At 34.4% G+C, this 144179-nt stretch overlaps 2 protein-coding genes and 1 pseudogene across 2 annotated transcripts; 1 reads left to right on the top strand and 2 right to left on the bottom strand.

The window, feature by feature from the left end:
* Positions 1-18579: 18579 nt before the first annotated feature.
* On the bottom strand, positions 18580-31861 carry LOC123807668 (disintegrin and metalloproteinase domain-containing protein 18-like). Its single transcript, XM_045821713.1, has 6 exons — positions 31726-31861; positions 31101-31177; positions 24075-24130; positions 21682-21760; positions 21225-21301; positions 18580-18784 (listed from the first exon to the last, which is right to left on the bottom strand). Exons 1-6 carry the CDS (start codon positions 31778-31780, stop codon positions 18580-18582), a joined length of 549 nt encoding a protein of 182 aa, XP_045677669.1. The 5' UTR covers positions 31781-31861.
* A 4784-nt stretch (positions 31862-36645) lies between these two features.
* Positions 36646-129242, bottom strand: ADAM2 (ADAM metallopeptidase domain 2). Its single transcript, XM_045821797.1, has 18 exons — positions 129193-129242; positions 124653-124731; positions 117376-117452; positions 116805-116970; positions 110599-110655; positions 103082-103153; positions 102184-102350; positions 101096-101177; positions 93614-93750; positions 86440-86620; positions 84615-84713; positions 84311-84506; positions 68663-68768; positions 60869-61052; positions 47756-47830; positions 47408-47540; positions 37208-37271; positions 36646-36808 (listed from the first exon to the last, which is right to left on the bottom strand). The coding sequence occupies exons 1-18, from the start codon at positions 129240-129242 to the stop codon at positions 36646-36648; spliced, it is 2088 nt and encodes a 695-aa protein (XP_045677753.1).
* A 3844-nt stretch (positions 129243-133086) lies between these two features.
* LOC123807709 lies at positions 133087-133835 on the top strand (annotated as a pseudogene).
* Positions 133836-144179: the final 10344 nt, after the last annotated feature.

Below are 144179 nucleotides of genomic sequence, written 5' to 3'. Positions count from 1 at the left end.
CACTACCTGTAACCACTGTAACACAACTGAACCTCAAATGCATTATATGAAGATGCCTAAAGACAATGTTTACACATATCCGATGATTCAATTTATGTTATATTTTTTCAAAAATCAAAATTAGGAATGTGGAAAGCAGACCTGTAGTTACCAGGGGCTGGGGGTGAAGGTATGGACTGACTTCAAAAGGGCACAGGGATTTTGGGGGAGATGATGAAATCGCCCATCCCTTATTTGTGGTGCTAGTTATAAGACCAAATATGTTTGCAATAATACTCAAAAGTATTCACTGAAAGAATTTTATTATAAGACATTGTATCTGAATTTAAAAATTGGGTTAAAATATATGAAGTAGTTGTGATGTAATTTATTAGAATTGGAATCATAAAATATTTTTCATTATGAAATTCTTTTCTTATTCAAGCATATATCTTGAAGATAATGTCACATTTGTGCATATATATTTAGCCTGAACTTATTAACTTTTGTACAATATACAATAATTTATGTAACCATTCCAATGCTAATAAATATTAAATTTGCCTTTATGACTTGCTATGGCAAACAATTCTGTAATTAATATTCTTTCCCGAGCTTTCCACATATGTGCATTATTCTAGGATATATACATAAACAAGATAATGAGGATGATCAATTAATTTGATAACTTATATTCTACTCAGAAATATGCAAATATTGTTCACCAAAGGAATTACAGCTATTCAAAATTCCACAAACACTATCCAAAAAAAAGTCTCTGTCCCAACTCCTTAGTCAATATCTGACATTGCTGTTTTTCAGATTGCTAGTTGGATGACTGTTCTATGATACTGCATAATTATTTTTATTTATGTTCACCTTAATTACTACAGAAGAACAATGTACACACTGAACAATTGTATTTTTATTGTTGTAAATTACCTGGGCCCTCTCTTTGTCTATGTGTGTGTGTGTGTATGAGATTTGCCTTTTACTTATCAATATGTGAGCGTTCACACAGATATACAGTTGTCTGCTATTCATGTTACAATTTTTCACAATTAATAATTTACTATTTATTTGACTAGTGTCCTTGAGAGTTGATTTTTTGATATAATAATGAATATGATTATTCTACTCCTTATTTGATCATTTAGAAGACAGTAAACTCTGTTTTCAACACAATTGGATAATCAGTACCAATCTGAGATGACTTCTTTATTTCACAGCAGTTTTCTTTACATGCTTGTGGTTGTTTATGCACTCTATTTCATTCCACTGAATTACTTCCACATTCTTTCATCAATTCTACATCAATTCAATCAACACAGCTTTCCATGATCACATTCAATTTCCTTTTCATAAATATTGAAAAATTACCTCACATTCTGGCGTACAACAAGGTCCAGAACCACATTTTACTGAGCCTTTCAGTTTACACGTGTTATAATCACAACACTTCTTAAACTGACAGTCCTAAAATTTAATGGGAAGAAATATTATTCTAGTTTAATCATTAAGCAGCTCTTATTTCTTAATCTCAACTTATATTTAATAGTTTTCTTTGCTCAATTTTTCAATTATATGCTATAGCTACCATCAAGGAAGCTTCTAGAGTACCCAGAGGCATATCCAACTGTAAGAACTAAATAAATAGCATCTAAAATAGCAGTTGATCAACAATACTACCTAAAATATTGGCAAATAATGAAATGGCTAATAATTCATTAATTGACACCACATAAATATAAAGACATAAATATTTACAGATATGTAAATGTATATATCTTTGGGGAAAAATGTGTGAGTCCAAAAGAAAACTTTCCCCAATAGTCTTTTTAGTGATTTGCTTACTCAAATTTCCATCTGTGAATAAAGTTAGTAGAGTTAGGCAATATATGTAATAAAAATACATTTAGTATATTAATCATGTGTCATGTTTTACTATAATGGAAGTAAAAAGGATATATTGATACATATATATTTTACAAGATAAAATAATAATTTTATTTAATTAGGTAATTTTAATAATGTTTTTTTTAATTTTTAAAAAGATTTTATTTATTTATTTTTAGAGAGGGAAAGGAGGGAAATAGAAAGAGAGAGAGAAACATCAATGTGCGGTTGCTGGGGGCCATGGCCTGCAACCCAGGTATGTGGCCTGACTGGGAGTAGAACCTGAGACACTTTGGTTCCCAGCCTGCGCTCAATCCACTGAGCTATGCTAGCCAGGGCTAATTTTAATAATGTTAATAAAATAAACATTATTTCCATCTAAATATATTGCATTTATAAAAATCATTAGTATATATATCTTTTATCCTCACCCAAAGACATACTTACTGATTTTAGAGAAAGGGGGAGGGAGAAAGAGGGAGAGAAACATTGTTGTGAGAATCATGGATTGGTTGCTTCTTGTAACCCAACAGGAGACCAGTCCTGTAAGCTAGTCCTCAATGTAAACAGGAATAGAACTTGCAACCTTTTGGTTCATGGGACAACAGTCCAACCAACTGAGCCACACTGGCCAAGGCTAAAATTCTTTAATATTTTTATATTCTTAACACTTTTTTCTAATTTACTATTTGTTGGAATATGAATATGTTGGTAACACATTTTATGTGACTTTATTTCATCATTAAGTACCAGAGCTCAGGACATTTTATCTTTTTTAACTTAAAACCATCTACATTTTTAAAAATAATTTTTATTATAGTCAACATGCACTATAATATTACTTTCAGTTGCACAACACAGTGATTTGACATGTACATACCTTACTATATAATCACAATAAGTCTAGCAAACTTCTGCCACAATACAGTTATTATGGTATTACTGACTATTTTTCCTAAGCTGTATCTACATTCCATTGTTTTTTTGGAGAGTGGTGGATGATGAAGAGAATTTAAGTAGAAATTTAAAGTTATGTAAACAGTGGTGGTCAGCTATTTTTGTCAGTAGATACAAAATCGAAGTAACTTGGGGAGTCATCATGAAAACCTTTAAGTACAGAGGACTGTTAAATATTATAATTCACAGTATTATAGGCACAGTGTTATAGACACAATAGTAGACAAAATATGTGGTCCTGTCTGTTGAAAATAGTGTGCTGTGAATATGCAGTTGGTGGAACCATAGTAGACTGCACACCTACATTTAAAAGTGAGCAAATAAAACAGATTTTGGTCCTACTGGAAATGCAGGGATATTTGAGAATAATTAAGGGAAAAAATTATGTTTTGACATTCTTGCAACCATGAGAGACAGAAAAATTTGAGCCAAATTCAGGAAGAGTTTATAGGGAAAATAGAAACTGTCATGTGAGTTAGGAAATAAGTTGTGGGTAAAAAGGAATTTATTTAACCTAAATTTCCAAATCTCTCTGCTAGGATAATTAGGAACAGTATGTGCAAACCAAGTTTTCATGACTTACTTGTCTTCTCAATTGAAGACATATGGGAAAGTAATTTGTGTATCTTATTCCCATTTTCATATCTTGGTTCTATATTGAAGACATCATTGATAATACTATCCCATATATATTATGCCATGACAATCACTTATTAGAAACACAATGAATTGTGCTCAAATTTCAATCTTCATTACTCACCTCTTCACGGCCACAGTCACATTCTTCATTAAGTTCCAAAATCCCATTACCGCACACAGATTGAGTTTTATACAATGGTTGCAAATTTGGAAAGTTTTGAAGGCATTTAGCATCCAATTTTGAAACAAGATAGCTATATTCATGCATGCTACAGTTGCTAAAAACCTTTACACCACTGGAACCCCTAAAACGAAATAAAATTCCTCAGGCAAATAAACCTGGTTAATAAAACCACATCTAAACAATGCTCCAAACTGTGATATACATTGTGAGATGTTGCAAATGAAAAATGTGTGCCTTAGCAGAAATACAGTCCATCAAGATTAAATTTTAATTTATCTTTAACATTTTAAAATACATTGAAAGTATATCTTTCCAGGAAAGCAATAAGGTGTAACTGTTAAATCTATCTATCCTCCATCCATCCATCCATCCATCCATCACCTATCTCTACCAAATATGCTCATCTCTTATATATCCAAGTCTTCCTTTCCTTCCTTCAGTCAGATGCCTGCTCAAATGTTACCTTTTGAACAAGTTTTTCTTGATGACATTATCTGAGATTATGTCCCCTCATACATTCTACTTTCCATTTCAATATTCTGCATAGTACTTTATTAGTATTTTTTAAATTTATTTTTATTTGACCTTAATTTTTACTTTCATGTTCAAAGCTATATTTCCAGTGGAGTATCTAATAGGTATGACTAATAGATGTCCAATAGTCATTTCAAATATCCTATGTATGATATTGAACTATTGAACTTCTCAACAAAACCTGCTTCATCCACTGCACTCAGTTTCTGGCAACTCCATTCCTATGGTTTCTCAGACTAACCTGAGTGTGATCATGGGCTCTTTTCTCTCTCTCATGCTCTGTACCAATAAACACACACACAAATAACATTTCCAATTAACAAATTTTGTGTTGTTTACATGTTGAAATAATTGTATTTTGAATATACTGCATTAAATAAAATACATTATAAAATATATTACTGCAATTAATTTTACCTGGGTCTTTTAATATTTTAATGCAGCTATTAGAAAATATAAAATTACATACGTGGCTCACATTTTATTTCCACTGCACAATGCCACTCTAAGCAATTATGTCTGAAATAGTATCACCTAAATAGGTATACTTAAGATGATAGGGGTCCCAGGTTGTCTCCTGAGCCTCTAAAGAAATGAATGTATAACTGCTAAGGTTTCAGAGCTGGGAGAGTGTGAGCAAAAAGACAGATGCTTTAGTTTTCACTGACATAGTCACTGGTAATGGGGTAAATAAAAGAAAGTAAAAGAAATATCATGAGGAATTAAATTATTAAAGCAAACTCCTCTGTTACTTTTAACTACTTTAACTACTTTAACAGGCAGCAGGGCTGCTCCGATATTGCAGGACAAGTTTATGCAAAAAACTCCAAACTTTGAGCACTGGTATCTTTTTACACAAAATTAGTTTAAAGATAGACAGAAACAAATTATTTTCTATTTGGGCCACATGGTTTATGAGTGAAAATTAAAAGCATTAATCAGAACTTGGAACTTTTGTTTAAGGTGGGTATAAAGTAATTTATATTTTAATTATATATCACATTATATACTATAATTACATTATATAATATATAATATAGTATATATAATTTTAATACACATAAGACATTTCGATGTAAATATTACATGACTGGGGTTCTGTGGGGAAGGTTACAATCAGGCTTAAAGACAACTATAAAATGAAGTGAGTTAAGACAGCTGTCTCAAAGTATTTTAATTTCTTATCCAAAGCTCTAAGTGTAGGGTAGGAAAAATGCAAATAATTATTTAAAGAGAACACAGCTTCCTTTGCAGCCCTAATTCTGAATTCCACAGACACTAACTTGGCAAAACCTTAAGTATTCCTCCACTTCCTTTACACATGCACTTTGGTAGCTGAAATTAAATGGACCAAAATAAACAAACCTGCTATTTTAGTTCCTATGAAATTTGTAACTACAAATTCTAAGTATGTCTACCAAAAGAGCTATAATCTTATGACATTTCCTAAGTCATTTCTGATTTCCAGTCTCCAAGACAAAGATTGCACATCTACTATGAGAACTCTTACACTCCTGAGTCTCAGCCTCCTATCAGAAGAAACTGTCCTCATCTGTACCACCTCTACTTACTAAACTGCATACATCTTTACATACCTACTCTCATTTCTAGTGCAATAATTCCATCTACCCAGCTCTAATAAAAGCCAGCCCCTCGACTTACGCTCTAGATCCTGTCCTCTCTGATTTACTAAATGATTTTGCTTTTAAATCATCATTATATTCAACATCATCATCTTTTGTCCCTCTTCTCTTTACTTCTATCAGTCTACAGATAATGTGTAAAGTTTCCCCTCAATAAAACCCCTCTGTGATCAGAAATATCACTTCATATTCCTTAAAAGGTTGTCTATATTTACCATTTCCACTTTATAAGCACTCACAGAATTTATCAATTTCCTTAAAAACTCTAAAATGCTGACTGGAACTGTAATAAATTAAAAAAACCCCTCTGGAAAAAAATCGATATTATAAAAGCTTATCTATTTTCATAATGATGGTATACACACGCGAAAGTTTTTTTCCAGATTGAGCATCCTAATAAATTTTTGATGCTTTTGTTGTTCTAACTGTAATCTAATTCTGTTGTATTAAATAAGTAGTTAATCATAACATCTGCAAATAAGGACAATTTTTTCCCTGTTCAAATCCTTCCTCTTTTCTTTTTCCCTAAAAATCCTAGCCAAAACTGACAGTACCGTGTTATATTGTCAAATGTGATTTTACACATCTGTGCCAATGAACATCGAGTACTACAACCAAAGCAACATAATATTATGTGCTTATAGAATATTTCATAGTCTTCATATTTCTTTTAAAAATTCCCTCTGATTCCTTTGAATGGATATATCTTAATCATGAGAATTCCCACTTTCTAAAGTCTTGTATCACTTAAAAAATTTTGTCACTGAGATAGCACATCAGGTACAACATTTTGATGGGGAGTTGAAACAATAAAATACTTCTTAAAAAATAAAAACACATTGCATCTGTAAACAACCTCACAAATGTAAATGTGAAATTAATTAAGAAGGAAAAATGCCTTACACTGCTTTGTGATTCATTATGCATGTAGCTCTTGGACAAGAACATTCACTGATGTTATCATATGTTAGTCCTATTTTAAGGCCAAGTAGCTGAGCTATAATAACTGAAAATCCCTCCAAAGTTATTGCATCTGTGTACTAAAACAAAGAATGTTGAAGAGAAAACAATTTTTAAGAAGAAAGCAAAAGCAGGTAATAAAGTAATATATTTCTATTTTTATAAACAATTATATTTAAATACTTGTTATCCTCAGCATCTTTGACTACACTTTATCTTGATATGTCATTGCTATGAATATCTGTAGAAGTTTATTTATAAAGAAACATATAATTATGTAAAAAGTAAACTACCAATACTCTCTGGTTTAAAATTTGACATACCCTATGAGTCTCTTTTGCTTATTAGTTCAGTTTGTTCATAGAGAACAGATGACAGTTAAGTGGGAGAGGGCAGGGTGGAGGGACTGAGCAAAAAGGAAAAAGCAGCCCTGGCTGGTGTAGCTCAGTGGATCGAGCGCGGGCTGTGAACCAAAGCATCACAGGTTCGATTCCCAGTCAGGGCACATGCCTGGGTTGCAGGCCACGGCCCCCAGCAACCGCACATTGATGTTTCTCTCTCTCTCTTTCTCCCTCTCTTCCCTCTCTAAAAACAACTGAATAAATAAAAATCTTTAAAAAAATATTTTAAAAAGGAAAAAGCACTCGGACATGGATGACAGTGTGGTGATTACAGGGGTGGGAAGGGGGCAGAAGGGGACTAAATGGTGATAAAAAAAATAAAATAAAAATATTAAATAAAATCTGACATACCTAAATTCTGTAGCATTCAAATTTTGTAGCCTTAAATACACTTGGAATTCCAATGCAATCAATACATAACCCACTTACTTAATTTTCTAATTAAAACAATTCATCTAGTGAACAAACACTAATTCAGTATACACACGCACCAGGCACTGTGACAGAGGGTGGAAATACAGTGGCATGCAAGAAACGGACTGTGTCCACACTTGGAGCTTGCATTACAGAAGAGAAGAAAGAAAGAAACAGGAAATTCACAATAAACTTTCAAAACACAAGGAGATAGTGAAAAGTGCTCTGAAGAAATGGAAGTGTTCCCACAGAGAATTTTAAGGGGTATAATCACTTAGTTAACAGAATTAGAAAAACATTTACGTGGGGTTGATATTTAGGCTGACACACAAGGTTGGGAAATGACCTGGTAATGTGAACAGGGGCAGGCTGCTTATGCGGGTGTCTCATCAAAGGTTATAGCATAGTGAGAGAAGTGAAGAAATAACAGAAGTTAGAGATATAGGTAAAGCCATGGTAAACAAATAAGGAATAAGAAGTTATTTTAAAAGGTTGCTGGCAATGCAGAATGGCATTTCATATTATTTCACGCTGATAAACAAACTGTGATACTTTTCTCATCCCTTGCCTCTTGCACCCCCCACCCCCATTAGTGATTATAGGCAAAATTCTTAGAACTTTCCTATTTTTTCCACATAAATTGAAATTTATAGTGAGTAAAATTTAATTCATGCCAAAAAGGAAAAAAAGATTGTGTGTATATGTGTGCATGTATGTGAATGAAAATATGGACTGTCATCTAGGAACACAGAAAAATGAGTGAATAGGTACTGTCTCCTGTTACCCTAAAAGAGGTAAGAAAGAAAGGAAAGAGGCTTGAAAGAAAGGAAAAACCCCAGTATCAGAATGCAAAAGGAGGTTGAAGCTAGGATGTCTCATTGACCGCTGGATTTTAGGGCATGGTGCAGAAACCAGAAGCTAGACTCTTAATGCCAGTGAGAGAAAGGAGACATTGTCTTGTAACTCCATAATTATACAGTTAGAAAATAAATCCCCTGTATAAAATCTTTTGCAACAGAATAAAATATCCCCTAGTTACACTGCAGTAAAAGAGAGGACAGGCTGTAAAGGAAATTAATCACAAGAATAAGAAAAAGAGGACATCACTGCAGAGCTTGCAGGTTAAAAACAGCTATGATGTGCAAAAATAATGAAATTTCACTCCCACCTTACATGACTCAAAAAAATTAACTCAAAATGGATTGAAAATTTAAACTGTGCCCTGGGTGGTGTGGCTCAATGGTTGAGTGCTGGCCTGTGAATCAACAGATCACCAGTTCAATTCCCAGCCAGGGCACATTGACTGGGTTGTGGGCCAAGTTCCAAGCATGGGGGTGGGGAAGGGTGCAAGAGGCAACTGATCTATGTATCTCTTGCATGTCAATGTTTCTCTCCTTTTCTTTCTCCCTCCCTCCCCCTCTATCTAGAAATAAATAATCTTAAAAAAATTAAAGTGTAAAATTTTTAGAAGAAAACATAAGGTAAAGTTTCTTGACATTCATCTTGGCAGTGCTTATTTTTAATTTTACCCCCCAAAAATGAGCAATAAAAGCAAAAACAAAGAAGTGGGACTACATCAAACTAAAATGTTTCTACATAGCAAGGAAAACAATCAGCAAAATGAAAACCCAACCGATGGAATGAAGGAAAATATTTGCAAACTAAATATCTGATAAGTGATTAGATAAAAAATATATAAGTATGCTTAGATCTCAATATAAATGAATGAATGAATGATGAATGAATGAATGAATGAATGAATGAATAAATAAATGATTGAAATGTGGGCAAAGAACCTGAATGAACATTTTCCCAAGGAATACATACAAATGTATACTCTTAGTTCATTATTTGGCTTGTCAGAGATTAGAACATAATTCTAATAAGCTATATAATTATAGAGGAAGAATGGAAGAGGCAGAATGTAGATATAATGAGCTATGATGATGTAAAATTCTTACTTCAATAATAGGAAGTCAATAGGTAGTGTCTAAATTTGAAAATTCAAGAAAATTTATGGACATAGAGGGCAAAAGGGAAAAATTGGGACAACTGTAACAGAATAAACAAATAATAAAAAATAAAAAACATATAGGGAAAAAGAATGAATAAACTATTCCTACACATACAAACATAACTTTCATTGAAGACAGAATTTTGAGCAAATAAATGGTAGATGTAAGAATACACACATGTATTCTATCATTTGCATAAAGCTCAAAATGAGGTCAAAATAGCCAATCATGAGAGGTGTCAGAACCATGGTTTTCTCGGCATAGGTGGTCTATGGGAGGAGGCATGACTCATCGGAGTCTTCAGACTTGCTGATAGTATTCTATTTCTTGATCTCTGTGATATTTATGCCTATGTATTGACTTGGCCCAAATGAACTGTGCTATAACTTATGACTTGTGCAATGTTCTCTCTATATAATATACTTCAACAAAACTTTTATTTATAAAGAAATGAGCATAAAGTTATGTGCTAGGCAGAAATTTAAAAAAATTTTAAAAAATGGGAAAAAGGATTCAAAGAGTATAGATTTTGCAAGAAATTGATTTAGTTTTATTCAATCTTGTAAACTATTTGTGTTTATAATAAGTATATATACATTACTTGATAAAAAACCAACTTTTAAAGTAATAGTAATTGTAGTAGAGTTATGTGTTTTAACATGTATCTGTTTTTTGAAAGTTACTCAAAATAGTTCTGAAATGCTACATAAAATAAGAGCAATACAGACAACATATAGTTAATGGGTAGACATAACTAAAGCAATATAGTGTATAGAATATTTATAAAATGACAAACATAAATTAATGATTTTTGCTATTTCTTGAATTTGAAGGGGACATGCAAGAGAATTCAAATTTGCTTTAATGTTTTGTCTTTAGAAAATCTGATGCAAATATTAGTATCCATTTTGTCTACTTGGTGAATGAGTATATTAACAATAATAACATTTTTCTTAAGCTTAAAATCTATAATTAAATAAAGTTTCAGAGACTAAAATAATGTGTCAACAAAATAATAGTATGCATATAGAGAAAAATCAAGTTATTATATATTACTTAACTATATATACTTATAAAATATAAAAAAGGACAAATATTACATACCACAGCAATATTGGTGTCATAGCTTTTATTGCAGATTGAGCCAGCGAATGTTGCTCCCATGTATTTGGGATGTTTCCTGTAACTATATTATTATAGATTTTTTATTAGCATAGTTATTCAGAACAATTTACTCATTTATTAAATTAAACCTTCCCTAAAATTTAAAATGGTTTATCAAACATACAACATTTTGATCTGGACAATATCTATTGTAAAAAATGATCAAATCACTGAAAATTATAGTTTACTTCAATACCCAATATCTTTCCTCACCTAACTCCTAGACTTGATGTAATTTTATTATCTCAAATTCTCCTCAGTTTTCCTTATTATGTCTTCACTGTTTTGACCACTAAAAGTTAAAGCAAAAAGGATTTTTAATTTGTGGAAGAAAAACATCTTGCTTCTGTTAAGAATAAGCATTTTTTAAAAAATAAATATTGCCAAAAAAACAATTCCTCTTAGTCAAACAGTGCATGCAAAGTGTACGAACACATTGTAGGTAATGTTACCTGAATAGTGTCAATTTTTACATCATTAATAAGATAAGTCTTTCATGTATTTTATTCTGTAGTGAAGTTCATATCATAAAAATTTACAAAAGACCAATCTTTTCACATAAAATGAACTCCAAAATATATTATTACATAACTGATGCATTTACAGAAAGTTTTAAATCATTTCCTAACTACACTATTACCTCCATGACAACAGCTGTGTTTTATTTAATGTTTGCAAAAGGGCCTACAGAAAGTTGAAAAAAACACAATAAAAATTACATTATCAAATTGATAGTATTATTCATATATATATTCTATTAACATAGAACATTATGCTCACACAAATAAGAATGTTATGTCATGGGGTTGTAGGATAAGATAGTCTCTTTTCCATCCCAAAAATCTTTTTAACAAATCATCAGCATCCCCATTGGTAGAAATTTGGTTTTCATCTGACCAGAGTTCCAGGGAGGACAGGATCACAGTCAGTTTGAACTGAGCAAACATCTAGAAGTAAAATTTATGTTATATTTATTGAAGTAACAAATTATTACATCAAAACTAATAAAAATAAAGAAAAAAATATAGTTGACTATTTTGGATATTACACTAATTAATGGTCTTTAAGACATTAACTTGTTATAATAGAATGGAAATAATTTTCAATGACTTTTCATAAAATTATAAATATAAGAAAGTTAAGACTTACAGTGTTCACAAGACCAATACTTTGGATAATTTTTTGTGTTACAGCCATCATTTCTGATCCCATATAATCAAACTGAAAAACAAATATTTTACAGTTTCTTTAAAATGTGATTTTTTTAATGATGAATATATTTTGGTGATATCAGAAGGAAAAACATAGGATTTGTCAAACAATGTAAAGCATACTAATATAAAGATAATAACATTTATAATAAAAGAAAACAAACAACAACTAAAAATTGTATTTGGGCATTCAAAAGAGTCTCTGGTTGTATAACCAGAGACATTGAAATAAAGAACAAACTGACAGTCACCAGAGAGGATTTAGGATAATGGAGGAAAATAGGGGCAGGGTCATCGAGGAACATGTATAAAGGACCCATGGGCAAAACCAAAACGGGTAGGATCGAGGGTCAGCATTGGGAATGGATGGGGCGGTGGGGAGTGTTGGGGGGAAAATGGAGACAACTGTACATGAACAACAATAAAAAAGAAGAGTCTCATTTGTTACATATTTTAAAGACACCTTTGAACAGAAATATTTAAAATTCTCGAGAAGGATTTAAAGTAACTTTACATCTTCCTTATTACAAAGTGAATTCTTGAGCTAGAAATTTTCTATTTGCACAGAGGGCATCATAGTATTTCTGGTTGCATGCTTAATAAATAAAAAAGGGCAAATAAATAAAGAAACACTAAAAGTAATCAAAATGCTCAAATATATTTATAGGAAAAATAAATCACTGCGATGGGAGTAAAAGACAGAGAACTGTACTTGAACAACAATTAAAATAAAAATTTAAAAATCATAATGATGTAAAGTAAAAATGTGGATTAAATCATTCAAAAATGTTTGATAAAGAGTAAGATAAAATAATGTAAAGGAAGAGAGGAAAGAAATTGTTCTCTATACCTGCTAATTCTTGAAAAGTTATAAATTCCTTTCTGGGAGCTTAGTGAATAATTCTACACTTTGGAGTCATATTTGGAAAATGCTTAATACCTCCTTAAAAGTTATCAATTTGACAAATAGAAAATAAGGAATCTTACCAAGTCCTTTTTAAAAAAGTTATTTTAAAGATTTTATTTATTTACTTTTAGACAGAGGGGACGGGAGGGAGAAAGAGAGGGAGAGAAGCATCAATGTATGATTGCTTCTTGTGTACCCTCTACTGGGTACCTGGCCTGCAACACAGGCATGTGCCCTGACTGGGAATTGAACTGGTGACCCTCTGGTTCGTGGGCCAGCACTCAATCCACTGAGCCACACCAGCCAGAGCCTTCTCTCAATTTTGCTGTGAACCTAAAACCACTCCAAAAAATATTATGTCTTTAAGAAAAACTAAGAATTTTAAAAACATTTAAAATAGCAATAATGAACCCATTAAATATTAACAAAATAATGTAATTTTTAAAAAATTTACAGAACTGTAAGACACAGCCCTGGCTGGTGTGGATCAGTGGCTTGAATGCTGACCTGTGAACCAGAGGGTCACCAGTTCAACTCCCAATCAGGGTACATGCCTGGGTTGTGGGCCAGGTCCCCCAGCTGGGGACATGTGAGAGACAATCACATATTGATGTTTCTCTTCCTCTACTTTCCCCTCTCTTCCTCCTCTCTAAAAATAAATAAATAAAATCTTAAAAGTATATATATATATATATATTCATCTTGATAGGGTGCAGAGACAAAGTAGTTGATAAAATCCATGCTTCCATATAAACAAAGAATAGAATGTAGAATGGCAGTTGCCAGTGGTTAGAGTGAAGGGAAAAGAAAGAATATATAGGTGAAAGGATACCAATTTTCAGTTATAAGAAGAATAAATTCTGGCCCCAGCTGGTGTAGCTCAGTAGATTGAGTGCTGGCCTGTGAACCAAATGGTTGTCAGTTCGATTCCCAGTTGGGGCACATGCCTAGGTTGCAGGTCAGGTCAGGTCCCCAGTAGGGGATGCACGAGAGGCAACCACACATTGATGTTTCTTTCCCTCTCTCCCTCCCTTCCTCTCTGTCTAAAATAAATAAATAAAATCCTTAGAAAAACTTAAAAAATTAAAAAAAGAAGAAGAAGAAGTTCTGAGGATATAATGTATAACATAGTGACTAGTCTAATTACATGGCATCATATTGTAGCTGAAAGTAGATCTTAGGTGTTCTCACCACACACACACACACACACACACACACACACACACACACACACACATGAAAGAAGAGAGTTAACTATGTGAGGTGAGGGATATGTTTATTATCTTGATCTTGGTAATCAATCCAAATCATCACACTGTTCTCTTTAAATATACGCAATTGCAAAGACAACAGGTGGGGAGGATGAAATGTGGGAGGTGAGGGGTAGGGCAGGGGAGAGTAATGGGGGAAATTGGGGGCAACTGTAATTGAACAATAAAAAATAAATATATAAAATTACATTTGACAATTATTCTTCAATAATGTTGAAAAAACTACTAAGCGAATTTGTAAGATGGTAAGCACCCAGTATGGTCAAAGAAAGCACATGACCAGGGAGACTACAGCAGGCCAAGGGATGGGTGAGGGCAAGGCTTCCAGAAAATGGGGTCTGAGATCCTGGGCAGAGCTGGGGATGAGGCATGGGGCAGACAGTCCAAGGCGTTCTAGGCTAGTTGCGGCTTTTAGTCATAATTAACATTTAAAATGAAGTATCTTTATTTGGAAACGATAACAAAATTTTCTTGTGGCTTTGAAATTTTAAAAAGTCTCATTAAGTTTAAAGGAAGAAAGAGGGAGAGTGGGAGCAAGAGCGAGAGCAAAATAGAGAGAGAGAGACAGGGAGAGAGGATGGAGAGAGGAGGGGAGGGAAGGAGGAGATAGTTTGACTCACCAAAGCTTTTTCCACTATTATATGCATTTCCAGGTATTGGGGTAACTGTTTTGAAAGAGTTTTTTTCTGGGGAAAAAAGATTGATCAAATGATTACATGTATTGAATTTGTTAAACGCAAAGAGTAACATGTGACGAAGGCAAAAAGAATCCTAGACAGCCTTCATAAGGACTTAAATATAAAATTAATTGCAAATAAAAATTTCACTTAAAAACACATTCTGGGTTTGAAAGAATCTGTGAGAGGAATGTGGGAGTCTAGGTACTCTGTATTAATACTGAATGAGAAAGAGAGTGAATATAAATACACATATTCTATTGTCTTCATCTCATGAGAAACCCACATTATTCAAAAACACTTGAGAATTCTTCCTGGGCTGTCTTCCTGAAGACTACAAGTGTGCCACAATGGAAATTTTCCATTCATTCATCAGAAAAATATAGGAAAAATGTAAGAAATCACAGTCCTCACAGAAATTCATAAACAGAGTGACTGGCACTGTTAGCCATATGGGTACATGGGAAAGGACAGGATGCAAAACATCAGAAATAATTCCATAGCTCCAGGGCACAGGCTGCACATCCCTTTGGGTATGGTGTTATAATCCTTGATGGTGCTGGAAGTCAGCTATAAGTCACCAATTTATTATATCATTATTTGGCACTTTAATGGTCATTTTTATATGAGCTATATCTTAAACATATTAAAATGCTGTTCACATATTTCAAAGTAACCAAAAGTTCATAATTATCCAAGTATGCTGATCACTTAGTATGAGTAAGGAGGGTACAAAGATTGGGTCAATCATAAAATAGCTTAGGTTAAAACAAACAAGCAAATAGACTCAGTGGGTAGAGCCTAGGTTTAAATAGGCTTGCTTATGCTTCCATAGGAAATTGAAGTGTGTTTGTGTTCTACATACAGGGTGGGGAAAAGTTCATTTGGAAAATGATATAGTAAGTAATAAATAATAACACAAGAATAAAGTCTGTGTCTTGCATACTCACAATTGTGAACTTACTCTTGATTAACCCTGTTGTCATTCTCTCTCTGTCTGTCTGACCAAATCCAAATATGCAGTTTGTAGGAAAGGATGTGCTCTTCACTCTTACTCAACACTTACTACTCTTATAACAATGGTGATCATAGGGTTTATTTTTTTAAAACAAAATAATGTGCAGTGGGAACAGGGGCACTAAAATACTTTAAATTATGTAATCGTTAAGTGGTATGTTTAGTTCAATTTTATTAGGTAGACCAAAAAATACTTCTACTTGAAAGTTACTTCCAAAACTAGATGTTAGTTTTAATCAATGATATATATCAATTGGCATATAATCAATATATATATTCTGACAAATGACATATATATCTGATTAAACAAAGTCAAAAGTTTTTCAATGTGCTCTTTGATTAAAAATAACATAACTACCTGGGCATCAATATCATGGTGGAGTGAGAGGACCCCTCTTAATAACCCCTTAAATTTACAACAAGTTGAACAACTGTAATTCAACAAAGGATCCTCTGTTCAATGCATGGAGATATTTGAGAGATCCACACATCAATCCATTTGGAGGTGGACCCACTAGAATAAGGGAGGTAAATTGGGGGAAGCAACACCCCTGCCTGAAAAAGCATGGAGGTGAACCTGGTGGCAGTAGTGGAGATGTGGAGAACCTGTGGTGGTCATTGCTGACAAAGAGGCAAAGCTGTGGTCTTGTCATAGCCATTACTAACTTAGAGGCAAAACCTCAAACCCACATATCTGCCTCTCTTTGCCCACCCATTGCAGCAGAACCCAGTAGAGGGGGAGTCTAGCTGAAGAATCAGGGATGCACATTGGTAACAAGGAGGCAGTGCCAGAAGCTCCCAGGCCTACAGCCCCACCACCCCTCACATCCCACCATGAGGATGGTGACCCAAGATGACAGCAACCCAGAAACAGAGGGGACACCCAATACCCTGGGAAATACAGGGCATTTTCCATGACTGAGGCCACATGACCCCACTGATTCTACAGGTGCCAGCCTTGCGGGAAAGATGAAACAAAAACTTGTACTATATCTACTGAAAAAACAAAACAAAACAACTACTTCTGTCCAGAAACCTGCTGAATTGTTAAAAGCAAAGAGTAACTACAGAAGAAAAAGAGTTCACTATGTCAAATGTACAGGCATAGAAACAATCCATCATATAGCATGAATAACCAAGGTAACAAGTTAGCAAAGAATGAAAATAAAATATCCAGAAACCAAACTCAAAGACACGGAACACTGAATTCAAATGACAGAAGTCAAGATAGCAGTTATGAAAAACTCAGTGAGATACAGGAAAACTCAGAAAGGCAGTTCAATGGTCTCTGAACAAAATTAATGAACAAAAGAAACACTTTACCAAAGAAATTGAAACTATGAAAAACACAAATGAATTCTGGGGCTAAGGAACTCAATAAATGAGATGAATAATGCATGAGAGCATCGGAAAGGAGCAGACCACAAGAAAGAGAAAATTATTGACCTTGATCATAGAAACTTATAAATGTTTCAGGAGAAAAAAGAGAGAGAACAAGAAAAAATAAGAAAGCTCTACACAAACTACCTGCCATAGAAAGAACAGCATACGGATAATGAGTATAGCAGAAAGAAAAGAGAGGGAGAAGGGAACAGAGAACATGTTCAAGGAAATAATTGATAAGCACTTCCCAAACCCATAGAATGTGCTGGAGATTCGAATACAGAAGCTAACAGGATACCTAATTACCTCAAGGCAAAAAGACCTTCTCCAAGACACATTACATTAAAGCTGTCAAAAGTTAATGACAAACAAAGAATTCTTAAGGCATCCAGGGGTTAAAAGATTGTAATCTACAGATAAAATCCCATTAGATTATCATCTGATTTTTTTTTCAGTAGAAACCTCGCAAGGTAGGAGAGAGTGGATAAAAATATTTCCAAGTTTGAAAGAAAGAACCAACCAACCAAAAATAATATATCTAGCAAAATCATCCTTTAGATATAAAAGAGAAATAAATGCTTCCCCAGACCCCCTCCCCAAAAAGAAGTTGAGAGAATTCACCCCTAGAAGACCTGCATTGTAAGAAATGTTGAAGGAAGCTCTTCTACCAGAATCATAAAATTTGAGCAGAGAGAAGCTAGATCAATTGAGATTAATATCCTGAGAAAGCAAAAGAAAAAGAATGAAGAAAAATGATCAGAAAGTAATAGAACTGTGGGCATTGTCAAACACACCAACAGATTCATAATGGGAGTATCAGAAAGTAAGAAGATAGATAAAAGGCAGAAAGTACATGGGCAAAATTTCCCAAATTTGGTGAAAAACATTAATTAAAACATCCAGGAAACTCTATGAATTCTAAGTAGGATCAACTCAAATAGATCCACTCAAAGTCACATCATAAGAAAACTGTTACAAGGCAAAGACAAAGAGAAATCTTGAAAGAAGCAACAGAGAAGGGACTCATTATATACAAGGAACCTTAGTAAGTTTAATAATATCTGATTTCCATCAGAGACTGTGGAGGCCACAGAGAGTGAGTTGAAATAGTCAAAGCAATGAAAGAAAAACACCTGTCAACAAAATCTGCCTCCAGCCAACAAAAATTATGTGTAGCCTATAGGCAAATTAAGAGATTTTAATATAGACAAATGATTATCTATAGATGTATAGAAAAAAAAGATACCAAGTGTATTTTTCCTACTCAACTGTTAAGCAGTTCCCTTTCGCAATTAAAAGAATTCTACAGAAGTAATTTCATGGTATGTCATAAGATCAGAATTACTGCAGTTACCTGTGAGCTTAAATAAAGTTTATAGGTCTGGTCTTTCTGCCAAATATTGCTGTAATTTTCTGCTAACATTGGTATATCTGGATTGCCATTTTTCACTTGATAAATTATGTGCTCATATCTTGCTGAAGATTCCAATGGTTCAATTCCATAGCTGATATTTTCAAACTGAAGGAATCCCCTGAATATTTAGAAAGTAATGATATCAAAATACTATTAATGATCCCATTAAAGCTATAATCTAACATGTTGTATGAAATGATGAAGTATAGTAAGGAACATGTTTTAAACCTACCTTTCCCCATTTCCTGGGTCTACAATGAATTGTTACCACATGTGCCATAGTTTTTCTCACTAAGGAACTACATATATCAAAAAGTATTTTGTATTTCCTGTATAGTAATAGCATTCATTCAAAATATATTATGTAAGGCCAAGTATTTGCTGGGAAACAAGATATTTACTGAAAATTTCAAGAATAAAGTTTCTGTTTTCACAGAGTTAAGAAAAGGAAAAGCAGAAATACAGAGGACATATCTAAAGAGGTTGATATAAATAAAAACCATATTCAAAGAATTCCAATTTTCTGAGTTGACATGAGTAAATTTTGGAAATCAGGCAAACAAGAACCAAAAGTAAGTTAGAGAGTGTCTTATTTGTTCTGGACTCATCTTCCTCTGATAAACTTACCACCTTCCTCTTGACATCTTTAATGATGAAAATCACTTTTCTCTGCCCTTTACCTCTGAGGAAAATTTGTTTCATTCTTCCCCCCACCTCCTTCTTTTTTGGCAACCATCAGCTTGTTCTCTATATCGATGGGTTTGTTTGTTTTGCTTTGTTTATTCATTTGTTTTGTTTTTTTTTTTGATTCCACATATAAGTGAAATCACAAGGTACTTGTCTTTCCCTTTCTGCCTTATTTCACTTAGCATAATGCCCTCTAGATCCATCCATATTGTCACAGATACCAAGATTTCATTTTTTTTATTGCTGAGCAATGTTCCGTTGTACATGTAGCACATCTTCTTTATCCATTTATTGATGGGCACTTAGGTTGCTTCCATAATTTGGCTATTAAAAGTAATGCTGAAATAAACATGGAGACAGGTATCTTTTCAAATTGGTGCCTTTTGTTTCCTTTGGATAAATACTCATAAGTGAAATTTCTGGGTCATATGGCAGCTCTATGTTTATTATTTAAATTGAATTTATTGGGGTGACATTAGTTAATAAGATTATATAGGTCTCAAGTGTACATTTCTATGATACATCATCTGCATATTGCATTGTGAGCCTGTCTCCCAAAGCCAAATCTTTTCCATCACCACATATTTGATCCTCTTTACTGTGTCCCCCACAACCTTCCTTCTGATAACTGTACTGTTGTCCATGTCTATGAATTTTTTGCTTTTCTTGTTTGTTCATTTGTTGCTTTCAGTTTTATATCCCACATATGAGTGAAATGATATGGTTCTTAACTTTTTCCATGTGACTTATTTCTCTAGGCATGATATTCTCAAGATATATCTATGTTATTGCAAATGGCCATATTTTACCTTTTCTGACTGAGTAATATTCTATTGCATATGTGTATCACAATTTTTTAAGTCCTTACCTGAGGACATTTTTTTATTGCTTCCAGAGATGGGGAGGGGGAGAAGGAGGGACAGAGAGAGAGAAACATAAATGTAAAGAGAAACATCTATTGGTTGCCTTCTTGCATGCTCCCCAAATGGGGATTGAACACATAACCTGGTTACTGAACTCACGACCTTTTGGTCTCCAGATGATGCTCCAACCAACAGATAGAGCCATACCAGCTAGGGCTTTACTATATCTTCTTTATCTAATCATCTATCAAAATACATTTCCATTATTTCCATGTCTTGGCCACCGTGAATAATGCTGCAGTGAACATATGGGTGCATATATCTTTGAGAATAAATGCTTAATTTTTAAGCATTTATTCTCAAAAGCATGTCCATATTGTTTCCCATAGTTGGTGCACCAGTTTATCATCCCACCAATAGTTTGTGATGGTTCCCTTCCTCCACATCCTTGCCAGTACTTGTTATTTGTTGATTTTTTTTTATGATAGCCTGTCTGACAGTTGTAAAGTGATATCTCACTGTGGTTTAGATTTGCATTCCCATGATGATTGGTAATGCTGAGCATCTTTTCATGTGCCTGTTGGCTGTGTGGAAGTCGTCTTTGGATAAATGTCTGTCAAGTCCTCTAAGGTACCTTCTTAATTAGTTTTATGTCTGATACTGAGTGCACTTTAACTGTGATCATACAATATGTGTCTGTTAAAATACTAATTAAAGCATTTTTCCATGAGTATTTAAAATAACTGGAGGTAATTCAGTTAAGAAAATGTTTTAAGCTCTCCTTTACTGAAAGTATTCTTTTCTGCACAGTAGATTGAAAATATCTCCAATCAGATGTCTCTGGAGTGATTTAATTTGACTAGGCACTTAGGTCCAGCTATAGTATTAATTTTTTAAAAATTTCAATTCTCCGTAAACCATTCTAGATTTGTGTCTGCTAGCACTAAGTTTCCTATTAAAGTATATCCTAAGTTTTTCATGTGTAAACATCCTCTAAGATGTTATTACCTGAGCCCAGAACATATGCTGAGTGTTGCAAATGAATTTGGAAAATCTGCAATATATCCTTGGTAATAGCAATGAATCTGAAAAATAATATAGAAAAGCAAACAAATAAATTCTTTATGAATAAAATATGGATGGTTAAACATTACAGATGTCTTAAAATCTTAAAAGAGTTCAAAATAAAATTGTGTATTATGCATATTTATTAATGTAGATTTTAAAAGAAAAAAGTTTTTGACAACTCTCCTTACTTTGTACAACACCACATAATACCCATGAATACTGTCTCAACATTTCATCTTATTTCTGTGTACAACAATCAACCACATGATATGCCATAAGTATATGATATAAAATCTATATATTAAATTTTAAACATAGAACATATCTCAATGGTACTGATATGTACACTTCAATAAAGACTATATGGTAATAAATGTCTCAGATATCTGAGTCTTACCTTAGAATATGAAGAATCAGTATGCAAAGACCCTGTTTCATTAAATGTATAAACCAAAAAATTCTTGGATAGGAATGAGCTAAGTAAAAACAAAAATTAAAAGTGGTTGAGTCATGAATTTAATATGAATATAAACATTACACTAATAAAAATAAATGTGAAATTTATAAGAATCATATAATAATATGCTTCAGTTAGAGAAATTTAATGTGAAATAACAGTTTAAATTCACAGAACTGCTGTATCAGGCTTCCTTAACACTGAAATAAACTCTGAATTCTCTGTATCAGATAACTGTGTGTGTGCCTGTGTAAGTCTTCATTCAACAAATATTTACTGAGTGCCTCCTATCTGACAGATCCTCTTTCAGGCACTGGGATATAGCGGTAAACAAAAGACAAAACCACTGGTCTTCGTGACAGTGAGGGACACACACTGCTAATGTGTGAGCTGATGATAAATAAAGCAGGGGCTAGGGAGGTATGTTGCAAAATGTGGATCAGATGTCATGGGAGGCTCACAGATACTATGAGATATTAGATGACTAAAAACTTGAAAACAAGCCCATGGATTTGCACTGAAATGGTATTACAGAGTTAGGAAAAAATGCAAAAACCCTGAGGAATAAATATGCTTTGTGTGTACAAAGAACACCTAGAGGGCAATGTGCCTAGAGTGGACTGTGGGTTGAAGACAAGCGATAGTAGTAAGGGACAGATGTCACAAAGAGGAGAAGCCCCTGGGAGATTTTGAGCAGTAAGTGATCAGATCAGACCAACATTTTAATAGAATCTGACTGAATGCTAGCTGAGGATCTGCAGAAAGAGAGATACCAGTTTGGCTGATCCAGTCATCCAAACAAGATGTTTTAGTGGCTTGAACTAGAACAGTAGCAGTGATGGGGTCTAAACCTGAAATTATTTTGAAGACAGGACACATGGAATTTAATAAGCTATTGAATGTGGGGAAAAGCAAACGAACAAAAAAAGACATCAAGGGTGACTCCAAGGTTTTTCTTCTGAGAAAGTGGAAGAACAGAATTGCCATTTATTGAGATGATTGTGAAAAGGATACATTTTGGGAGGATCAGAAGGACAGTTTAAATATGTTAAGTATTAAAACTCTGTTGAACACTTAGTTATCAAATAAGTAGTCAAATAAGTGAATATGGTATTCAGTGGAAAGGAATAAAGTATAGATAGATATACATTCAGGAATAATCAATACATAAATTGTATTTAAAGCCCTGGGATTGGATGACATAACAAGGTGATTGAACATAACTAAGAAAAAAGCAAGAATCAATAATAGCACCATGGAGTTCTCTGAGATTGGAGAGATAAAAAATAATCTGAAAAAACAAACTTATACTGGGAAAGAGTAAGAACAATGGTAAGAGTTAAAAAAGGAATCTCTGGTATTCTGAAAGCTGAATGAAGAAAGTATTTTGTGTAGGAGACATTAATTAGCTATATAAATGCTGCCATTTGGTCAAGAAAAATGAAGACTAAAAATTATCTGCCATTCAGAAACATGATAATTGATGATCTTATTAAAAATAGTTGTAATGGAGTTGTAGAGACATTCAAGACCAACATGAATTTAATGATTATGAATTAGGTGAGAACAGTCGTAAATTAACTGAGGATAATTTTCTCTAGACTTGTTCAACCATAAAGATGTAAGTGGATAAAATGAAGTTGTTACAAAAATTTATTTTCAAAGAGACAGATAGAGGAGTCAGTTTGATTCTATTTATATAAAAGGTTGAGAAAATACAAAATAGGAGACAGAAAGTATACAGGTTGCTATCTGGAGTGGTGATAGGAAACAGAGATTAGGTGTGAAATGGTGTGAGGGATCTTAAGCAGGGAATGAAATGTTCTAAAAATGATTTGTGGTTGATGGTTACAATACTACATAAAATTACTACGGGTTACTTGACTATACACTTGACTAAGTTTTATAATATATACAGTGTGCCCTATAAAGTAAAAAATAAATACATATATAATTAAACATTCATCAGATGTATGGTACCAGTTGAATTTCCCACCAATAGCCACTTGATATGTTCATTATGTTTGAGTTTCCATCAGACATACTTAATATCTATCAGTTCTTGGGTTCAGTATCTTTACAACTCCATTAAAGATTTATAAATATGTATAAAGATTTATAAATATGTAAAGACATATAAATATGTATTTAGCTCACTTCTAAATTTGAAAATAAAAACCTGAATAATTAAATGCAACATTCTCATAGATCTAAGATTCAAGACCTAATGAATCCTACATTGAAAATGGATTGATCAGTGTGTATTTTTCTTCATTACTATATTTAAATAGTAACAAGTAAAATTTAAGTTTTAAAGGAAAATCATATCTTACTGTTTTGTGAGATGCAGAGTGTATGGTTTTTCATCAATTGTAATAATATAAACCACCTAAAACAAAAAAAATTAAGAAAGATGATTTAATACATCAAAAATATACAAAGTAGCCTTGACTGGTATGGCTCAGTTTGTTAGGCATTGTCTCACAAAGCAAAAGGTTGCTGGTTTTGTAACCAGAAAAGACACCAGCATTTGGGCTGCCTGTCACTACCAAATCCAATAAGCAATGACAGTGATTGAATCTTTTATAGGCGCTTTATTCAGATGGCTGGCAATCTGAGAAGATGGTGGGTTCATACCCTAACAAACCATCTTCCTCTTTCTTTCCTGGACAGATTTTTTATAAGGGGGTTGGGGGAGGGCAAACAGGAGTTAGTGAGAGTCTTTGAAGTTTCAAGCTGCAGCACTTTTTTTTTTCTAGGCAATAGCTATCTCCAGGTGGGAGGGGGTAGTCCCTGCTTCTTCCTGGTAGGGATGTCTCCAAGTGGTAATCTTTAGCCAGTGCCCCAGGAGGTCGGCTGCTTTTTCTCAGGGGCCAGGATGGGCCTTATCTGTAGTTTCTGAAACAAAAAGCTTAACATACACATTACTTGTTAGATTTATGGCTATTTACCTTAAGCTAAATTTTTCCAAGTTTTGAGTCCCCTACCAGTTTGACAGTGAAAGACAAATACCATATGATCTCACCTTTAACAGGAACCTAAGCAACAAAACAAAGAAACAAGCAAAATATAACCAAAGACACTGAATTAGAGAACAGTCTGACAGTGTTCAGAGGGGAGAGGAGAGGGAATTTCAGGGGAATTTCAGGGCAAAAGGGGAAGGGTTTACAGGAAGAAGTATAAAGGACACATGGATAAAAACTAGGGATGGGTAGAAATGGGAGGGAGGAGGGGAGGGCTGGGTGGGTGGATTGGGATGGGAGTAAAAGATAGAAAATTGTACTGCAACAACAATTCAAATAAAAAATATTTTTTAAAAAAGGTTGCTGGTTTGATTCTCAGCCAGGGCATGTGCCAGGGTTGTGGGTTCAGTCCCCAGTTGGGGTATATACGAGAGGCAACCCATCGATGTAATGTTTCTCTCCCTCTCTTCCTCCCTCCCTTCCTCTCTAAAAATAAATAAATAAAATCTTTAAAATATATATATGCATACTGAAACTATTTTCACCTATGTCAAAAAAGACTCAGTCCATTTAAAAAATTAACATATTCTTCAGAATTTATGATTCAGAATAGAAGAAATATATTATTATTATGAAATCAGGATTAGGGTGATGAATTTAATATGTAGGGATGGCTTTTTGAAAAAAACTGAAGGTCATATTTTGGGAAGATAATTTTAGCATCATTAATACCATAAATTAGTCCTTTCTATTTGAAAACTATATATATTTTCTAGTCAAGAGGAATGAGCCATGCTGCAGGCTAAAATTCTATGCTAAACACAATAAGACAAATTTATTGACACTTATGAAGCAGGAGGCAGCATAGGAAGAACTCTGAGACTGCAATACTGTCACTGGCCAGCATTTAGTTCCCTGGTTGCCAGGAAACACCTTTTACCAATTAGGTAGAGTAAATAGTAAACTGAGGCAGGGAGGAGGAAGGAGACAAGTCTCACATGCTAACTCAGCAGTCCTAAGCCTGTTCTGATAATATTGCCAGGTGTTTCAATATCACAAGAAACACTATATTAGCAAGAAAGAAAGTCCTTGAGATTCTATGTAACATTTACACTACCTGGGAAAGAAAGCCTTGAAACTGTGCTTTCATCCCAAGGCCTGAATGTGGGAGAGGTCCCTGATGCTCACAGAAAGAGCCCATAAATAACTTTGGAAAGTGCCTCAATTTTAATTAACTGTCAGGTATTTGTTTTACAACAAGATGACCAAATGGGGTCTGGAGCAAGATAGACTTTGGGCTAACAGACCCCTACACATACGTAAGTTTGGGTAGTCACATCCTCCCAGGAAAGCTGGCACCACATTTACCCATTAATCAATATGTAAATTTTTTCCCTCCTATCCCACCAACTATATAAGTCTGGAGAACAAAGGACTCGCTCTCTCTCGGGGGCTCAGGATGCTCTTACTCTCGGGGGGCTCAAGGGGCTCTTGGCCCTCGGGCCACGGGGCCTCTGGCCACCAGCCTCAGGCTGCCCCAGGGGCTTGCCACCCTGGTCTTCAACCTCTCTTGCTTTTCTCACCCTGCTTTGCTCTGAAACTTTGCCTTTCACCTCCTACTCTACCCAGTCCTGTTCTCTTCCATGGAAGCGAGCCACTAATAAACTGATTACATACTACTAGATTTGCTGATATGTAATTCTTTACATGCGTCAGCAAGAAGAACCAGGTTTCTCCCGTCAACACTTACATACATACTACCAAGTATACCTGCAGCCACTTCACAGTCTTCTCGATATAAAACCATGAGGACTAAAGACTTGAGAGACTGAAGCTGGTGAGAACTGCTGCAGCTCTAGGAATAAGGGCTTTAATATAACACAGACTTATTTATGATGCAACCATAATTTAACATTTCCATTAAACTGCATTTTCTCAAGGCTATAGCCCATTCTTTGTTTTCTTAGAATGTACAAAGAAAACCCTGTGTTTTTGCTCCCTATGTAGGCTTTATTACAGCTTAGAGGAGTCAGCTTTGGAGGAGAAGAGATGCTTGGTGCCAGCCATGAAAATTCATGGGTTTCTGAAGTAAATCCACACATGCCTGTGTGAAGAGAGATAGCACCTAAATGGTGGGAAGAAGCCCCTCCCTTTCCCATGCGCCCCCTTCTCAGGAGAAGCAGTGCTTTCCCTCTCCAGATCTTTGTTCTGCTTTCCCTCTACATTCTTATAAAAAGATGCACCTGCACTGAAGTTTTAAAATGGGCTTTTCTGAGGACAAGAGTTCCCCATCTTCTTCAATTGCAGGCAACTTGAATAAAACTTTTGTTTTTCACCAGCACTTGTCTCACAAGTTTGGCTTTTGTTGCAGCAGGCAGCCAGACCCAGGTTCAGTTACAGTAACAGTGGTCCTCATCCTAATGTGGGGACGTCTAGGAATAGCTGGGTCAGAGGACTGTCTTCACAAAGGCAGACAGACATCTATGTGAGCAAACCCACAATTTCTTCTCAAGAAAAACCAACTTTAAGAAAGATCCCTGATTTTGAGAGAAGACAGTCTACGAGCCCGTGAGAGGTTAGTGCTGCTTATGTCTGGAAACACCCAGGAAGTACAAGACACAGAGACTAAGACACCTAATAACCCAGAACTGAAAATATAATATCGGCCCTAGCAAATATTCCTTACTCTTCTTTCAGAATTAGACCTTTCTCCAGGTGCCTTTCTCAGTTGTGTGGGTTTCACCAGAGCCCTCAGGCCAAAAACCTCTTTAGGCTTTTCCCAAGAGGCTAAGGATTTTGCATCATAAAGGTGGTAGAAGAGATAAGATCAGGTCAAGTTTCTAAAGTGGGGTTTGCTTTTACAGGTGACTGCAGGCACTAGAGCCACCTAGGTCTAATGGCCTCCTTATTTAGCTACTCTAACAGTGTATACATACAAAATGTATTACAGTAAATCAGCTATCAGCTGAAAAACTAGTTTGTTTAGATGGTCATTCTCAAACTCTTCTGCGATAACTTAACCTTAATCTATACATACACATCTTGCTTGTCTTCTGCTCTCATTTGATTTCAGTACCTCCTTAAATGCTTGATTAGTGCTTAATATGACCTAACATAAATGTATTTAGATAAATTTTGACATACATACAATCATTGTTATTATATTATGTATGAAGAATATACAAAGGGTGAGAACTAGAAAAGCAGCTTCTGACACCGAAGAGCTGCCTTGGTACCAGCCTTGGGGCTCTGCTGATGAGTGTGAACTTTTTCACAGAACATCCACATCACACATGGCTGCTGTGAGAAACTGGGCATTGAGACAGACACAAGATCACTTCATAGTCATGTCTGACTACAAAGCAAGTACAAACATTTTCTAAGTCAGAAAGAAAGAGCAATTATGCCCTTGTTGGACTAACATGAGTGGTTGTTTCTTTTTAACCAATTACAGCTGTAGGATTCTTCTAGTCTTTTCTTAGATAAGATTTACTAAGATACACAATTATAGAATTAGCTCTACTTCCTGACTGACCACGTCCAAACCAGAGCAAAGGCCTGCTTCCTCAGACTGTCACAGGGTGCAGCCAAGGGGGGCGGGGGGCGCAAGTAGGGATTTGGAATGGGGTCCAGAACTCAAGGTGTCCAGCAAACATTAGGATGTCCTCACCCTCTACCCCCACAGGTGTGGGTCGGGGGAAGGGACAAATGGAGCAGGGCCATTGAGAGCTGTTTTGCATAGCAACAGCTTTGCAGCTAACCTCTGGTGTGGTCATTTAACATATCTATAACCTTTAACTGGTTACATAGATATATTAAATAGCTGTGGCCATGCTCTGAGCTGTGGGGATAGAAGTAACTTCCCCACCAAGACATAACTGGGGGGCAGGTCCACCAAGTTACAGCACCTGCGTGGGAGCTTGGAGAAGATTGGCTCCATGACATGGGGCCACGCCTGCCCAGACTCACAATGGCAACCCAGTAAAGCTGGAAGGATATGGGAATGTTGGCAAGTGTAGCCAATTATGGGAGGAGTCAGAAATGGGGCTGCAGAGGAAGATTGGTGCGGGGATTTAAACCCAGACTCAGCAGCCATTGAGGTGGGAGAACTAGGTGGTTTTGGCAGAGTGGAGAGTCCTGTGGCCATTGTGTGGAGAACACCACACAGCTGTGGCAATAGAAAGAAGAGCCATGTGGCTTTGCCAGAGTGGGGACCCCTGCAACTTTAGAAGGGGGAACCACCACCCAGCTTTAGCAGAGATCCCAGCAACACAGCTGATGGTGCCAGGAACCGAGGGAGATCTACCAGCTGAGATGGATTACTGGGAAGAACCGGGGGCTGCCTGAGCCACGGACTTCTATTTCTTTTCCTGAGATACGGTACCCCAGACTGGGCAAAGGGAAGAAGGGAGGACTGTGTGTATTTGTGAGTGTTTTAAGGGACTTTGGGATTTTGATGAAGCCATTAGGTCACTACTTTAAGTCTGTATAGCATTAAATAAACATTCCTTTCCTTTTCATGAATCTCTGGCATTGAGAGATGTCTTTCCTATAAGGTGGTAGACATAACGAACCTGGGGGGTTCCTTTCAGGTAATAGTATATCGCCCTTGCCCCCCTTGGGCCCTTGTGTTGTGTAACAAAACATTGCACAAATCCTTTAACAGAAGCTGGAGTCTTTTAAAGGCTTTCTAACACACTCTCACTGAGATGTCCCATGGTTCTCCACGGCATGTGCTGTCCCTCACTGCCACGATTAATAAACCTAACTTGTGTAACTACAGGTGTGCTCCCAATGGCCTTTGGCAGGGAGGCATTGAAAGGCAACTATCTCTCCTCAGCTGAGGAGTTTCTCCCCAGTGTTATACCAACAGCAGCACTAATAGCTTCCACAAATATATTTAGATAAACCTTATAAATTTGGACACCTGCATTAAGTCCTGCACTATCCCAAAATAAAAGCCACTGCTTTAGCAGAATATGTGGTTATCATGATAAACTGAAAGTCCATGAAAAAAGAATCCTTTGTATGTTTAACAACACAAAAAAGACACGGGGTAATCTGGAATCAAAGGAAGAAACAAGGCAGGTAAAGGGAGGCCTACTGTACGAAAAGAAAGGAGAACATTAATTATATATTCGTCACAGGAAAATGGCTTCTGGAATTGCATAAAGACAATTCAGAAAACATAAAGAGTTATTAAACACTTCATAGTAAAAGCATTTTATGCCTTGCATAGTTGCTATATCCTCTGTGAAAGGCAATTTGAAGGAAATAATTTAAAGTTTAAAGTGATCATGCAATGACAATGTAAAAATTCTTAGAAATAAATCAGAAAAAAATCTTTCTGTAAATAATTTTTCAACTGAAGGTAGTACTTGTAATGGAATTGGAAGTCATAAATTCAAAATTAAATTCCATGTCCTGAATGTTGTAGCTTTCATGCTCTTAACTTAAATATTGTTAATCCTCTTTATTAAATACATATGTGAAATATGTATCATTTATGTCATGTATATATCCATATCCTTGTTTAGAAGGTTAATCTGAGAATTAAATAAGATTAGTATATACAAATACTATTTCTCCAGAGAAAATTATTTTATTGTTATTTTCAATTATAATTTCATATACATTTTACTTTTATTATTACTGTTCAGTAATAGAACAAAATCATATAGGTTCCATTACTGTATGACAAAATAGTTATGAATTCTTCATTTTTACTTATTCTTACTACAGAAATTGTTCCAACATGATTTTTTTTCCACAGTTACCATATACTGACCACATCAATTTAACCATGTGAAAATCTACACTCCTGCATTATGACTCTTGGTTTCTAATATAAAACATAACTACACCAATTTGAAATATTCAAGACTAAATGCCTTCAATGTAATTTCTTTTTTATATGGCAAGTAAGCATTTCTTTCAACTTTGTTTTCCAGTTAATATTTATTTATTGTAATATTATCATAATAGGGAAAATGTGACATCTTTCCTTTTCTTTTTTCTTCCTGTGGCCATATTTCCACTAAGTCTGATGTTTCTGTGTCAAAATTTTGTTGGTCTAAATTTTGCTCAAGACCCATCTCTCTGTCGCTGGAACACTGTCAAGTTTATTTCACATTGATTTTTTTCTGCCAGTATTTTTCTTGTAATATTTGTACCAGCATTTTCTTGAAAATTATGGCAGAGCATGTCTGTGAGATGAAAAGATGCAGGGAAGGCACAGGAATTAGTGCAGAGGTATAGGATCAAAGTATACTGAGGCAAAATAGTGGCTTGAAAACATTTTGTTTTGCAAATGAGTTACAAATCAGTATGATCTGACTTGATACAGAGGTAGATTAAAATAGTCTTAAAATTTTAAAATGTAATACAAATATTTACCTGCCTCTTTGCACCTTCACTCTCATTCGACCTTATTTTCTGTGGGACTGTGAGGTGCAGGAATATTCCTTCAGAACCTGCAGTAAGAAAATGGGGTTGTTTGCAGCAATGATCATCTCAGTCAAGAACGGGCTCTTCCCTGAGTGCACCACGGTGGGGACTAAAGCTGTCATAAAGTTTATTTATAGTTGTCCTCCCTCCTTCTTGGTCCAAAGCTTTCACTGCCTTTTCAAGGACACACTGAAAATTCCTGAGACAGAAACAAACAAAAATGGGACGCCGTAGTTCTACAGGACCATCCTGTTCCTGACAGAACTGTGTTGAGATTATTTCCCTCGGTACTTGGAGGAATAAACTGGGCAGTACACATGCCCTTAAATCCAACAGCCCCAGAGTAAGTGAGCCAGGAAGACCAGCTGAGTTTCAGCTGCTGAGACCCTGGACCCCTGATGCAGAGCATTCTCCTTAGCTACTATCATCAGTCCCCTGGGGACACATGGAAGAGGGCATCAGCGGGGATCCAGGAAGGGGGTGTGACAGGGGTCCCAGAGCTACAGGAAATTGTTCTCCAGAAAGAGCTCAGCCTGCTCAGAGGCAAAAGTAGTCCAGGCCCCCGTGGTCTTACCCATGCTGGCGTGCAGCTTTCCAAACTCAGCAAGCAGTGCCAGGAGAAGCAGCATGGCTGGGCCAGAGCGCCGGGTCGCCGCCCAGACTGAAAGCCGTTGGGCAACTCTGCGGCTCGCGAGCAGGAGTACTCAGCACAACAGTGCGCAGCGCTAGGGCCCTGGGTGAGCACTGCAGTTGCTTTCTGCCCTAGCTGGCCCACCCTTCGGGATCCTAATTGGTTGGGCCCCCTGCCACAGGGCCAGGAAAGGAAACCCCAGTTAGGAGCGTATGCTTTTGTTTACAGTTGGTTTGTTCGGGTGAAGTTACATTATTTAAACCCTGTGCCACCCCACGTCCCAGCTCTTCATCGCCAGGGCCCCTTTCTACCCCTAAACAAACACTGATCTTTTTCTCCATAAATGTTCCTGTTTAAGATATTTCATACAAGTGAATAATATATGGGTATTTTTGTTTGGTTTTTTTGTTTTGGTGATTGGCTTTATTCACTTAGCATAGCATAATGGTTTCAAGTTTCATCCATTTGTATCCATTTTATGGCTGAAAAATATTCCATTGTATGGATAAAACACATTTTTAAATTTATCCATTAGTTGATTGACATTTAGAAAAGGAAACTCTTGGCCTCTGTGGTGAGGTACTCTCACTGCTGACCCAGGAACATCTTTGTGTATTGATGAAGAATCTTCAGATCCTAGTTACCTTGAGGTAGGCTGATGGTTTTCCAATCCATGTGTAATGGTTGAGGTGTGCAGAGGTGCAGCTAGCTTAGTAAGAGCGAAATGGGGAGGGGACAGTAAAGCAAATAATCTTAGCTGGAAAAACTCAGCTTTAAGTAAAGAAAGAGTAGCAAGTCTGGGTGTGCCTAAAGAGCAAAGATACACCCTAGATCTCAAATTACACGGGACCACAGAAGTAACGCCTGGTGACAGAAAAGTTATCAATGACCAGGAACTCAGTTTGAACAGTTCATTAAAGATGGAATGGATGCTAGAGACTATCTAGGGGCTTGAGACTGGCCTCACCTAGCAGCACTTCAAAATACAAAGTCTGGAATGAATAGGCAGGTGAATCGTGAGCTACTATCTGAGAAGTGTGGACTCTAGGCGTCCTTTCTTCAGATGGAAGCAGTTGACATGGCCACAGGCACCTGAGGGTGGGCAGCATGGTGGACAATAAAATGTTTTCATGTTGAAAGTTAAAGCTTTCCAAGTTCAAAAGAGGCTAAAGCACTTATTTTTTATTGAAGTGATCCTTCCAAGCAGGTGGAAGAATCAACAGACACAAGCCTACATGATTTATTTTGGTTTGTACAATTGAAAGTTTTAAACCAGCAATTTTCAACTGGTGTGCCACAAGAACTTTTAAAACACATAACACCTGCCTATTTAGTTAGGCCACTGACCTCGTTTTCCTTAAACTGTCAAATAAAAGAATGGCAGCAGTGTACTCAGTAATAGCCATCTGGTATGAATGAATCAAAATTCTCCCAGCTTGCATTTATGGCTTCATAGGGAGTTTCCTACATTTAACTAACAAAGGAAGACTTGAGCTTAGTTTATAGGTGATTCTGTACGATATGCAGGTATCACCTGAAAGTGGACAGCTGCAGCACGATAGCTCCTCCACACCACGACATTCCTGAAGGACAGTGGTGAAAGGAAATCCTCCCAAGAGGGAAGAACTTTGGGCAGTGTACATGGCTGTGCACCTTGCTTGATAAGAGAAATAGCCAAACATGTGATTATATGTCAATGTAGTTTGCCTGGAATGGTCAGGAACTTGGTAAAAAACATGAAGTGACAAAGAAATTTGGGGTGGTGGGGAAGTATGTGGGTAGATCCTTATGGATGGGCAAAAATATGAGAATAACATATGGATAGACATCTCTGAATTGGCAAAGATCTTAAAGATCTTTGGGTCCTGTTAGGTCGGAGTTGTTCAAGAAACCAGGTGGATGCAGTGAGCTAAGGAACTGAGGGTTTATTAGTGGGGAATAAGAAGGAAAAGTGGAGCTAACCAAGGGAGGTTAAGACTCACTTGGCTGCTCTTAGGGCAGGGTTTTTAAGCGCAAAACTCCATGAAGGGTAACTGGTTGGGGTGTCAGAGTCTGATTGGCTAGAGCTGGTTGCTGGGTGCCATTTCTGCTGACCATTGTTCTTGATACATCTTGTCAGGCTCAAGTTAAAGCTGCATCCTCTTATGCTGGGTAGGCTGACCTCAGACCCCAGTCTTAGCCAGGCTTCTGTTTGTCCTGGGTAGGATCGGCAGGCATTTTCCCAGGCTACAGTTTCCCATGGTACAGTTTTCCTGTGTGGTGATTTTCTATTCCTTCTAGGCCTGCCTAGCTCTGTCAGGTCCCATATGGATGCTCACTAAAGGGTGACCTCATCAGAGGAGGATTTCAATAATCATGTGGAAAGGAAGACCCATTCTGTGGGGACTAGTCAGCCTCTATACCTAGCAATACCATTTATCACCCAGTGAGCTCACTGCAGTCATGATGGCAAGGGTGGAGTTTATAGATGGGCTCAGCAACATGAAATTTTACCCACCAAGCCTAACCTGGCTACTGTCACTGCTGAGTTCCTAATCTGTCATCACTGAGCTCCAGATATAACATCATTCACTTTGACGATCAGTAAGCTAAACTGGTGGCAAGTTGATTATGTTGGACCATTTCCATCATGGCCCGGGCAGTGTTTTTTCCTTATCGGAATACAAGCTTACTCCGGATTCAGATCTGCCTTCCTTACATACAAAGCTTCTGCCCAAACTACCATTCATGGACTTATCACATACTGTATCCATCATCATGGTATTCTGCTCAGCATTGCTTCTAATCAAGAAACTAACTATACAGCAAAAGAAGTGTGGCGATGCCCCACCTCAGAAGTTCCTCACCTGTCAGAAGCAGCTGTCTTGAAAGAATGGTAGAATGGCCTTTCAGACACCCAATCGTGGTTACCACTAGGTAACAATAGCTTCCAGGACTGAGGCAAGGTTCTCCAGAGGACTGTATATGCTCTGAATTAGTGTCCAATGTATTGTTCTCCTCCCACAGATGGGATTCATGGGCTCAGGAATCAGAGAGTGAGAATAGAAGTAGCACCACTCACTGTTACCCTGAATGACAAAATAGCAAAATTTTTGCATCCTGTTTTCATGACTTTATGCTCTGCTGGCCAAGAGGTCTTAGTTTCAGAAGGAGAAATGTTTCTGTCAGGAGACACAATGATTCCTTGAACTGAAAGTTAAGACTGCCACCTGGTTAAGAACCCACTTTGGGGTCCTTAGCCCTCTGATTCAACAGGCAAAGAAGACAGTTAAGGTGATTGATTTTAACTACCAAGAGGAAACTGGACTACTACTCTGCAGTGGTAAGTAGTATGAGGTAAGAAAGAGTATGGCTGGAATATAGGAGATCTTTTAGGATGTTTCTTTGTATTACCATACCCTGTCATTAAAGTCAATGGAAAACTATAACAATTCAATCAAGACAGGACTAATAATGGCCCAGAGCCTTTAGAAGTGAAGGTTTGACTCACCAAACCAGCTCAGGGGCATGCTGAAGTCAAAGGGAATGCAGAATGGGTAGTAGAATTAGGTAGAATTAGGCAGTAGAATAAATACCAGCTACAATGACATGACCAGTTACAAAAAGGATGGGTAATGTCATATTTCCTCCTTGTTTTGTTATGAATATACTTGTGTATGTATATACGTATACTGAAGAGATACCTTTGTTTGTCTTCCTCTCATATTCCCCTGTCATGTAACAGAAGATGCATGGACTTTATATCAGTATTTAAGTATTGTTAACATTACATCATAGTAGTTAAGTTAAGAGATATCTGGAGAAGAGTAAGCATTCAAGGACTGTATTTTCTCTTCTGGGGAAGGAATTAGTGCATTTCTGGTTGCATGCAGGATAGTCATGTCATGTTAGGCAGAGTTATATTTCTATTTAGAGATTAATATGGTTTCAGGAGATGCATATAGGGGCCAAGTTGACAAGGAGTACACTTGTGATGATTAATTTTGTGTGTTAACTTAGGGGTGCCCAGATATCTGATAAAAAATTATGTCTGAGTGTGTCTATGAGTATGTCTTTGGAAGAGATGAGTATTTGGATCATTAGACTGAATGAAGTTTATCATCATCAATGCAAAGAGGTATCATCCAATCCCATGAGGGCCTAAGTAGAACAAAAGTGGAGAAAGGGTGAATTTGCTCTGTGCTCGAGCTGAGGCATCCATCTTTTTCCTGTCCTTGGATATCCATTGGCACTCCTGGTTCTTGGGTTTTTGGACTCCGACTGCGACTTACACCATAGGATCCCCAGTTGTCAGGCCTTCAAATTCATACTGATTACACCACCAACTGTTCTTGTTCTCCAGCTTGTAGATGGGAGATTACGGGATTTTTGGCCTCTATAACCATGTAAGCCAATTTCTATAATAAATCTCTTCAGCTGTATATCATCTATCTATCTATCTATCTATCTATCTATCATCTATCTAATTTATTGATCTATCTTCACCTATTGGTTCTGTTTCTCTGGAGAACTCTCACTAATGCATATGTATTATTGTAGCTTTCTGTTAAACTGACAATTTATATATGTCATGATATATTCTTTATCTCTACCAATGCTTTCAATATTAAAGTCTATTAAGCTCTTTTGAGTGATTGTGGACCATCAGATAATAACATAACTACATCATTTTGCAGTTTAAAATGTAACAGTGGCTTTTAATCATGGCATTGCATTTATTATAACATTTTCTCATCTCATGTCTGCTGAATATCAGTTTGTTTCTACTGACTAGCAGAATTAGTACAAGACAACTGAAAAAATATGTAATACAAACACTCATAAACAAGTAAGTATGTGGAATTAAATAAATATATATGTATGTTATATAATTTTTAATAGTATGATATAACCTAAATTATATATGGAAACTTCTAATTTTTTTATTGTCAGGTCAAAACAATAATTTGCAGGTTTTGAATCCCAGGCAATCAGGCAACACATGTATTTTTCCTTTTCCATTTTTCCTGTCCATTGAAGATAATTACTGTGGAAGAATAAAGGGAAAAAAGTCACCTATATGCCCAATCAAGTTAAAAATGGTGGTTAATTCAACAAATAGCATGAGGGGAACCTTGTTATAGAGTTCTATAATGTGATTTACTCTAAACCAACATTTGAATACACAAATGCTAAAGAATTCAATATTAGGAAAAATATTTAAAAGATAACACTGCAAGAAATTTTAAATGACAAATTGAATGTCATTTATAGTTTACTAATGTATAATGTAGCTTACATTATTGAAAAATATTATCCAATTTAATTTTCATTATATGTATCTGTATGACTGCTACCATTTAATACACACTTATGTTATTTATATTTATCCAATACATTAAATTTTCTGTCTCTCCATCTCATCCATGAAATATTTGATACTCACTATGATCTCATCAATTCTCTGTTTTGTAGGTTACTCACTGGTTTCAGTCTCACTTTCAATTTCCCTGTACATTTAAAAACAAATATAATCACTTAAAATTATATTTTCTTCAAAGATTGCTGTACAAAATTCTGTACCACCTATTGGTACTGAAACAGTTTTGAATTCCCATCTGAGATCTGGAAACAGCCACTACCTGAGACTACCTTACCACTGAAATTATCTTTCAGCTGTTAAGGAAGATTAACATGAGAAAGTAGCACAGTAATGTAAGTTTACCTGAAAATGGTCTCAGGTCACTTTCATATTTAAAATATAATTAGCTAAATAACTTTAAACTTTTTTGGCACTCATCTTCTGCCCCATTTATTTCTTTTATTTATTTTCATAAAACTTTTTTCAATTATAGGTTACATTCAATATTATTTTATATTAGTTTCAGATGTACTGGCATAGTCGTTAGACAATCATATATTTTATCCTGATATTTCCAGTGCCCACCTGGCACCATACATACTTATTACAATATTTTTGGGTGTGTTCCCTATGCTGTACTTGACATCCCCATGACTATTTTGTAATGACCAATTTGTACTTCTTCATCCCTTCACCTTTTTGCAGCTATTAGTCTGTTCACCTTATCTATGAGTCTGTTTTTTAGGTTCCACATGTACTTGAAATCATATGGTAGTTGTCTTTCTTTGACTGACTTATTTCACTGAGCATAATACCCTCTATGTTCATCCATGCTATTGCAAATGGTAAAATTTCATTCGTTTTTATGGCAAACAATAGTCTATTATATTATACTATATACTATATAATGTAAACTATATGTACTATATAGTAATATATATAATGTATAATTATAGCAATGTACACTATACTAATAGTAATATACTAATATATATTATATACTAATAGTAATATACTACAGTAATATATATACTATATACATTGCAGTAATATGTATAGTACATAATATATCACTATACATACTATATACTATATACTTATATACTATATACTTATACTATATAGTAATGCATACTATGTTACTATATAGTAATACATATTACTATATATAGTAATAGATATTAAGTAATACTATGTATAGTAATATATTACTATATATAGTCATATATAGTATATTATTATTAATATGCTATATTACTATAGTAATATACTATATATAAAATAGAATATATATATATATATATATATATATGCACACATACCACTGCTTTTTTATCTACTCATCTATTGATGGATTGATGGGCACTTGGGTTGCTTCTATATCTTGGCTATTGTATTGAATAGATACTGCTGTAATGAACATAGAGGTGTATATATTCTTTCAAATTAGTGATTTGGGTTTCCTTAGATATATACCCAGAAGTGGAATTGCTGGGTCATAAGGTAGTTTCATTTTTAATTTTTTGAGGAAGCTCCATAATGTTTTCCATAGTGGCTGCACCAATCTGCATTTCCATCAACAATGCATGAGGGTTCCCTTTTTCTCCACTTCTCACCAATACTTGTTTGTCGATGTATTGATGATAGCCATTCTGATAGGTGTAATGTAATATTTATGGTGGTTTTAATTTGCCTTTCTCTGATAATTGGTCATTGGTATGTCCTTTTTGGAGAAGTATCTATTTAAGTCCCCTGCCCTTTTTTAAATTGAATTGTTTGTTTCTCTTGTGTTGAGTTGTCCAAGTTTTTTATAAACTTTGGATATTATCAGATGTATCATTGGCAAGTATCTTACTTCATTCAGTAGATTGTCTTTTTAGTTTGTTAATGATTTCCTTTGGTTTACAAAATCTTGTTAATTTAATGTAATGCCATTTGTTTATTTTTTCTTTTGTTTCCCTTGACCAGGGAGATATCTCAAAAAAAAAATATTGCCAAAAGAAATGCTAGAGATTTTACTGCCTACGATTTCTTCTATAACTTTTATGGTTTCAGGTCTTACATTTAAGTTTTTAATCTTGCCCAACTTATTTCTACTATTTTACTATATTTTCCATCAGATATGTGATATCAATTTTTCCACAACTAAGTCATTCAATATAAAAAATTCCTTTACTATGTTTTCAGTATTAACTGTATGTTGACACAGTTAACTGTTATACAAGCTGCATATTACTTAAGCAATTTTACATAAACTTTTCAGAATATTTCTATGAACTATATTTACTTTTAATTTATATTATTTTCTCAACTTTAAATGTTATAATAAACTTCAATTCAATTTAGGTGAAATGGAGGACCCAGATATAAAATGCAAAGGCAGAAATTAGGATTTTTTAATTAAACACTTTATTGTTGTTTATTTACAGCTATTTAAATTTTCTCCCTTTGCTCTTCTCCACCCAGCCCACTCCCTGCTCCCGCAGTCAATCCCCACCCTGTTGTTCTTGTCCATGGGTACTTTATATATGGTCCTTGACTTGAACCTTCCTCTTCTTTCCTGCATTATCCTCCTTTCCCACCCCTTCTGGTCACTGTCAGTTTTTTCTGTATTTCCATGTCTCTGGTTCTGTTTTTCTCACTGGTTTATTTTATTCATTAAGTTCCTCTTATAGGTGAGATCGTATGGTATTAGTCTTTCATTACCTGGCTTATTACACTTAGCATAATATTCTCCAGTTCCATCTATGCTGTTGTGAAAAACAGGAGTTTCTTCTTTCTTTCTGCTGTATGGTATTCCATTTTGTAAATGTACCACAGTTTTTTGATCCACTTGTTTACTGATGGGCACTTAGGCTGTTTCCAGCATTTGGCTATTGTAAATAATGCTGCTATGAACATAGTGAGTACATAGGTTCTTTTGAATTGATGTTTCAGGATTCTTAGAGTATAATCCCAGCAGTGGAATTGCTGAGTCAATTTTTAATTTTTTGAGGAAATTCCATACTGTTTTCCAGAGTCTGCATTCTGTCCCATTTGTTTATTCTTTTCTTTATATTCCTTGCCCTAGGGGAGGTATTTGTGAAAATATTGCCACATGGGTATCTGAAATTTTCCTGCTTATGTTCTTCTCTAGGACATTTATGATGTCACATCTTATATTTAAATCTTTTATTCATCTTGAGTTTATTTTGGTGTATGGTGTAAGTTGGTGGTCTAGTTTCATATTTTTGCATATACTTGTCCAGATCTCCCAATACCATTTGTTGAAGAGACTATTTTTATTCCATTTTATGCTTCTGTCCCCTTTGTCAAATATTAATTGACCATAGAGACTTGGGTTTATTTCTGGGCTCTCTATTCTATTCCATTGATTTATGTGTCTGTTCTCATGCCAGTACCAGATTATTTTGATTACAGTGGAGTTATAGTATAGTTTGGTAGCAGTATTGTGATCCCTTCTACTTTGCCTTCTTACTCCAGATTGCTGAGACTATTTGGGGTCATTTATGGTTCCATGTAAATTTTTGAAATATTTGTTCTATATCTGTGAAATATGTCAGTGGTATTTCTATAGGGATGGCATTGAATCTATAGAGTACTTTGGGTAGTATAGACATTTTGGTGTTGTTAATTCTTCCTGTAAATGAACATGCTATAAGCTTCCTTTCATTTGTATCTTCCTTAATCTCTTCTTTCAGTGTTCTGTAATTTTCTGAGTACAGGTCTTTTACCTTCTTGGTTAAGTTTATTACTATATACTTTATTTTTCTTGTTGCTATAGTAAATGGGATGTTTTTTCATAGTTTCTGTTTTTGATATTTCATTGTTGGTGTACAAAAATGCCTTTGATTTCTGAATACTGACTTTGTATCCTGCTACTTTGCCAAATTCACTTATTAGGTTGAATAGTTTTTTAGTGGAGACTATAGGGTTTTCTATGTACACTATCATGGCATCTGCAAACAGTGACAGTTTTACTTTCTCCTTTCCAATTTGAATGCCTTTCATTTTTTTTTTCTTGTCTGATTGCTGTGGCTAGGACTTCCAATACTGTGTTGAATAGGAGTGGGGCAAGTGGACAACCTTCTCTTGTTCCTTATCTTGGTGAGAAAGCTTTTAGTTTTTGCCCATTGAGTATGATGTTGGCTGTAGGTTTCTCATACATGGCCAAACAGAAATTATTTTATATCAATTTTCCTGAAAAGATTTAAACTGATTTTAATATTTATTTTTATTTTTGAAGCATGCTTTCAGATATTTCTAAACTTTTTATTGAAAAGTTATTTGTTTTGTTTTTTCTGTAGGTTAGCCATGGCTATGATCTAGATTTTTTAGTCTTACTATTATTATATATTAATTTTTAATTGTTTCCACTTCTGGTGGCTTATTTTTCAGTTTATTGAACTACATATAAAGCTACCTATTCTCATGGATTTCCCTGGTATTTTTTAATAAAACAGTGCATGAAAAACATTTTGAAATATATAAATATTAAAAATAAAGTAGTAATGCTTAATATACATTTAGTAATAAGATTAAATAATAAAAAGAGGTAAACATTAACTAGAAATCATTTTCACTTAATTTTACCCTTAACAGAGTCCAAGTTGTTATAAGATTAAAATTGCTGACAGTTTAGCATATTAAGTACTGAATTTCGATATAAAGATAAAATTAAATATGAATTATTACTGGTAACATTATCACAGTGTTACTTAATAATAAATTTCTATGGGCATCAACAGCTATAAAATTAATGAATCTTAAATATAAAATCAATGTACTCATCGCTTGTATACTCCTCAGTTTTCCACTTTTTCCTTTGCAAATAAACTTTTACCAGGGTTACGATCATTACAGAGAGAATAATGGCAAAAGGAATGAGTAGGAAAAATGGCCATCTTGTAGGTCTGGAAGGGTAAGCATTCTTAATATAATGTCTTTCTAGGAAAGAAAACACCAGTGATTTAAAAGTAATTACAAGGAACATAGCAAAGATATTTCTGTATTTTAATATAACTATTAGAGTAAAAATATTAACTATTTAATAATTTTATAATTAACATTTTAATAAAATAGATAAGTTGACAGTGTAAGTGCCCAAAGACACTCTTCTAACTCATAATAATAGTTCTATCCCTTACTTTTGATTGAGAACCATCTATTCCATGTAGTCTCTTTTCAGAACTCTCTGATAATATAGATAAAAAAATTAAAGTGTAATCCTTGTAAAAGTTGAGCTTTTCCCAATTTCTATATTTAATAACAAATATGGTACATTTAATAAAATTTTAGTAAAGTCAAAATTATCTTTTCTTTTTGCATTGATATATATTTTCATATTTTATCCAAGAAATTATTGCTAATCTGAAGATCATGTAAAAATTTCCCTGTGTTTCTTTCAAGATTTACAGTATTAGCATCTTCCTTTAGATCTATGATCTATCCTATGAATTATTACATAAGTTGTGATTTTTGAGGTTCTTTGGCCTTATGTGGGTATCCAATTGTTACAGTACAATGCCTTGAACTGTCTTTCCTTCCCCATTAAACTATCTTTGTACTTTTCTTGAAAAATTGATTAACCTTATTCATATTATGGGTAAATTTCTTGGTCCCCTATTCTATTCTGTTGATCTACTTGTATATCCTTTACAAATGCCACACTGTTTTGATTTATGTAACTATATATAAAATCTATATTATATTAAATTCAATATAAGACAACAAGGCAAATAGCCTGAGTTGTCTTCTTTGTTATTCTTTTTCAGGGTTGTTTGGCTCTTCGAGTCTCTCTTTGTTTTTTAGAATCAAATTGTTAATATCTAAAAAGTTGCATGCTTTTATGATTTTTTAAATCTGTAGATTTAATTTGGTGATAATTGAAATTTTAGCAATAATAAACCTTCCAATAGGCAAATATGGTATATTTCTCCATTTACTTGTATGTTTAACATTTACCTCCATTTTGTTTTAGCTTCAGTGTAAAGGTCCTGCATGCCTTTTGTTAAATATATTCTTAATATTTTATATTTTTACAGTATTATAAATGATACTGATATTGACTTCCATTTACTGCTGCTATTATATAATAATGCTATTGATTTTTGAATATTTTCCTTTGAACTTTCAAAAATATTTATTTCTTATGCAAGTGTGTTTATAGATTTTTAGGATTTTCTATGTAATTAACCTTATCATCTACAAACTCACTTAATTCTTTCCAATCTTTATACTCATGATTTGTTGTGTTTACTTTTTGTTGTTGTTATTTATTGCACTGTCTAGGACTTTTGGTAAAATGTTGACTATACCTCATAAGAATAGGCTTTATTCCCTTACAAATATTTTGGGGAAAACAATGTACTTCATTATAAAATACATTAACTATGTTTTTTTGTTGATGCTTTTTACCAGATTGATGAAGTTTACCTAGGTTAGTAGTTTACTGGTTAGTAGGTGCAGGGATCAAGCCAAAAATAAAAAGGATTCATGGAAATGGTCAACTGTAGTAATTGTGGGAGTGGAGAAAGATGAAAGAGAGTCCACAGAAGATAAATGGTAATGGAAAAATATAATAAATAAAACTTTAAAATGAACCTTACTGAACACCCTTTTGTGTTAGGTGCTATTCCAGGCACGGGGGATATAAAAATATGAATCAGTCATAGCCTATGCCTTCAAAACCAATTACAGTACATTAGAAAGCTATGTTTTTTAAAACAATGTGGCAAGAAGTCATTCAGGCTGTAGGAGAGCTGCCTGGGTAGGGTTCAATGGCACGTAGAAGATGTGCTTTGGTGTGAGTGCTTAGTGCGTGCCCCTTTCCAGAGAACTTCCTGCCTCAGGCAGAGTTGGGCAAAAGCAGTGATTTCTGTAATGTGGGACCCTGCCCTGTGACCACTGGTTATTGGGCCAGAATTGACACCCATTCTAAGCCATACTTTTCCCCCAGGAATTAAATTAGTAACTACAGATGTTAGTCAGTATCTTCTGGAAGCAATAAGAAGTTGGAACGGAAACATGTTATGGTTTGAATGTTTGTGTGCCCCTGCATCCCACAAAAAAATTGATGAATAGGTGGTGAATTTTGTCAAATTATTTTTCTGCATCAAATGAAAAAATTATGTAGTTTAAAAAGTTTGTCAATTTAGTGAATTGTTCTTGACTGACTTTCAAATGATAAGTTTTGCTTTCTTATGATAAACCTTACAAAGTCTGCATTATTATCCTTTAAAGATATATATAGCTACATAAATGAAGTACCATATTTTTTGGTAAGATGCACATTCCCCCCCCAAATTTGGGAGGAATAATGATTGTTAATGCTGCTGTTGAGTTCTGTTTGCATTTACATTGGTGAAATATTATGTTATTTATGTTATTAAATATTTTACCACATTTTTTACTTCAAATTTTTTTCCTATTTTCCTCCTCCAAAACCTAGGTATGTCTTATGGTCTGAAAAATATGGATAATATTTTTTAGAACATTTATATCTACATTCATAAAAGAAATTATTCTGTAATTTTTTAAACTTCCTTGTCTGGATTTGGCACCAGGTCATGTTTTCCTCATGCAATGAGGTGACAAGAGTCCTTCACCACTGTTTCATAAAATGGTATGTCTTTTGTGAAAAAAATTAATGGGGTTAATATGTATTTTTACCATCTAGACTTATAATTTTGTTTATATTTGCTGGTGGTGATTTTTTAAAAAATATAAATCTATAGATCTAAGCAGTTTTGACTTCTAGTTTTTTGGTAATACCCTTTAATTTATAATTCTTTTTTCATTAAAAGTAGCCCCCCTTTTTTCAAAATATTTTATTTATTTTTAGAGAGAGGGGAGGAAGGGAGAGAAACATCAGTGTTTCTCTCATGTGCCCCTACTGGGGAACTGGCCCACAACCCAGGCATGTGCCCTGAGTGGGAATTGAACTGGTGACCTTTTGGTTTGCAGGCCTGCACTCAATCCACTGAGCCACACCAGCCAGGACAAGGATAACCCTTCTTATATCTGAGTAGCTTCTTTCCCAAAATTGAGACTCGAAGAGCATATGTGCTATTGAGATCACTTTCAATTATGAGCTGAGGTAGTTTCTTTAAAAATGTGTGAGTTTCTTGTATATAAAATAAAAGTACACTCCAGAGAGCAGTTTGAGATCTTGCTCTCCAGCATATGTTGTCAGTTTGGCTCAAATAAACACTTATAAAAATTTTTATAAAAATTTAAGACAATGATGATGATGATATAAACCCCATTAAATAAAGGCCATACTCATACTCTCTTTGAGATAAGCCTTTTTCTATATTGGGCTGATGAGGTTGCCCTGGAACAACATATTTAAGATTCTTAGTAGCCTTTTTGTTTGAGAGTTTTTATAAGATATTCCAACACAATACTTATTGCTAGAAGGGATTTTGTTTAGATGAAGATATCTAAGATACATCACTTTTTAAGTTTTTTGAGGTTTTCATAGAGGGCTTTAGAGTCACATGCTTGATTTAATGTTTTTCTGAGATCAAATTCTATTGTTTAATATCTTAAATTTGGCTGTTAGACATTTATTACTTCAAGAATTTTTTTTTTCTGGAACCGACTGGGAATAATAACTACTTTCATTTTCAAGCAAAAAAATTAGGTCTTTTACATGTACTCTACATTTTACTTAAATTGAACTATTTCTTTATTAATTTTTACCACCTTCTTCTATTTAATCATAGATGTCAATAATTTAAGTCACCTACTGGGAAATCTTTATAATCTACCTGAAAATCTTGCCATCAAGAATCATGGACTCTACTTTCCACATTATCACAGGAAGTAATGATGCCAAGTAACTCACCACTTCATAGTAAAACTCACTTTTCCAACTTCTAATAACATGCCTTTGAATTGCTCACCAACTGTCTTCTCAAGACAATGTTATTGTATACCAATAGTCTTCAACAGTTTCCTAGAGATCTTTCTACCACACAGCATCCAGTTCCAAGGATGGAATTGGATACTCACACACATATATATGCACATATATACATATATATATATGAGAGAGCATGTTGGGTAAGAAACTACCCACAAATTTAGTAACTTACAATAATAATTTAAAATTGATAATTTTGTGAGTCATCAATTTGGGGAGGGCTTAGTTGTATAGTTATGTTCTTGTGTTTCACCATAGTCAAATTTCATACAGAGCAGATAAGTTTCAACACAATAAGTGTTCCAGTATGGAGAGTTCCAAGAATTACTAATCTAAAAGACCCAGTCATAATCTGCAGAAAGGCCATGGAAGTCCCATAATCTCACTTCTGTAATTTTTATTGACTAATCATATCACTAAGGTCAGTCTGGATTCCATGAAAGGAGTAATCTTCTGCGTTCTTAGGGGAAATGGCATGTGTGTGCATGAACAGAAGCAATTGATAACAGCTGATTTGAACATAAGCTACTGCAAGTTAATTGTTACTCCTAAAACGGAAACAGCTTGATAATGCTTAAATATGTTATAATTTAGTAATCTATCGCCATATGACCTTAAACAAGGGAGTGAATGTGGAAATCTTAAGAACTACCTCTGGCTCAAAATCTGGAAAAACCTGCTTTAATTATATGCAAATTCACATTTTTATAAAAAAGAAGTCAGGCCCTAACCATGAACAAAAAACTGTAGGAAACTACATCTCCCAAGCTCCTTGACTTTCTGTCTTCCAGTTAGATTTAGCCAATGAGAGGCACTGGATAAAATTCGGAGCGTCAGAGTAGTAAGATATTCATGGAATTTGTCCTTCTGTTCAATGCTCACTACCTCTACATCCCATGCTGAACAGTACCTATCCCTGTGGTCTAGGTACATGGCTCAGACTCTGCTCTCAGAAATACCACCTCTTTTCATTGTCCCACCAGACCCAAGAAGTGATAATGAATTCCTGCTGTTGCTAATCTCTGGTTTGCTTCACGATTCTCTGATTGGTTTTTATCTCTGCCATTATATCTTACCTGATGCTTTATATTAAATTTCTTCTGTGTAAAAGACTAAAGTGATTTTTATCTTTCTGCCTGGCCCGTGCTGACCTGTCTCATCTACAATATAAGTTAAATATGTTCTATTACATTACTCTTTGTAATAGAAACATATATTAAATAGCTATATATGATTTATTATTTGATGTCCAAACATGATCTAAATATAAATTGGTAGACAAAATAGTATTTATTTTAATTTAATAAATGAAAATATTGTTTTAATTATGTTTCCAATTTGTTACTAACACTTACCAGGACTGCGGGAACCTGCAGGTGGAAAATTGCCACTATTAACACTCCCTCCAGGCCATGAATCTTTCTCAGTGCTGCAATCTGGAGGTAAATAGCCCGCATTACAGTGACAGTTTTTTGCATTGTTGCATACCTGAAAATGGGAGAAATGTCACCTTATAACATAAATAGTTCAAAATTTGGGGGTTCAAGTAGAATTTTAGAATTATACTGAAGTCAGATAAGGCTGAGTTTCTTAATGTGGCTTATGAGCATATGTGTGTCTTGTGTGTGTGTTTAGTTGCGTGTGTGCTTGCCTAGAATTGCTCTCAATGATTTCTGTTCTTGCATCACAGTACTGGTACTTACACCCTGAGAGTTGCATTTTTGTGGAGTACAGTCATAACCCAAGTAATTACTTCTACACTCCTTATTCTGGCACACCTAAAAAGAAAAAAAGCCTAAGCGAACTGAAATGTCATGTGTATTTGGCATCTAATTAAGAGGTACTGATTTAACAATAAATACTAATATACTAATAACACGTGGTTAATTTATAGTGCTACTATCTTTAGCACTAGATATGACTCTGATTATTTGAGAGTAAACAAAACAATAAAAGCTACTTCCCTGCTTCATTGGAATGGAAAGTACAGGCATGAAATAAATAAAATCAAAGATTAACATGTGATAATTAGTATAATAAAAAATAGTTGTATGAAAAAATAAAATACAAGGAATTTATCTAATATTCAAGAACAGTAAAATCTTCTTATTGAACCTTCACATTGAACACAACTTAATAAAGCATAGCAATGAAAGATAGGTACTTAAAGGGAAAGAAAAAATATTTTAAATGACCCTACATTGGAAATGGCATGGAACTTTTGAAAAGTGTTAAGGGCAATGTAACTGTTATGCAGAAAACAATCATTAGATCACTAACTAACTAAATCTTTGAGTTCTATATTGTGCTTTGCCCTAAGAACACAAAAAAATTCATATTGTTCATATTGTGGTAAAAGATATAGAAACACACACAAACAAAAAAACCTAAGTGACTTGAGAGAAGTTGTTATGGCAGGATTGTGTAGGACCTTTTGATTTTAATCAGAAAGATGTCCTATAATCTATAAGCAATTGGTTTTATTAAGAGATTTAATTGAAAGATAAGAAGTTCATAAGAGTAGATTTCAGAAAAGAGGATGGAAAGGCAAAAGAAAAAGTAGAGAGATAAATTAGAATGCCATTCCAGGAAAATGATAATCATAGAGTGAAAGTGAGCAGTAGTAGTTTAGATAGAAACCTGTAGTTGTATTTGAAATATAGATAAAAAGTTTAATACACCTAAGTGTAGTGACAGATAGTACATGGAGGAGGAAAACAGAGATGGGTCGATGACAACAGAGTTTCTGGCTTGTCTAACTCTGTTGGTTGTAGCACAATTAACTGACATAGAGAAAGCTAAGCATAAAGCTCAAATGTTTAGAATATTATTTTTAAGACTTCTGTCAACTGGTAATATGAAATAATACAATGCTTCAAAAATTTTAAAAATGTTTATTGTACTTGTAGAAACCCTTAGAGTAACTTATAATAGGCAAAATAACTTTTTGAAAAAGTTTCTAAGTAATATTGGTAATATTTCTTTGGGATTCTTAACTCTTGAAATATACATGACTGTAACATACTAATTTTTAAGGTCACACAGTGAATCTGTTCACATAGGTTTTGCTAAACATTACTGAGTATGGGAAAATACATTATTGATATTGTCTGATAATTATGGCAATATATACTTCTGTTTATATAGTCAGGTTATTTTGTGTGATTGTGGTAATAGTCTAAAAGTTCTAGCTCTAGATACAGACTAGTGCTGCTACAGCTAGAAATATATCTGTCTGTCCTGGCTGGTGTAGCTCAGTAGATTGAGCACCGGCCTGCAAACCAAAGGGTTGCCAGTTCGATTCCCAGTCAGGGCACTTGCCTGGGTTGCATGCCAGGTCCCTGGTGGGGGTTGCGCAAGAGGCAACCACACATTGATCTTTTTCTCCCTCTCTTTCTGTCTCCCTTCTCCTCTCTCTAAAAACAAGTAAATAAGATCTTAATAAAAAAAGAAATATATCTATTCTTTCAGAATGATCCTGTAACACCTACTAGAACTTGGGTAGAGGAGTTAGATATATAATTTGCAGAACTGTTGTTAAGAAGAAAATAAACCTAATTCTCAGAACTGTTAAATAAATCCTTTGAGCCAGGCTAGAAAGAAGTTGAGAAGGGATTATTGTTATTGTTGGTATTGTTTCTGTGCAATGAAGTTACTTTTTTCTCATTTAACATGCTTACTTCTGTTGCTCCATGCAGGAAGGCTAGGGAGAAACACCATCCAAAGTAGGAATCTAGCTACAAAACCACAGAAATTATTTATCTCCACTAAGAATATTATTTAAAAACTATGGTTCTTCACCAAGCTCTTTGCTACAGATTTTTTTTTATTTGCTATGAGGTAAGAAAGATAGTGCATCTTGTTATTCCTGTCACTTGGCCAGAATAGGTTTCTGTAGAAACCTTTTTGTGTGGAGAACCTAAAATAGTGAATAAAACAACAAAAAGGGTGTATATATTATTTTATAAAAAAAATGTGGTTGTTATTAGAGATAAAGTAAAAGTTATTTTAAGCTCAGAAAAAGTGAGTCAATGTGATCTCTCCATAGAATGAAAGGCTGAAGCCAGCATTACTCCAGTGGCCACCAGTGACCAAACACATAGGATTTAAATGATCATGTGCACCCTTCAGCAGTGATACTTAATAAGCAGGTTTCACCTAATCCTGGAAAAAAATAATCTGAAGAGTGAAATTAGTAAAATAGTGTACTAGGAAGCCCCAATTTCTGTTCTTCCTTGGAAATATTTTTTTAAAAGAAAGAAAGGAAGGAGAGAGGGAAAGAGGGAGGGGAGAGAGGAAGGAAAGAAGGACGAAAAAAGGGAGGAAAAAGGAACAAAAGCAACTCATAGGAGCTCTGGAAGCAGTCTATGGTCTAAGGCAACCCAAGCAAATCCCCATGCAGAGAAAGCCAAAATGGTAGACAAGTTTGTGGCTTTTTGCTCACCTTTGCCTCATTCCTTCCCTGGTATGGTACAGTCTTGGTCTGAAGACAGCAGCAGTTCCCAATTCTCCCCTGGCCCCTTAAACTGATGGGAGCAGAGGAGACCGCATTTTCAACATTGCAACTTGACTGAGAAGTTCCTGAAGGACTTGCCTTAATTTGCTTAACTTAAATCTTAGACGGAAAGAAGCAATGGACACTGCTCAAGAAAGCTAAACAGAAACTGAGACTGCAGATATCTGGGGCAAGATATTATGGGTGGAGATGTACAGTAGACCATCTAAGCCCCAAAGAAATGCTGGCATGAGACTGTTTGGAAAGAATAAGACATTTAAAAACATCATTGAATGTGGGAAATCAAAAAAGCCTCACAGAGGCCCTGGAAAGACACACATCACAAAAGATACCAGAAGAGTTTTCTCTCAGGCTGATTGCAAGGCTCAGAGGTCCCCAGCAAATTAGTAAAGAACTGCCCCTGCACAGAGCCAGTCTGAAACACTGGGAGAAGTGACTATTTTTTTAAAAAAAATTACAAGGTATAAAAAAGGAACAGGAAAATACATCTCATTTAAAGGAAGAAAATAAGGTGACAGATTTTTTTTTAAATGACTGTACTAGTGCTAAAGAAGCTAAATGAAAACATGGATAAAGGATGAAAGGAAATCAGAAAAATGACAATATCAACAAAGATATATAGCAATCAAAGCAAATTAATATGCTAAAAAAATACGATGCAGGCATACCTCATTGTATTGTGCTCATTTATTGCACTTTACAGAATCCATGGGTTTTTTTTACAAATTGAAGGTCTGTGGCAACCTTGTGTTGACCAAATCTGTTCGCACATTTTTTCCAATAGTATTTGCTCATTTTGTGTCTCTGTGTCACATTTCAGTAATTTTCACAATATTTCATACTTTTTCATGATTATATTTGTTATGGTGATCTGTGATCAGTGGCTTTTGATGTTACCATTGCAATTGTTTTGGAGTGCCAGAAACCATGCTTATATAAGATGGTGAATGTAATCAATAAATGTTGTGTGTGTTCTAACTGCTCTAGTCGACTGTTTCCCCACCTCACTCCTCCTCAAGCACCCCTATATTCTGAGACACAACAAAATATATTTATATTTGGCAAATTAATAACCCTATGATGGCCTCTGTGTGTTAAAGTGAAAGGAAGAGTCTCACATCTCTCACTTTAAATCAAAAGCTAAAAATAATCAAGCATAGTGAAGAAGCCATATCAAAAGCTGATATAGGGCAAAGACTAGGCCTCTTGTGCCAGAGTTAGTGAAGCTGTGAATGCAAAAGAAAAGTTCTTGAAGGCAGTTATAAGTACTATTCCAGTGAACACATGAATGATGAGAAAGCAATAAAGTCTTGCTAATGTGGGAAAAGTTTTAGTGGTATGGATAGAAGGTCAAACAAGCCACCACATTCCCTTAAGCCAAAGCCTAATTTAGAGCAAGGACCTAACTCTCTTCAATTCTGTAAAGGCTGAGAGAGGTAAGGAAGCAACAGAAAAGAAGTGTGAAGCTAGAAAAGGTTGGTTAATGAGGATTAAAGAAATAAGCATTCTCCATAACATCAAAGTACATGGTTAAACAGCAAGTGCTGATATAGAAGCTGCAGCAAGTTAGCCAGAACTAGCTAAAATAATTAATGAAGGTGGCTAAACTAAGCAACAGATTTTCAGTGTAAATGATGCAGCCTTATATTGGAAGAAGAAGTCACCTGGGACTTTCACAGTCAATGCCTGGCTTCAAAACGTCAAAGTTGGCTCTCTTATTATGGGCTAATAATGCAGTTGGTGACTCTAATTTTAAACTAGTGCTCAATCACCATTCCAAAAATCCTAGCACATTAAAGAATCATGTTAAAGATACTTTATCTTTGCTCTATAAATGGAACAACAAAGCCTGACAATAGCACATCTGTTTACAATATGGTATACTAAATATTTTAAGCCCACTGTTGAGACTTAGTGCTCAGAAAAAAAAATTTCTTTAAAAACATTACTGCTCAATGACAATGCATCTGGTCACCCAAGAACTCTGATGAAGATGTGCAATGAGATTAATGTTTTTCCATGCTTGTGATAGCCATTTACAGCACACAGATCAAGTCTTATTACTTAAGAAATACATTTTGAAAAGCTATAGATGTTGTAATAGTGATTCCTCTGGTGGACCTAGGCAAAGTAAATTGAAAATCCTTCTGGAAAGGGTTTACCATTGTAGATGCCATTGAGAACACTTGTGATTCATGGAAAGAGGGCAAAATATCAACATTAAGAGGATTTTGAAAGAAGTTGATTCCAGCCCTCAGGGATGACTGAGAGGTTCAAGGCTTCAGTGGAGGAAGCAACTGCAGATGTGGTAGAAATAGCAAGAGAACCGGAATTAGAAGTGGAGCCTGAAGATGTGACTGATTTGTTGCAATCATGATAAAATTTTAAAGGATGAAGAATTGCTTCTTATGAATGAACAAAGAAAGGAAGTGGCTTGTTGAAATGAAATCTACTCCAGGTGAAGATGCTATGAAGATTGTTGAAGTGACAACAAAAGATTTAGAATATTACATCAACTTAGCTGATACAGCAGCACAGTTTGAGAGGACTGACTCCAATTTTCAAAGTTTTGTTGGTAAAATGCTACCTAATAGGATGACATGATGCAAAGAAATTGTTCTTGAAAGGAAGAGTCAATTGATGAAGCTATCTTCATTGTCTTGTTTTAGGAAATTGTCGCAGCCACCCCAACATGAAAAATTATCATTTTAGTCAGCAGCCATCAACATCAAGACAAGACCCTTTACTGTCAAAAAGATTATGACTTTCTGAAGACTCAGGCGATGGTTAGCATTTTTTAGCAATAAAATATTTTTAGTTAACATATGTGAATTTTTTATTACGCAACATAATCGGTTGTATTTCTAAATACTAATAGTGTACATTTTGAAAACGAAATTAAGTAAACAGTTCTCTTTACGATAGCATGAAGAAGAATAAAATACTTATGAATAAACTTTATCAAGGAATTAAACAAGTTGTACACTGAAAACTACAAAACATTCCTGAAAGATGTTAAAGAAGACACAAATAGAAAGATATCCCACGTTCATGCACTGAAGATTTAATATTGTCAAGTGGTCAGTATAACCCAAAGAAGCCTGCAGATTCAGCACAACCCTATAAAATATCAAAGCTTTTTTTACAGAAATAGAAATAGGTTGTAAAACAACTTTTTTAAAAAAATGGACACCCAATTATTGATTTCAAACTTACTAAAAAAGCTATAGTATTCAAAGCAGTGTGGTACTTACATAAAGACAGACATATGAATCAGTGGAGAAGAACAAAGAACCCAGATGTAAAGCCTTTAAGATATGATCAAATGATTTTTAATGAGGTTGTCACAAAAATTCATACTAAATATTCACATACAAAAGAAGGAACTTGGACCTTTAATTTATAGCATATATGAAAATTGATGCAAAACCGATCCTAGACCTAAACATAAGATCTTAAACTATAAAACTCCTAGGAGAAAACAGGGTAATTGACATGGAATTTGGCAATAATTTCACAGATATAACACAAAAGACATAGGAAGAAAGACAAAAATAGATAAACTATTTCATCTAAATAAAAAACTTTCATGCATCAAAGAACTCAATTAATGAAGTTAAAGGCATCCCATAGAATGAGAGAAAATATTTGAAAATCATATATCTAGTTAAGGATTAATATCTAGTATATATGAAGAACTCCTATATCTCAACAACTCAATTTTTTTTAAACAATGGGCACAGGATGTGCTTAAACATTGTTTTCAAAGAAGAAATGTAAATGTCTAATAAGCATATGGAGATATGTGCAGTGTCACTAATCATTAGAGAAATAAAAATAAAAGTTTATATTGAGATACCACTTTAACCCATTAGAAGAGCTATTAGAAATAAATACAACAAATAAATGTTGGTGAGGATATGGAGAAATTGTAATTCTTGGGCACTGATAGTGGGAATGAAAAGAAGTGAAAAACAGTATAAGAATTTCTCAAGAACTAAACAGAATTGCTGTATGATCCAGCAATTTTACCTCAAGGTATATAATCAAAACATTTGAAACAAGGACCTGAACATAAATTTGTACATCAATGAAAACAGCAACAATATTTATAACAGCTAAAATGTAGAAAGAAATCAAATGTCCACTGACAAATAATAGATATATAACATATGATATAAACAGCAAATGGAATACTATTCAGCCTTAAGGAGGAAAGATATTTTGATACAAGCAACAACATAGATTAATTTGAAAACATTATAGCAAATGAAATAAGTCAGACTCAAAAGGACAAATATTGCATGATTCTAATTTTATGAGGTATCTTAGATATTGAAATTTATAGAAGCAGAAAGTAAAATAGTGATTACCAGGGGCTATGGGAAGGGGTCACTGGGAAGTTATAGTCTGATGTATACAGAGTTTCTGTTTGGAATGATGAAAATATTCTGGAGAAATACAGTAAAGATAGTTGCACAAAAATGTGAACATACTTGTGTTCCTGAACTGTACACTTAAAAATGGTTCAAGTGGTAAATTTTATGTTATGTATGTTTTAATATAAAAATAGTATTTTATATTCAGTGCTTTATACATGAGGATAAGAGGTAACATCAACAAACTCATGCTGTAGGAGCAATACAGTTTATCCTTGAACAACTCAGAGCTAGAGGCACTGACCCTCTTGCAGTTGAAAATTAAGGTCTACAATAATCAATCATACGTGTAAATGGATTAAATGCTCCAATTAAAAGACATAGGGTAGTTGAAAGGATAAGAAAACATAACCTGCACATATGCTGTCTACAAGAGACCTACCTCCGAATGAAAGACCTACACAGACTAAAAGTGAAGGGTTGGAAAAAATATTCCAAGCAAACAAACAGGAAAAACCCCTTGGTAGCAATACTTCTACCAGACAAAATGGACTTCAAAACAAAGGACATAAAAAGAGACCCAGAAGGTGACTTCATAATAATCAAGGGCAGAATCCATCAAGAAGGTATAAATATTGTAAACATATATACACCCAGCACAGGAACACTCAGATATATAAGAAAAACCATGGAAGACTTCAAGAAACACATAGACAGCAACATAGTTATAGTAGGGGATTTTAACTCCCCACTGTCAACAAAGGATAGATCCTCCAAACAAAATGTCAACAAGGATATTGTGGAACTGAAAGGCACATTAGATGAAATGGACTTAACTAATATAAATAAACCCTTTCATCCCAAAGAAGCAAAATACACATTGTTTGCAAATGCACATGGAATATTTTCAAAGATAGACCACATGAAAAGATACAAAACAGGCCTCAACAAATTCAAGAAAATTTAAATCATATCAAGCATTTTCTCAGATTATAAGAGTTTGAAACTAGAAACCAACCTCAAGGAAAAAACTCAAAAACACTCAAACTCATGGAGACTGAATAGTGTGTTATTAAACAATGAATGGGTTAATAATGAGATCAAGGAAGAAATAAAAAAGTTTCTGGAAACAATTGAAAATTAATACACAATAGTCCAAAACTTATGTGACACAGTGAAGGCAGATTGAGAGTGAAATTCATAGCAATACAGGCTTACCTAAAAAGGATTGAAACATTTCAAATAAACATCCTAACCCTACATCTGCAAGAACTGGAGGAACAACAACAAACAAAGCCCAGAGTGAGTAGAAGGAGGGAAATAATGAAGATCAGAGAAGAATTAAATGGCATAGAGACTAAAAGAACAATTGAAAAGATCAGTAAATCCAGGAGCTGGTTCTTTGAAAAGATAAACAAGATTGACAAGACTTTAACCAGACTCATCAAGAAAAAAAGAGAGAGGACCCAAATAAACACAATCAGAAATGAAAGAGGAGAGATTACAATTCATACCACAGAAATACAAAGGATCATAAGAAATTACTGCAAACAATTATATGCCAAGAAATTTGAAAGCCTGGGTGAAATGGACAAATTTATAGAAAAATGTAATTTTCCAAAACTGAATCAAGGAGAAGCAGAAAGCCTGAACAGACCAATAACAGCTGGTAAATTGAAGCAGTAATCAAAAAACTCTCAACACACAAAAGCCTTGGATCAGATGGTTTCTAGGAGAATTTTACAAAACATTTAAGGAGGAGCTAACCCCTATCCTTCTCAGACTATTCCGAAAAATCCAAGAAGAGGGAAGACTACCCTACTCTTTTTATGAAACCAGCATCATCCTAATCTCAAAACCAGACAAAGACACAACAAACAAAGAAAACTACAGGCCAATATCACTGATCAACATATATGCTAAAATCCTCAACAAAATATTGGCAAAACACATCCAGCAATACATCAAAAAGACCATACACCATGATCAAGTGGAATTCATCCCAGAGATGCAAGGATGGTAAATATTCACAAATCAATAAACATAATATATCATGTAAACAAAAGGAAAGAAAAATCACATGATCATATCCATACATGCAGAAAAAGCATCTGATAAGATACAGAACCCATTTATAATATAAACACTCAGCAAAGTGGGAGTAGAGGGACCATACCTGAACACAATAAAGGCCATATATGAAAAACCTATAACCAACATCATACTCAACAGGCAAAAAGAAAAAGCTTTCCTAGTAAGATCAGGAACAAGACAAGAATGTTTGCTTTCACCACCTTTATTCAACATAGTATTAGAAGTCCTAGCCACAGCAATCAGACAAGAAAAAGCAATAAAAGGCATTCAAAGTGGAGAGAAGGAAGTAAAACTGTCACTGTTTGCAGATGACATGATAGTGTACTATAGTGTATGATAGGGTAGAAATCCCTGTAGATTCCACCAAAAAGCTACTTGCTTTAATAAGTGAATTTGGCAAAGCAGCAGGATGCAAAGTCAATATTCAGAAATTGAAGGCATTTTTGTATACTAACAACAAAATGACAGAAACAGAAATCAGAAAAAAATCCCTTTTGCTATAGCAACAAGAAACATAAAGTACCTCAGAATAAACCTAACCAAGGAGATAAAAGATCTGTACTCAGGACACTACACAACACTGAAGAAAGAAATTAAGGAAGACACAAATACATGGAAGCATATACCATGTTCACGAATTGGAAGAATTAACATCATCCAAATGTCAATACTAACAAAAGTAATCTCTAGATTCAATGCAATCTCTATTAAAATACTAATGACATATATCACAGATAGAGAGCACTTCAAAAATTTATATGGAATCATAAATGATCCTGAATAGCACAGAAATTTTGAGAAAGAAGAACAAAGGAGGAGGGATCACCATACCTGACATCAAACTATATTACAAGGCCATGGTAATCAAAAGAGTGGTACTGGTATAAAAACAGACACAAAGATCAATGGAATAGAATAGAGAGCCCAGAGATAAACCCATGTCTCTATGGTCAATTAATATTTGACAAAGGGGGAAGAAGCATAAAATGGTGTAAAAATAGCCTCTTCAACAAATGGTGTTGGGAGACCTGGACAGATACATGCAACAAAATGAAACACGACCACCAACTTACACCATACACAAAAATAAACTTCAGATAGATAAAAGACTTAAATATAAGTCAATATAACATAAAAGTCTAGAGGAGAACATAGGCAGGAAAATTTCAGATATTCCACACAGAAATATTTTCACTGATATGTCCCCTAGAGCAAGGGACATAAAGGAAAGAATAAACAAATAGGACTTCATCATAATAAAAACCTTCTACATGGCTAAAGAAAACACTAGCAAAATGAAAAGAGAACCAACTGTATGGGAAAACATATTTGCCAATGATATCTCAGACAAGAGTGTGAACTCCAAAATATATAAAGAACTCACACGAGTCCCTTCCAAGAAGACAAACAGTCCAATTAAAAAATGGGCAAAGGACCTGAACAGATATTTCTCCAAAGAGGACATACAGAGGACCCAGAGACATATGAAAAATTGCTGAGCATCAGTAGTCATCAGAGAGATGGCAAATTAAAAACTCAATGATATTCCACTTCACACCTGTCAGAGTGGCTATCATAAACAAATCAACAAACAATAAGTGCTGGTAAGGCTGTGGAGAAAAGGGAACCCTAGTGCATTGTTGAGGGGAGTGCAGACTAGTGCATCTACGATGGAAAACAGTATGGAATTTCCTCAAAAAACTGAAAAAGGAACTGTTATTTGAACCAGCAATTCCACTGCTATGATTATACCATAAGAATCCTGAAACATGAATTAAAAAGAACCTATTCACCCCAGTACTCATTGCAGCACAATTTACAATAGCCAAATGCTGGAAATGACCTAGATGCCCATCAATAAATGAGTGGATCAAAAAACTGGGGTACATTTACACAATGGAATACTACACAGCAGAAAGAAAGAAGGACCTCCTACCCTTTGGGACAGCTTAAATGGATCTGGAAAGCATAATGCTAAGTGAAATAACCCAGGCAGTGAAAGACAAATACCAGATGATCTCACCTATAAGTGGAACCTAATCAACAAAGCAACCAAGCAAGCAAAATATAGTCACATACATTGAAATAAAGAACAAATTGACAGTAACCAGAAGGGAGGTGGAAAGGGATAACGGTGAAAAAAGGGAAAGGGTCACCAAGGAACATGTATCAATGACCCATGGACAAAGCCTAAGGGAGGAAGGATTGAGGGTGGGAGTGGGGGTGGGTGGGGTGGGCGAAAGTGGTGGCAGGAAAATGGAGACAGCTATACTTGAACAACAATTTAAAAAAAAGAAAATTAGGTTCTATCTTTTGACTGCCTCAAAATTAACTATAGTCAGCCCTTGGTACCCAAAGAATATTGGTTCTAAAATCTCTGTGGATACCAAAATCAATAGATGCTCAAGATCCTTATGTAAAATAGTATAGAACAATGCATACCTTCAGCCCTCCACATTTGCACTTTTCCAGCTGTTCAAAAATACTCTTTTCAATTGCCCATTAGTTGAATCCATAGGTGGGAAACCCATAGAAATGGAGAGCTGACTGTATTTATTTTAAAACTCTGCATATGTATAAATTCAAACCTGTGTTGTTTGAAGACCTACTGTACCTATTATTATCCCCATCAGACAAGGGGATCCTGAAAAATTATGTATTAAATTCTTTAGTACATGAGGAATATACAATTTGAATGAATATGCTTGTTTTCCATGGTTGAAATACTTGTACAGTAAATTTCATAAAAAGAAGCATATTACAAAGTGTTTTAAGTGATTCAATTTTGTGTAAGAGCTAGGGATGACAATTTTTCTTTTACTTTTTTTACTTCCTAATTTTTAAATGAATATTAGTAAAGTTAGGTTTTGATAAAATTTTAGTATGACAAATATTTCAATAATTATCAGGTAAAAATAATCTATTTTAAACATGTATACATGCATAGTGATTTAAACTAAAATGTGAAAAAAATATGAGATTTCATTTATACCTAGTTACAACCAAAACATAAAATTTTTACAAAAAAAACCATTTTATAAAAATTACTACAAAAAAAATCTTGTGCTCCCAAGTCAATTATATTTTGCCTTTCCCTCCGTTCTTCATTAAGTAATTTAATATATTATGTTTTATTAGACTAAAGAGACTTTGTACCTAAAAATTGAGACATGAGTATAATTTAAACTTCAGTTTTGTTGTGCATTTATTACATCAGTGACATGAATTCCACAGAGGAAATATCTAGGAAGACAGAAATGTTGATGCATATTAATATGTATATGGAATAATAAAATAAAATCAGATAATAGAATGGGATGTTCTTGCAAGAATATGTAGTAAGAATATCTAGATAAGTATATGCATGGGGCAGAGAGAGAGACTGAAGGTTCTGAAAATAGAGTACTTACACCTCAGATATGTGCCTTCAATTAATTTTCTCTTAACTGTATGTATTCTTTATTCATTATTAAAATGGACATACATTATGTAACAGCTATTTTAAAGAATTATATAAAAAGAATAATTCATGACATTAAAAGTACTATGTAATATAATTTAACAAAACACAGGAATAAACACTGATTTTCAAATCAGTGAATGAATATACATCATTTCTATGAAAAAAAAGCCAATAAAATATTCATGGTGATATCATCTATGCATGAATGCAGATTAATTTTTCTTTTCAAGATTTTTCTTTTAAAAATTTTCTACTTTCTTATTTTTGAAATTGAATGTGCACTTAAATTATGAGGCAGATACAAAACAAGCAATTAAAATTAGAGCATAAATTAGAAAGTCATTGGGAATGAAAGACGACATACCTGATCTTGACCACAAACAGTTCCATCTTTTACCCACATCTTTTCGATGTTTGCATTACCTGTTGGGTACTCCACTGAAAGGCAGATTTGTCCATTTACATTAGTATAAGTTGTAGTGGCACTTGTAATAAAAAGTACATTGTCTCGTTCATATTTACATATTACTTTTCCACACCGCGTATCTCTATAATTTACCAATACATGAAAATCATTAGTTTAAAATACAGAGAAATATTAGAATAACATCTAAAGCAAAGACTTAAGTAAAGCACTCAAGTTTTGAAAAAGATGTATGCAATTAATTATGAAACACCAAAAAAACCAGCCTTGCCTGTATTGTTAATAACTGAACATTTTAATAATTATGAACTATTTCCTCATTAGCCTGAAAACTTTTTTCATAGTGATTACTTCACTGTTTTTGATTTTTAGACATAACCAATTTCCAGTTTACACTATCTTAAAAAATTAGTAAAGCTTATCTAATTATCAGTTTTACTTGATTTCCTTTTCAGTTTTTTCTAAACATAATACTACTCTCAGCATTATGAGTCAAGACTTTTAAGATCCACACTCCAGAAATATTATATGTAATAAATATTAATATAAAACTATATCACGACAGCACTGTAAACCCCCAAAAGTCATAAAAGTAACTGGAAAATTTAAAAAGCATTCATAAGAAACAAACAATAATACAACTTATGTTGGATTTTCCAAGAGAAATAGTGGAAACCAGAAGATTATTGAATGGCAGATTCAAAGCTGAAACAAGCTGTCTACCCTCTTCCCATTCTATATGCAGAGAAAATGTATTTCAAAATGAAATGTGGCATTTTCAAATAATGATTAAGAAAAACTTTCACTGCAGTACTGGTGTAAAATGTAAACTGAGTTCTTCCCATTGTGGAGTTGATCCTATATGTAACTTTTATAAATATATATATATATATATATATATATATATATATATATATATATAGATGGCTTTAATATATATAAATATATATAGTTTTACTATGATTAAGAAGGTCTCTTTCCATTTTTAGTTATATGAGAGTGTTTATCATGGGTCATTGCTAGATTTTTTGATAAATCAGACACAAAATAAAGAAAATTATGTAGATAAATCTAAATTAAGGGACTGTGGGAGAGAAAAAGATATAGGTTAAGTCATCTCCCCCTCAAACAAGTATAAAATTGGGCAAAGTTGTCCAAACAACCATTTCAGGGCTATGAAAACTGGTTAAAAGCAAACAACAAATTGAGGAGCATTTATTAAAAGCTGCTATAAAATCAGGTAAGAAGAGTGAGAGGCTGTGGTCTTCTTGCCTGTCTGCTTGCATCGTCTGTCCTAGCTCCATGGATGCTGTCATTTGACCAGGGCACTCTTTGGCCATGAAAACCAATACGTTTAATATGAGAGTGGCTGTTCTTGATTTGGTGCAGAGGACAGAAAAAAAAGAGCTCACCCAGTAGCATTTTGAGTAAAAATAGAAAACTTGGTAGGGAATCAAGGTAAAAACAGCATCACTTTTAGCCTGAGGTTGAGGTTTCGATAGGGATCAGTGATAGACCAACCAGAATTTAAGTGTAATCCTGGAAATGAGAGCTCCAAAAAAGGGTGATGGTAAACTTTCTTCACATCACATTCCTAGTTGACTGGAAGGCTATGTGCTGAGGAGACTTGCAAAAGATAGATTTGGAAGTAACACCAAATGAAACTTAAAATCTGCCTCCATCTAAATGTGCTCCCCAATTCACAAACAGAGCCATCTCTCTCTCTGTCACTCTCTCTCTCTCAAATACACACACACAACACACAATGTCAAATGGCTTCAGTCATAAATTCTATACTAATTCTACACAAACTTTTTAGGAAATACTAAGGGTAAAACACTTTCCAACTCATTCTGTCAGGCATGTATTATTCTGATATCAAAGACAAGCAAAGTCATCACATCATTAATAAACATATTTAACAAATATTAGCAAACCAAATCTAGAATTATAGAAAAGTGACTACATGCTATTACTAAGTGGGAATTAACCAGGAATGCAGGATTAGGGTTAATATCTAAAAGATTCTAATTTGTAGAATATAAAGAAAAAAATGTATATTCACAGAAAAAGCATTCCATAAAATCCGGTAATGATCCATGGTACACATTCTCATCGAACCAGAAATAGAAAGGAAGCTCCTCAGTCTGATAGACCTGTATGTGTAGCTCACTAGTTTTACCATGGTTCAAGTTGAAAGACTGAATATCACCCTTTAATCAGACTCAAGACAAACATTTCTGTTTTCTCACTTTTATGCAATAGGACAAAGATTTCTTAGGTATCATATCAAAGCCATGATCTGTAAAAACATAAATGAATAAATTGGACTTTGTCTAAATTAAAATATTTTTCTCTCCAAAAGAGGTCATCAGGGAAAGAAGAAAGGACAGTCAAAAGAAAATATTTATAATTCATATATTGATAAAGATTATATTCAAAATAAATAAACTACTTTCACAATTCAATAAAAACAACAGAATCTAATTAAAAAATGGACTACAGATTTCCCAAGATATTTCACCAAAGAAGATATGCAAGTACTTAATAATCACATGAAAGAGTAGTCATTGCATAAATCAAGGTAAATGCAAATTAAAACCAGAACTGCATATATCTTTATCATGGCACACACAAAAAAAGCAAAAAGCAAGCAAGAAAAAAATTGAAATGTAGAAAAGCTGGAACTCTCATGTATTATTAATGGAAATGTAAAGTGGTATAGTCATTCTGGACAATATTATATTTGGGCAGTAAAAACATATACTTGCCAAATGACCCAGAAATTCCACTTCTAAGTATACATCCAAGTGAAATTAAAAAAAATGTATGTGGTAGATTTCTGGACAAGATGGCAGCATATGTAAACAAGGCTTGCCTCCTTGCACAACCATATCAAAATTAAAACTAAATTATAGACCAACCGTCACTCATAATCAGAAGATACGAAGTTGAATGGAAGTCTGACAACTACAGAATTAGAGAAACTGTGTCCATCTAGACTGGTAGAAGGGGTGGAAATGTAGAACAGACTGGCCTTACATCCATGTGTGATGAATAAAAATTTAGGAAGGATATCTCAGGAGTGAGCAGACCCAGCCCCATACCAAGCCCCCAAGCACAGGGTTCCAGTGCCAGGAAGATAAGTACCCATAACTTATGGCTGCAAAAACCATCAGGGACTGAGTTAGTGGAAGAAACTTCTCAAGTCCCAAGCAGTTCCTCTTAAAGAACCCACCTACAAACTTACTCTGACTAATTCCCTTTGAGCTCCAACACCAGGGTAGCAGCTGGAAGGGCACCACCAGTGGCATACAGGGAGGAACCAAAGTGTCTGGCATCAAGGTGAGAGCTGGGGGACAACTTTCTCCTAGACAGAAAGATAGACAGACCTGCAGAACTGGCATCCAGATGGCATATCTGAGATTCCATCAACCTGGCTAACACTATTTGCTATACCCTGAAGGTATCTTGAGGCTCCACTCCACCTAACTTACAGTGGTGACCAGTGGCTTTCCAAATGAGTGGCTGGTCTTGGCTCTCATTTCACAACTTCCTAAATCCTTTCAAGCAAGCAATAGCCTGCCTCAGTGAGCCCCCAGCCCCTGTACCTCTTGCTAAGTGGCCCCAGGCATGGCACTAGAAGAAGCCAGCCTAGATTCAAGCATGGTTTTGCCTGAGAATCTCCAAACCCAGCATAAGTAGCAGCCATCTTGGACTGCTCTGTAGCTCAGACAGGATGGCCCCAGACAAAACACAGGTTGGGGCTGACCTTGCCCTGCACCAGTCAAGAAGGCCCAGGGCCTGTTCACCCAGGGGACAGTTTCAGACCACATCAGAGCACTACCACCCTGCCACTGCACAGCTGATCCTCCACAGAGGGAGGAGGTTGGTGGTCAGTGGTCACAGCCAGTCCTTGCAACTGACTGTCCTGAGTAAATCCCTCCCATTTACATGGCAACAGCAACCAAGGCTAAACCATAAGAGGAGGGTATATTTACCCCACACAAAGGGCACACCTCAACTACCCAGCTTGGGTGAAAGGGGAGGCAGTGCCACTGGGCCCTACAGGACACATACTATATTAGGACAGCTAGCAAGACGGGTAGTCACAGCAGATCTACCTAATACATAAAAACAAACACAGGGAGGCTGTCAAAATGAGGAGACAAAGACACATGGCCCAAATGAAAGAACAGATCATAATTCCAGAAAATGAACTAAACAAAATGGAGATAAGCAGTCTATCAGATGCAGAGTGCAAAACACTGGTTATAAAAATGCTCAACAAACTTAGTGAGGACCTAAACAGCATAAGAAAAGATCCAATTAGAAATGAAAGATACACTAATTGAAAAAAGAACAATTTATAGGGAAACAACAGTAGACTGAATGAAGCCAAGAGTCAAATCATAATTTGGAACATAAGGAAGCAAAAAACAACCATTCAGAGCAACAAGAAGAAAAAAGAATTAAAAAATGAGGATAATATAAACAGCCTCTGGGACACCCTCACTGTTTCAATATTCACATCATAGAGGTGCCAGAAGGTGAAGAGAAAGAGCAAGAAGTTAGAAATCTATTTGAAAAAATAATGAAAGAAAACTTCACTAATTTGGTGAAGTAAATAGACATACAAGTTCAGGAAGCACAGAGAGTCTCAAATAAGATGGAAGCAAAGAAGCCCATTCCAAGATATATCGTAATTAAAATGCCAAAGGTTAAAGATAAAGAGACAATCTTAAAAGCAGCAAGAGAAAAGAAGTTAGTTCCTACAGGGAAGTACTGCCAGCTGATTTCTTAAAAGAAAGTGAAGCATCATCCAGTGAGAGGTCTCCAGCATGAAACTTTGCAAACCACTGTTGATACATTTGATCAGTCACAGCACTTTCTCCATCTACTGCACTCTTTTTTGTGTGTGTTTCAGTTGTGTTTTTACCTTTCTTGAAATAAAAAGCATAATATGCCAAAAATGTTGCTTATTTTCTTCCATTGTCAATATTAAAATGGCTCCACAAAAATTCATCAATTTTGATGTTTTTTTTAAATGCATGCTGATATGACAGCTGTAACAATACAATCTAACACAATTGTTTCTAGTGAATTTCAAGAAAATTAAGTGCCACGAGAGCCATCTGAAGAAAAAAAAACAACTGAACTTTTTGGTTAACCCAATACATTTATCAATTGAAAACTCAGTATTGTTAAGATGACAACTCAGCACATACACACAGAGACCACACCAACGCAAGTACAAGGGATGAAATCTACTGAGTAAGGTCTATGAATTTACCAGTTCCAATTTCATGGTTTTGATATTGTACTACAGATAAATATAATAAGATGTTACCATTTGGGGAAACCAACTAAAGGGTACAGGGGTCCTCTGTATTCTTTATATATTATTTTTGCAACTTTTGGTGAATTTATAATTAGTTCAGAATAAAAAGATACAAAGATGAAATGAAGACTAAACTATTCCAAATATAATGGAAAATTTTGAACAGATTCATCACACAGGAGGATACACACATTGACAACTTTTCCAAGAAAACTTGGAAAGTGCTCAAAATAATTAGTAATTAGACAAATGCAAATTAAAATAAAAATAACTTATAATTATAATGGCTAAAATAAAACAGACTGACAATACCAAGTAGTGCCACATTGTGGAGAAACAAGGGCTCTTGGATTCTGCTAGTGTGAACATAAAACTGCACAGTCGCTTTGGAAAACAACTTGTCAGTTTATCAAAAATGGTTCATGTGAACTTATATGACTCAGCAATAATAATCCTACATATCTATCTACCTGAACTAACAGCAAGGCCTTGAAGTTATACAAGCTGACTTGTATTCAGTGCCAAACCATGGTGCTTACCTGTTGAACATAGGAAATTACAAGAAGATTAACCTAAGGTAAAGTCCTTCTATGACCATGGTGGATCATGTCTGAACATAGGGAGACAAGAAATACACATTGTCCAAGCAATAAAATTATCAAACATCCCTCTCATCCAGCTTATATGAGTGATTGTTGTTTTGTTACCAATTACAACTTCACCTTCACTGTAGTTTTTTTTCTTCATAGATAAGATTTATTAAGGATACCTAATCACAGTATCACCTTCACTTTCTGAAGCTATCCAGCTCAGAGAAAAGATGCGCTTCCAAAATCCCTACTGAAAATCACTTAACACAAGCTCAAGTCCTATAACAAGTCTCTAAAACTCTGGAACTAAGATGTTTCACAGAATCTCAAAATGTGAAGTCTCACCGTCCACAAGATATAAGAAACCCAACTTGTTCAACTACAGTTTCATTTCTGATGGTCTTTGGCTAGAAGGCACGGACACAGAACTTGACCTAAAAATGATTTCTACAGTTAAGAAGTGGGTTGAAGTCCAATTAGGTTAGAATTCTAATCTAACACACACACACACACACACACACACACACACACACACACACACACACTGAAGGCTTTGGAATGTAAACAAAAGGGAAAGAATTATATGATAATTGAGCCTTAAGAATGGAAACTGGATATGAGATATTGTGTATTGTGGCTTTTAAAAATATTCTGAGAACACATTCAGTCTTCTTATCTTGAAAAATCAAAGGACAGGATTAGAAGTGGACCTAAATGTTAATTTTGTAACTGGAAATTAAGAGGCACTGAGCCATAAAATGTGCATATAAACTTCACCCATAATCCTGGCTCACCACTGAACTAAGCATGCACAGTGAGGACTCCAGGGAATTCATAAAATGCATCTGAGGAGACAAATAAATGAACACTGTTTTCAGCTGTGGTTATGTTAAATCCCTTCCATATCAAGATACGTAGACTTCTGAAATGCATAAATGAATGTAATGTTCCCCTTGTCTATTATTCATAGTATCTAATATAAAGTAAAAAATTGCTAGGCATAGGCAAGGAGCAAATAAGCCACGAGATACCAATATCAGAATGATCTGGATATTGCAATTATCAGAGAATTAATTTTTAGCAGCTAATATGAAAATTGCCAGTGATTTAAAGGAGCATATAATCACAATAGTTAGAAGGTTTCCTTTGGCCAGTATATGCTGTAGCAATTGGAAACAAACTTATGTGTATTCTGGGTTTGAGCGTATGAAAAAGCAACTTACAGATGTATTAAGATGTACTTTCTGGTGTGCATACTGTGTGTCAGTCCCATTCTAAGTACTTTTCATAGACAATCGAAATTCCACACTGGCACCAGACTAATGATGTTAGTAAAATTGATATTCATATTGTATATATAAGAAAAGTAAAAGATATATCCAGTGCAAAGCAATGTAGTTAGGATTTGAAAGCATGATGTCTGGCTGCAGAGTACATATTCCTGAACACAGTGCTTTACTACCTAGATAGTAAAAATTCATGTGTTTTCATTTCACCACTATAAGAATGGTCATCCTTTATAAAATTAAAGAGACGGCAAGCAAAATAAAATCAGTCCTTATAACTAATGGATAATTAATTTACTTATGTGTATGTTAAACAGTCTGTGGAAAGATACAAGGGGTAATTTGGATATATGAGAAAAAAGAATTACAGGTATTCTGTATGTCAGACATTTATAATTTGATTAAATATAGTCTTAACTTCATGGCCAGGTGGTATTTTTATTACACATAAAGTCATCTGGTGGTATTTTCAAATTTAAGGCAATAGACTTCCTCAGATATATTTTGTAAAACATACTTAGATTCACACTTCTTGTATCCTGAACTACTTGTACCACAGTTCCCAGATTCATCAGCCATAGAATTAAGGTATTCAAAACACTCTTGAGAAGCCCCACTTATATCTGAAAAAAAAAGTGTGGTTAGTAATATTGAACTATATTAATTTAAAATAATTAACAAATACAGTTAACATTTTAAAACACATTAAAACTTATTGCACAAAATGAGATTATAACATAAATTGAATATAAAAACTAGATTTAAGATCACACAAAACCACTTCAATAAAATATTTAGGTGAAAGCACTCTTGTTACTAACCAGATACTTTAGATATAAATATGGTATGCAGTTTATCTTCTAATTTTCAGTAAGTCTAGAATATATAAGTATTTAAGAAATAATTGACTTCTTGGTCAATTATCTGTGTTTGCATAAATATCTTTTCAAGTCCAGCCACTTAGCTAATATTTTGCTTTTTTCACCATAATTTCCTCAGATCAAAAAATCTTGAAGCCAACATTGATTTATCTTCACATTCACTATCCAATCCATGAACAGAATATGTGTAATTCTTATAAAATCCAACCTACTTAAAGAGTAGTTTACTTATCATAACCCCCATTATTAGTTCTAATCTAGTTGAAGGATTGAGTTAAAACTCTCAGAAAGTTTTAACCACTGGATTGTCATGCTGAAAAAAAAATGACACACCAGAAAAGAGCCCCAGTAGACACATCGGGATCTCAGCTGAAACACCTAGAGGTGGTAGTGAACTGAAAATATGCAGTTGATTTTGTCCGGAGGACATCTGAAAATGTGGCGTGGGTGAGAAGTCAAAATTGTAAGCTTAAGAAGAGAAGTGAGCAATTGCTGGTGGACATAAAATAAACCAAAGTTGAAGATCTTTCACAGCTAGAGTAACAAAATTAGACAGTCAAGTGACCTCCACATATAGGTTAGTCCCTCCTCAAGGCTTGTTCCTGCTTCCAAACATATAAAAAGCAGAATATAAATATATTAAATAGCAGAATATAAATATATTACATATAAATATATTATATGTAATATATTAAAAGCAGAATTAAAATATAAAGAGATGACCTCCATAAAGCCGTGCAGATTTTTCTGCAGTTTCTGCGTGCATGCCAGGGAGAGGAGTCTTAGTAAGTACACCACCTCTCAATTAAAAACCCTGGAGAGTTATGCTCTAGAAGCAAGAGTGTACTGGATATAGACTGAGCCTTATGTGAGCTCTAACCTTAACAAAGATCAGCTTCTGATTTAATTAATTAGCCTCTCAGTTCATGTACCTAACAAAAGAAAAAGATGCATGATAGTAATGTCTATATGAGAGAAGCATCTAGACTGAGGACAGGTCTTCTCAAAGGCAAAAATTAAAGATGGAGACAGTAAAAAAATTTTGACCAGAAATGTGTCTTTATATCTAAAAAACCACCAAGAAAGAATATAAAATAAAAGTATCTATCATTTTAAAATAATTAGGTAAGGGAACCATGGTACATATACTAAAACACACATCTTAAAGGCTTATGATAATCCTTTCAAGACCTCAGAGGGTGGGTGCTAACTTCATGCTCTCACTGTGCCAAGCTCCAGAGTAGCAGTATCTTTCAGATGATGATCTGGTTTTCAGAGGGTGTTCCAGTTTGGGGGGATGCTGCCCAGGAGACACCCCTAAATCATCTGGCTGTAGTGACTAGGAGGACTTGCATTCCTGGGTGCCACAGGATAGTAATGACCAGAAAGATAGTTTCAGGCTGGCTACCACCCCAATGGCACTAAGTAGACAAGACAGCAGACTGAAAAACATGCTAGGTCTCTCTGTATAAGAGACCTCTTTGCTTGTCCTGGAGATTGGGCTTTTGGTAAAGAATCTGGTTTGGCATACATCCAGGGGCCTACCAATGTTCTCTGCATTGAGGGAGGATGGTGGACATGATCTTCAAGCTCTTCCTCTTCTTTGTCTCAGCTATCCAGTGTCTCCCAGAAAACTGAATTACCCTCAGAATCACATAAGCCAAATCCTTAATTTTGATAGGTAGATAGATGATAGATAGCTATACAGGTACATATTCACATATTGTTACATAAACATATACAAGAGAAGAAAATACAATAATTGTATTTCCTACAGATTTTGTTTCTCTGGGGAAATCCTGGCTAATATAGTTAGTAGGACAAAGAGACCTGTGATGTTTTAATTGGGAATATTCTTATCCTTCCTTATTGTCATGGTAGCCAAAAGCCAGCAGCCTTACAGCTAATGAAATGGTATAACCTATTTTGAACTTTTGTAAAAGCACCATACCCAGGGCACATAGTTGATTTTTGCCAACATTTCAGCAATGGCTAGGACAAATAGAACAGGAGATCAGTAAGGAAATACAAAATTAGAGCAACATTACAAATAAACCAGACATAATAGATATCTACAGAACACTCTAACCAACCACACCAGAATACCTATTGTTCTCTATATATTTGGATTTTCTCCAAGATAGATCATATGTGAGGCCAAGAAAATCTGAATAAATTAAAAAGAATTAAAGCCATACAAATTATGTTCTCTGAATACAATGAAATTGAATTTAAATATCAATAATAAAATATGTAAGGAAAATGAAAAAATGTGTAAGTTAAAGAACACACACCTAAATAACAAAAGCATCAAAACAAATCTAATGGGAAACTAGAAAATACTTCGAGATGAATGAAAATAAAAACATGGCTTACAAAAATTTGTAAGAAACTTTGAAAACAGTACTTACAAAGTTATAACTGTAAATATTTAAATTAGGAAAGAAGATTTAAGATTGATAACCTGGCATTCTACCTGAAGATACTGAAAAAAGAATTCTAAACAGAAGGCAAACAGAAGGAAAAAAAATAAAAGGGATTATAGCAGAAATAATAACACAGAGAATAGACAAGTGATCAAGAATATCAATAAAAATAAAATTTGTTTCTTTGAAAACATCAACAAAATTGGTAAATTTTCATTATTAAGCAGAAAAAAATACCCCACACTAGAAGCCTGAGTGCAAATGTCTTCACTGATGATTTCCACAAAAATTTCAAACATTTAATTATGTGCATCATAGATTCTCCCAAAAAATAGGAGTAGGAAATACTTCCTGGATCACTCAATGAGACTTGATACTAAAACAACCCAAAGACATTTCAATAAAGAAAAATTTGAGACTATCCCTCACAAATGTAGATGTAAAAATCCTCAAGAAATCTACAGACAAATATCCCTTATGAACATAAATTCTTTAAAAGCAAATAAAATACTAATAACTGAATTCTAAAGTATATAAAGAGCATTATTCACCATTACCAAGTGGGATTTAATCCTGAAATGTAAGGATGGTTCAAAACACACACACACTCTCTCTCTCTCTCTCTCTCTCTCTCTCTCTCTCTCTCTCTCTCTCTCTCTCTCTCTCAATGTCTTACACCAAAATAGCAGAATGAAAGGAAAAAAAACCTCACCGCATAATCCTGTTAACTGTCCCAGAAAAAGCATTTCACAAAAATTCAACACCTTTTAGTGATAAAAACACTCAACTTACTAGGAGTAGAAGGAAGTACTGAATGTAATAAAGACCATCTGCAGGAAACACAATTGAAGTAATACTCAATGGTAAATGAGTGAAAGCTTTTCCTCTATGATAAGGAACAAGACAGGGATGCCAGCTTTTATTCCTTCTATTCAACGCAGTATTGAAAGTCTTCATTATCAGAGCAGTAGGCAAGTAAAAGAGATAATATACATCTAAACTGAAATAATACAAGTGAAATTATCTGTATGCACAGTAGCCACGAACTTTTATACATAAAAACACCTTAAAGTAACACAAAAACACACAAATCTGTTAGAACTAATAAATTCAGCTAAGTTTTAAGGCACAAAATTAACATATAAAATCAGTTGCAATGAAAAGCCTCAAAAGGAAATTAAGTAATCAATTCCATTTTCCATAATATTAAAAAAATTAAGTTTAAAATGGATTAAAGAGGTAAAGAACCTGTGCAATAAAACCATAAAACCCACAAAATTTTTCTGAAATTAAAGAAGACAAATAAATGGAACACATCCCATGATTCTGGCTTAAAAGACTAAATATTAAGATGTCAATATTACCCAGAGTGACCTAAAGTTTTAATGTAAACCTATCAAAATACCAACAATGTGTTTTTGCAGAAATGGAAAATCAATCCTAAAATTTATATGGAATCTCAAGGGACCTCAAATAGTGAAAACAATCTTGAAAATAGAGGCCAAATATGGAGGTCTTATGTTTCCTGATTTTGAAACTTACTGCAAAAGCTGTAGTATTCAAAACAATGTGGTACTGTCATAAACACAGATATACAGAGATCCTGAAATGAACCATTGCTTATATGGCCTAATAATTTTTGAGAAGAGTGCCAAAACCATTTAATGGGGGAAGGAAAGTCTTTTAAATACTGGTGTTGAGAAAAGTAGATATCTACATGCAAAAAAAATGAAGTTGAACCTTTATATGACATATAAAAAGTAACTCAAATGGTCACATATCTAAAATTAAGAGCTAAAACTATAAACTCTTAGAATAAAATATAAGGGGAAAACTTTTTGACACTGGATTTGACATTCATTTCTTGAATATGATGCCAAAAAGCATAGGCATGAAAAGAAAATATAGATAAAAATTTTATCCAACTTTTGTGCATGAAAATCAACAGAGTAAAGTCAATTCATGGAATGGAAAAAATATTTTAAATGCATGTATCTAATACAGGGTTAATATCTGAAATATACAAAGAACTTGTACAACTTAGCAATAACAAAAAGCAACTCAATTAAAAATTGGCATAGGACTTAAATAGACATTTCTCCAAAGATGTGCAAATAGCCAATAAGCAAATGAGAAGATGCTCAATGTTACTAATCATTAGGAAAATGAAAATCAAAACCACAATGAGATATAGTCTCATACCTATTAAGGTAATTACGATCACAAAAACAGATTATAACTAGTGTTGGCAAGGATGTAGAGAAATTGAAACTTCTGTGCATGGTTGGTGGAGAGGTTAAATTGTGCAGCTGCTATGGAAAACAGTGAGGTTGTTTTTCAAAAAAGTTAAAAGTAGAATTAGCATACAACCCAGCAACCACTTCTGGGTATTTATCCAAAGCCCCACAAGAAAAACACTAATTTCAAAAGATATATTCACCCCTATGTTTATTGCAGCATTATTTACAATAGCCAAGGTATAGAAACAACCAAGTGGCTATTGATAGATGAATGGATAAAGAAGACATGGCATGTATATAATGGAATATTATGCTGCAATTAAAAGGAATAAAATCTTGCCATTTGAGACAATGTGTATGATATAGAGGGCATTATGCTAACACAAGTAAGTCGAAGAGAATAAGACAAATACTGTATAATTGCAGCTATATCTGGAACTGAAGGCAAACAAGCAAAACACAGATTCATAAAAACATAGACTAAAGGGATGCTTACCAGAGGGAAGGGGGTGGGTATAGGAAAAAAGGTAAAGGGGAATATAGTCAATAATATTGTGATGAGTTTGCAGAGTTACACATGATTACTAGAAATAGTGAAGTGATTACATTGAAAGATATAAAGATGTCAAACTACTATGTTATATATCTGAAACATATAACTGATATATTATATACCATTTGTACTTCAATTAAAACATAACTATTAGAAGTAATATAGGATTTTAGCTAGGTTTCAGAATAAAGAATCAATATTTTAAATTAAGTGATATTTATACTCTAGTAATGAACAATACAAAATTTAAGAAAAATACTATTATAATAGCATCAAAAAGAATAAAATGTAAAGAAATATATTTAAACAAGTACACTGATAATTACAAAATTATAAAATACTGAATTAAAATAAATTAAATAAAATCCAAATATTGGAAAGATATCCCATTTTCCTGTATTAGATGCCTTAATATAGTTAATATAACATTACACCTCAAATCAATATGCTGATTCAACACAGCCACTTTCAAAATTCCAACTTCATTTTTTTGCAAAAATTAACAAGTTGATTCTAAAATTCAAGCAGTTTAACAGACCCAGGATATTCAAATAATCTTTTAAGAGAAGAAAAATTTTGGATTATTTACATTTCCTGATTTCAAAACAAACTATGAAGCCACAATAATCAAGACAGGGGGCTCCTGTTTTAAGCATATAAACATACAGATCAATGGAACAGAATTAAGAGTCCAGGAATAAACCCTTAGTTTCACAGTCAAGTGGTGCTTTTTGAGCAGAGATGCCAAGTCAGTAGAATGAGGGGATAATCATCTTTTCAATAGTGATGCCGACACAACTTAATATCCACATTCTAGCTTCCAGTCGAGATAGCTACATAGGCAAACATGAGTCACCTCTTCCCACAACCATATCAAAATTACAACTAAAATATAGAGCAACCATCACTCAGGAATGTCAGAAATCTAGTTGAATGGAACTCCAACAACTACAAAATTGAAGAAACCACAACCATCTAGACTGGTAGGAGGGGTGTGGATATGGAATGGGCTGGGCCCACACCCATGGGGATAAAAATTGGGGAGGGATATCTCAGAAGAAGGAGTACCAGCCCACAACAGGCTCCCAGTCCAGGTTTCCAGTGCCAGAAAGATAAGTACCTACAACTTATGGCTGCTAAAACCAGTGGAGATTGAGTTGGTGGAAGAAACAGCTGTAGCCCTAAGCAATTCCTCTTGGGGAACACACATATGGACTCATCTACTCAGACTCATTCCCTCTGAGCTCCAGCACTGGAGTGGCAACTTGAAGGGCACAAGTGGTATATAGGAAGAGACTGAAGTGTCTGGCATCTGGGCAAGCAGAGGCCATTGTCCCTTTGCTGAGCCCTCCCCCCACAGAGTTAGTAGGCTGGTGCCAAATCTGAGACTCTGTCAACCTGGCTAACACTGTGTAACCCACCTTGGAGATCCACAGAGGCTACCCCACCCAACTTACAAGCCCACCCAAACTGCTTTTCCATGAGAATAGATGGTCTTGGCTCCTAAATCCTATTAAACAAGCAACAGCTGGCTTCACTGAGCCTAGTGGCAGCCAGATAAGGGTCTCAACTTGGCTTCACCTGAGAGTCTCCAAAGCCAGCACAGTAGCAGCCATCTCAGATTGCTTTACAGTTCAGGCAGGGTGACCCAAGAAAAACACAGGTGGGAGCTGACCTTGGCCTGCATCACCCAGGACACCCCAGGGCTTGTGCACCCAGCAGACAGCTAAAGACCACATCAGAGTCCCATCACCTGCCCCTGCACAGTTGACCTTCCATAGGGGAGGGAGTGGGTGGTCAGTGGTCACAGCTAGTCCTTGCAAATGACTGGCCTGGGTAAATCCCTCCCATTGATCTGCCAACAGCAACCAAGGCTCAACTACAAGAGGAGAGTGTACTCAGCCCACATGAAGGGCACACATCAAATACACAGCTTGGATGATAGTGGAGGCTGTGTCACTGGACCTACAAGACACCTAATACAATAGGCCACACTACCAAGACATGGAGTCAAAGCAGCTTCTACCTAATACACAGAAACAAACACAAGGAGGCTGCCAAAATGAGGAGACAAAGAAATCTGGCTCAAATGAAAGAACAGATCAAAATTCCAGAAAAAGAGCTAAATGAAATGGAAATAAACAATCTATCAAATGCAGAGTCCAAAACAATGTTTGTAAGGATGCTCAAGGAACTTAGTGAGGACCTCAGCAACATAAAAAAGACAGTCAGAAAGGAAGTATATGCTAATTGAAAAAAGAACAATTTACACGGAAAGAACAGTAGCATGGATGAAGCTGAGAATCAAATCAATGATTTGGAACATAAGGAAGCAAAAAACAGCCACACAGAACAACAAGAAGAAAAAAGAATGCAAAAAAATGAACATAGTATAAATAACCTCTGGGACAACTTCAAGAGGTACAGCATTCACTTCATAGGGGTGCCCGAAGGTGAAAAGAGCAAGAAATTGGAAATCGATCTGAGAAAATAGTGAAGGAAAACTTCCCTAATTTGGTGAGGGAAATAGACATGCAAGTCCAGGAAACACAGAGAATCCCAATTATGATGGATGCAAAGAGGCCCACTCCAAGATACATCATTATTAAAAGGCCAAAGGTTAAAGGTAAAGACAGACTCTTAAAAACAAGAGAAAAAAAAGTTAGTTACCAGATGTTGCCAGATGGGAGGGAGGAAGGGCAAATGGGTAAATAGGTGCGGGAGTTAAGAAGTACAAATAGGTAGTTACAGAATAGCCATGGGGATGTAAAGTACAGTATAGGAAGTGGAGTAGCCAAAGAATGCATACCTGTGACTCATGGACATGAGCAATGGTGGGGATTGCTTGAGGGAGTAGGGGGTGCCAGGTGGAACGGGTAAGGAGGCAAAATCAGGATAACTGTAATAACATAATCAATAAAATATAATTTAAAGAAATATCCACATTCTAAAGATTTAAGTTGGAATGACTTCTCACACCATATAAACAAATTAATTCAAAATGAGTAACACACTGACATTTAAGAGTGAAAGCTATGCTATTCCCAAAAGAATAAAGGATTAAGTCAGGACCTTGGGTTAGGTCATGCTTTCTTACACCAAAACCCAAGCACAAAAGAAAAAAAGATAGGTAAATTGAACTACATTAAGATTAAAATTGTGCTTCAAAGAAAGCTATTGGGAAAGTGATGAGATAATCTATGAAATGAGAAAAATACTTTCAAATATGAATTTGACAATAAACTTGAATCTAGAACATATTAAGAGCTGTTACAACTTAATAATAACAACAAACCCCAACTAAAAAGTAGGCAAAGGATTTAAAGACATTTTTCAAAGATGTACAAATGGTCGATAAGCACTTGGAAAGATGTTCATCATTATTAGCTAAACTCAAATCAAAATCATAACAAGATTCCACTTCACAACCATTAAGTCATCCACAGAATAACTCAATATTCAAAGATATCAATTCAACTAAAATTAATTTATTAATCTGATTCTTAAATTTATATTCAAGATCAGAAAGCCAAGTCAAGACATACAAAAAACAAAAAAGCTAAGTTGACTTGTCTTTGAGACAGTAAAGTAATTGTAAATGAAGAGAAATTAAACAGAGTAGAATTGGCCTAGATAGAGAAAAATGACCAAGAGAACCAAAGAGAAAGTTGAGAAACATTCACACATTTCGTTTTAAAAACAACCAACTAACATCTTAGTATACAGTATGTATGTATTGCAGACCATTCAAAGAGTATTAAGTTGTTACAGTAGATGCAGTTACCAATATGCTGTTAATATTACATTGAATATGTGACAAACAATACACACACACAAACACATTCCTTCCTCCTCCCTTTGTTCCTGCCCTAGCCTTAGGCAACCATTAATCTACCTTCCAACTCTATATATTTGCCTATTCTATATATTAATATAAATTAAATCAGAATATTTGGTCCATTGTGACTGCATTCCTTAGCCTAGCATATTTTCAAAATTCATCTACGTTTAGTAAATATCAGCACTTTGTTAATATTTTATTGCCTAATAATATTCTGTATTTGATTTATTCATTCATTGGGTAATGGACATTTGGGTTATTGATACATTTTGACTATTATGAATAATGGTGTTATGAACATTTATATACAAAGTTTAATGGGAACATATGTGTTCAATTCTTTTAGGTATATACCAGGAATGAAATTACTATGCTCAACATTTTAAGGAACTTCCAAACTATTTTCTAATGCAGCTACACTATTTATATATTCCCACCAGCAATGCATAAAAATTCTGATTTTGCCACATTCTCACTGACACTTGCTATTTTCTGTCTTTTTAAATCATAGCCATCTTCATGTATGTGAAGAGGTATCTTATAGTTTTGATGACTAATGATGTTTAGTGTCTTTCATGTGATTGAACATTTCTATGTCTTTTTCTGAGAAATGTCTATTCAAAATATTGCTCATTTTTAAATTTTGTAATTTGTCTTTTTATTGTTGAGTTGAATGAATTCTTCATGTATACTGTACAGAAGTACGTTACCAGAAATATGCTTTGCAAGCATATTCTCCCATTCCTTGAGTTGTCTTTTCACTTTCTTGATAATACACTTCAGAAACCAAAAGCTTTTTAAAGTTTTGAAGTTCACTTCATGCATTATTTTTGTCACCTGTGCTTTGGTTGTCATGGCTAAGAAAACATTGCCTAATCCAAGGTCACTAAGATTTATGTCTATGTTTTCTTTCAAAAGTTTAAATGTTTTGCTCTTACATTTAGGTTTATGATTTTAAGTTAATCATTTTAAGTTAATTCTTATCTTTGGTATGAGGTAGGGGTTCAAATTCATCCTTTTGAGTGTCAATATACTATTGTTCAAGCTCATTTCTTTGAAAGACCTGAAAGGTGTTTTTGATTATTAGAGATTTTGGATGGACACTTATTTTCCTTTAGCCCTTAAAAAGTGTCTACTATGTCTTTTGGCTTCTATAATTGTTGAGAAATGAGAAGTTTAACTCGTTCTTGCTCCTTTAAATATATGCTTCCACTGCTTCCACTGCCATCCTCCATGCTTCTGTTCTCTTTATTTTTGGCAGTTTTGCTATGATGTCTTTATGTGCTTTTCTTTAAAAATGTCCTTCTTAAGACTTTGGAGCATTTTGAATTTATAGTTGACCTGTTTTATTTTGAAAATCATTGGTTCCTATCTCTTTAAATGTTGCTTCTTTCCTTTCTCTGCCTTTCCTTTTCAATGACTCCCTTCCCTTAGGCAGAATAGGTGAGGCAGAGGTCACCTAAATCTAATCAGTCAATTATGCCAGACCTGAAGTGCAGTTTTATCTGAATTTACCTCGTTATCTTAGGTATGGCTCTTGCAAATTACTGATAGAGTGCTTTCTTTTCAATGAAAGTCTGCCAGAAATAAATTTGAGGTCTGTCCAGAAGGGATTCAGCCATGTAATATAAAAAATAGAGACAATTATTGAAGAAGATACAAGATACAAGAAACATTGCACATAGGACAATGAGCCTCAGTCCCCTTCAATGCACCTTGGGACCTCACAGATCTCCCAATTGCCATTAGCAGCCCTGTCATATTTTCCTGAATCTCACTGACAGTCTGAAATCTCTTCCCTTTCAAAGGTGATTTTAGTTTTGGGAAAAGCCAGGAGTCCCAGGGCACCAAATCTGGGCTGTGGAGTGGCTGAATCTCTACTCTCAGTCATTTTGAGTGCAATGGCCACACAGTACACATGATCACTCAACTGCGTCTACCACCCCCACTGACCAGTACAGTGAAGTCATCATCATTCATGCATGTACATTCCAGTGCACTCTCCTTGGCTGCCAGGTTACATCAATGTCATGCAAACCGTTCTCATTATATTAGCAATGGCTGCACTTTTTCCGGACAGACATAGTACATGCTCTTCAGAGAAGTTTGGAACAGCTTTCTAGTCTACTAACACAGGTGCTTCAAGATGTAGTAAAAGCTTTTAGAAGGCTAAGGTTTTCTGGAGGCAAGATTACTCCATCATTTGGTCTTAGATCATCTTGTGACTTTAGGGAAATTCATAGTGGCTTTTTAATATTTTTGACCTAAGTGACCAATTTCCTGAGAAACTTCAGAGCTCCAGATTGCCTCATGGATAAAAATAGTCTGTGATTTAGACAATCTCCCTTCAATTCCAGCTGCTGAAACTTTTCTATTTTATCTTTGTTTTCCAGTGAAAGATCGCTGACTAAACCAAACCTGGTCTTCACCTTTCAGAATCTGCAGATGTTTCTAGGAACATAAATGGCTGACAGTTGTCCACTAAGAGATGTAAAATTTCTCTCTTGTGAAAATTTAAGTCATTAGCTTGTATTTGGGGTTATTTTACTTTAATGCATTAAAAATATCAATGCAATGCATTTTTATTTTTCTAGTCATTTTCTCATAGTTTTGTCACTATTTGCTACATCCTTTTCCTAAATACAATATTTAATATAGGGTTTATACTTACTATAATTGCAAAATGTTTATGTGTAAAAAACCTATCATAGTATTTGTTTTTTTATTATATGCTCTTTTTTTACTCTTGCCTGAGAGTTAATTAAATGTTTTATTTGATTTTGTTTTTTCCCCTCTATTCCCTTTTAGTTTCACATTACTTTATTATTCTTGTAATTATTTTAGATTATAAAATGAATGCTTGACTTAAATGCTAATTTTTAACTCCTTTTTATGCTGCATCTTTATGAAATGATTGAGTTTTCAGGGTTTTTTTTTAATATATTTTATTAATTATGCTATTACAGTTGTCCCATTTCCCCCCTTCACTCCCTTCCACCCTGTACACCCTCTCCCACCCACATTCCCCCCCCTTTAGTTCATGTCCATGTGTCATACTTATGAGTTCTTTAGCTTCTACATTTCCTGTACTATTCTTGCCCTCCCCCTATCTATTTTCAACCTACATTCTATGCTACTTATTCTCTGTGCCTTTTCCCCTTCTCTCTTCCTCCCACCCCCCTGTTGCTAACCCTCCATGTGACCTCCATTTCTGTGGTTCTGTTCCTGTTCTAGTTGTTTGCTTAGTTTTTTTTTGGTTTTGCTTTAGGCGTGGTTGTTAATAATTGTGAGTTTGCTGTCCTTTTACTATACATGTTTTTTCTTTATCTTCTTTTCTTAGATAAGTCCCTTTAGCATTTCATAAAATAAGGGCTTGGTGATGATGAACTCCTTTAACTTGACCTTATCTGAGAAGCACTTTATCTTCCCTTCCATTCTAAATGAGAACTTTGCTGGATAGAGCAATCTGGGATGTAGGTCCTTGTCTTTCATGACTTGGAATATTTCTTTCCAGCCCCTTCTTGCCTGTAAGGTCTCTTTGGAGAAATCAGCTGACAGTCTGATGGGAACTCCTTTGTAGGTGACTGTCCCCTTATCTCTTGCTGCTTCTAGGATTCTCTCCTTTGTTTTTAACCTTGGCTAATGTAATTATGATGTGCCTTGGTGTGTTTCTTCTTGGGTCCAACTTCTTTGGGGCTCTCTGAGCTTCCTGGATTTCTTGGAAGACTATTTCCTTTGCCAGATTGAGGAAGTTCTCCTTTATTATTTGTTCAAATGCGTGCTCAATCTGTTGCTTTTCCCCTTCCCCTTCTCGTACTCCTGTAATTCGGATGTTGGAACGTTTAAAGATGTCTTGGATGCTCTTAAGCTTCTCCTCGTTTTTTGGAATTCTTATTTCTTCATTCTTTCCTGCTTGGTTGATTCTATCTTCCTTCTGGCCCACTGTATTGTTTTGAGACCCAGTTTCCTTCCCTTCACTATTGGCTCTCCTCCATGTATCTTCCTTCATCTCTTTTATGGTAACCTGCATCTTTTCATCTAGTTTGCACCCCAAATCAACCAATTCCATGAGCTTTCTGATCACCAGTGTTTTGAACTGTGCATCTGATAGATTGGCAATTTCTTGGTCGCTCAAAAGGATGAGTCCTGGGGGACTGATCTGTTCTTCTGTTGGAAACATGTCTCTCCCTGTCTCTCCTTTTTTTTTTTTCCCGGTCTGGTCGCTCTTGTTACAGTGGGGGGTGGAGCCTTAGGTGTTCACCGGGGCTGGGCACCCCAGTTGCTAGATTGTGACGTTATATGTGGGAGTGGGGGCGGGAGTGGGGATGGGAGGGAACAATGGTGGTAGTTCCATTCTCCTGGGATCTCAGTCCCTTCTCTGGGATCCTGGGTTGTGAGCTCTGCCCTGGTCCTCAATCGCCGCCTCACTGGGTCTGCCAGTCACAGCTTGTGTACTCAGGGTCCACCGCTGCATTCTTGTGCGCCCCGGATGGCTTATGCGCTGAGTTCCCCAACCTCCTCTCGCTGCTGACCCGCGCCCGCTCACCTGGTTCGTCCTCTTGGCCCCTCCTACCAGTCCGGATGTATAGGTCTACTTCAAGTTCCTGGCTGTCCGACTTCCATTCACATAAATCCTCTATCAGCTCTGGGTGTTTTTCTAGCTGTAAATTGTTGTTGTTCTAATCTTGGTTGTGCATGGAGGTATGGTGTGTCCACCTATCTCATGTTTTTTTTATGCTGAAACTTTCTATTTTATTCTAGAGAGTAATATACTTTTGACATAATAACTTCATTTTATATCATTCTTTATCTTTTGAAATATATTTATATATCTTTATCTTTTATATTTTAAAATATGTATATCAGTCAGCAATAACTTTTACTAATTTCTTTGATTATTATTTCATCTTGCTTAAGTGTTCTTTCTCCTGGTTTAGTCTTCCTTATTTTGAATGTCATTCACAACCAGTTCTACAGAGATGAGTTTGGAAAGTAAATTATATGAGTTCAAATGCTTAAAATACTTTCCCATTTTTTAATCTATCTTTTGGCATTGGAATAAATGTGTCATTTATATCTGCTAGCTTAAACAGAAGTGCTACCTATTTAGCAATTTAACCAATTTTTTTATTTTTAAACTTTAACTTGTATACCTTTAAACTCATTATCTTCTCCCCCAACATATATCTATGCATAGACATATACTTATATATAATATATATCTCTTTATATATGTATATATTCATATATTTATATATCTCTATGTATAGATATATATCTTCAACATTTCCTCACTATGGTTCCAAATCACCTATACCTTGTTGGGAGGGCAGTTTTCCACTGTATATGTTTCTTCTCTTGTGTCTTTGTGTTGTTTTCTTCAAAGTAATAGTCATTCTTATTGTGTGCTCATTTTGGGAGTTGATAATCACTTTGCAAATTCTTTTTTTTTCAACACAGAGATGAGAGTGAGCATTACCACCTGTTTGAATTGAGAGAAGGTTGACCAACCTGGATGCTTATCTAAATATTTCCTCTGTCAACTGCCATTGATTCCTGTGATACAGACAGGAAATAATTTTGCTGTTGCCACTGTTTCCAACTTCTTTAGCAAATGATTCCATGTGTATTTTCTGCTATGGTTTTCCTTTTTGTTTTCAACCTCAGTGAATATCATTTTTCATGATTTCACAATTCCTCAATTGTCAGGAATTTTCTTTGGGAGATTCATGAGTCATCCTTGTAGTTTCTTGGTGTAAATGTGCCCATCAATCTCTGTGTGTCTTCATGTGTAGTTTAAATTATATTCATATACTAACTTACATTTATGATTTTTAATGCCCATATGCATATGCAAGTATTCTATATTTACTGAGAAAACTGTGGATATGGATTGAATGAGGGAAGTGTGGCTTGTGTTCAGGCTGCATTCTTCCTTCTTGAATACAGATCCCATAGACTGTGAATCCTTCCCTTTATTGTTTTGTGGAAAAGTTCAGAATTTTAATGCCAGACAACTTTTACAATGTTTTTTTTCTTATAGTCTTCTTTTTCTCTTTCTGTAACCCTTTAAAATATTTATAATAAAATTATGTTATTTTAAATTATGTTATTTAAAAATTATGTAATTTTTTAAAAAATATAATCACAATCATATATCAATATCTATTTCTTTTCAGTTTCTAGAAAAATACATATACAGGAAATCAAATTACAATAAATACCTTCACCAAATATATCCCTGCATTGTTTGTCCATACTCATACAGTTTCCATGTACACAGAGCCATTGTGAATCTCCACATGGATGACCATCCTGAACGTAAAAGTTATCTTGACATGATGCAGATGTACCATTGCAATATTCAGGGAGATCACATTCATCATCGGAAGACCTGCATTGCTCTCCTTTTGGTTTAAACTGATGATGTGAGGTAAATGAGATTGAATAAAACAGAATGTGAACATATAAATATTATAAGGAATGATAACTTACATAGGTGATATAGAAATTTAAAAAGACTCTTACTTGACAATTATCACAGCATGGTCCCATATTACACTGGGAGGTGACTTTTAGTGTACAGCCGGTAGACTCACAGCATGAGTTTACATTTGCATTACATTCCTGAAAGGCAAACCAAATACTCTTAAATGTCTTCCAACTTTTATTTACATTGGGTACATATTTTAATGATGTCAACATAATATAGTATATACATCATATATACTAATTGTTGATGCTTAACTTACATATTGGCAAACAGAAAAATTAAACCCACTTATTCATGTATTTAACAGAAATTTATTAACTACCTACAATGTGATAGACTGTGTATTTTTCATATGCCTAGAATAAGTTTGACTATATTGGTAGTAGGGCTTTCTGAAACCTTGGTGGCCACCACAGCCATCTGCAAGAAACTCTCTGGCTCTTGTAGACAGAGATAGTAAAATACAAGACATGAGATGCAAGTTATGACTTAACAATTTCATTAGAGTGACCAGTTCTTACTCATTCTTTATGCATCTACTGTATTTTAATAAGTCAATAACTTTTACGAGATAGTCAAAGTTTATTTTGCTTTTAATTCTCTAAAGATGAAAAGCTAAAAAATGTTTCATATGACTAAAATTATTACCTTTGTATCACTCATCTAGTATTTCATGATACCTTGTGTTTTATGCTGTAATTCATCTGTGCCCCCTGATTCTGTTTCTTTTAAGTTCTATTATTAGGCTTAATAAAATCAACATGTAAGAAAGCTGAAAGCTGGAGAGATGATGAATCACAAACTGACATGCAGACATTTTTCAAATCCCCAGGGATTTTAAATGGGGTTGATTGGGCCAAAAATTTCAATGAGTTACACGAAAATAAATCATGTATTTCAGTGATCTTCTATGAGTCATAGCTTAGTAGGGCACACTAAATTTACAGTATTTTTCATGACTCTTCTGCTTAATCTATGTCATTGCTAGTGCTATCTATATATGGGATTCCAGAGAACCCTCTGGAAGTTATATAAGAGGGATTTGGGACTCAATTATATGATATTTAATTGGGCCAAGAGACACTCCTGTCAATTTTTATTAGAAATTTTCAAGGTGTGTCCATTTAGATCAAACTAGCAAAAACAGGTAGGTACTGAGGAATAATTTCTTAAAAGTGTATCACCCAACTAGCTATCTAAACACACACTTTTTGTACTGGAGAGGGTACATGTAAATGACTTTCACTTTGGCAGTAGGAGACACTGAGCTTTGTTCATGTCTTTTTGATTCTCTCAAGTTCATACAACTCACTGAGTCTCACAATCTCTGTCTCCCTAATTGCATTCCATTTATCTGGGCTCATGCCATCTCCCTCTGATATAGTAGGTTTTCCTAAGATTTCTGGGGGTTCAAAAACCAACTTTTATGGATTGTGTATTACCTAAATCTCTTTGACTTAAATATTGACCTAGATCAAAATACTCAAAGCGAGAATGTGTGTCCTATGTTTTCTTAATTGTAAAACCTTTATATTTTTCTGAATGGCAGAGGATTTTATGTTAAGAATAAATACAAAGAAAATACACAAGAAGGGCAGTTTAAACCTAGGTAAACTCAGCTGTAGAATTAATGATTGAAAATCACTTGTACCAATAATCTACAAAATAATCTATAAACCACTAAATCTGTACATTAATATATAAGTATACTCATTAGTTTATTAAAATCACTACATGCCTTCTTAAGGTTTTTGTAGAAAAGTAAATTTGATAAATTATGGAACATAACAGTGTAACACTATAACAATTAATTATTTTTTGATGTAATTCTGGTATATATTCTTTTAAATTAGTACTAACATTTGTAGTTCCACAGTCACATGCTTCTCCTTCTTCCACTATGCCGTTACCGCAGATTGCAGCTTTGTATGTTGGGTCCAAACGTGGATGATTTTGAAGACAGAGGGCTTTTGGCTTTGAAATGAAGTGTGCAAAATCCTCCATGCTGCAGTTACTAAAGAGCTTCACACCGCTGGAATGACTAAAAATACATTAAACTGAAAATTTGTATGTAAGCATTGCATCCATAAGCTGTCTAACCTAGGAATAAGCCACTCCATAGCATTTCACAACAAACAAAATGCTCAATCAGGTTAGCATGAAACTTTCCTTATCTGTGCACAGTGAGTCAACTGTGCACAAATTTGTATTAAATATTTTAGTAGGCATAAATAATCAATACAATTTTATTAGATCTTAGTTATAATTATCTGTGACACTGTTTTTTTTTCATAGCTCCTAACTCACACAGTGGTCTATCTCTGCATCATTTTTGGCTTCCTCTTCTTTTTATGACTGGTAAAAATTTTCATACCCTTGTATTGAGAAAAAAGATTGGGCTTTTTCATTTCTTTCTACTACTCATAGGTAATATTTTTCAGTTCTACCTTTTAAATAACACCAATACCTGACAACTCAGATATCTGACTTTCGAACACAAACTAATCACTTAAACTTGAGATCAGTATCCAATCTTTACTCAGTGTTTGCACAGAGAGAACATTTCCAAACACAAGTCTAGCATAACATTCCTTTACTCCCCTTTATTCACTTAGTGATATTGATTTTTTCTTGAAAATATTTATCAAAAACTGGAATATTATTTATTTAACTATTTATTGATTATCTTCTTATACTAGTTTTTTTGGCTCTAGGAGAAAAAACGTTTTGATTGTTTTGTTCACTATCACAAAGCTAAGAGATCAATGATTTTTTTTCTTTTGTTGATTCTAGAGAGGGGGAAAGGAGGGAGAAAAAGAGGAAGAGGAACATCAATGGGAAAGAGAAACATTGATCAGTTGTCTCTTGCACACACCCCTAACTGAGGACAAAACTTGCAATCCAGGCACATGCCGGACCAGGAATCAAACTTGTGATACTTTGTTTTGCAAGATGATGTCCAACCAACTGAGCCACACCAACCAGGGCAATGATTAGTTTTTAAAAAAATGAATGAGTACATGGTTAAAACTGTTGTAGATTCTTTGGTTGCCCTTTTACTATAATTTTTATTATTCTGAATAGTATTAACATATAGCAGATATGAAATTAATTGAATTTTAAAGCCATAGACTCAAACCTTAGTCATTTAGATTACTACAGGAAAATGTTTCTCACATGAGGACTATAAACAAATTAGGGAGTTTTGAACAAACTACCAATTTCAATTTTTTTTTTTGTTTTCACATCCTGGGTAAACATACCCTTCAGTTATATTAACCATAATGAATGGATTTATTATTACATTACCAACAGTTTAGATGATTTCTATCAATCTAAATACCAGAAACCAAAGTAGAAAGAGCAACAGAAGTTTAATTATTACTGAGCCTCAGCAATGCAAGGTATGTTTGTTATGTGTGAACTGGTTCACAGGGGACATACTTTTTGGGAATGAAAATGTTTTCATTAAAAAGAAAATATAATTATATCCAACTGGAGAATTTATTTGCAATGTGAATCTTTGCACAGATTTTCTGGATATTCCCATTCCTCATTCTCTCATTTTTTCTTGATAATAGAGCCTCTGATTTTCAGTTCAGTACATAACTTCCTGTATAAATGCCCACATTTTTTAGCTTTTTATGAAGTTAAGACTGGGCAGATAAAAACATTAGATAATTGGCTTAAAATGATGTCATAAATTCTAGTTCTAGGAAGTAATGTTGACAGCCATGCTTTCATGTCCTGCTTTATTTTATTGTTGATTTAAATTTGGTTCATTGTAATTAAAGCTCCCATCAAAAGCTATGAGATTACCTTGGAAATGGAAGCCACTATGTAGAAATCTGTTGGGAACTGCCCTGCCTGGTTTCAGAAGCTCTAACCCCCACATGGCTAAGGCTGAGTGAGCCACTAAGGAGACAAAGTTTATTTCCCTGGTAGGGGTGCCACTTCTGTTCCTCTTACTTCACCCTGCCTGGCCCCCAATGCATGATTAGTTAGCCAATGATGGGTAAGATTCCTCAAGGGAGGGACAACTTAAGACAGGCACGATCATGGGGGCCACCAGGGAAGGACTTGGGGGACTATAGCAAAAGGGGGTGGTAGAACCTTGCCCCTCGGCTTTGATATAGCCTGAGTCCTCAATTCTGTCTGAGAGAAGTCTCCTAATCTCTTGGCTGTCTTACTTCCGCTGTCTGACTTAATTCTGAAACAATGAGAGAGGGCGGTGCAGCCCTGTGCAGGAAAGGGCGGGTTCCCCGGGGCAATCAGGCCTAAGAAAGAATACAAAAATCCTGTGAAACCCGCTTTACTAAGAATGCTCTCAGTTTTCTGATAAAGGTCCAAGCAGGAAATGAGTTTGTTTTCCTTTAGCTAACAGACCCTGACTCAGAATAAGCCCTCATAGTTCTTTGTATGTTATTTATTGTTTGATCCTTACTGCCTGGCAATGATTAATGAGCTTTACCTGTGTTCTTGTGCAAACTGACCCCAATAAAAGCTTATTGAGGAAAAGAGTCTTTGCCCTTCTCTTTTGAGAGATCGGCCACCTTTCCTCCCCAAGCAGATCATGTCTTGGTAGACATATTCTCATCTGTGGTGAATGGGGGTGGGGAGGGCCCTGTGGGCGGAGCCCCCCACAGAAATCAATATAAAATTATACTGTGAAATGCCACATAATTAATAGAATATTCCAAAATTAAAATAAACTCTTTTGTTTAAGCCATCATTACTTTGGATTTTCTGTGACTTGCAGCAAAATCTAGCTGCAAAATGTGTCTTAGTAAATATAGATCTCAATCAGGTTATTGCTGTTTAAATCACATTTCAAACATTCATTTCCTCACCACAAAACTGCAAAGCATTGATGACAGAGTGCAGTGCTCTCATTACAATGTGGGAGAAGAATAAAATAGAATATCTTTTTTCTTATTTACATGCAAAATATGTTTTTTAATATTTTGCATTTTTCAGAAGCAACACTATTGGACATAAAGTAAATAAAACCAATGTTTTCAAATATAACTTTAAAGAGTTTATTAGAAGCATCTCCATTACCAACTAAAAACAAAACCAGCACCTCAACACCCTTACTTTTACTGAGACATTTGTACAGCATGAAAAGAACCAAGCAAAAATAAAAGACAATTATTAAATGTCTCAATAAATTTCAACTGCTATATAGCTAAAAAGTATATTTTTGACCACACTGACATCAATTCCAAAATCAATAACAAAAAGATACTGAGATTATTCATTAATATTTGAAAACCAACTAACATACTTCTAAAATAATCCACTGGTCAAAGAAGAAATTTTTTTAAAGTTTGCAAATATTTCAAATAAATGAAAAACAAACTAAAAAATATAAAAAATTGTGGTATGTAATTGGAACTGTGGTTAGAGGGAAATATATAACTTTAAAAGGCTTACACAGAAAGGAAGTTTAAAATTAATTAGTTGTGTTTTTATATAAAAATCTAGGGGAAATAAGATGACCTCTAACTATGCATCATCATCAACAACAACAACAACAACAACAAAACAAAGTGGACAAGCAATAGGAAAAAGTGAACAAAATTAAAATATGGTCTTTTAAAAATTCAGTTAATTTGATGAAACTCATTAGAGTAATTGAGAAAAAAGAGAAAACACAAATTTTCTATATCAGAAATCACAAGAGAAAATATCTAAAGGGCAATGTTACTTGTATATATGGAGTCAAATGTTAGGAAAAAATATAGGAACAAATAAGATAAATACAAAAAAAAAAAGCATAATGTGCCCTGACCGGTGTGGCTCAGTGGGTTGGCCATCCTCCTGCAAGGCAAAGGATCGCTGGTTTAATTCTTGGTCGGGGCACATGCCTGGGTTGTGCACCAGGGCCCCAGTTGGGGGCATGCAAGAGGCAACTGATGGATTTTTCCTTTGCACGTTGATGTGTGTCTCTTTTTTTTTATACCTCTCTTCCCTTCTCTCTAAAAATAAATAAATAAAATCTTTTTTAAAAAGGATAATGTATTACACCCAAGTGTGGTTTATCCTCAGAAAACAAAGTTATTTAAATAATTGAAAATAAAAAAATGTATTTTTAACATATTGACAGAATAAGTAGAAAAAAATGAGCATCACAACACTTGAAGAACCTATTCATTATGAAAACTTTGGAAAACAAGAAGTAAAAAAGAACTTCCTCAATCTAATTTTAAAAGCCTCCTTGAAAACATTTACCTATAACATATTTGATGGGGAAAGATTTGTCCCTAGATCAGAAGTACAGCAAAGACACCCACACATTCCATTTTTTTTTACACTTTACTGGAGATCTTAGCCACAGTAGAAGGCCAAAAACAGAAATTGAAAAAATGTAAAGATTAAAAAAGTTAATGTAAAACTGTATGTACATTATATAATTATACATGTATAAGATTCTAATAAAGCTAGTTTTAAAGTCCTAGAACTAATAAGTTAGGTTAGCAAAGCTGTAGGATATAACTTCAGTATAAAATAATCAATAAAATTTCTGTATATTTTCCACAAACAACTAGAAATTTCATAGTCACATAAATAGGCACAATTAGAAAAAACAATATAGGTCAATATTTTACATTTAATAATGTCTCCAAAAAATAGTGAGGAAACTGCATTTTGGAGGGTTCTAATGATAATGGGACTAATTCAAGCATCCCCAGAAAATAAACTACTTTCAAAATTTAACAAAGAATAATGACAATATTTAGGAAGCAGTTTAGAACATTCAAGATCCTCTAATCCTTCCTATCATTTCTTCACCATTATAACTTATCCTTATTATATTTAGTATCATAAGCAACATATCATCATTTAAAAAAAAGCAATAATCAAAGATAAATAAAAATTAAACAATCAGTGCTCAATATTATTAATGAGCTACATAAGATGTCATTTGTCTTTATTTAGATTAACCAGAAGAAAAGGCATGGGCTTTGGGAATGTGATCTTAGGAAGCAAGGCTAAGAGAGCAGGAATAGAAAAGGAGAGAATGAGGAAAAGTCCATCTAAGTATGTTTCATTGAGATGGCTGTAATGGCTTCATTCTGCTGCGACCACAAATTTGTCTACAGAATACTTAATCAAATTGTCCTTGGATGGTCAGGAAGCTGAGTTCCAAAAAAATGGTTGAAGTTTGCTCTTGTAAAGGGGGTGACTACCTTCATTTTAAAGGTCATTTTATGGATAGCTTAAGGAAGAAGCTGGTTAACATTTACAGATTTCAAAATGTTGACCAGGTCATTGAGTTCTACCTATGAAGGAAATACATTTTTGGTGGAATATGAACTTAGGATATAGAAATCTACATACTTGTGCTCATTCTAAAGTAATTCACATTCCTCTTTCCATAGTTCTTTGTCTCTAAATATCCAATCTTGCAGCATCCAGATCCTTGAACGGATACCCAAATAATTTGCTGCGGCTCAGGCTATGTAGGTCCCGATCTCTGGCACATCTCTCATACAAGATGGAAATGAATTGTTTGCAAATATGCTCACTGGGACATTTACCATTTCCCACTCTATTTAGGTCTTAATCTAATTGGAGAATAATGTGGAACAGTACATTTCTTTTATTCCAACTAGAATATTGAGAGGAACTGCTCTTGAAACAAGAGAGCTTTTCTTTCTCTAGCAGCCAGTTTTAGGGACCCTCCATTTGGCCATTTGTGTGAAGTGATTGAGAAATATTGGTGCAATAGGTGTAGGTGCCATGGGGATCTGGAATCCCTGTTTGTGTTATTGACTTGAACTATCTGGATCTTTTTTTAGCTTGTTCCCAGATATAGTATTTGGGTCATCAGATAAATTAATATGCCCACTTGATCTTACAATGTTGTGGATCTAAACATATGCAAATTATGAACAATTATTCACTCAGTAACATTGTAACTTAGTGTTTTCCAGATGCATGCTCAACTCTGCAAGCATCCAGTAGCCCACTAGGAGCTGAAACAGAACTCTAGGGGGTCTGCAATACAAATCTTTGATATTTGTCAGAGATTGCACATGAAACCTACTCTACCAAGAATATCTTTAGTTTTGTTATATTTTAATGATCGTAAGTGCCAAAGAACAAGGCATCTTGTATCACATCCTGCACCTGCCACAGTGCCCTCCATATACAGCATCTCCTGCCTATGACGTCCTTGTTGTCATCAGATCACTCATTGATTCAGTTCAACAACCATTTAATAAAAGTTTACTGGTGTCACTTTTGGGATAACTATTTTGATATGTGTTCCTTCCAAATCAAAACCTGAGAGAAAAATTTGAATGCAAGTAGTTTTCAGAAATGATTGTGGAAGCAAGACAAGGAAATGGAGAGAGTGAGATGTTATCAAGTTTGCTGCTGTAGACAGTTGGGCTTGATTTTCTAAGACATCTTCCAAAAATTGTCCAACGGAAAGATAAGAGGCTGACTCCAGTCACTGACTGGATAACGGATTTTCTAATCCCTGACCATTTGGTCCTCATTTTATAAAATCTCAGAGTGTATTCTAAAAATAATAATGAAAACAGCAAATGCACTAGGTTTTGAGGCATGATAAGGATATGGCAAAACACCTTCTCTAATGACAAAGAAAAGACTGAATAATAGCATCTAATAAAACCGATGGATGCCAAGACCTCAGGCTGAACCAGGGTAGGATGGAGGAGATTAACATGGAGACAAGACCACATTAATAAATCATTCTAGTGTAGTAATTACAAACCAGTGTTTTGCTTATCTTCTCAGGCCTTAAATTATTAAAATCATGCAAGTAAACTTAGTGATAAATGTAGGGGTAGATCACATATGACAAAGCAAGTGTGACATTAGATTAGGAAATATTGAGATAGATGTTTAGCACTTAGATTATGTATTTTGACCTGGGGATCACAGATCACAGCTTATATTTGACCATTTTTAATTATTTTAAGAGCTTAGATTTTGAAGACACCAAATTTATTTTTGGATAAATTCTATGTATAAAGCATTTAAAATTAAAGCAACTTACATTGCTTCTGGGTTCATTATGCAGACGGCTCCTGGGCACTGGCATTTGTCAAGGTCATCATAAGCTATCCCCATACTCAGGCTCAGTAATTGAGCTATAATAACTGAAAATGATTCCATACTAATGGTTTTAGGGTGCTGGAAAAAACCATACATGTACAGTCACATTTTAGGAGATAATTCATTTACTGGGAAAATAGTGTTAATTATTAGAAATAGTCACATGACAAAATGGAATAGAGGCTTCTAATATATTAACCGCAGAAGTGCCATCCAAGCCCTGACTGGGGCAGCTTATGGATTGAGTGCCAGCCTGGAAATCAGAGGTTCCCTGGTTCTATTCCCAGTCAGGGCACGTGCCTGAGTTGTGGGCCAGTTCCCCAGTAGGGGGACCAGTGAAAAGCAACCACTCATTGATGATTCTTTCCTTTCTCTCTCCTTCCCCTCTTTCTAAAACTAAATAAATTAAATAAAAAAAATAAAAAAGAAGTGCCATCCATGTTGGACTAATTTGTTATAGGCACCATTATCAATATAAGAAAAATAGAAATAGTGAAATTTGAAATTTTACCAAAATGTAAATGTAGGGTTCATTTGGTGACATCAGAGCAAGATAAAAATTGCCCAAGTAATATAATTATGCCTAATAATAATTACAGTCATGTTTGTATTAACAAATTATTAACAGATCATGCTCATTTATAATTTGGTTAGAGATGATATTTTACATAAATGTTTCACACATTTTTAAAAAGCCATAAATTAATATATAGAATTAATTTATATTATGGTAATAATGACCAATAATGAGAATGCCTCTTTCCATATATTTAAACTTTATTTTCAAAGCCAAAATGCCTTTATTATTTTTCTTCATAAATATAAGATGCTTATTATAGCAAATTTTGACCATACTAAAACATACATTTGAAAAAATCCACGTCATGCTAGCTCTTCAAATATATCTAATAACGCTTATATAAATATACTTCAAGGCAGATTTCTAGGAATGCATTTTGATATCTTCTGTTTGCTTCTCTAATTCAACTCCCCATCATTTTCCACCCTGCTCTCTAACTCAGAATGACACCAATGGATTATGTCAAAAGTATCTTTTGCCCCCTGCTTTACTTTCGTCCAACAGAGATGAGAGGGTGAGAAAAGAGCAAGTTGTTTATTACTGTCATTGTCAGGAGTCCTGCAACTGCCTGAATCCTTGAGTGGAGGTCTCTACAGTCTGTCTGTGACCCTAATGGAATAACTCTGTCCTTTCCTTCAAGCCCGACTGACAAATTAAATATCTGTATTATAGCCCTGAGATAGTGCAAAGTCCTTACATTTTGCATACACATCGATAACAGTCACTTTATCCAATTACCACAGTTGAATGTACCATCCATTTTCAAAGAGAGGGAGAGAGAAGAAAAGAAACATAAGAAGATGAAGAGGGAGGAGGAGGAGGAAAAGGAATAAAGGGAGGGGAGGAGAAAGGGGGAGGTAGAAGATGAGGGAGAATGAAAGCAGGAGGGGAGGAAAAATGTTTGATTCCATGGAAAATAAAAAGAAAGATTCTGCTAAATGTCAGTAACGTAATAGGATATTGTAAATAGTGATATAACAAATAGTAAGGTGGTATATTATTAGTATAGTTACTTTTGTTTTCAGGATGTTGTAGAAAAGGCTAGGTAATGATTCAAGGCCACTTTATAATTATTTCTCTTTCTCTATTAGTCCTGTTCCCTCTTATCTTACATAGCTTGGTAAAATGAAAATAGCAGCATCCAAAAAGTTTCACTTTATTCATTTGTATAAAAGCAGTCCTGCCCTGGCTGGCGTGCTCAGTGGATTGAGCACGAGCTGCGAACCAAAGCATTGCAGGTTTGATTCCCAGTCACGGCACATGCCTGGGTTGCTGGCCACGGCCCCCAGCAACCGCACATTGATGTTTCTCTCTTTCTCTCTTTCTCCCTCCCTTCCCTCTCTGAAAATAAATAAGTAAAATCTTAAAAAAAAAGCAGTCCCTTGTAATCCCATGTGCAATTGCCCTTTTATCCCCTGTCTTCGTACTAGCATATTTATTCTGGTTTTTCCTTTCATTTATGTGGTATGGTCAAAAGATGCAGTTTGTGTTAGAGATTACATCCCTTTATGTTCTTTTCGTGGCAATCTCACATTAGGCTTCCTTCCATCAGTCAGCTAGGGCTGCCATTATAAAATACCACAGACTGGGATGGCTTAAATAGCAAAAATTGATTTTCTCACAGTTCTGGAGACTAGAAGTCCAAGATCAAGTTGTCAAAAGGTTTGCTTTCTGGCAAGGTCTTTCCTCCTGGCTTGTAGGAGGCTGCCTTGTCACAGTGTCCTCACATGGCCTTCTTTTGTTTACGCACAGAGATAGTTGTCTCTGGTGTCTTTTCTTCCTTTCGTAAGGACTCCAGTGCTCTCGGATCAGAGGCCCACTCTTACAACGCACTTGAATCTTAATCACTTCCATAAAGGCCTGATCTTCAATATATCGTCACATTGGGTTAGGGCTTCAATGTATGAATCAATTTTAGGAGTATGTAATTTAGGCCATAACAGGCTAGTATGAAAAACTTGAAAAAGATACATACTGGAGTGTGAGAATTTCTTACAGGATACTGTTATGATTACTCCTGTTTTGAAAATGATAGAAAAGTTTGGCCCATGTGTCCTTTATACATGTTCCTTGACAACCCTTCCCCTATTTTCCCACATTATCCCTCTCCTCCCTCCCCTCTGATTACTGTCAATTTGTTCTTTATTTTGATGTCTCTGGTTAAAGTCAGGGAAGGGTAGAGTGGGGGGAAGTGGTGGTGGGGGAATGGGGATAACTGTAGTTGAACAATAACAAAAAAAAATAGAAAAGCTAAAATTATATTTAGCATTGGAATATTTAAATATTTTATATAAAAGTTTATAACTAAGCAAATAAGTTTCTTTTCATGAATAATAGTTGCTTGGGGCAATACTTGTCAAATAACAACAGCAGCTGGCTTTTACTAAGGTTTCTTATGTGCCAATCACTAGACTGATAAATTTGCGGGCAAATAATTATTGATATGTCCTTTATTGTACAGCATATGATGACTTACTATATATATGCTTGCCATGTTTGCTTTGTAAAAACTTCTTCTAGTCTCTAATATTAAAAATCAAGATTCTATGTACACCTTTTAGATAAAGCTTGTTAATACCATTCTGACTTGCTAAATTTTGGTCTGAGAAATAGTTATCTAAGTATGATTATTCCTTCTAGTAGACCTTTAAGTGTTTGATTTGTGAGTGTTAGGTATATATAAGTTCCAGTTAGTAAAATTTTGTTTCATTCTAACTGAAGAATCACTTAAAATTTGTATCTATTTTACAGGAAGAGCATTTGGCTACTTTATACCATTGATATATCAAAATTCCTTTGGTAATATATTCAGTTCTTTTTCTTACTCCTTATGGATAAAATTTCTGTGGCATTACATATTTGTTTAGAATTTTTGAGGAAAAAACAATTTGATAAATTTTATTTTTAGTATTTGAAACAAATATTTTTGTTTTGATTATTGTCTTTTGAAATTATTAATAACATTTTATATATGTGATGCTTTCATGCCTTTTAAATAATTTTGTTTTATATAAAATGCACCATTCTAGTTCCAGCCAAGATGGAACTAGGCATAGGTAGAAACCCTTCGCTTCCTCACACAACCAAAGGAGGATAACAATCAATTTAAAATCAGTAAACAGCCAGAAGTGTGAGAAAATCAAACTGCATAGAACTCCAACAACTGCAGAATTACACAGTCAAACAGACCAACCAGACTAGTAAGGTGGCCAACAGGGAGAACCTGCAGCAAGGCAGCAGACTGTGTGAGTGGGGCTGGCATAAGGGAAAACTGAGACTCAGATCTGACTGTGGATATGGCAGTTGCCTCAGAGGGAGAAACTCCCAGTCTCACATGAGAGTTCATTGGAAAGTGGGCTAGAGATGAGCAGAGAAGCTGCATTGTTCCCTTTTGGACCCTCCCCCACAGGCAGTGCAGCAAGGAGGGTAAATAGCTAAGGCCCCGCCCACTTACAACTTAACAGGTGCCCCAAAGAGAGAAATATGGCCCAAATGAAAGAACAGAGCAAAACTTCAGAAAGAGAGCTAAGTGATGAGGAGATAGCCAAACTATGATGGAGAGTTTAAAGCCCTGGTAATCACAATGTTCACAGAACTTATTGAGCTTTGTTGAAAAATGAAAGAACAAATGAAAGATACCCAAAATGAAATAAAGCAAAATATTCAGGGAACCAACAGTGACAGGAAGGAAACCAGGACTCAAGTCAACAATTCGTAACAAAAGGAAGAAATAAACATTCAACCAGCACAGAATGAAGAAACAAGAATTCAAAACAATGAAGAGAGACTTAGGGACCTCTGGGACAACTTGAAACATTCCAATATCTGAATTATAGGGGTGCCAGAAGGAGAAGAACAACAGCAAGAAATTGAAAACTTATTTGAACAAATAATGAAGGAAAAGTTCCCCAATCTGCTGAAGGAAATAGACTTCCAGGAAGTCCAGGAAGCCCAGAGAATCCCAAAGAAGTTGGACCCAAAGAAGAACACACCAAGGCACATCATCATTAAGTTACCCAAGATTAAAGACAAAGAGAAAATCCTAAAAGAAGCAAGGGGAAAGGAGAGAGTTACCTACAAAGGAGTACCCATAAGGCTATCAGCTGATTTCTAAAAAGAAACCTTGCAGGCAAGAAGGGGCTAGAAAGAAGTATTCCAAGTCATGAAAGGCAAGGACCTACATCCAAGATTACTCTCTCCAGCAAAGCTATCATTTAGAATGGAAGGGCAGATAAAGTGCTTCCCAGGTAAGGTCAGGTTAAAGGAGTTCATCATCACCACACCCTTATTATATGAAATATAAAGGGACTTCTTTAAGAAAAAGAAGATAAAAAATATGAACAGTAAAATGACAACAAACACAACTATCAACAAATGAACCTAAAATAAAGGAAGAAAAACAACAAAAACAAAAACTAAGCAAACAGCTAGAACAGGAACAGAATCAGAGAAATGGACATCACATGGAGGGTTTTCAGTGTGGAGGGGGAAGGGAGGAATAGGGAGGAAAAGGTACAGGGAAGAAGCATAGTTGGTAGGCATTAAATAGACAGCGAGAGGTAAAATATGGTATAGGAAACAGAGAACTCAAAGAACTTATATGTACAACCCATGGACATGAACGAAGGGGTGGATAATGCTGGAGGGTTGGGGGATGTAGGGTGGAGGGGGGATAGAGGGGAAAAAATTGGGAAAACTGTAATAGCATAATCAATAAAATATACTTTAAAAAAGAATGCACAAATTTCAAATGCCTTGATGTGGTTTAATATATATACATATATAGAATATTTACATGCATACACACATTCATATATATAATTTATTTATAGTATTGTATGCGCATACATATATACACATATTTGTGAAGTGTGTATGATACATATCTGTGCAACTACTACACTGGGCAAAACATAGCATATTTTTATTACCCAAGAAGTTCTCTTCAGCAACCTTCCAGGAATTACCTCCCTGTAATTTGTGACTTCTATTCTAACTTTGAATAAAATGGTGTATTTTACCTACACATTAAAATGGCATAATAAAGTCAATATTCTTTTGTTTCTGATTTATTTTGCTCAACATACAGTTTTTGAGATCTATCAATGTTGAGTGCATAATAGTAGTTTTTTGTTTTTGCTTGCATTATGTGAATATACTACACATGTTTATCCATTTCATGGATAAGAGGATGCAGTATTGTTAAAGATATCAATGTCCCTCAAATTTGACTAAAGATACACTTCAAAATCAATAAAAATCCAAGCAGTTTTTGTTGAAATTGACAAGCTGGTTTTAAAATGGAAATGCAGATAACTCAGAATACCTAAATCAGTCTGCAGTAGTGGCAGTAGACTTTACACTAACATTTTTGATGATTTATTATAGAACTAGTTATTAAGACAATGTGTTCTTGTTAGAAGAACGGAAAAAAATGATGATAAAAAATCCAGAAAGATGGGGATGAGTAGGGCGGGGAGTGTGGTGGGGTGAAAATGGAGACAACTGTACTTGAACAACAAAAAGAGAAAAATAAATAAATAATTAAAATCAAGACTTTTTTTAACAACAACAACAAAAAATAATCCAGAAAGACACTAGAAATATGATGCTCTGATTTAATAACAGAGGCACCACTAGGGTACGTACAGTAGGGAGGGTGGTGGGTCCTTAACATCAGAAGGCAGAGTTTCAAACTGTTGGCTTCTAGTGAGTATTGGCCACTGCTGATTTTGCAGTGAAAAGGTCAGGCAATGATTATCCCAAAGAAATGTGGAGAATAAGAAAAACGAATACTAGAGAGCTCTTCTCTGGCTGCTCCTCTCTCTGCAGAGACACTATCCTCCCCATGAACCACACACTTTCCAGTATATGATGGTATTTCCTTCCACTTGGTAGCTAACTTGCCTAGAGAGAGAATGAGTTCTGCTCTGCTTTTTGATAATGGATGAAGGTCCTTCTTCACATGAGAGTTTTATATTTCTTTGTTGCTTGTGACTGGGTAAATCAGACAAATGCCAGCTTTTGAGACTAGGTCATAGCTTGCACATAATCATAAGCCACATTTTCCAAACTATGATATGTGAATATTAAAGTTCTCTTCATTTGATTGAGTTATCTTTTTATGTCTTCACTTAGCTTTACCTGTTCAATGAAATAAGAGTACTATGCATTGCCTCCCTCAAACTCCAACACACACTGTACAAACACACACACACAAATAAAAAAAGGGAAGCTCTCTGTGTCAGAAAAACCACAGCATTGTGAAAGAGGGGCAAAAACATATCGGGTTTAAATATACCAAGATTTTCTACTATGATAAATAATACCAATTTTAAATACACCAAGATTTTCTCTAAGAAAAATAAGGAGAGCATTTCATTCTGTTATTTTTCACCTGTGCTCCACAAAACATTTTAAGGTAATTGATAAATAGTTTTGAAAGTTTTATTTTAATCTGGGTCATAATTATGTTACCTACAATAATTAAGAAAACATACAAAATCTAAGCTTGAAATTAAAATCAATAAATTAACAAATAAATGTTAAGCACAGGAAAATTCATGACCATTTTATAAGACTAAAATCGATCACTACATTAACTTTCTAAAAGAGTATTTTGAACTCATGAGAAGAAAACAGCAAAAACTTTATGTGTATTAAGTTCAGTATGGACTTGCTATAGTTCAAACATTTGTCTCAGTGGACAACAGAGACAGAGATCATTAGATTCATTATGCGAATATGAACATCCTTAGAAATAATTCAGAAAGAAAATATCTAACTCTATACCATCTAAACAGCATTCTATTTATATGTCTCAGCCAAGCAGATGATACCAACCAGAGCAACACTTCCTCCATATTGTCTATCGCACATCTTCCCTTGAAAGGTTGCACCAATATAATTTGCTTTTTCTCTGTAACTTAAGTTTAAAAAAATCATAATCATATAATTTTGTAAAAATAATCACAATTAACATTTAATTTGCTTAATCTATATTTTTTATATTTATATAATATATGCATAGATATTTTCATCTAACATTAAGGTAATAAAGTATAGGAAGGGACAATATGTCTGCTTCTTTTGAAAACACTAAAATAGATTTTAAAATAAATATTGATTATAAAGTGTATTCTCAAATGGAATTTCTTAAATGAAGATTCTGTTTTTTGTAGTAGTCATTAAAAATTAAAATATGTTTTAAATAATCAAAATAAGAAAATTAAATCAAATTTCTCAAAATTAGAAAAAATGAGGCAATATAGTTGACAAATAAGCAGAGTCACCTTATGGATTAAAGTTTCCATAGAAACTTTAATCAGATAGAATTCACTTGCCAGAGTCATGAACAGTTATGGCATATAGGTGGGGCAGAAAATAACATAAAGGATTATTATTTTTAATTATGCATATTATTTTATTTAATATAATAATATATAGACTCTGGACATTGATTTGAAAAGTAAGCTTATTAAACAGAAAGGGAGTCATAGTTTTAAAAGCAGCGCAATGTGAATGTGGTATGTTGGAGATGTTTAAATATATAATAGGGTTTCTATTTCTTTATTATTTTTATTTTATGGAAATAAAGCATAAAAAGAAACCCAAATTACTATATTCATAGAATTCTGTTCCATTTCTTCAAACAGATGTTTTTAATATTTTTTGTATAATTAGGGACATTATGCTGTAAGGCAAAAATCATACAGTAATAAGACTGAAGAAATAAATTTGTAATACAAACAAATAAGTAGAATGATAATTCTAGAAAACCCCTATGGTGAAAAATAATATTCACACAATGCTGTAGGTAAGAAAATCTCATGAGAATATTTTTCCCTAAAGACCTGTCAACTGTCAGAAATTAGTTCAAATATGGATATGTTCTCTTTGTATAGGATTCAGTAATGCTAATACATGCTTACACAAGTAAAAATGCCATATCATGTGGACGCAAAACAAGATAAGATCTTTTCCATCTTAAAAATCTGTGTAATAATTGATTAGCATCTCCAGTTACTGGAATTTTGTTTTCATCTGTCCAAAGTTCCAATGAAGACAGAATTATTGTAATATTAAATGAAGTAAAAATCTAAAATAGAACACATAAATGAAATAAATTCAAATATCATGGTCTAAATAGATTTCAAAATTAAGTGTGAAAATAAACACTATACTGGTTACAAATGTTAAACAATTCAACTTTAAGTCTGTTTTAAATCTTATAATACGTGCTACTATGGAACAAGTTATCATTAACATCTGACAAGCTCATACTTAGGCACGTCCTATGTCAAATGCTTTATTTAATTTGATCCTCACAATAACCTGTTTTGGTATGCGCCAGCGACTTTTAACCAGTGTGCCACGGCACACTGGTACGCTGTAAGAGGCCCACTGGTGTGCCACAAGAATTTTTAAAACATACAACATTTGACTATTTAGTCAGGTACACTGACTTCTTTTCCCTTAGATTGTCCAACAAAAAATGACAACAGCCAACACAACAACAGCTGTCTGGCGTGAATAAATAAAAATTATGAGTATACCATTTTTTTGTCGAACTGGCAAAAAATAGATTTTTTTTGGTGCACCACCATAACTTTAATGATTACTTTGTGTGTTATAAAATGAAAAAGGTTGGAAATAGCTGGTTTATACAATTATTATTATTTCTATTGAACAGTCAGAAAACTGAAAATTACAATGGCTACATAATTTTCCCTATTCACATAAAATGTGTTTGAGGCAGTGTCATAATAGAAACTTGGAATTTTTTAAGTATACAAGCAAATGCAAAAGTACTAAAAAGCAAATACTTACAGCATTAGTCAAACTAATTAACTGGAAAATTTTTTGAGTGACAATAGCTGTATCAGAGCCCATATGATGATACTGAAAAAGATAATCACACATTTTAGATCTAAACATATATTGCTTAATATTTAATGAATGTTTAAATTTTAATGTAGTGTTTAAACTGCTCATTATTAGTTGTTTAACATTAAATATTATAAAAATATATATATTCAATGTGAGAAACGGGCTATATAAAAGGCACAAAAAGACACGATAAAATCCCCAAAACAGAAGAGGAGGAATACTTCCAAACTCATTTTACAAGGTCAGCATTACCCCGATCCCCAAACCAGACAAGTACACAGCGTAAAAAGGAAATTACAGGCCAGCATCTCTGATGAACATAGATACAAAATCCGCAATAGAATGTTGGCACACTGAAATCAAGAGCACATTAAAAGGATCATGCAACATGGTCAAGTGGGATGTATTCCATGGATGCAAAAATGGTTAAACATTCACAAATGAGTTAATGTGATACACTATGAAATGAAGGGAAAAATCATTAAATTATTTCAGTTGATATATAAAAAATCATTTGACAAAATTCCAACATTTTCTCAAAATAAACACTCTCAATGAAATACATATATAAGGAACATACCTTAACACAATGAAAATCATATATAACAGGCCTACAACCAACATTATAATCATAATCAATGATGAGAAATTAGAGTTTCCCCCTACAATCAGGAGCAATACAAGGATACTCAGTCTAACCACTTTCATTTAGCGTAGATTTGAAAGTCATAGCCAGAGAAATTACGCTAGAAAAATATGCATTCAAACTGAAAAGGGAGAAGTAAAACTGTCACTGTTTGAAGATGCCATATGTTATGTAGAAAACTCGGAAGTCTCCACCAAAAAACTGTTAGAACTAATAAACAAAGATGATAAAGTTGCAAGATAAAAAATAAATATGTAAAAACCTATTTCATTTTTATGAACTAATAGCAAACCACCGGAAAGAGAAATTCAGAAAACAACCCCATTTACAATGACATCAAAAATACCTAGGAATAAACTTAACCATGGAGAGGAAGGACCTGTACACTTAAAACTACGTGATATTAAAGAAAAAATTGAAACAAACCCCACAAATGAATGCAAATATATTCAATGCTCAAGAATTAATATTGTTAAAATGTGTATACTATACAAAGCAATCTACAGATTTGATGCAACTCCTACCAAAATTCTAATGTCAACTACGAAAGAGCAAAGTCATAGAACCTTCAGGACTGGGTGAAATAACCAGATAGTCTGAGAGATTTAAGAGTAAATCAACTTCAGTGGAAAAGTGTTTGACCTCAGTTATATGTGAAATTTTTGAAAGGCACACTCAGAGACCCAGAGAATAAATTGTTGGTTGTCAGAGCTAGGTGAGAGGGTTTGGCAAAATAGGTGAGGGGAATCCAAAGGTACAAACTTTCAGTTATGAAATAAGCCACGAGGATGTGATAAACTATAATGGAAACTATAGTTAACAATGCTGTTTTGCATATTTGCAAGTTGCTAAGAAGGGAGATCTTAAAAGTTTTCACTGGAAAATAAAATTCTCTTATTATGGATGGTGACAAATGTTAACTAGACTTATGGCGAGTATGTTGCAATATATACAAATACTGAATCATTATGTTGTACATATGAAACTAATATAATAATGTTGTATGTCAATCATCCTCAATAAAAAAGAGAGAGAGAAAGCTATTCAAAGCTTTAATCAGGAGATTGATACAATCTGATTTATATATTAATATATAAATGTCCTAGCTTTATGAGATGGAATTAAAGTTTTTTGTCTTTATAAAATGAATTGGGAGCTTTCTGAACAGTTTAGGACAGTGATTCTTGGATTTTTGTTTGTGTCAGACTCATCTGGAGAATAAATTTTAGAAACTTGGATTTATTGAAGTTGCAGGATCTTGGTGTCTGTTTATTTTTTTAACCAAATTTTCTAGGTTATATTTATTTATATCAATGAATGAAAATTACTAGATTAGAATACAGAGTAATTATCTGCTATTAAGAAGTGAGATAAAATGTAACTATAAGCTCAAAGTTCCTGGTGAGTTTTAAAAGGCAAAAGATTTATATGATCTGAAGAGAAACCAGAGTATCCTGATGAGATTTAAATGGTAGTTCTTTAATTATCTTTTAAGTTTCTTCTACAGTAATTGATATATTTGATAAAACTATAAAACAACTATATTCATGAATGCAAATGCAAGCATTCTAAATATTAGTCAATAAATTTCAGTGACATATCAAAACAATAATGTGATGATGAGGCAAATTTATTTTTCGGTATACAAATTTCACCATCGGTGAAGTATGTAACATTATCCATTATATCAAGAAACTGAAAGAGAAAATTTGCATAGTCATGAAAATAAGTGCTGAGAAAGCATTTGATAAAATTCAGCAGCAATTCCTAATAACAACTCCGAAACAAATTGAGTAAAATTACTTAAAGACCGAACACAATGATAATGGCAATATGAACAACTAAAAAATTGGTGGTAAACATTACTTAAAATGAAAAAATCAGTTAAATTAAAATTGGGAAGTGTATAGCTCTTCCCTCCATTATTTAATGTGGTAAGGGAAGTTTTAGTGAATGCAAAAACATAAGAAAAATTTTTAAAAACTGCTGTAAACACTAGAAAGAAGAAATGGAACTATATCTTCGAACTTATATTTTATACTAGAACACACATGAGGTTCTAGTAAAACTGTCATTATTAAGAGCAAATGTAAGGTGGCTGGATATGGAAGCTATCTACAAAAATTAATGTTTTTCTCAATCAATATGAAAAATGTATTTATAATACTGAAAAGTCTAAAGTACTTAGGAGTAAAAATAAAACAAGAAAGGCTATATGCCGGGGTCCAGCCTCAGCAGGGTCTCAGGGTCCCCGAAGGATGCACGGCTCAGGCCAAGCGAATGAAGTGAGACACCGGGTGGGGTGCCGGAGGACAGCCAGGCTCTCTGGGCCCGACTGACTCACTGAGAAAGATCAATCTCTATTTTCATAGGGGAGGTTATACAACATTCAATGCATAGTGTGATTACTAAAACAGAAACAGTTACTATAGAAATAACTTCAAAAAGTATAGAAGGTTTTACAGATCAATCATGTTAAACAAAGAAATAACCGAAAACTACAGGAGGTCCCACGGATCAACCATACTAAACAAAGGTTATTTGGACCAACAGGGTCATTGATCAGACAGCCAATGAAGCTATACAGGCACAGACTTTCAGGTGCCAATTAGTAACTAGGTGTCTATTAAGATTCTAGGGATTGGTCTAAGTTAAAAGGGTGCAAGGGGTGATTTATAGGTCATATAGAAATTAGCTATTGTCCACTGAGGTTAAATTTGTCTAGGTTAGGTAACTGGTTTCCTGCCTAGGTCTTTTGATTTATACATCTTGAGGGGGGGCATGTTTTGTATTTGTTTCGGTGTATTGAGATTATTATTTCCAACTAGAGCTCCTTGCTTCTTTACACTCCTGTCCAGGGTATGAGAGGGGTAGTGGCTCTAATAAATCTTAAGCTTGTAAGTGGTGACTCCTTAAGAAACATTCCTAGCAACAGCTTCCTCCAGTGTTCTGGCAGTTGGTTTGCCCATAGTTTAATTTTGTCCTTAACTTCCCAGGTGGGGGAAGCAGGCAGCATTAGGGTTGCTAGGGGTCTCTATTCTGTGGTCAGCAAGTCATTTCACACAGAATCAGAGACATCATGCAGATTTTTTGTTATAACACATAGGTATCTAAAAATCCCACCACCTATTGCTAGTGGGGACAGGCATACAGGAGGAGATAGACAGGAGATCTGGCCACAGTCGCCTCTGCTGTGCAGATGCATCTCATCCGACCCGACTGTGTCAAGGGTCAGCTGTTGCTTGGCTCCCAACAGCTATAAATCTTTGTTTTAAAAAAACTAGAGTAGTCTTGTTGAAAGATGTAGAATCAATCTAAACCACACATACATGTTTTTCTTGGGTAAGAAGACTTTTATCACAAACTTGCTTATTACCCTAAATTAGTATTGTTTAAATGCCATGTTATCAGGAAGTACTATAAAGGACACATGGACAAAACCAAGGGGCAGGGTGGAAGCAAGGGAGGGGGGTGAGTTTGGCTGGGGTGAGGAGTATGGTGGAGGGAAAATGCAGACAACTGTAATTGAGCAACAATAAAATAATTTGAAAAAAAATACCATGTTAATTAGAGTCCTAATTTGGGTGGGAGGATTGAGAAAATAATTTTCATATCTAAGAATAAGATCCTGAGAGAAAATGTGCAAGATAAGTATGAGTAAGAACAGAGTGGAGATTTGTCTGCTAGACATCATTAAACCATAAAGCCACTGTAATCTAGTCAGTATGAAGCCAGTTTATAAATAGACACATAGGTTAATGGGACATCAAATAGAGAATTCAATTACATCTGAGACTTTAATATCTAATCAGTGGTGCTGGCACAACAAGCTATTTATCTAAAAGAAAGTAAAAATAGACACCCATCTAAGCTAGAGTTTATCCTATGCCATATATAAAAATGCACTCCAGGTATATCAGAGTTAAATGCAGACAAATCTAGAAGACTACATGTACAATATAGGAGTTAGGAACATGTTCTTAATTAAAGCTGTGAACTCAAAAACTATTGAAAAATATGAAAGCATATTTGAATATAAGAAAATTAAAATTTTGTGCATACAAAAACCCCCACAAATAAAATAAAATCAGTTACCAAAGGTAATGCTTCAATATTTTATTGCAGGTAATAAACCAAGCATGGATATTTTTAACATCTAAATATTTGTTAAAAGTTGACAAGAAGGCAAAAAAAAACATTAAGAAAATGAGCAAAAGGTGTAAGTTGTCAATTCAGAGAAAAGCAAATACCAGTAGCCAATAAACATTAAATTTTGTATAAATTCATTATCATTTAAGGAAATGAAAATGCCAATGTGGTATAATTTTATACTCATTAAATGGAAAAATTAAAAAGAAATATGAGGAAGATAGTACTTTCAGTTTTAACTTAGAGTTGTAAAAAGTTATAGCCTTTTCACAAATCAATAAACAGAAGAGAAAGCCCACAAACTTGTGTCACTTTATCAAACACTGAACTTGGATATCCAATCATATACTGTGCTTTCCTTGTTGCTACTATGTATAAAACCGTGGTCCAGTCTAACATTTGTATTTTAATTGTACACATTAAAAGTCACCTATTCAAAGACATAACTAAAAATTCAAGCCCATATCATCACTTTTCATTAGTGCTTGGGCTTTTTCATTAGCAAATAAGCATTCCTCCACACTGAAAAATAAAGCAAGACAAGGAACAAACAGACTTCTTTCTCTTAGCTAACACACCAATATATTGTTTTCATTTAGCAGGCACTGCATATCAATGTTTCAGTCAATGACAGACCACATATATGATGGTAGTTGCATTAGGTTATAATTGCCTAGTGATGTTGTAGCCATGCACTACTCTCATGTTTGTAACAATGCTTCTATAAACAAACTTACTGTACTGCCAGTTGTGTAAAAGTATAGCAAATACAATTATATATACAGTACATAATACTTGATAATGATAATAAATATGTTACTGGTCTACGTATATATTATATATTTTTATCATTATTGTAGGATATACTCTTTCTACTTATAAAAAGTTTGCTATAAAACGGTGTGTCTATTCTGCCAGCAGCAGCAGCCTTGGACATCTCATATTTACAGTGTCCCTTAACTGGATCATTTTCTCTTGGTTTGCCATAACCTTGCATTGTTTTGTGAATTTAGTGTAGCCTAAGTGTACAGTGTTTATAAGGTCTATAGTAATCTGCAGTAATATCCTAGGCCTTTACTTTCACTTACCACTCAGTGGTTTGGAGAGCCCTAACACCACTAGCATGTAAAAAAAAAATGTACAGAGTTGCTTTCTGCCACATGGAATAGAGATGAGACATGACAGGTGAGACACCCTGTGGACCAGCCAACTCCAAGCAAAATGGCAGGAAATTTTGTGGTACTCGAACTTTCCCTCACCCTGCTCCCTTCTCCAGTGTCACATGGTTTACTCTGGAGGAGACTGCAACCCATTCCCAGTTTCTTCCATCAAATCAGGGATTGCAGAGCATGTCTTACTTGGAATGTTCTAACCTGTCTAAAGGTCGCATGAAAGGCTGGGATCTAACTTACTTAAGTCAGATTTCAGGTATCATAAAGGAAAAGCCATTACTTGTGAAATTTTCAGGGGGATGACAGATAGTCAGATGTCTGGGGCAGGAGATTGCAGGTGAAGACAGACAACAGATCGTTTAAAGCCCTGAGGAGAACCTGGGGTGAGACTCTTTGGAAAATCAAGATATTCAAAAGCAGCCTTGTAGATGGCGAAGTTAAGAAAGCTCATCAGGACACATGCTTAGAAAAGACCTGAGAACATCCTAAACTTCCCCTCAGCTGACCCCTAAATTGTGAGCAAGGCCAACTCATCAATTAAGGACTGCCCTGCGCAGGGCCAATCTGCAAAAACTGCAAGAGGTGTTTATTTTTTTCAAATGCTGAATTTTCAACAAAAAGCACCAGATTCCTTTGTTTGATGTGTTATAGCAAAAATATTATAATAATATAAAATGTTAAAAAATGAACATTTATCTCTCTCAGTTCAGGAAACTATAATGCCTAAGACAGAGGCTCCAGCAGATTTAGTGTCTGCTGAAAACCCTCATGCTGGCTCATAAATGGTCATCTTGCTAGCTTCTTCTTGTGTCCTCAGATAGCAGAAGGGTGAGGGAACTTTCTGGATCACTTTTACAAGGTCTCTAACATCCTTGACAATAGCTCCACTTCAATGACTTAAGCCATTCCCAAAAGCCCCACCCTCCAAATAGCATCACATTATAGTAGGTTTTGATGTGAGTTTTGCAGGAGAAACAGAAACATTGAGTCAACACAAGGTGAACAAACAAACAAATAAACAAACATGTCCTAAAGGGACAAGATAAATAGGGAGAAACCACCCTTGCAGAAATGCAGGGTACCAGACAGTCTTTAAAGTATGTCTAGAGTATGCTCAAAGAGCTGAAGGAAAACACTAAGGGAAATCGGGAAAAAACATATAAACAAAATGAGAATATCTATACAAATACAGAAATAAAAAGAAATTAAATAAATTCTGGAGCTATAAAATGCAATAATTGAATTGAAAATTCACTGGAAAGATTCAACAACAGATTTGAACAGGCAGGGTAAAGAATCAGTAAACTTGAAGAGTAGACAGTTTAAGTTATGGAGTCTAAGGACCAGAAAGGAAAAAAAGGGATTTGTAAAATATCATTATGCAGAAGCAATATATGAATTATTGGAGTCCGAGAAAAAGAGATTATTTGAAGAAACAAATAATTACTAGTACAAATTGACATAAAGCAAATGAATCAGAATATACTTACCAAATTTTTTTCAACTACAACATGCATTTCTATATACTGAGAGAACTCTGTAAGTGGCTGAAAAAAATCCACATGAAAATTAAAGAATTACTTAAATATTTAGTGCTTATCACTACTTCATTAATTCAATGTTGAAAGATTCAATTTCACACATAAAAATAGAATCAGATAATATAAGCAAAACTAGGTACCAAAGAATCATTTGCTGAGTATTTCCTTTGTCACCTCTTTTACAGCTGGTCAACCATTTAATTTACTCAGAAAACAACTTTCCTTTACCTTCCATTCTCCATATTCTCATTGGTTTTAAGCTATTTATATTATTCACTTTTCTGAATAAAGCTTTTCCATTGATTCCCATTACAAAAGGTGTGAATTTTTGTTTGCTTAATGCTGTGATTATGTCTTATATGTGGTATGGTTTTATCTATGATGCTGAATGTGTAAGAACCCATCTCTGTGTTTAGAGGGGTGATATTTCATCTGAAGAATAAAGTTAATCCTTGTATAAATCACCTCAGAAAAAGGTGAGCAACAGAGAATCAAAATGACTGACTTTCTTAAACTGTGCAATAGATATCTCAAAGTATAAATTCTGGGTATGATGTCATCCACCTAAATTATAGTGGTTAGGTTAGGCCAAAATATGAGCCCAGATGAGATTTAAACTCTGGTATATCATTTATGAGACTTCAACTCTGCCAAAAATGGGGATAAAGAAAGAATTATTGTATTTACTATAAGGCAATATTAGTTTATTTTCATAGTTATTTTTACATGAAGATTATCTAAGAGGAATGCACTAGGAAAAACTTGTAAGACAGACTTTGCAAACTCTTTAAGACTATAGTATAGATAACTCAAAATATCTTGTTACTAAAATAGCATACTATCTACAAAAAATGGATAAATATTTAGAAGCAGAAAAAGAGGATAAAATGTAAGAAATTGAGGAAACTTTTATAACATTGTGTTTATTTTAATGTCTGCATTATTTTATTTCTTACATTAAAGTTTAAAACTATACCATTTTAACCCTGACTGGTGTGGCTCAGTTGGTTAGGCATTGTGGCACAAAGCAAAAGACCACCGGTTCGATTCCCAGTCAAGGTACATGCCTGGGTTACAGAGTCACTTCTCAGTCAGAGTGCATATGGGAGGCAGCCATTGGATGTTTCTCTTTCACATCAGTGTCTCTCTCTTCTTTCTCCCTCTCTTTCCACCTCACATAGATGAATCAATCAACCAATTGGTCCTTAAAAAATAACTATAGTTTCTTAAAACCATCATCCTTAATATAGTAAGTGGAACATTAAAGAGAGAATAAGAAATATGGGATTTAATAGAGGTAGAGATCAGAAAAGTGATGGTTATACGAATTTAAAAGAAAAAGTTGAGAAAGATCAGTTAAACAAGTTTAAGGCTGATTGATCACTCATTTTTCCCCACTTTAATATTCTGTTTCTTGGCCCAAGCCTTGGAAATTTCAAGGTTTTGTTAAAAAAATACGGATGAAATCCTGCTATGGTCTGTTATTTTTTATCATTTCTATTCAAAATTAAACACCAAATGTTTCATGATAGTTTAGTTATAGGACTCCATCCTTTCATTAAAGTCCCTAAACAAGGAAATAACACTACTTTACAGGAGGATAAACATAATCGCTTAAATCAGTTGAGATAAACAATGTATTAATGGATGAAGAGTTCAAAGTTATTTCTTCATTTTAACCCACATGTGTTAGTTGTCTAACATTCACTGAAGTAATCCTTGTTTGTCCTTGTTTATTAATTCATTTAATGAATAATAAACTTTTATGGGAAAAATAAACTATTTATATTAGCCGAATAAATTTATGACAAGGATGCATTTTTCAGGAAAGCTGTTGGAAGATGAGCAGATGGTATATTTCACATGACCTCAAAAGCCATCTTATGGAGTAACAGAATATGGCTATAGAAGAAGACAAAATGCTTAGATATGTATTATATAAATAAATATAACTTTGACTGCAGTAAAGTTTGCTTTGGTCTAATAAATATTAAAGAATTGGAGGGGACTTCTGGCCAAGATGGAGGCATAGATGGATGTACTTTGCCTCTTTGCACAATCAAAAGAAAGACAACAACAAATTTAAAAACAAAAGACAACCAGAACTGTCAGAAATACAAACTGTATGGAAGTCCAACATGCAAGGAGTTAAAGAAGAAACATTGATCCAGACTGGTAGGAGGGGTGGAAACAGGCAACCAGGGTGGGGAGGACCCATGGCAAGGTAGAGGCTGGAGAACAGGGGCAGGTGAGGCGATGGCTGGTGGACCTGGCAGTCCCACATTCACATGCAGAACAACTGGGAGGAACAACTGGAGAGTGAGACAGACCTTGCAATCCAGCGTTCCAGCTCGGGGCAGCAGGGCCTCAAAACCTCTGACTGAAAAAATCTGTGAGGGTTGAGGCGGTGGGAGAAACTCCCTGCCTCACAGGAGAGGTCACTTGAGAGTCCCACAGGGTCCTAGAACCTACACAAGCCCACCCACTAGGGAATCAGCACCAGAAGGGACCAGTTTGCTTATGGGTAACAGAGGAAGTGACTGAAAGCCAGCTGAGAGTTGAGCAAGCAGCATTGTTCCCTCTCGGACCCCTTCCCCACATATGCAGTGATGTGGGTTGCCCCACCCTGGCAAATGCCTAAGGCTTTGCTCCTTACTACATAACAGCTGTGCAGATACAAACCCCCCCACACACATATGTACTTTGTATATATGTATATGTGTGTGTATATATACATATACATATATACATATATACATACATATATACATATGTACATATATACATATACATACATATGTATGTATATATGTATGTATATATGTATATACATACATACATATACATATGTGTGTGTGTATGTGTGTGTGTGTGTGTATATATATATATAATATATATATAGCCCTAATGAAAGAACAGATCAAAGTTCCAAAAATAGAACTAAGCAATGAAGAGAGCCAACCTATCAGATGCAGAGGTGAAAAAACTGATATTCAGGATACTCACAGAAATGGTTGAGTATGGTTGCAAAATAGAGGAAAAAGTGAAGGCTATGCAAAATGAAATAAAGGAAAATGTACAGGGAACCAACTGTGAAGGGAAGGAATCCAAGACTTAAATCAGTGATTTGGACCAGAAAGAAGAAATAAATATTCAACCAGCACAAAATGAAGAAACACAAATTCAAAAAAACAAAGAGAGGCTTAGGAAACTCCAGGACAACTTTAAATCTCCCAACATCCAAATCATAAAGGTGCTAGAAGGAGAAAAGGAAGAGCAAGAAGTGGAAAATTTATTTGAACAAATGATGGAGAACTTCTGCAATCTGGCAAAGGAAATAGACTTCCAGGAAGTCCAGGAAGCTCAGAGTCCCAAAGAAGTTGGACCCAAGGAAGCACACACCAAGGCACATCATAATTACATTACCCAAGATTAAAGGTAAGGAATCTTAAGAGCAGCAAGAGAAAAGGAGACAGTTACCTACAAAGGAGTTGCTGTAAGACTATCAGCTTATTTCTCAAAAGAAAATCTTCAGAGAAGAAGAGGCAGGAAAGAAGTATTCAAAGTCATGAAAGGCAAGGACCTACATCCAAGATTACTCTATCCAACAAAGCTATCATTTAGAATGAAAGGGCAGATAAAGCACTTCCCAGATAATGTCAAGTTAAAGGAGTTGATCATCACCAAGTCCTTATTATACAAAATGTTAAAGGGTTCTATCTAAGAAAAAGATGATCAAAAATATGAACAGTAAAATGACAACAATCTTACAACTATCAACAACTGGACCTAAAAAAACAGAAACAAAAATGAACTAAACAAACAATTAGAACAGGAACAGAATCATAGAAATAGAGATAACATGGAGGGTTATCAGCGGTGAGGAGGAGGAGGGTAATGGGGGAAAAGGTATAGGGAATAAGAAGTATAAATGGTTGGTAAAAAATAGATAGGGGGAGGTTAAGAATAGTATAGGAAATGGAGAAGCCAAAGAACTTGCATGTACGACCCATGGACATGGACTAAGGGGGATAATGCATGTGGAAGGGGTAATGCAGGGCACAGGGGAATAAAGGGAGGAAAAATGGGACAACTATAATAGCATAATCAATAAAATATATTAAAAAACAGAATATCAATATCTAAATGTAAGTGTATAAGGAAAAGTAAAAAAAAAGTGAGATGGAATGAGAAGAAGAGTTTTACTGGAGAGTAAAGTGAGTTGAAAATTCTAAGGAGGTTTAATTTTATTTCACCATTAACATTATACTTAATAGACTGAACCCTTTCCTCCTAAGATTAGGGCAAGATGGGGATATCTCTTCTCACTTTTTCAAAAAGTATACTGGAGGTGCTAACCAGGACAATTAGGCAACAAAAAAAAATGGCAAGTTATCCTAATTGAAAAGGAAGAATATAAACTGTCTTTATTCAAAGTGACATGACCTTCTACACAGAAAATCAGAGTTCAATAAAAAACTAATAAACAATTTCAAAAAGTCTGCAGAATATAAAATCAGTATACAAAGACTGATCATTTCCAAACACTAATAATGAGAAATGCAAATTTTAAATAAAAATTACATGTGCAATATATAATAATAAATAATAAAACTTGTAGAAATAATTTTAACAAAATAAGTTTACTTGATGACTTGAAAACTGAACTAGGCAAAACAATACAGAAAAATATTAAAGAAAATCTAAAACCAAAGAGCTATCCAATGTCCACAGATAGGAAGAGTTAATATTGTTAATTGGCAACATTCCCCAAATACATCTACAGAATCAACACAATCAGATGGCTTTTTTAGGAAATTGACATAATTTTTTTAAAAAAATGACATAAATTTTAAAATTAATTTGGATACTCATATTAATAAGAATAGCTAGAACAATGCTGAAGAAAGAAGAATGCACACTTACTAATTTCAAAACCTACTTCAAAGGTATAGTAGTAAAAAAACCCAAAAAGTATGGTTCTGGCATAAGAGTAAGCATAAAGATCAATAGGATGTAATTGCAATTGTGGAAATAGTTACTAACATTTATGATCAACTGATCTTTGAAAAAAAGGCAATGACAATGCAGTGAAACAAAAAATAGTCTTTTTAACAAGTGGTGTTGGGAACATTAGATATCCATATGAAGAACAATGAATTTAGAATCTTGCATCACCCCATATAAAAATTAACTTCAGTTGAATCATATATCAAAATGAAAGAGATTAAACCATGAAACTTATGACAGAAATATAGAAATAGATTTTGTAGCCCTGGTGAGATGGTTAATTTTATCTATCAACTTGACTGGATCACAATTCTTGTATACATATATATATATTAATGCGTGTGTATGAGTGTGGGTATATGTGTATATATACACATACATACATACATATATTCACATACACACATGTTTACATATATCCTTTTGGTTCTGATTCTCTCAAGAAATATATACCTTTAAAAAAATAAAAACTCCACTACTGTAGATGCAGATCAGAGCTGACTGAAAACCAAACCCAGAATCTCATTCTATGAGTAGATGAATCATACAATATATATTAAATTTTCAATATCATGGAGTGTCTACTGTTCAAGTGATGATATTAATTGGGAAAAAAATGAGATACTGAAAATGGAATGGGGACATATGTGAAAGCTCTGATGAATCTGGGGTCACTAAAACCCCACATTCTGGAGTCTTCTTTGCCAGCAAAAGTAGCTTCTCTGTCCCTGTATAAGGAAATTAACTGTGCATCTTGAGGGAAATATAATGGCTGTGCCTAAGGCAGCTGCCTTAAAAGACCCCGGTGATCGTCCTCAGGAATTATCTTCCATATTTATGTGGTGGTACTTGTATTTATTATGTCATAATTTTGATATAACAGATCTGGAGAAAGGAGTTAATCAGAAGACAATAATGGTCTAGGAACAGGGGGAAAATATGCCCCTAACAGTGAAAAATGCCAGCTTGTAGTCCTAGAAATTTGAATGAAAAGTTTTAAGGCTTACAATAAAAGCCACAAAATTTCTGGTACATCTTGCACATCTATCTATCAATCATGTGCATTCATGTAAATATTTTATCATATAAAATACATTATTTATATTGATGAATAGTAATAATCATATAGTTGCTCAATCACCTACCTCTATACTTTGTATTTTATAGGGCATTTCTCTTGGCTTAATATCCTCAGCGTATAAAGAAGCACCTTCATTCTTATGTTGTACTTGATAAATCACATGCTCAAAACCAAATGAAGGCTCCAAGGGCTCAATTCCATAGCTTACATTTTCAAACTGTAGTAAGCCCCTACAGATTTCAGAATACATTTAAATATATATATAATATATATAATATATATAATATGCCATTTAGTCAGGTTTTTGTTTAATAGTATGTAGATAATTTTCAATCTTAATCTTAGGCAGTAAATTAGGAAAAAATTCCTCACCATAAACTTACTGAGTGGCATGAAATAGTAGTGCTATTGGGATTTGCCTAGGTATCAATATTTCATGGCCTCCAAACATAGCAAAAGTCTTAATTCAGAATAAGGGTAGGACATTACAAGAATTTCCATACCATGTTTTTCCAAAGATTGTTTTCCACAATAAGGCATGCCTCACATTAGAACTTCTAAATATAATTTATAAATTAAAAAATTATTTCTAAAATAATATTCCACTTTGTAGATATAAAATTATATATCACAACCTGAGTCCAGTACATGTGCTGAGGATCACCATGGAATCTGGATAACCTTCAATATACCCTTGGTAGTAGCAAAAATTCTGAAAAATAAAAGATAAAGTACACTTATCTCTATTAGACTAACTCATGTTAAAGGTACTATTCCCAAATATTTAAAACAAATGCTAATTGGTGCATATACTTCAAATACTCATTGTTTCCAAAACAAATTTATAGGATTATTAGATGAGCATTTGACTCAATTATCCAATAAATTTCCCCCCCGGGTTCACAAAGAATTAATACATTTTCATATTATTTTCCTGTTATAAATTAAATATGTGATTCTGGGTCTTTAGGATCAAGGAAAAAATCATAAAAAAGCAATTTTTTTCATACTCTTCAGGCTTACTTTTACAAAAACAAAGCCAAACAAATTCAAAAAGACAAACTTTTATTTCTAAAACTATTTGAGTGTAACAGCATCACAGCTTGCATTGGATTAACCCTCCTACCAATTGCAAGAAATATAAACTCTGAAAAATAATTTTGAGCTCCAACTATGAAAGCTGGTAGGAAAAGGTAAGAGAAAGCAATCAATACTAGAAAGAAAAACATGGTATTTATGGAGATTTGCATTAGTTTTCACCTGAGGGCACTCCCAAGGCAGTACAGCACAAGGTAGCTAATGCTCTAAGGCAAAAACTGCAATGAGATACCACTTCACACCAGTCAGAATGGCCATCATAAACAAAGCAGCAAACAACAAGTGTTGGAGAGGTTGTGGAAAAAAGAGAACCCTAGTACACTGTTGGTGGGATTGCAGACTGTTAAAACCACTGTGGAAAACAGTATGGAATTTTCTCAGAAAACTAAAAATGGAACTGCTTTTTGACCCAGCAGTTCCACTGCTAAAATTATATCCTAAGAACCCTGAAACACCAATCCAAAAGAACCTATGCACCCCAATATTCATAGCAGCACAATTTACAATAGCCAAGTGCTGGAAGCAACCTAGGTGCCCATCAGTAAATAAATGGATCAAAAAACTATGCTACATTTACACAATGGAATTCTATGCAGCAGAAAGAAAGAAGGAGCCCCCACCCTTTGCAACAGCATGGATGGAACTGGAAAGCATTATGCTAAGTGAAATAAACCAGACAGTAAAAGGTATATACCATATGATCTCACCTTTTAACAGGAACCTAAACAACAAAACAAAGAAACAAGCAAAATATAACCAGAGACACTGAAATAGAGAACAGGCTGATAGTGACCACAGGGGAGATGGGAGGGAATTTCAGGGGAAAAAGGGAAGGGTTTGCAGGAACAAATATAAAGGACACATGGGCAAAAACTAGGGAGGGGGTGGAAATGGGAGGGAGGTGGGGAGGGCTGTGGGGGTTGTGATGGGATGGGAGTAAAAGTCAGAAAACTACTTGAACAACAATTAAAATAAAATTTTAAAAAATAAAGAAAAAACCAACATTTGCTTAGGCTGGGCTGCTCAGTTGGTTATATTATCATCCCAATACACCAAGGTTGCAGATTCAATCACCATCAGGACACATACAAGAATCAACCAATGAATTCATAAGTAAGTGAAACAACAAATATATGTTTCTCTTTCTGTCTCTCTGTCTCTCTCAAATCAATTAACAAAAACAAACAACAACAACAACAACAAAACAATCTTAGTGATTACATTTTCAGGTTCCTAGAAATTGAGGTACAATAGCCAAGAAAAGAAGGCAGAACAGAGCAAGGTCCCAAAATGTGGGCTATGAACTTAGATGTAGTTCTTATTTTACATCTAAACTGAGAATATGTGAAAGAGATCACAAGTAGTGTAGCAGAAACTAAGGCCAGAAAATCTAGAAAAATTGAGAAGACATATTGGCTGTTTCTGGACACAGAAAGGTAGAGTTTTGAAAGTGGCTCCAGCAAAGTTAATTGTCTGGTGGAATAAGAATGATACATTCTAGAGTAATGAAACCTAAAGTTCATTACTCTAGAATGTATCATTGAATATAGCCAGTATGATTTTAAGATATTAAATATGTGCATGTGGCTCATAGTCCAGAGAAAAATGAAAAAAAAAGGAACTGATTCTGAAATAACTCAAGATTTTGCCTTAGTAAAAAAAAAAAGGTTTAAAGCAGATATAAAAGTGTGATCTAAAACAAAAGGTAAACTTTGGCATAATAAGAAAGCAATTAGGAAATTCAGCAGAGAAATAAAGTTTATAAAATTCTAAACCCTGAATTCTAGAAAAAAAATAATTTTAAAATGTAACACACTGAATCGGTTTCACTGTACACTGGAGAAGGCAAAAAAGTAAAAAAATAAAATAACATATAGACTTATAGAAATCATCAAATTTAAAAGAAAACTAAGAGAAAAGAACCTTTAAAAATTGAACATATCTGCTGCAATATGTGGGATAATGTTATCTAACATGTTTAATTTAACTCCCAGAGGAATAAAAAGAGAAAAGAGGTACAAAATATTTTTAAATAATGACCAAAATTTCCCCAAATATATTTAGATAGAACAATTTATAGGTTGAGACACTGAATATACAAATAGACAATGGCTAGGTCATACATAAAAATGGAATTCTGACACAAAATCCACTGCAACCTGCCCAGGAAATCAGTCAACACCCTTACAGACAAGAGGAAGCCCAGGAAGCCAGCTTGCTACAGTCAGACATTGTAGGAAGCCATATTGCTGTCTCTAGTAACAATACAGGAAGCTAAACAATAACATATGAAGTAAATAAGACTTAATTAAAAATTTTTAGTTTACTTAAATTTTGTCTGTGCTTCCAACCTGAGACCAACCAGAGAGAGCTGAGTACATATCCCTAAACAAATACACAGGATGCTTTGCTTCTTGTTAGCCTACCTATAGCTTTCTCAGCCTGACAGGGGTCTCAAGAATTAGAAACTTTTGGTTTAAGGTAAATAGTTATAAGCCTAGTAAATAATGCATATGTTAAAGCTTTTGTTTCAGAAACTACAGATAAGGCACATCCTGGCTCATGGGAGAAACAGCCGACCTCCTGGGGCACTGCTAAAGATTACCACCTGGGGACAAGTGGAGGTACCCAGGCCATTGTGTTCAGAGAGAGATAGATGACTGCCTCCCCCTGGGAACAGCTAACCGCCCAGGAAGAGATTGCTGCGGTTTCTTTCACCTAATTCTCCCTGCATTTCAAAACACCTCACCACACCTTGTTTATTCCCTGTTATAAAAACTTTGACCTGGAAAGAGAATGTAAAACGGTTTTTTTAGGGTGTGAACCTGCTGCCTTCTCAGACCACTGGCCATCTGAATATGCCCATAAAGATTCAATTTCTGTCTCTGCTTATTGGGTTTGGCAGATGACAGGCAGCACAAGCTCCAGTGCCTTTTCCAGTTTCAAGCCTACCCACTTCCAAATGGGGCATACCTGAAGTTTTCTTTTTTTCCTTACTCTATGAAGCTTTCTCACCTTCTGCCTGTTTTAGAGTATTAAAATCAATGATCCTTATGATTTTATTAAATTTAGTTTTAAATCCTAGCTCTAGAAATCATACCCTTCCCTCTCACATAGATAGATAGATAGATAGATGATAGATAGATAGATAGATATCATCTATCTAGATAGATGATTGATAGATAGATAGATAGATAGATAGATGATAAATAGATAGATAGACTCCTCAGAGACCTAGCCTTTCCCCCAGATAATAAGTAGACCCTAAGGCAGCAGAAGATAGTAGTAGGGACCTAATGGGCACATGGTCCAGACCTTTGGCTGGCTAAAGATAACATCTAACTTTTGAGTTGGGTTTTTAGAAGTATAAGTTCCCCATTTCCAAATTAGCTAATATAATATTGAACTATTGTTTTTCTTTCTATACTGCAAACTCCTGATTGTGGGCTAGTGCACACAGACAGGTGGACTCATGGGAAATTGTTGGCTCCCAGTAACAGCAAGTGACAGTGGCTGGCTCCCTGGCAATGGCCAACTCTGAATAAATAGCTTTTGCTTATTTTCGTTTCCACAAGCTATAAGGAACTGAGTGCCTCATAACAAACTGATGGAAACCAAAAATAAAGAGAGAAACCTTTAAATAAACCAAAGAAATGTAGCACATAACTTTCAGAGAAATAATAATACAAACAATAATATTTCTCTTTCTCTTTCTCTCTCTCTCTATAGGTAGATAGAGATAGATTGATAGATAGATACAGATATATGTATAGACAGACATAGACATAGAGCCAGGATACAATGAAAGAATAAAATGCTAAGGAGAAAGAGCTCTGGCACACAGAATTATGTATTAAGAAAAAATATTCTTTTTTTTTAAGATTTTATTTATTTTTTAGGGAGGGAAGGGAGGGAGATAGAGAGAAACATCAATGTGCAGTTGCTGGGGGTTATGGCCTGCAACCCAGGCATGTACCCTGGCTGGGAATCAAACCTGTGACACTAGAAAAAATATTCTTTAATAAAGAAGATATGGAGAATTGACTTCTGGTGTGACAGAATGAGGAGCTCCACAAATCTGCTCCCTAGCAAAACAAGTAAAAATTATGAGTAAACAATCACTTAAGTTCTCTGGAAATGGTTGAAAAGACAACCTATCCTAAGGAAAAATGAATAAACAGCTAAAGACTATCAGCAGATGAAAGGATGTTAGAGAAATGGACAGATTGCAGCTTTTATCTGATTAACCTTTTTTCCTGAATTCCAAACCCCTTACCTACACTTTTTTTCTTTCTTATAAAAAACATTGGCTTGAAATGGAATGTAAGACAATCTTTTAGGGTACATAGTGCATCATTTTCTCAGATTTCTGGACATCTGAGTAAAGCACCGATAAAGATTCAATCCCTGTCTCTACTTATTGGTCCCAGTGGTGACAGATAGCACAAATGCCAACTTTTCTGATTTCAGTATTATGTATTGTGCATAATTGTATGTGCTATACTTTTGTATAACTGGCAGTGCAGTAGGTCTGTTTACACTAGCATCACCACAAATATGTGAGTAATGTGTTGTTCTACAACATCACAATGGCTATAGTATCACTAGGTATTAGGATTTTTTCTCCATTATAATCTTACGGGACCACCATAGCACAGGTGGTCCATCATTGACTGGAACATCATTATGTGGCACATGACTGCATTCATTACATTTGAGGCCAATATTCAACAACTCATTTCATTCAGATTACTAATAAAGCATTCTTTGCTTTGTCATTTTAATTATACATTTGTCTTTCCTGGTTATCTCCTGAGAGACAGGAAGTAGAATTAGGTGTTAGGTACAGCAAAATTATATAAAATTCAGGTATGGGATATTGTGCTTATGTATCTCTTTGTCTCTCTGATTCTAATTCTCTTCCCTCTTATACACACACACACACACACATTTGTGTATGTATGTCATAACTAATAGGGCAAAACTTCTTTTACTGGCCCTGTTTGCCAGAGATAGCTTGTCTGACTTTTGTTTTATGAGCCTCTATCCTCAGGACTAGAAAATTACTGAAGCACCCTGAAGGTGCAGAGGTCACATCTTACAAAACCAGATGTGCTAGACTACAAAACCCAAGCCCTCATCCAAAGATAACATCAGAACAAGATGTAGCCTGAACAAACCAACTGAAACATCTTGCTGTACAACTACCCCAATAATGTAATAAAAGCTCAATACCCCTACATTTTGCTGCTGGGTGTATTTCTCCAGAGCATACCCCTTTTCCCCCTGGGAAAGTGAATAAAACTTTGCTGTCTGCCTTTTCTTCTCTTTGTGAATTATTTTATAGCCTGTGTCACTGACCACCCTAACAATAACATGGTTTGACTATGCATTATTTATATAGCTCTAGAAACTACTCCATAGATAATTCATATATTTGCCTAGTCTATTCAGAAAATTTAAAGCAATTATTCACAATCTCTATTATTTATTCTGTTAAAAGCTTAGTTTCTATAAAAATGTTTTAATTTCAAAGTACTGGTAGAGTCCCAACATAGAAATCAATAATGCAAACAGAATAAAAAAATAGAAGTTTGCAGGGTAGGGCAAAGGTAAAAAGGAAAATGGTATTTCAGGCATGGGAAACTCATGCAATTGTATGAACTCTTCTCTATTATTTTTTCCAATAAATTACAGACATTAGAAAATGAAGCTACAAGTTCTCCCAATATATGAAAATTTAATATATGACAAGGTCTGTCCAGAAAGTATTCAGCCATGTAATATGAAAAATAGAGACGTTTATTGAAGAAGACACAAGATACAAGAAACATCGTACACAGGACAATGATGCCTCAGTCTCTTCAAAGACACATTTAATCCCAATTCTATGTCAAAATCTCAGACACAGTAGTTTTTGGAATCCCCAGATCAGCTTCTAGTTCTCACACTGTCAGTCGCCAATCTTTGTGGATTACAGCCTGTACACGTTCAGCATTCTCAGGTGTTCTGCTTGTTGCAGGCCTTCCAGAACATGGATCACTTTTAACAAATTCTCAACCACCTTTGAAGCATTTGTGTCACAATTTTATTTGTGCTGCACTCATTGCATCATCCCTGAAAGCCTTCTGAATCATGGGAATAGTTTCCATGGAGGAATGTTTAAGCTTAACACAAAATTGGATGCAGATTTGTTTTCTACTCGCTCAGTCATTTTGAATACAATGGCCACACTGTACACATGCTCATTCAATGGCATCTACCACCCCCACTGACTAGTACAGTGAAGTCATCATTGTTCACACATGCACATTCCAGTCTACTCTCCTTGGCTGCCAGATTACATCAATGTTGTGCAAATAGTTCTTGTTATATTAACAATAGCTGGACTTTTTCCCGACAGACCTCGTATACTTAAATATACATAAAAATTCCATGTTTATTTACTTAGTCCCTAAAAATACTTCAGAAAAGTCTTTGGATTCTCCTCTTCTTTCCAGATTTAGCTTTCCTAACCTAAGTCATGCTTTTTCATTTTAAGTATGTCTCAATATAGTCAACCCTTTGGCCATATAAGTATGTACATGTAAATCAACATGAAATAATAGCTTAAAAACAGCACAACCATTTTTGATTTGGATAATTGTCTGTGTAATAAGGCTTACTCAGGACACATCATCAAAAAGAAATGGTTAAATTTATTCCAAAACAAAACATAACTTTAACCCCTTGTATTCCAGCAACAAATGGACCCTAAGTAAGGCGATCACAGAAACTTACATAACAAAGGTAGAACAGACAATAAAAACCATACCTGAATCTCTTGTTCAAAAGGTTTCATATGTCCTGTGCCATTATAACCATAAATTCTAAAATTATGAGGTAAAAAAGCTCTGTAAAATAGATGAAAAGTATTTAATGGAAAATTTGTTTCCTAAGCTTATTTTGAAAAGATATTTATTTTGTTATATTTCTTATAAATAGGTAGATAAGCAGAGGGAGAAGGTGAGGGGAAAACAAAGAGATTTAGTCTCTGATTTTGTTCTTGCTTTACTCAAGTTCTGAGTTTCCAGTCCTCCCCTCACTCACTCTGCTGTTGTACCATCTTTCTGTTGTTGTTGTTGTTTTTTTTAATATAACAGGCAATCTATTGCCTCAGGGCATTTGCACAAGATGTTGCCCCTTCCTGGAATGTTCTCCAGCATGGCTCATTGGCTCATATACTTCAAGTCTTTCTTATATATCAACTTCACAGTGAAGCTCATCTTGATAAATTTATAAAAAATGTAACTTTCTCTATCAACAAGCATTGGATTTCCAAAGATATTTTTCACTTTGTTCTATATATTTGCTCAAGCATTTTAACACTCTTCCTAATTTACAGGGACCAGGAAAAGTAACACCTGCTTGAGTGTGGTTGGTAGGATAATGATATGGGTATAATAACTTACAGTTTTAATGTGAACATTTCATCTAAAATGTCATATGGTATGCTTGAGTGTGATATTGTTATGTTACAGAATTACATACCTATGATTTTTTAATAAAAGAATTTTTTAAAAGATTTTATTTATTTATTTTAGAGAGATGGGGAAGAGAGGGAGAAAGAGAGGGACTGAAACATCAATGTGTGGTTGCCTCTTGCACACCCCATACTGGGGATGTGGCCTGCAACCCAGGCATATGTCCTGACTGGGAATCAAACTGGTGATGCTTTGGTTTGCAGGCCTGTGCTCAATCCACTGAGCTACACCAGCCAGGGCCATAATAAAAGAATTTTTAATAACAAAGTGGCATTATTTTGCCAGATCCTGTATTTATTTATTATATCATTATTAGAATCATCTGCTAACAATATAAACTGAGAGATTCATATCCACTTTGTTTACTAATGTATCTCAAGTACTTAGGAAATAGCAAATGGTCAATAAATACTGAACTAATAAAACAAAAATTCAATAGATTAGATGGCCAGCTTACATTAAAATATAATATTTGTAAATGTGAGAAGAGACCTGACCAGTGTGGCTCAGTTTGTTGGATATTGTCCTACAAAGTGAAAGGTCATGGGTATCCCTGATTAGAGCATGTACCTGGGTTGCTGATCGGGCTTTGGTTGAGGCCAATATGAGAAGCAACAGATCAACATTTCTCTCTCACATTGAGGTTTCTCTCCCTGTCTTCCCCTCTCTCTAAATAAATAAATACAATCTTTTTAAATATAAGGAAAATATGCTTATAAAGCTCTATAAAGAGAAAGGTAGGTGTAAGTATCCCATTTTCATTTTCCCGAGCAACTATAATATAAAGATGGAGACTGGCATGGCAGTCTGGATTTGTTGAAGCAACTTGTCCAAAAACCAAGCCACTGACAATCAGAGCAAAGATTTTTGTCCTCTTGTCATGACAAAAAAGAAAATGACCCACAGTGAAGTGGGACTCCAGGGAACACATAAATTCTAAACTGAAAGCCCTATGAAGAAATTTAGCTGGTGATATGCAGGCACTGTTTTTTGGCAGAGAAAGGAAGAACCCAAATATCGATGCTTGTCCATGTTTGTCCCAAGGAGAAAGTCACTAATTATTTGGAGGCTTAGACACAAGCAGATATTTAGGGGTTTATGTAGGCTGAAATAAAAATATTGAACATTTGAAATGTATTAAATACATAACTCCCTTTCCTGTAAAACATTTGCCAAATTTCAGAAGTGATGCAGATGTCCAAGATGTTAAAAACATTTAAAATCTTTGAAAATAAAAGCAAATATTTTTTCAAAATTGATAATACAGAATCAACATGCTCTATGTAATTCAAGCATAGTAAAAAAAAGAAAAGTTACATACAAATATTTTTAAAAGACTGATGAAAATTAAAATAAACCAGTGTCAAAGGATAAAGAAAAAATATTACCTTCAAAGAAACAACAATAAGACAGAAAGCCACCATGTCAATAGAAATAAAACTGGAAGACAATGAAATAATAATTTAAAAGAACTAAAGTCACTTTTAAAAGTCATCCTAAAATTTATTCCAGCAAAAGCATTCCTAAGAATAAGATTAAGTAAAGATTTAACAATGAATACAAACAAACATAATTAAAAAAGAAGCAGATGTGTGATAGAAATACAAAGAATTCCTGATACAGGGACGTCAACTACAGATAAAAACAGAAATGCAAGAAGAAGTGAAGAGCACCAGAGTGGGTAAATTTATGGTTACATATAAAGGAATATTAAGTTTACTAAAAATAATAGTAATCTCTCTTTGGGTTTTAAAGGTATGCAGGACTATGACACATAAAAAAATAATGAAAAGGTAGATAAAAACAAGTGGAATTAAAGTTTAAATGTTCTAATAATATAGGGTAATTGGTAAAAGCAAAAGTGTGTATTAGATTCAATAACTCAGGAGTTAATATATTAATCTACAGAAACCACAAAAAGAAGAGTAAAAGGATGTATACAAACTTAATAGAGAGAAAATGGTGCAATATAAAATAATAGATTCATTAAACACAATGAAAGCAAATAAGTATAAAATAAAAAGTACAAAAGGAAAAATAATAAACTGACTTGAAAAATATATGGAAATCAAAGGATGAAGAAAAGTAAGAATATCTTAGAAATGTAGAACAAGACAAGGTATCAATACGTATTAGAGAGTTGTAGTAATTAATTCTGTGTGGTATTTGTATTGATAAATAGGGCTCAAGAATAACCATAAACTAAAAGAAGAGAAAAAAAATATAGGACATCCCTCAGAAACAGCCATTTGATTTATGACAAGGTTTACATTACAGTACAGTGAGGAAAAGGTTTTTTTTTTTAATAGCATGTGCTGGATCCATTAAATGCTAATAAGAAAAAATAATAAAATCTTGACTCCTATGCTCACAAAATACACAAACATCAACTCTGAATGAATCCAAGCACTAAATATGAAAGTGAAAACAATAAAAACCATTAGAAGAAAAATGTAGCTTAAATTCATGACTGTATGTAAACAATAATTTATTTTAAAATATGAAATATATAACTACAAACTAAACATGTTAACTTAAACTGTATTAAAAGATAGAATTTAAAGCTTGATTTAAAAATTCTAGACTAAATAAAAATTAAAAGGGGAAAGTAGTAAATACATAGTTAACAAATACTAAACAAAAAAAGCCAATGTAATTATATACCTATCAAATATATAAAATTTAAGATACTAATTATGAGAAAATCACTACATAATGTTAAAATTTTTATTTAAAATGCTTACAATCTCAAAAATGTACAGGATGGGCAAAAGTAGATTTACAGTTGTGAATACTAGCAGTTTATTCTTGAAGTATATTTATTAATTATTGTATTATTTCCCATACAAACAACTTTAAACCTACTTTTGCCCTACTCTGTATAATTCAAAATTTAGAGAATACAAGGAAACTGGTTAATTTGAAAATTATTACAGAAGATCATAACACATATATATTACAAAGGAACAAAATAAATAGAAAAATCAGTGTGGATATGGAAGAATTTTATGATTAAAAAGCATTGTAAGAACAATTGTAGAATATATACCATTTTTTAGTACATACAGAACATTTATAAGAAGTGAATATATATTACATCTCAAAAAAGCCTCAACACTCTTAAGGGATTAAAATCAGAGAATATTCTGTGATAAAAATTATTAGACATAATAATTAGAAATTGCCACATGTATTGACACCAAGATGAAATGAAATAATTTATGGGCCAAAGAAGAAATGTTATAAAAAGTAGAAAATGGGAGCACTTCCAGTGAAGATGGGTGGCAGAGATAAACACGGCTTGCATCCTGACACAACCACATCAAAATTACGACTAAATTATAGAACAGCCATCACTCAGAACCATCAGAAATCGAGTTGAATGGAAGCCTTACAACTAAGATATTAAAGAAACAGCATCCACTCAATCTGGTAGGAGGGAATGAAATGGGCTGCTCCCACATCCATGCATGGTGGATAAAAATTTGGGAGGAATATCTTAGAAGTGAGGAGTCCCAGCCCTACGAGAGGCCCCTGAGCCCAGGTTTCCAGAACCAAGAAGATAAGCTCCCAAAACTTCTGGCTGCAAAAACAAGCAGGGCTGAGTCAATGAAAGTAACTTCTGGAGTCCCAAGCACCTCCTCTTAAAACCCCACACACAGATTAATCAGACTCACTCCATCTGAGCTCCAGCACTGGAGTAGCAGTTTGAAAGGCACCAGTGGCATATAGTGAGGAACTGGAGAGTCTGGCATCAATGTGAGAGCTGGAGAATAGCTTTCTCTCAGACAGAAAGATGGGCAGAGGCAATTGTCCCTTTTCTGAACCCACCTGCTGAAGAGCAACAGAGCTGCCAGATGGGTGCCACATAGAGAATCCATCTATCAGGGTAACACTGTTTGCCCCACCCTGGAGATCCTCCAATTTATGCAAGCCATTAACAGAGACTTTTCCATATGAATGGCTGGTCTTGGCTCATGCTTTACAACTTCCTAAATCCTCTCAAACAAACAACAGCAGGTCTCAGTGAGTCCACAGTCTCCATACCTCTTTCTAAGTGTCCCCAGACCCAGCACTAGCAGCAGCCAGACTCAATTCATAGCTTGGCTTTACCTGGGAATCTCCAAGCCCAGCACAAGTGACAGCTTTCTCAGATTGCTTTATAGCCCAGGAGGGGTGGCCCTGGGCAGAACACAGGTGTGGGCTGTCCTTGGCCTGTACCATCCAGGAAATCCCAGGGCCTGTGCACCCAGTGGACAACTACAGACCATATCAGAGCACCACCACCTGGACCCTGCACAACTGACCCTCCATGGAGGGTGGAGGTTGGTGGTCAGTCATCACAGCCAGTCCTTGCAACTGATAAGCCTGGGTAAATCCCTCTCATTGACTTTCCAACAGCAATCAAAGCTCAACTACGAAAGAAGGGTATACTTAGCCCACATGAAAGGTGCACCTCGAGTACCCAGGTTGGATGGTAGGAAAGGCTGTGCCACTAGATCCTACCGAATACTTACTACATTAGGCCACTCCACCAAGGCAGGGAGTCCTAACAGCTCTAGCTAATACATAGAAACAAACACAGGGAAGCTGCCAAAATAAGATGACAAAGTAACATGGCCCAAATGAAAGAATAGCTCAAAACTCCAGGAAAAGAACAAAACAAAAAGGAGATAAGCAATCTATCAGATGCAGAGTTCAAAACACTGTTATGGGTGTCCAACCTTTGGCTCTGGGGCTGCAAATGGCCCAAGATGGCTATGAATGTGAACCAACACAAAATCATAAGTTTACTTAAAACATTATGATATTTTTTGTGATCACATGTTGCAATATATTTAATATGTGTCCTAAGACAACTTTTCTCCTTCCAGTGTGTCCCAGAGATGCCAAAAGGTTGGACACCCTTGGATAACGATGCTCAAGGGACTTAGTGAGGACCTCAACAGCATAAAAAAGATCCAGTCAGAAACAAAGGATTCACTAATTAAAATAAATAATAGTTTATGGGAATACAAATAGTACAGTGGGTGAGGCCAAGAATCAAATCAATGATTTAGAACATAAAGAAGCAAAAAAGAGAAGGAGAAGGCGGAGGAAGAGAAAGAGGAGGAGGAGGACGAGGAGGAGGAGGAGGAAGAAGAAGAAGAAGAAGAAGAAGAAGAAGAAGAAATCATAACAACAAGAAGAAAACAGAATTAAAAAAAATTTAAGATAGTGTAAGTAGCCTCTGGGACAACTTCAAGAGATCCAACATCATAGTGGTACCAGAAGGAGAAGAGAAAGAGTAAAAAAATTAGAAACCTATTTGGAAAAATAATGAAGGAAAGCTTCCCTAATTTGGTGAAGGAAATAGACATGCAAGTCCAGGAAAGCACAGAGGCCCAAACAAGATGGATGCAAAGAGGCCCATTCCAAGAAACATCATAATGAAAATGCCAAAGTTCAAAGATAAAGAGAGAATCTTAAAAGCAGCAAGGGAAAACCAGTTACCTACAGGGGAGTTCCCATAAGACTGTCAGTTGATTTCTCAAAATAGACTTTGCAAGCTAGCAGGGATTAGCAAGAAATAGTCGAAGTCATGAACAGCAGGGACCTATAGCCAAGATTGCTCCACCCAGCAAAAGTATCATTTAGAATCAAAGGGCAGATGAAGAGCTTCCCAGACAAGAAAAAAATAAAGGAGTTCATTATTACCAAACCATTATTATATGAAACATTAAAGAGAATTATTTAAGAAAAAGAAGATTAAAACAAAAGGAACATGAACAATAAAAAAGCAATACATACATATTTATCAACAATTGAATCTAAAAAAACAAAGCAAACAAGAAGAACAGAGATAGAATCATGGATACAGACATCATTTTGGTGATTTTCAGATTGGGCAGGGTGTGGAGGAATGGGTAAAGAGGTGAGGAGATTAAGAAGTACAAATAGGAAGTTACAGAATAGCCATGAGGATGTAAAGTACAGTATAGGAAATAGAGCAGCCAAAGCACTTATACGCATGACCCATGGACATGGACAATGGTGTGGGGATTGCCTGAGGGAATGGGGCATGGAGGATGGAGGGTACAAAGGGGAAAAATTGGGACAACTATAATAGCATAATCAATAAAATATAATTAAGAAATAAACCAGAATATACTTGCTAATGTTAAACTGGAGAAAATTCTACATATCCAAGATGTGATGGGCAGCTAAATAGTATTTAGGGGGAAAATAGCTTTAAATTAAACTAGATTTTTATGTAACTAGAAAATAAAAATGGTTGATGAGTAATTAGAATTCATTTGAAGTTGAAAACAAAGATCAAAATAACACCAAGAAATTTAACAAAGCAAGAAATAATATAAAAACCATTCAATATAGATGGTCAACAAAACAAAAACTAGTTCATGAAACAGTTATTAATTTCACAAAATTATGGTGTGATTTGGCAAAGGAAAAATAAAACAGGGATGAAATAACTATTATTGGAAATAGCAGTTTTTGAAAAACTAAGACAATACTATGAACCAAAATTTGAAGTGTTAAATTGAAATGAAGGAATACTTAGAAAATATAATGTATAAAAGTAGACTCAAAAAGAAAAACTATATGATCATAAAACCTTTAGAGAAATTAAATCAATAGTAAAAAAGTTTCTAAACTAGAATTTCAGGTGAAGGTAGTTTCACAGATGAGCATTACTAAACATTCAACATTTCAGAAACCAGAAAAAGATGGAGTACTCTTCAATTGGAGTACTTTTTCTCAACAAATGTACTGACTCTTCCTTCAAAGATAATGATCAAAGAAGTAGATCAAACAAAAACCTGTGCTACTGCTAACAGAGTTGTGATCAGGTGACACAGCAAACAGACAGAAACTGGACCAGAATTATGCCTTCAGAAGCATAATGAAGCATGAAGTACCAGAGGTGCTTCAATCCCTCTGGTCCCAAACATAGAACACATTTTTTGAAACAAGTGTCCCTAGTATGAGATCATGTGAGCCTTTCAAGAAAGAGCATAGATCTAGAAATATTCTCTATCAGTCATGACCAAGAAGGAGAAAAATTGATACCTGCTGTCCACAGGCCACAGGTAAAAGGTAGCTACTCACCCAGTACTGACCAAAGTAGAAACATCACACTCAGAAATGAAAACTCTCAACTACATCTCAAGCAGATGGGGAATAAATTACCTAAACCCTCATCATTGCTGAAACCTTGAGAGGATGAGCAAACTGGACTTAGCAAATTAACCCAACAGAGATCAAGCAAAATTATCCGTAAAACCACCCTCAAAGAGAAGCCTCCACAATCCAAGTAAGGTCAGGAAAGCTCATGGAAGATAACGTCCAGTAGGAATTTGTCAACAATAGTTAAAAGCATGTACAAAAATCCAGAGCTTGAAAATAGGGAGAAGTCTGATGGAGAGAAATAACAATAATTAAGTAACAATGAAACTCTAATTTAGAATAGATTTCACATTCAAAAGAAAAAAAACAGGAAAGAAGCCATACAAAAGATTTTCAGAGCATAAATATGTATCTTTACATAGGAGATACATAAAAAGTAGTGATTGAAAAAATTCTTAAAAGTAAACCAGACATATTTTCATAAAGTGTAAATTAAAATCTGAGAAAATTACCCATAATAAAGAACAAATCAAGTATAATAAGAATAATAAGAGCCACTTTTTTTGTAGCACCTGAGAGGTGGTCAGCTGCTTCAGAATGAACCTGAACATTTCTTTCCCAGCCACTGGTTGCCAGCCATTGAAGTGACAATGAACACAAACTTCATACCTTTTATGAGAAGCCTATGGCCACAGAAGTTGCTGCTGACACTATGGGGGGAAGAATGGAAGGGTTACGGGGTTCAAATCAGTGGTGGAAACAACAAACAAATCTTTCCCATGAAGTAAGGTGTCCTGACCCATGGCCATATGTCCCTTCTCCTGAGTAAGGGATATTCCTGTCATAGAGTGGGGATGACTGGAGAAAGAAAGCACAAATCTGTTCAGGGGTTGCATTGTGGATACCAATCTCAGTATTCTCAACTTGGTCATTGTAAAGAGAAAGGGGAAATATATTCTTGGGCTGCTCACTGATACTACTATGACTCATCACCAAGGGTCCAAAAGAGCTAGCAGAATCCACAAACTTTTCAATCTCTCCAAAGGTGATGAGGTCCACCAATATGTTGTGAGAAACCCCCTAAGCAAAGAAGGTAAAAAACCTAGGACCAAAGGACTGAAGATTCAGCATTTTGTTACTCCATGCATTTTGCAGTACAAATGTCAGCATATTGCTGTAAAGAAATGATAGGCTAAGAAAAATAAGGAAGAGATTGCAGAATGTGCAAAACTTTTGGCCAAGAGAATGAAGACCAAAGAAAAAAGTGCCAGGAATGGATGACCAAGAGACATAGGTTGTCCTCTCTGACAGCTTCTACCTCTAAGTCTGAGTCCAGTAAAAAATGAAATAAGAAATAAAGAAATAAGATCAAACATTTTTAAAAGAATGATGGGGAATGTAAAAGAGTATATTAGAAACACACATGATAGAATAAGTAAGTCAGGAATTGCTTACTTGTAAGAACAAAAGGATCATTCACCCAAGTTTACATCAATAAGAAGCCCCAATCTGTGTTCTGCAGCATTTCAGAAACATACTAATACTAATTCTATTACTAATACTAATTCTATCCAGAAATACTAATTGTATTAGTATTCCTAATAGGATAGGGGGAAAGGAATATTAAATTTAAAAATTGACAGAAAGTTTCCAGAATTGAATTGAATTGAGGATATTAATGCTCAAATTGAAAAATCACAGAATTTTAGAGATACAACAACAAAAGAAAGCATGACTAGCGTATAACAAACTATAGCATCTTACAAGATGATCAGAGTACTCACTGGAATGAGTATTACTCTCAATACACTAATCTGGAACTATTCCTGAGTTTGGCAAGAACACCGTTGAGCAATGTGATAAAATAGATCCCTGTTGTTCTAATTTCATGTTTACAGGCCCTTGGGGATTGCCAAATTGCTGTGACAAGGGGACAGATTGATGCTAGTTCTGCAGATAGCCCGAGCCTCATACTCTGTTGAGAGCATAATGGTATCACCCTGTTCATGTGTCAACTGTTGGCTAAGCCTGAAACTAACTAGCTACCAAAATACCCTGAGTGGGGACTGCCAGGGCTTGAGGCAAACCAGTAACCATGGTCACTGAAGGCTTCTGGACCCTACCACAGGGGCTACCTGGCAACACTTTATTGGCTCCTCCTTACCCCAGTGTTACTCTTTTTACTCTCATCTGTTGCATATAAAAATGTGAAAACAGAAAAAGCTTTGTATTTACTATGATTATAGGTTTGGTAATTTCTAAAAACTTGTATTTAATAGTCTATTTGCAGTTACTTTATTGATACTTGGTATGAATGTTTTGAATTTTTCAAAGCCAAGCATTACAGTGACTGTTAATTAATTTCTAAAGAGCTGGTGCTTTTTGATTAAACATTGGGAATTGTGCTCTAATTCTATTGAGAACGTGGGTCTTCTTCAAAACTGTGTTCTAGTATGTGATTGCTTTTTGTTGAAATGTGCTTTGATTGCTTGTGTGCAAATAAAGAAGAGCTTTAATTGTAGTGAGTGTAATATGTGATTCATGATTACTATGTCATCATTACTTATATTTTATATTATATGCCTTTTTTTCCGAATATAAAAAGGAGCTTAAAAATCAACAGCTATATTGCATTTTAATTCAGGTCTTCTTATATTTCTAAGCAATAATACTTTACATATTTACAAATATTTTAAATATTCAATACATATTGTGTCTGTGATACTGACAGTTATTCATAGGATGCCTTAGGCCTGGCCATTGGCTACCTCTCCTGCCCATCACTTGGCATTCCCAAATAACTGCTGACTGTGGGATTCTATCTAGCTCTTTCCCATATATTTTGTGTTAAAATGTAGCTATATAATCTTACTGACCAATGTGACCCCAATAAATTCAATTAAAAAAGAAAATACTAAAATAATAAACTAAATAAAATGCAGCTTTTTTTTTTCTTCAGGAAGAAGTAATTTTCAGTCAGTTTTCAATATTATCCTCCAAACTAGTATTATCCATCTTACATTCAGAAAGCATTTCCCAAGCTTTGCAATGTAGGAAAGGACTGCAACTATGATTTCTAGAAATCATGCAGATATATTCCTTACTTGTGTATTGATTTGGTAACCTCACTTGCAGACTTCTGCCTGTTACTACGATTGTATGTCTATTCTTATTTTAGAAAGGACCATTACAATTTTGATGTTTCTTTATTCCATAGCATACTGTGCTTGTTTTCCCCAAACTACCTATCAGCTGGCATGGAATTGACTTTGATTAATTACAATTATACTGACTCCTTAAGACATTCTGACATAGTATGTAAACTTTTTAAAAAATTTATTATTATTCTTTCCACCTGAAAATCCTTTATGTTCTTTTAAATAGAGTTGAATTGATAGAAACTTAAAAAAAAGTCATATTTATGTTTTGATAAAAATAGAAAATTACCCAAATTCATCCCCCATGAAACACATGGATAACCAAAAAAGAAATCTGGTTTTACATGAAGGAGGAAGATGGGAGCTTACACTATGAATTCTGTTAGTTAGTATATAGATTCAAGATTTATTTACACAGACTTCTCAGTTTGTTAAAGGATAAAAGACCATGAAAAACCAGTAACTAGAAACACTTAATGCAAAATAATGACATTGTAGATTATTATAAATGATAATTATAAGTAGAACAAAGACAGATGATGAAATAATATACATCACCTACTTTTGCATCAGGTTCATAGTGTATGTTTGCCCATCAATTACAATGTTGTAAGACACCTAGCAGAGAGTATATTAAAAAGGCAAAGAAAAATGAGAAAAATATTAGGAAGGAATACTATCATTTTATACTGACAATAATTACATTTTAAAGCACACTAGTACAATAAAAAGAACAATGTATAATTTAACACTAGTGCATTTTGATGGAATTTGATAGTCAAATAATCACTTTCATAAGAGAAGTTGTAGAATAAAATGATTTGTGTAATTTCTTATCTGTTAACTTTTACATTAACCCAATAAAATAAAATATCAAAAAGTGATTATTTTTATCCAATAGCTGTATCTAAATAAAGATTGACACCATTATAAAATTTATGCTTAACATGGAAGAGTATAACTAAATTACTCAATGAAAATTTATATAGTAAAGCAAGGAATTAGCATCACATAGTGTATAATATCTATAGATTTTATGTGGTCTGTTTCAAGTATAGATGCAATACTTGTTGATCTATTTTGTTAATATGAGGATTAGGGAATGATATCTAACAAATGGACAATTTAATCTTTATACGTCTATTTTCAGAGCCTTTACATCTTTACAGTGCAGGTCTTCCAGTGCATGGGCATGGGGTGCATTCAGCTTATTTAGGTCTTTAACTCTTCTCATCTTGTTTGACTGTCTTCTCACGAGGAGATTTTGTTTATCTTTGTGAGATTTATTTAGATTCTAAGTTTTGTGCGGTGTAAGCTGTAACTTTTTAAAAATTCCATTTTATATTTTTGCTTTGTAGAATAGAAATACAATTAATTTTTCTATTTTGATCTTGTTTCCAGAGAATTTACTAAATATTGTATTATTTCTAATTTTCTCTAGATTATTTTGGATTTTATCTTGTTTACAATCATTTTACCTACAAATAATGATGGTGTTATTTCTTTCTTTCCAATTATCATGGCTTTAAAAATTTTTGTTGTTTTCTCTCTTTATTGCATTGGATCAGAACAATGATAAATAGAAAATGTAATAGGGTGTATCTTGGTTTCTATCTTGATTTCAGGAGAAAGGTTTTCAATATTTCAACTTTATGGATATTTTCTAAGAAGGCATTTGAACTTCTTTATAAGCCTCAATTAACTGTTATTTTAAATTATTCCATTTTTTGGCAAATAAACATTAAGGAAAACTACATAAAATTCCTTGTCACCAGCTACTATTTTGAAAAATAAAAACATTACAAGTATTTGAAAATACTTTTAAATACTTCTAGTTACTTCCCTTTCTTACACATTAGCTATGTGTTTTATATATCCTAGATTTTATGTTTATTTTCCTATACATACTTTTTATGTTTATACTAATTACAGTTTTTATTTAAGTAATAGTCTTGTTTTACATAAGTATTAACTTTAAATAAATGTAATCCTTCTTCAATTTATATATTTCATTGCTGGACTACCCCTGGTGCTTAAAACCCTCCCTCAGACATAGTAAGCACAACACATACAAACATTTGCTGTCATCATCATCATTAAAACATGTAGCTTTATCATTTATTTTCATTGTGGTATAACTGAATACAGCACAGTTTATGTATCTATCTTGTTGATTGTGTTTAGTTCCATTTTTCACTATTTTAAGCAATGCTCCAATAATCTTGGACATATTGTGTTATGCATGTTTCTAGGTATATGTCAAATTAAACCTATGAGTGGACTTTTTTTTTAAATGAAAGTTAAGTAGTAGTGCAATTTCACTTGAAATATAAAATTTCTAAACTCATTGTGCAAATGTAGACATTTAATTCATAGTAAGTATTAGCCTTCTGTTCATATGCTCTAATCACATTTTGTTTTGTTAGATTTAATTTTTGCTGTTGCTGATATAGGATACTACCTATCCTATTGTGTTTATTTGGCAATTCCCTGTAAATGTCTCAAATTGTAAATTTGTTTTTTTTGTTACCCATTCTTATTGATTTGTATGAGTTATTGATATGGTCTGAATACTCTGTGTATTACAAGGATTTCAAATTTCTTCTGTGAGACTGGAACGTTTTTTACTTTGTTAATGGTAGCTATGTATTTATATATTTAAATCTAGATATTCCTCAATGTTTTACTTAAAAATTTGTTTTTCTCCCCCTCTGGTTGAAGCCTTTCCATTATAAAGTCCTAAAAATAACCTTTTGTTTTGTCTTCTAAATTTTTAGTACTTTACTCTCAAATGAATGCATCTAAATTATCTTAAATGTTTTTGGTGTTAATGTGACATTAATATGGTATACAGTTTATTATTATTATTCTATGGTGTCATCCAGCTGTGCCTTCACCATTTATTACCCAGTCCATTCTTTATCCAATGAGTTTAATGCTAACATTGCATTGAAAAGTTTCTCCTGTGTATGGGTATTTTGGAGGCACTCTATTCTGTTCCACTAATTTCTCTGCCCTTAAATAATACCATATTACTTTAATTGCTAAAACTTTAAAATATACTTCGATGTGTCACCCCTTTACTCTTCAAAGTAAACAACTTTTGACCTGTTAGCATTACATAAGAATTTTAAAATCAACCTGCAATTCTCCATGAAATTCCTTATTGGAGCTGTAGTCAATCTACAGATTTGGTGAAAATTAAGTTTAGAATATATTGAGTATTCTCTACTGCCAACATGATCTATCGCTCCACTTTTACCAGTGGTTCAACAAAATTTTACAAAGAAAGTCTTTACCTTATAAATAACATTTATTGATAAGTAACTCATATTTTTAGCAAAAGTGTGTGTATTGTGTATATGTGTGTATATGTATATGTGTATTTTTACAATAAGCATGCTTTATAATAATGTCATTTACCAATAACTATAATTTATTATGTATGTAAATACATATGCTTGCATGTGTTTTCTCTCTTTATCATTCTAAATTTCTCCTTATGTTCATATTTGAGTCTTTTGTTTTCCTTATTGTACTCCTAGGTTATAATGTCAAATATAATGTTGAATAGAAAAGGTATTACTAGCCATCCTTCTTTAATTCAATTCTACTTATAATTTACTATTTAGTTATACTATTAGAAAGAGACTTTTATATACAAATTCAAATATTTTAAGTCTTGGTCATTTCTTGTTTACCCTTTTCCCATGAGTTTATTTTTCTAAAAATTGTTTATCTCCTCAAGGTTTTCAAATTTGTTGACACATTTATTTATTGTCTTATTTATTTTTTAAAATTCCTTTCTATATATTGCTATCTCTACTGTTCCAACCCTATTAATAGTCTTTTTATACTTTTTTCTGTGTTGTCTTAAAGATTATTTAGCTGTATAAAAATATGGTTACACAAGCTTATTATTACTTATAATTTGTTTTGTATAATTTTTTATTTTTATGTTAGACCTGTATTTCCTTGTAATTTATGTGTTTTATATAGTGTTAAATCCAATCTGAAATATGTGTATTTTCTGATAAATTTAGTCAATTAATTTTTATTTAACAATTTTTGATTCCCTACCAGATGGTGACATACGTTCTTTTTACTTTTCAATGTATTACAACTATAATTACATATTCAATTTGTTTTGTTTTGAGTTATACATTGTAACTACTTTTTCACCAGCTCCTGTTTTTATGGCATTCTTTGTCCTACTTTCAATTTCTGAAATACACTATTTAAACTATTTTTTTCTCTTATAATCTGAAAGTTATTAATATAACCCTAATTTTTAAAGGATATTTCATTTGAGTAAATAATTCTGTAATGCAAATTTATTTAAAGTGAAGCTTTTATTTCACTATTTTCTCATCCCCATTATTGATTTTGAGAGTCTATTAGTGTATCTATTATTTCAATGTATATGTTCTTTTATGCCTGGCTGACTTTAAGATATTTTGTTGGCTTTGGTATTCTGATTTTACTCTGTCAAGGTGTTACATGATTTTTATATATTCTGTTGTATGACACCTGATCTGAGGATTTTTTTAAATCAATTTTCACTTAATATATGTTTAATGTAACCTCTTCAGGTTTTTTATTTCTCTTTTTCAGGAATTCCAATTATAATATACTTGAACCTCTAATTCTATCTTAATTTTCCTCTTAGTCATTTATATGTTGCCTCTACTTTGTCTCTTTAGTGATCTGGTCTACTTTCATATTAGAGTTTTTTATTCTCATATTATATTTTATACAACTAGAAGCTCCATTCAGTTATTTTTATTTTAAAAATCTCCTAGTCTTCTTGAGTTGAATATACTCTTCTATGATCTTTGTTATTTATTAATTATAATAATTATATACATGCTCTGTTTCATATTGTTTATAGCATTTGTTGGATCAGGAAGCCTTATTGGTTCAAAAATATGTTAATCCCTTACTATGTATTAAGCACTACTCTAAACACTGGGGATAAAGTCATTCACAAAATAATTTAATCTTTCTAAGATTTAAATAGATACAAATATTCAGATACAAATCTTTCTAATTAATTCAGTTAAGAAGACTGGAGAATCAGGGGGTGGAGGGAGCAAGCAAAAAATGAACATGGAGAACCATGTGGTGATTGTGGTGGGGAGGGGGGTGGCTGGAAGTGGAAGAGGGTATAAGGGAGTAAATGGTAATAGAAAAATTACAATAAAATGATAATAAAAAATAAAGAAAAAGACACTCAACCAAGATGAACTAAGATAGAATGAATAGTTTTAATGACTAATGTACTTGCAATAAAGATGAAAAAATCATCACATAACACTTCATTAAATAAAATGATTATTATCCCACATAAGGAAGCCAGAAGCTTACTTAACAATTTCCACCAAATACAGCCTGGTGAATGAATGAAAATATCTAAATGGATCAAGTCAGTGATTATTCAAACACACAATAGGGAAACAAATTTAGAAGATGGGATCTAGAACTTTGATAATAAGCATCACTGCACAATATGTCTATGAAACATTATTAATCTTAGTCCATTTTCAAAATGGCTTTTTTACAAAAAAAATGGTTTAACTAGGTTCAATGGGTTCAGCAAGGGTGCACAGATGAAAAATGCCAAGTTTACTTCTTAGGAACAAAATAGTCACATGGTTTTTAGACTATGAAAAACTGTTTAATTACATTTGATTGAACTCCTTCTCTTGATACTGGCTGTATTTTCTCTGGAATTGTAATTTGCACACGTAGTATTTCAGAATCTGTAAGGTGCAAAATGTTTTGTTAGAGCCATACCCATCACCTCATATCTTCCTTCATTATTTCCTCATCTAAATTCATAATAGTTTATATGCCACCGCTTAGTTTTACTATCTTTTCAAATACCCTCAATCCACAGTCTTCCTGGAATTACAAGACTTTGTAAAGAGAAACAGGTATATTGCTTTAGGAATATTGACCTGTGTGTGGTTAGCAGTAATCCTGAAGCGGTAAGACCAAGCACTCTCAGTACATATAAACTCAGGTCCTTTTGACCTTCCACCTACAGTGTCCAGGGGTAAAAATGCAGTGCAATCTATGAAACATCAATCCTGAGGCATCCATTCAAAGCATGCATGGTATCTCCCCTTTTTTATATTGTCCCAAGACTAGGGAGAAAGCCTCCTGGTAACCAATGTGGGTATTGGTGGTGGAAAGTGGCAATGTGGGAGTGTGCTCCGGTTTACAGACATGAACGCTTTCACAAGAAAGCAGTTTCCCAGAGGTATCTAGTCTCTCAGCGGGAAACTCATAGGAGAGGTCACATTGCTAACAGGACGAAGAGGGGTGGGATAAATAGTGCGCTTCCTACCGGTGGTCTGGAGCCCGATGAGCCCAATGAGCAGAAATGGAAAGCACAGCATGACTCGCCGTCCTGGATCCCAGACAGAATATTGGCAGTTAGCTTGGCTAAGAGGGCAGTTGGAAGCACGAGGAGACCCCTGCAGAGGCAGGTGGCTCTCGGAGCAAAGGTGGGTGGGGACAGTAGGCCTTGTGAGCTGTTGCACCTGGGCTTGGGCTGCGCTGATCAATAAATCTATGTGGTTGGAGGCTTCGACTCAGTTTCATGCTGCTTTGTGGCTAACAAAAAACAGAATCACTTCCAAATGGCAGGGTTGAAGAAACAGCTCGTAAACAGGAAGATTCATATATACACCTTACGTGAGCTTTATTTTAAGTTACATACACATATTTTTTTTCTACAAACCACAGGTGCACAGCTCAACTAATATTCAAGTAAACAAACAAGTGTAATTAGTACCTAGGTCCAGATCAACAAATAAAATGTAGAGCCACCAATGCCCCAGGCTGCCCTCTGATAATCATTACTTCTTAAAGCATAGATTAGTTTTGTCTGTTTGTGAACTCTGTATGAATGGAACCAATTGACATGTACTCTTTAAGGTTTGAGTTCTTTTATTATACTGATTATAATTTCCAAACATGTTGTAAGTAGCAATAGTTTTTTTTTGTTCTCATTAGCAATATTACCCATTGAATGAATATACTACCATCTGTTTTTCCATTTTATTGTTAAAATTTGTATTTGAAGCTATTAAAAACCTTATTTGGCTATTTTATTTCTTGTGCATGTCATTTGATGAACATATGAATTTTCATTTGGTATATTATTAAAGTGAAGTTGACTAATGGAGTATGCTTTAGTAGATAACTTCCACAGTTTTACAAGATAAAAATTATACTTTACATCAATGCCCAGAATTTTTTATCTAATTTAAATCATTTTGGTGGACCTGTAGATGTCCTGCATTTTGGTTTTAATTTTCATTTCACCTTTGTTGATTATTAAGTTAACAATTAGCACAGTTTTATATGTTTATTGGCCATTTATATAGGTTTTTTTGTAAATGCTTGTTTGAGACTTTGGTCTATTTTCCAATTGAGTGGCCTTGTTTCTTTCTTATTATATGTAAAATTTGTTATGTATTCTAGATATGATTCCTTTGTTGAATATAATAATTGCAAATATCTTCTATACCAGGGACTATATTCTATGGATTTTTGTAGATACACATTTATATTTATAAATTTACTTTTTTTTTCTCAACTTGCTGGAATTTTTATGATATGTATCTACCATGGATATTGAATTTTATAAAATTGAGGTGATCATATAAGTTTCTCCATTTTCCATTAATGTTGTGAATTCAAATTGTTGTTTTCCCGTATTGAAACAAGCTTGTATTCCTGGAATATACTCTATTTGGTCGTGATTTGTTATCCCTTTTATAGTTGACTGGATTGACTTACCAGCATTTTGTTTAGGATTTTTGCATCTATATTCATAAGAAATATTTGTCTGTAATTTTCTTTTACTGTAATTTATTGTCAATTTTTGTATCAGAGACATGATGGCCTCATAAAAGAAACTGGGAAATATTATCCCTTTCTTTTTCTTTAAAAGAGTTAGTGTGATTTTGTAAATACTTTCTTCCTGTAATGTTTCTTAGAATGTAGAAATGGAATAATTTGACTTAGAATTTTTTTTTGTGGGAAAGTTGGTTCTTTTACACATGAATCTAATTTTTTAAAAAATATTCAGATATTCTTTTTCTTCTGTTAGAGGAAATCTAATTTGTGATAAATTTGTACATTTATTCTGACTGGTTAGATATCTTGGACAAAGTTGTTCATAATACCCCTCCCTCCTCTATCATCCCTTTTCTCTGTGGCATCTCTAGGGATACCCCTTTTTTAAATTCTCAATGTTAATGTTTGTGAATTTTCTATAGATTCACAACCAGTTTGCCTTGGAGCTTTTATTTTTATTTACTTTTAAAAGACCAAAGTTTTGGATTTAAATTTTTTTTCTGTTATATGTATACTGTCTATTAATTAATTTTTTTTTTGTTTTTGTTTTCATTTTTTTCTAATTTGGGTATAATTTTTTCTTTTTCCTGCTAGCTTCTAAAAATGCAACTTTTTTCTTATTCACTTTAAACATTTTTCTTTGTAATATATAAATTTAAA

Source organism: Phyllostomus hastatus, unplaced genomic scaffold (genome assembly GCF_019186645.2).
Source record: "Phyllostomus hastatus isolate PE091 unplaced genomic scaffold, TTU_PhHast_1.1 phas_scaffold_46, whole genome shotgun sequence".
Taxonomy (NCBI): Eukaryota; Metazoa; Chordata; class Mammalia; order Chiroptera; family Phyllostomidae; genus Phyllostomus; species Phyllostomus hastatus.
This window is presented reverse-complemented; position numbering and strand designations above follow the sequence as displayed.

Bases quoted from the DNA above. Each gene is read 5' to 3' on its own strand.
- ADAM2 (XM_045821797.1), bottom strand. From the start codon at position 129,242: ATGGATTCTCTATGTGGCACCCATCTGGCAGCTCTGTTGCTCTTCAGC. The intron at 102,351-103,081 runs GTAAGTATTTGC...GTTCTATTTTAG, and splicing joins TAATTAGTTTGACTAATGCT to ATTTTTACTTCATTTAATAT. The intron at 84,714-86,439 runs GTTAGTACTAAT...TTTGCCTTTCAG, and splicing joins GTGACTGTGGAACTACAAAT to GAATGTAATGCAAATGTAAA.
- LOC123807668 (XM_045821713.1), bottom strand. From the start codon at position 31,780: ATGCTGCTTCTCCTGGCACTGCTTGCTGAGTTTGGAAAGCTGCACGCC. The intron at 31,178-31,725 runs GTAAGACCACGG...TTCTTACTGCAG, and splicing joins AAAGCTGCACGCCAGCATGG to GTTCTGAAGGAATATTCCTG. The intron at 21,761-24,074 runs GTAAGATATGAT...GTTTTTACTTAG, and splicing joins ACTCTGCATCTCACAAAACA to CTCATTCCTATCCAAGAATT.